General features: G+C 37.0%; 1 protein-coding gene across 4 annotated transcripts; it reads right to left on the reverse strand.

The window, feature by feature from the left end:
• Positions 1–13,003: 13,003 nt before the first annotated feature.
• Positions 13,004–121,451, reverse strand: LOC131075955 (long chain base biosynthesis protein 1b). 4 transcript variants are annotated; one of them, XM_058012947.2, is made up of 14 exons: positions 121,184–121,451; positions 118,520–118,601; positions 95,695–95,821; positions 95,494–95,588; positions 65,466–65,557; positions 41,256–41,349; positions 41,074–41,146; positions 40,273–40,405; positions 39,585–39,765; positions 38,576–38,716; positions 38,379–38,474; positions 19,071–19,212; positions 13,523–13,650; positions 13,004–13,407 (listed from the first exon to the last, which is right to left on the reverse strand). In XM_058012947.2, exons 3-14 carry the CDS (start codon positions 95,798–95,800, stop codon positions 13,231–13,233), a joined length of 1,458 nt encoding a protein of 485 aa, XP_057868930.1. In that variant the 5' UTR covers positions 95,801–95,821; positions 118,520–118,601; positions 121,184–121,451; the 3' UTR covers positions 13,004–13,230. The 4 variants fall into 4 exon arrangements, with proteins under 4 accessions (XP_057868930.1, XP_057868929.1, XP_057868928.1 ...); XM_058012946.2 differs by lacking the exon at positions 118,520–118,601; XM_058012945.2 differs by lacking the exon at positions 118,520–118,601 and having other exon boundaries at positions 95,695–95,854.
• Positions 121,452–144,179: the final 22,728 nt, after the last annotated feature.

Here is a 144,179-nt window from a genome sequence, read left to right on the forward strand (position 1 = left end):
TTCATTGCCAAACCTCTCTCGGAGCTGCTTGCTCCTCCTCAATCCCGCCCAATCTCACTCCTACTCTCCCAAGGGATCCGCCCTCACACCTCTGTTGTCCACCCTCAGCTGGAACCCTGCTGCTGCTAGCACCAGGATCACCACCTGTCTGCCTCGGAGTCTCGACTCTTTGTCCCTATCACTGCCTTTGGCCCTGTCCTTGTCTCTGTGTCGGTGCGGGGGCATCATCCTCAACATCCTCAATATGAGGAGCTTGCTCTACTGGATCTGTGAATCGAGGGAATGGATGCTGCTGAAACCAATCCCTGAACTGGGACAATACCCCCGCATCTAACACATCGCCCAAATAGTCCCATCTAAGTCGCTGGAGACTAGTCAACTCCTGCATAGCCAAGCCATAGGATAACCGTGGAGACCATCCCTGTCTCTCCTCATCCGCATAACGTGCATAAGTTGTATACTCCTAGGATATCCCCTGAGGACAACCATACTGCCTCATCACTCGTGAAACGATGAATCACTCAACAATGGTCTGTGATCTCCCGATGAGAGGGCGTGTAACAAAAAGGTCCCTGCTAACCAACCGCTAGTCATCCCACAGCTCTAAGCCCCTGTATGGTCTCCATACTACGGCTATCAGGTCATCAAGCTGTCGTCTCCAAAAATTTGTCTGGCCCAGATGGGGCTATGTAATATAATCGGCATACCTGTATATAATCCGCTGCCCAAGCTCTCTACTATCATCTACCACCGGCCGACAAATGGGAAGGTGCTCCCAAGCCCAAACTTGTAGGATATATACACCTGCAACCATGCTCCTACCATCTCTGTACATAATCTCATGTATCTCTCAATACATGTGAGCCAGTATACAAGAACCCTAGCCAAGTCTTTGAGGGGTCTCAACCAATCTCTCCAACATCCGACCCCATCCACACTAGAAACCCTGCTGCCCTCTATCTGGCATCAGAAAACAACCAATGAAACCTGCTAGAACACACACCAGCGGAAACTCCTCGTTGTATCTGCTCATCAATATGTCCCAACTAATGGAACGGGTCAAAATGTCTGGATCCTTGAATACATGCCTAACCGCCTGTAATCCAGGTAACAGTGTGGTATCATAATCCACCTTATCCCCAGCAAAATGGATACGAAGGATCCTATACACATCCTCGAGAGTGATAGTCAACTCCCCCACTGACAAATGAAACGTGTTATGCTCTGAGTGAAAGCACTCAACCAATGTTGTGAGCATACCGTGATTAACACGGATATCAGGTAATCTCAAAAGGTGACTCAAACCACATAAATCAACCTGAGCCTGCTCAACCTCAGATAAATGTCGTACTAATGCCATGGTGAGAGGATATATGCATCTGAAGAGCACAGGAGGTAATCGAACCTGCAAAAACCCAACAACAAACATCAGAAAACATTCCAAATAAACCTACAAACGAAGTAAAACATCACGCAAATCCAACTAAGTCAAGTGCAAAATCAAATTTTCAAGTTTAGACCTTCAAAAATGCTCACTGTTTCCCGAACGACAAAACACAGAAGGGCAGCATTTCGTACGAGTCAGAAATGGCTCTCGTACGATAAAACATTCCCAAACGACAAATTATAAGACTTTGCACGACAAAATGGTCTTTTTACTGACATGTCGTACGACACAAGGGTAGGGTCCGAACGACAAATCTAATGGTCCCAAATGACAAAAGGAAATTTACCAGTTACTCGTATGAGACAGGATCCTGTCTCGCACGATAAAACGTAAGACCCGACCCCAAACATGCGAAAAACTTGAAAAATGAACAAAAAACTTCAAAATTAGAACATAAAGAGGCTTAAGATAGATCACTTACCGCTGGATCGTAGTTTTGGGGTCGGTTATGGCATCTCTGGCGCTCAAATCGATGCTGACGAGTAGGGACCACCATTTTTCTCACAGAAGGCTTTTTGAATTTTCAAACTTTGGAGGGTTAAAATGAATTGAAAATGACCCTTTTGTCCCATATATAGCCAAAAACCCTAAATTTTCAACTTGCTCCGATGGACATGAAAATTGTACCCTTAGCTAATTTGACAATCCTGATTCCATTTTTGGGATTGAAATCGAAATTCGAGATCATTTTGCTAGTCAATTTCACAAAGTTTGGACCACTTAGCACTTTTTCATCAAATGCTCATTCTTTCTCCAATTTGCGCTCAATTTCTCGTTAATCAACGCTGAATCTCAATTTAATTTCTACAAATCAACTTTGTGCTCAATTTCTTAATCAATCAACGTAAAATTTTCAAAAATTCCTCTAAATCAATTTGTGCTCAAACAACTTATCATCGCTAAAAATTGCCTATCATTATGTACCCTCACTATCTTTCGATTTCGCTCCTGAGGGGGTATACTCGTGACCTTATGATCTCACATCTTCAAATGTCGAGAAAATTTTCAAATCTTCATCGAAAGTCGAGCAAAACATCTTTTTCAACTAAAGAAAATCAAATAAGACCTCATCGCTAAGGGCATCTCAACTTCATCGCTTTATATCAAGTTGAGATTTCTCGATCATCTGAATCAAATCAATCTATAGGGGCATATCAGTTTCATCGCTTCATATCAAGCTGATATTTATCTTTTATGTAAATCAATCTCTTAACGTTAATTAGTTTCATCGCTTTTCATCAAGCTGATTATTCGTTTAAACTCAATCAAGGGTTTAAAGAGTATCTTTGATCACACTCAATCTAAGCAGGTGTTCAGTATTCGTCGCTTTGGATCAAGCTGGACAGTTTATCCTCGCTCATCGTATCTTGATCAATCAAGTTCAAAATTGATTTGTATCATCACTCACTGTGTCTAGATCAATCAAGTTCTAGATCAGTAAGATTCGTTTCTTGATCAATCAAGTTCAAGTTCGGTATCTTTGTTTTCTATCGTTCCTAAGTTCAATAAAGTTCGAGAACAATATCGCTTTAAATCAGACTTCATTCAGCTTCATCGCTTCGAATCAAGCTAAACACCTTGCTCTTCATCTAGTTCGTGATCAATCAAGTTCAAAACTGGTATCTCCTAGACATAAACTATTCTTTGAACCAATGCGTTGCTCGCACATTAATTCAAAGAGGGGCAAATGTAATACCCTAAAAATGGTCATCTAAACCATGGGCCCCTAATCTCGACAACATCACCAAGGTCCTAACCAAAGGCAATTAAATCAATCTTGAGCATACAATTAATTCTTTAATCATCAAATGTCACATGGCAAAATTAATCACTCAATATTAATTAAATATTTATTTAATTAATTAAATCATTCCAAGTAAATCATTTTAAACAATTATCTTATTTATTCAATTAAATATCCTAGCATATTTAATTAAATAAATCAATTTGCCATCAAATCCTCAAAAAAGGAAACAAATCAAAAAAGGAATTAATTGACCAAAAAAGAATTAAAATTTGAGAAAAGAAATCAATTGGAGATAATCTTGAAAAACAAATTAAAAATTGATGAATAATCTCAAAGAAAGCAATTAAAACAATTAAATATTAAAATTGAATGAAATAGAGAATAAATCAGTTTTTCCTGATTTTATCTTAATTTTAGTTCAATTTCCTTTAAAACTGAGAAAAGCATCCAATCACATCAATTCACCTGGATTGTGCTTCCTCTTGGAAAATCTTGACTGCTCATCATCATTTGATCTCAGCCTTTGGTTTCTTTCTAAATTTTCTATAAATTCGGGCTCTCATCTCTCATTCAGAGATCCTGGAGAATATATTGTTATCATGTTGTTTTTGCTCTAGGTTCAATAATATTTGTGCATTTAGATATTCACATATTAGTTATTTCATATTGTTTAGATCATTTATCTCAGTTATTGCTTAAATCTTGTTAGATTAGTCTTGCAATCATCTAGCTCAATCCATGCTCATACAGATTAAAAATCCTTCGTTTAGGTGTTGTCTAGTCACTGGATCGCTTAGCAATCTGAGAGCAATCTAAACTCGCATCTACTAGAAGGCAATGGGTCGATTTGTTATGGTTTTATTATTCATGTTTATATCTATCTAACCATGCATGTAATGACTTAATTGAAGTGTTGTGTATTACAGATAGAGATACAGGTCCACTTTTCACACACACAATAGTTAATGCCATGGAAACAATTGGATCTTTGTTAGAAATGCCTAAAAATAGTCACAACTATGAGTTCCTGGTTGAGCATCTCTTGATTCCCGCATACGATCTCCCTGAACCAAAAATGGTTTGCGAAAATGTTGGTCTTGATTCCCCCTAGTATCAAAACATTTATGCCTACCTCCATGCCAACACCATTCCACTTAACCTTACCAAAAACCAACAAAATACCTTCATTTGTCATTCCTCCCATTACACTATCCTAAGTGATACCCTTTATCGAAAGAACTTTGATGGAACCCTCTTATGGTGTCTAGACGAGGATGAAGCTCAAACAACACTACATGAGGTACATGAAGGTATTTGTGGGGCGCACTCTAGCGGTCTAACTCTTGCAAAGAAACTTAGTAGAATGAATTATTATTGGCCTAGAATGGGACAAGATGCTTATCACTTTGTGAAGAAGTGCCTACCATGCCAACAACACAGCAATATAATACATGCACCATGCCAAGCATTGCAACCTCATGGCCCTTCTCTCAATGGGGGCTTGATCTCATTGGAAAAATTTATCCTACCTCTTCCAATGGTCATATATTCATAATTATCATGACCAAATTATTTCACAAAATGGGTCGAAGCTATCCCCCTCACCTATACTACTTGCAAAGTTTATCCTTAACAATCTTATATGTTGTTATGACATTCCCTTGGCTATCATCATTGATAATGGAAAACCTTTTAAAATCCAAGATGTTTGTGAGATTTGCTAGAAATTCAATATTCAACACCACTTTTCCACACCATACCACCCACAAGGCAACAATCAAGTTGAAGCTTTAATTTAAACACTTATCAAAATCCTCAAAAAGTCAAGGTGTGTTTGTTGGTTATCTTATACATGGTCCAACAAGTTAAGTTATAACCTTGAGTATGATGGCATGATTATGATGATTATTCTTTGCGTATACCCAATAAGACTCCACCAAAGGCTTGTGTGCATAAGGATTTCCTCATATTTTCATGCCTCACATGTCCCATCTTGGTTATTTTTGAACTTGCATGTGTCAAGATAACCTAGTGTTTGGGAGTCTAGTCCATGCAAAGGAAACCATGTCATCTTGGCTTGCATAATTAATGGTGTACAATCTTCTTTGCAACATAAAAACTAAGATTGCTCTCCATATAATAACAATATCTTATCCCTCATTCATTCATAAGCCTTCCATCCAACCTATCACATCATCTCCTTACATACCTACATCATCCATTTTGCCTAAAGATCCAATTTATTCCCCCTTTCTTTGTCCTTCTTCCTTTCACTATGTACTATGAGATACACCAAAAAAAAATCATCACCTACATATCCATCCATGACTATTATAGATTTTCAATAGGATATCATATTTTCATTACATCTCTCATTAGCTTGCATACATTTAATTTAGTTACCATTTGCATTCATTATCCTTTGTTGCATATTTTTTTAAATTTAATTCCTTTCAAACATTAACATCCCCTAGGGTCATACATTAGCTAAATTAAATCTCTTCAAGGCATTTGTATCCCTCCATCCCCCGTGAGCACATTCATAATTAAATTCCTTTCAAAAATTAGTATCTCCCCACCCCTTAGCTATCCTCACCTATGGCCATACACTGTTTTTCAAGCATTGATATCTCACGCACATTCACCCTAGCAACATTCATTACTCGTTACTCACATTTAGATTCCTTCATTAGTTATCAAGCCTTTAGATTCATCTAGGTACATAACCCTTCGATTGAACATCACATCAACATTCATATGCATCTCATACAACCATCATGTACATCAAATATCATACATAAATCATAGTACTTCAACCTGCATCACAACATTAGATACCATATGCATACGTTACCCATACACATCATATATATAAATATTAACACTTCGATTGAACATCACATCAACATTCATATGCATCTCATAAAACCATCATGTACATCAAATATCATACATAAATCATAGTACTTCAACCTGCATCACAACATTAGATACCATATGCATACATTACCCATACACATCATATATATAAATATATCCATCCTACATCACATGTTGTTAGATTCATAATCATACATCATATGCATATATAAACATAATATCACCTACATAATATACACATATAACACATGCATACACATAGATAAATCTATCATCTGCATACCCCCTGCATCAAACCATGTAAGGTGCATCATAAGAATCCATATCATAATCATACATAAAACCATAACGCGTAATCATCAACAATCATAATAATTTCCATAATGAATGTCCATAAATACAATAAATAGTCATCACCAAAAAACATCTACATTCCATATATATGTCAAAAAATGTGAAGTTATTACATCAAAGGCAAAAAAATACATTGTAAGATCTAATATGTCTGTGTACATAGAGAACATATCCTATGCTCGCACCCTTTGACTATGAGGGTCCTTCCCCTCCTGAACCTAGTGGTGGTGGTGGTGCCCTCATCCTGACTAATGCCCTTGAAGCCCTTGATATGGTCCCTCTCGACTGTGTACTCTTTACATAGCTAGGAGTTATCTATCATGTTGGCACAACCTAATGATATAGATCTTTGTAGTATTTTCTCTCTCGCCCCACCCACTCTACATCCCTCCATCCTGTTATAGCATCTATAAAATGTTGTGTTAAGCCCTATCCTAGTGCTACTTGGGCTATATCCTATTCCCACCTCAGTCGTGTTGCATACGCCTCTACCCTCATCAATAATGTTCAGGCTCCATCCAACTCTTCCCTTAGAGCCTCCATCTCTTGCATCAACTCCACTCCCCCATCTCTTGTGCCTAGTCTAGTACCAGGTCCCTCTCTGCCATGTATGCAATTCTATCCACTATAGTTGTGTCAAGGGCTACTTGTAAGTTGTCAGCTCGAGCTCTGTGCATATCCCACTTTACTACCACCAAGTCATGGGCAATCTATAAATTGTCTACCCAAGCCCTCTTTGTATCTCGCTCAATCTCTAGCCTTGTTTCTCAAGCCCTCTCCTCATCCATTGATTATGCAAATAGGTCCCTCTCTCGTTGTAGTGCATCATACATCTCTTGTATGACATCCCCAAGTCTTGATCGCTATCTCGATCCCACCTTGTGTCTTGGTGTTGGTACTTGTGGCTTTTGTACCTATCTTTGTACAAGAGGTTGCCTCTATACTCACCTTTATGCCCAAAATCGTACCTGTTTAGGCAGTCCTTGTACATATCCCTCCACTGGTAGAGCTTATGCTTGTGCACCTTTCTCCTCTTGCCTTTCACCCTCTGCTTGTGCTTGTGTGCCTCCCTCTATCTACCTATCACCCTCTGCCTATGCCTCAATCATCTCCACATCCTACACTTTTCCTATGGCTCCTCCACCCCAATCATCTCCATTGTCATCTCCTCTATCTCCCCCTACTATGTAGTCCTCACCATCCTCATCATCACCTACAATGCCAAGTATAATGAGATGTATTGGTTAACATAGCACCCAATCTTATTTATATGCTAGAGTAACCCTTGACTCCTCTTTATTAGTCGTAGGATCCCATGGTACTGCCTCCATACTCAAAAAACTAGATCTCGTCCATAGAGAATCTATAGTACCCCATGGCCCTACCTCTTGTGTAACCCTGGCATGTACCATGTTCGATCCCATGGCATCTTGTTGTAACCCAAACTACCTCTTTACCCTGTGAGGTAAATAATCCTCAATCACGTGTATATTGCACCTGATCAACCAACATGACCTCTGAGTGGAAGAAAGGTAGTATTTTCCCTCCTCCCACTCCTCGCATGTCCTCCATTGGCTCCATGTAAAGTCTGCCATCTCATCTAGTACCCCACTCCAATAGCCTAATGCACCCACCCTCATATGATGCAAAAACCCTCCATAGAAGCACACATAAGGATGCCCTAGTGATTACTCCCCAACTCTCACTGGTTGGCATACACCTACATGCTCAAATGCCCATATGTGTAACAATGTAACCCATGTCATGAGGTTTCGATAACCTTGATATATGCACATATGTAAGTCCCTATACAATTGTCCAATAACGCAATACCCTCAAGCAAAATTCGTCACCCTCATCCATCCAGTAAATAATATGTGTCCTCCTAAGTTAGGACTTAGGCGCCCGCTGACAAGTCTTGCTAAGTAGAAGGGCATCCTTAGCACTCTCTTTGCATTACAACCCCCAATATCACTCGAGTTTGGTCGATGAGTAATCTCACCCTGTGGAATATCCTCCTCATATAGTAGTCAACCCTATCCAAGTTGTACTCGAGAATCACCCCTCGAATTGGAATATGTAATTCTCCACACGTCCTCTAGTGTAATTGTGGCCTCCCTTGTCGATAAATGAAAACTGCTCATCTCACTTTTCCACCTCTATACCAATGTTGTCATCACGACATTGTGTGCACACACACGTGGCCACCTGTGTACCCACACTAGTCCAACAACTGCAATGAACTCCCAGCCCACGTCGTTGAACTCCAGTCGTAATCACATCGCCATGGGAAAGTACTCCCTTGACTCAATCAAAGGTCACTCCTGCATTTAAGTTCATGCTCAAGTCATTAGTCCTTTTCCTTCTTTCAGCAATCCACCGATTTTCTGCCTCCAATATGTCAAACATCACATGCACCCTTTCAAGAGCACACGCGATGATCCACACTAGCATGCGCCAAATCATGCATGCGTTGTTTTCTTTTTTGTCCTCCCCCTTTTTCTTCCCATGTGCAAATGAGCTTTTAAGCCCAGATGTCGAGTTGCTCTTCGGTGTCTGTGAAGACATCTTTCCTTAGACGCATGTGTTGATGACCAGGCCTATGCGTCAAAAACCAAACGTAAGCGCCAAAAACGAGGCGTAGACGTCGATAGGGCAATCAACATCTGCACCTCGCATTTATTACCCCCTCCTATACTAGCATTAAATTTGTCCTAGTTATCAAATCACAAGTTGGGTTCAGTCACTTACCGGTGCCCCTCACCCTGGGGGTCACTTGTATCGTCAGATGCATCGTCTACGACGTAAATGGCATAGAATGTTCACCATTTTCTCCTCCTCTAGGGGCTCCTATTTTTTCCAAATACGAGTGCAAATGACCCCTTTTAGACCCCCATAGCCTACTTATTAGTTGAACTTGTTCTTGACACCCTTTCTCTGTCATTCACACACCCTTTCATCTTTTTCTTTTGTTTCTTCACCAACGAGATTCATTTTTTCCTTCCCCTTCTCACAAACTTTTCTACTTTTTCAAGAACTTGCCCTACAAATTTATTTTTCTAGCCAATTTTTCAAGAGGGCATCACCCTTTCTATTCCCTTATCGGGATATACCTTTGTGTTTGAACCGATGAATTTCACAATACCACGCCAAAGATGGGCAGAATATAGACACCTAAATTCGACTAGAATTTACTAATTCATGTTCACTATAGCCTTAATTCTTCTTAAATAATTAATTATATTATATTGATTGTTATCCTTGCACATGATTAATTGCATAATTAATTAATTTTCCTTTTATTCTTCGAAGGTTTGATTAATTTTAATAAATCAATCCCAACCCTAGCTAGAATTCTCAAATTCTTCTAATCCTAGTTAGCTAATTAATTCCCTAATTAAATAACTAATCATTTAGTTCCAACTATCATTAACATTTCTTCTAATTTAAAATTCATCACAATCCCCCTAAATCCACATGTGACTACCCCTCATAAATAACTTGCATCCACAATGCATTTTCTAACCTCCACTTCACCTTTTGACCAAATATTTTATGTGGTGCTCTCACGTGTGAGTGTTCTTCCCAACACACATTCCTCTTTTCTCCATTTGTCATTTCCCTCCTCTTCCACTTTGCCACTTTTGTTTTCACTTGTTATCCTCGTGTTCTTCCCAAGAAGTGCTTACACGTGTGAGCACACCTTGCCCTCTTCCCCATGACAAGTGTTCTTCTCAAACCTCCACTTTGTGAGACATGTCACAAGGCTATGAGCTCAATCCAACTTGTTTCCTCTCCTTTAATCTTAGCCCTTCATGCCACTTTCAATCTTAGTTGTTCACTCTTTCATAAAAAATATATAAATTGGAATCTTCTCCCTTTACAAATCATCACTTGCAATTATACCACCTTTATTGCAAAATACCCATATTGTTATGCTATTGAGAGCAATCCACATTTTCCCAAATCAAAAGAGCAAATCAAATGAAGTAAGGTGCATCCATTTTGGCTCAATCAAGAAGTGAAAGTATAAAAGCTTGTGTATTTCATATTTGTTTTGTGCTTATGCATTTAGATAGTTGTTACACTTCTTTGTCTTCACTCACAACAATAATTAAAGGACCACATCACAACAATAATTAAAGGACCACAAGCTTGGGAAAATAGGGCTTGAAGTTGCAAATGCCACTCTAGTCTTCCAAATGAGCATTTGAGCTACTTAGCAATTCTGCAAAATATTCCTTTACACTTACAATTAATAATGACAATTTGAAGATATTTCCATATGGATATGTTGTAGTACATCACGGTACCATTAAAATTATTAAAACTTTACCCTTTGTGCCCTTCCCAAAGAATGATTTCCCAAATTGGAGTGGGCAAATGTGCATTCAGATAAATCTTCACACGTGAGAATAAAAGGGTATCCACCTTAGTATCGTAAAGAGAAATGCTTATAATATTATGCAAATCAAGAAGCCCATGACAATTTTATCAAGTTGTTACTTCTAACATTAATCCAAACAAAATGCATCTAGAAAATTTACGAAGTTACATGATTGTTTGGACAATGCACTTCAAATTTTATTGAGCTCAGATTTTGTAGTTATCCATAGATTTAAAATACTCAATCTTGCATCAATGTTAAGCACAAGAAATAGCATTTTATTCATAAAAACATGGTTCAAAAAGACGGTGTCAATGATTAATGAAATTCATTTTATTACAATTTAGTTATGCTGATAATTTAGAAAGAAGATTCAGTTACTATGGGCCATGATACTTTAGATTATCATTATATCGATTCTGAGGATCAAACACATACTATGCTTTTGTGGGAGTGTCATATTATCAAGATACGTCTACCTCGCATTATTTCATTTTTCATATTTTCGCGACGAAACTCCATGCAGTCATTGTCAAAATTTGTTCAAGAGGATAAAGTTGTAATGGTGTCAATCTCTTATAGAATTGAGCCATTTTTATCTTATATAATTACAAGTACGCTGGAGGAACCCCCATACCAAAGTGAGAATCGTATTCATGTATTGAATCAAATTTTAGAAGAAAAAGAGAAAAAGAAAGCTAAGGTGGGGTAGGGCCTTATAGTGAAGCACTCTAACTTTGCGCCTCTCAAAATGCTGTGGGTATTTCAAATCACTCTAAATTTTGTAGAATTTATTTGTCAAGTCTCCTATTTATAAAATCTGGTTTTGAGTCCACATGTTCAAATATGATGCCACATCAGCATGGTTTTTTTGGGGGTCCAAAATGGTCCCAAAAAAATTAAGACCAATAATTGTGCACTAAGTCATGTTTATTGGTACACTAATGTGACATCACATAATTGGTTGCTTTTTTAGATTTACGGAAATCTTTTTGGAAATAAATATTGACATGACTAGTTTTATGCTCTACTAAAAGACTCATTTTGATCAACTACTATCCCACTAATGAACCCAGCTCCACTATGAAACCCTCTCCCCTACCACATTATCATGTAGAGCATACTTTGCCACCTACATTGCCTAAGAAGGATAAAGAACTAAAGTTGTAATAACAGGGATCGAAGGTAGAGAACCAGGACTTAATACAGAGAAAATCACCCTAAAAGTCCCACAGATCTGCCTGCAAGATATAGTCCTTATCTTTTACATACTCCGATTCTAAAATGAAAAAGCCTTAGGCACACAGTAAAATGAAAATTTCTACATCTAGGTGCTTCTTCAACAGCAGAGATACATGCATGCAGGTTGCACACTTTTGGCGAAACTTGCAAAAATTTGCAAATCATAGCATAAACTTCCCTCTCAGTCACCTCATACTCCATTTTTATATTTGGCGAATAAGCAGGATGGAAATTAACAGAGGCAGTTGAAGAAAAATTAACATCTTACGGAACCGTAATCTTGCACTTGGCAGAATGCCTATGCCCTAAAGAATAGAAATTGTGGGGGGGTCATTGCCAACCCACCATGATCAGAAGAAAATGAAGAGTTTTGCCCTATATCGCTAGTGTAGGGAATACAATGATCAGCATTTAAAGGATGCAAAACTGTTGGCATATGGCTCAACCAAATTATTGGGCAATAAAAGTCCATCAAATTTTAACTGTGTATTGTTTATATTGCATATGTTTAAAAATTGTTCATTTGGCTGTCCAGAGCATGGAAAAGAGCAGGCATATTGGAAGGAAGACTGCTTCAGCAGATAATTAAACCATAACACATCTGAAGTTAGGGTCCACAATGTTTACAATATGAAAACCCATTTGACTCATTTTTCCTGAATCCAGACATTATATATATTTCACATTTACAAAATTTACAATAACATAAAACCAACATTAACTGAATATCTAGATAACGAAGTGCTTGGTAAACACAATTATTGTATATTTAATATTTACTGGCGGAAAAACATTACTGCTAATCAAGCTTTTGAGATTATTTTCACAGGTTTTCTTTGAAACTTGTATCTGGGTATAACTGTGATCAATCTTACTAACAAATTCTGAAGCATTCTGTACATTTTACTCAGAAAAAGAATGATATTCTAGGCTAACCACTGCAAGATATTACGAACTTCCTTGCAAATAAATATTAATTCCCAATCAATACTTACTGTGAATGTCATGGGATGTGTAGTAATACAAAGCTCAAAATTTGTGACACTGATACATGGTTCCAAAAAAATTACATGTCAAAGAGACCCTTGCACTTGCAGATTCTGAAGTTTCAGTTGATTAACATGTACCCTCTTCTAAGAAACACGGGGACCGACTCAATCAAATGAATTTTAGTTACTCTTTTGTAGCAAGTACAGATTCACATACTTTGATTAGTGACCGAATAACTTGTAGTAAGTCAGATTCTGTATGAGCTGCAGAAACTGTTAAACGAATTCCAGCTGGTAGTTTACAGCTGTCTAGCAAAGATCGTCTAGATACAGCCAACATTATTGACTCATCCTCCAACATCTGCAGCTCATCAGTAATGCAATTCAATATTAAAAGGATGATATTTATGTTTATACTCAAGAAAATATTTTGGAAAAGCTACAATAAGATGCCAACAAAATGCTATCACACATACTCGATCAGCAATTTCCTGAAGCATAAACAAGTCACTCTTGAAGGAACCAGATGATTGCTCCAATTGAAGAAAGATCAAGGGTGACAATGGGTCACTTGAAACTTTAAGACCTGGTATTTGTAACAAACCTGCAATCATGAGTAAAATTTTTAGCAGTAGCTCAATGCATATAACCGTTGGTTTGAAGGTAATTTTGAATACAAACATTTAATGTATTATAATTATGAAGTAGAAAGTCAGATGCCCTACTATCAACAGATGCAAAAATAATGAAAAAATGAACTGATAGCAAACTATAATTGTGTAAAATGGGTGAATGCCAATGTTTAGAATTCAAAATAGTGGACATTTTTAATAAACATTATAGAACATTTTACAGATAATGCAATAGAATCAATTTACCATTTGTTATGTCAAGTACGACTAGGAGTTAGATTTTGTAAACAGAGTTTATAATCAAATAAATAAAAACTTAAGGCAACTACAGGTATAGTTCCTTTTCAGGCAACAGCACCTGTTTTCAGAAGCAGGTTTCCTTCCCTCACAAATTATTTTTGCTTCCATTAACTATCATGGTTGCTAGGAGTTTCAATATTTAGTCCGGTATTTAAAATAAGCATGCCTACCAAGACTTGGAAAACAAGTGCACTTCACCATGCCTCCTGCCTTGGTCTTCTTCAGCCCTATCATCTTTAGAGGCAGGACTTATTCCATGGTAACATGTCTCCCCCCAATATCCCCATGTTTCCGGGACAGGGACCTTTCCGAATGGCAGGGACTTAGGGGAAATGTCCCCCTGTTGTCCAAACACCTCTGCTTCCAACCCAGGGACACTTCCAAAGCATCCCCCTGGTTTGGGGACAGCTTGGGGACTCCAGGACGCCCCTAAGACATCCATGGGACTCCCAGGAATCTCCAGACTGTCCCAAGGACTTCCAAGCAACCCTGTGGCAAGAAGATGAAAAAGTCCACATCTTTTTAAAAATCAAATTGTTTTTTCAATCAGCATGCTACAAACCCTAACCCTATGGGCCCCACCCATACCCTAAGCACTTATAAATGGGCATCTAAGCCTTACAACAGACCACTCCAAGTTTCAAAAAGAAGGTTGAAAGTTGCAACAGCAAACTGCAAGAGTGAGAAAGATTGCAAGTGGGAGCATTAGGATTTAGGAATAGAGAGAGTAAGAGTGAGAGGGAAAGCAAGTATAAAGACTTCATCAAATCATCAATCCACTGTTGAATCAACATATTCTTCAAGCTACAAGATAAGCTTTGGCCCTTCATGACAGTTTTAATTTTCTTTGTTCAATTTAGTAACTAATTACAAATTTTAGTGGACTAATTTAGCAATATATTTAGACCCTACAAGTTTACATTACAACAACTTACAGTTTAAATTTTAGTTTTACAAATGAACAATGATGAAATTTAATTTTTTTTATTTTATAATAGCAATGTTTAGGTGTTCAAATTTATTTATTGTTTTTGATTAAAGGGCTTAAGCAAGTTTTGAAGGGACCTGAAACCCTATTTACAAGAAGCTGCCATCAGACAACCATCAGCAAACCATCAATAAACAGACAGCCAGCCCACACAAAAACAAAGCAAAACACAACACAACTAAAACAAGAAGAAGCAGCTAATTCAAATTCTTGCGCAGCTTGATCCCCTCACATCTCTTCATGGACAGGTTCAGCTGCCTCCACTTCAATCTAAGAAAGGTTCATGGACAGCTTCTTCATATCTCTCACATCTTGCGCAGCTTGATCCAGCATCTTCTTACTGCCTAGTACGAGTACAAGGGCCTCTTCCTGAGTAGCCCACTTTCCTTTCTCAATGGCATCAATGTCAATGAAGAAAGATTTTGCCTCCTGAGCCCTCTCAAATTTCTCCATCATAACTCTAACGCTCTCTACACTACACTTGATAACCTTGTAGCTGAAGTTGACCAAGGTTATGAAATTATAATTGATCCTTTTGTAGTTCGTCTCCAGTCTCATAATTTCTTTGGCAAATTTGCATAAATATTTGATTAGAAATTTGAAACTCAAAATGTACGAGTCAAATTAGGATTTTGTCTTTTATGTGTATTCTGTTTTTATGATCCATGCAACCTGAAATAAGAAAAACAAAAGCAAAATCCTTGGTTGATAAAATACTCTGCTTCTACACTTCATACAAACTAAAGTAAGAAAAACAAAAAGAAAATCCATAAGAAAAACAAAAAGAAAATCCATATGTCGAGCATGTGCATAATTTATTATTGACATGTATGGTAACCATAAATTTTGTTTCTCGCAAAATCACTAGGAGTTCTACTTATCAGAACATTAGCAATGAAGAGGGTCATGAAGACCCTATGTAGGTTCAATCAGAGAGTCACGAGTACAAATGAGCGGAAAGGGCTATGGACATGGTCAAAATCAAATGAATCAAAGAGGTGGTTAGTGACACTAGAGATGCATAGATGTTTATCTACAACCACCATACTTCATAGTTCATACGCACTCTTTAGGACCTTCCGTAAAGAGTTTTTAGAACCAATAGAGATTAGATATACATCATGGTTCATCCTTTTGGAGGGATGCTTGAGTTGCAAGAGGCAATGCAACTAATAGTGATGATAGCCAAGTGGAATCAGTAGCCCAATTCAAGGAGGGTGAAGGGTGTGGTGAAATACCCAATGCAAGATACATTGTTGCAATTATTACTCCAGTCTTCGAAGTTATTAGATATGAGGACACAAATGCACCTAGCCTTTGAGAGGTATATGAGTGCATTAACAATATGCTTGGCCAAATGAAGGCTATTGGACAAAAGAAAGACCTCAAATTAGAGTTCTACAATAAGCACATTCAACCAATAACTGCTGATGCAAGAATCTCAGCACTCCCTTGCACATGGCTGCATATGCATTGAACCTGAAATGTTATGTGCAAAGGCTAGGAAAAATTACTCCTCTACAAGATGCTAAGGTGAAGGCATGGTTCATGACAGCCATTGTGTCTCAGTGACCACAACATCCTTATGTACAAAGAGTCCAGCAGCCCAAGGGGGTGTAAATCCAAAGGAGCCAGCATAGGTTGATGAAGATGTAGCATATACAAAGTTTGTTGGTATTGGTATGGAGGATCTTGAGGTTAAGGAGTCTAGCAGTTCAAGTGATGAGGAGTTAGTGTGAATTTTGGAGATGTGCAATGATTTTAAGCATTGGCCTATTTGCCAATTATATTTTTAAATGTACTCATCATTTTGAATATAATATAAATATATAGATATTTGGAATTTTGAATGTTCATTCAATACAAAATCAAAGTATTTCAAAGTTTCTTATGTTATTCCTTGTATTATTTTTTATAACTATATTTTTAAGTACTATATATATTTGCACTGTTGTCCCCCCACCTTCCCCAAATTAAAGCCCTTGATCCTCCCCAATCTCGAGACTCCATGGAACATAGGTGAAAGCAAAGATGAAAAAATCAGCTAAAATAAGTCCAAATCACGATCTATCAGAACTCATTTGTCTTGACAATTTAATCTGGCAAAAAATCGCGGACGATATTTCATAAAAAATCGTGATTTTGAAGAGAAAAAATTGTGAGTAAAATTAAAAAAATCGCGTTTTAAAAGCTAGGGTTTTTAACGCAAATAGTCCTGAATGCAAAATGAACATGCACTTTATAAGTTAGGGTCTTTATTGTTTTCCTGACCTTTTTTAATGCGACATCGAGAAAGAAAGGTATAGGTGAGCACAAAATAGGTTGCAGATTTTCCATTTCGCGTTTTGGCAGTCTTTTCGACAACATACCGACACTGATTCGGAAGCCCTTCCTCCTATCACAGGTTGCCCATCGATGTGAGAAATGAGGAGCTACACTGAGAGGGATGGACCAACATGAGCAAAATTCATCAATTCATGCATGATCGATTGGGTGCAGCACAACCATAACCCTACCATTTCCATTTTTCTGGGTTATAAATTATTATACTATTTAATTGTTCACTGTTTTATTTCAAACTGGGTAAGAAAATGATATATATTTTGTCCAAAACAAAGTCTTATTTTTCTTGGATTTTCTTAAACTATATTTTAACAATTATATAATATGATTATAAATTAAGAATAATATAAAATTTAATAATTACAAATTAAAAACTTGTATATTTATATATATTATAACATTGTTAAAATATAAATATACTTATTTTTGATAAATGTATAACGTGTATATTAAATTTAAGAAATTAAATATATTAGATGTATTGCGAGGACGGATGGACAAACATAATGTCACATTAGATGTATGTTCAAGTCAATTATAAATGTATAACGTGTATATTAAATATACATTAGAATATTTTAAGAAATAATATATTTTCAAATGTTCGATAAATTTGCCGAATTTTTCCCGATTTTTAAAAAATTTTGGGCCAAAAGATTTATTGCCGATTAAGAGTTTTTCATATTTGGGTGAAAGGTCCTCATTTTACATTGTTAATTTGTACATATAAGTTTATCGTTTCCAACTTCTTAAGGATTTACCCATTTTGGGATCATGGGTTCTAGTTAGAACCTTTTGTGGTTTTGCTTTTAACTTGTAGCCATTTGTTTCTTCAGATGTTGTTCAAGTTGACTCCTTTCTATTATAATTCATGGCAATATCAAGTCCTATTGACCTCCTTGGTCATATGATTTCATTCTTTCTAAAAGAAATAGATTAAAGTTCTTCAGTTTTTCTTTGCATCTAGACTGCCTAGATTTTAAAATGTCTGTTGAAATTTTGCGTACAGATTCTGATTTTCAACCATCAATAATTTTTAATGAAATGCTTTTGAATAAACTCAAAACAAGAAGCGCACAAAAGAGCCAAGAACCTAATGACTAGAGAAGGAATGATAATACATAGAGCTTCCTTTTTTATATTCATTTGACCAACTAATTCTGGAGACTGGTTAAAGGACCCAAGACAAAAGTTGTAGGATTACAGTTCTGTGTGATAATAACGTTAACTACAAAAGCATTTTATAATACAGCCGAGTGGAAGTTATAATATTTTCCCTGGTGACAATGAGCTAAAGTTCTCAAAAATAACCTCTTGTAATGCAAACTACTCAAGTGAGACTGGAGCTGTATCTTATGCTCTCTTTTTGACAGTCCATACTACTGATTCTGAAGGAAATGAAAAGAAAATCAGACACTAGACTCTAGAGAGTATTTAATGCTATAACCTTAAAAATCAAAACACACACTCGTCCACAATGAATTTAGAAACATCATTTATTGATGTGGTAAAATAAAGTTGAAAACAGAAGCATTAAAACAGAAAATGAATATAAAGAAAGCGATGAGGAATCAGACAAGCGGAAGCCACTAAAAACTTGGAAGAAAGCAAAGCAGATATGAACTTGAAGAGCATATATCAAGATCATACTTGTAAAGATGGTGGGTGAGTCTATACTACATGCTATTCATTAAGAAAATTGATCACAGCACAAATGAATATTTTGATCAAATCTTGTAGAGAAAGGAGGCAAGAACAAACCTTCTTGCAAAATTTTTACATTTTTCTGCAATCTGACAAGAAGGTCAGGACTTTCTTCAAGAACATTAATTGCTGCTATAGCAGCACTCGCTGTAAAAGGTGGCTGAGCTGCAGAGAAGCAATATCCAGAACTACTGAGACGCTGCAATGTATTTGGCGAGATATTATGTTAGTAAAAACTTTAAAAACAATGTTATGATAAAGAAAGCATAAAATGGAACATACAATGGAACATACAATGGAAGAAAAGTAGGAAAATACTTAGCTAAAACCAAAACCAAGACTCGTGAAAAAAGTTATAACAGAACAGATAGAAATGACAAGTAAAACATGCACAGGCAAACTCAGTTTCATGGAAGACTTATTCAATCACTGAGTGCTAAAAGCTCATTAATGAGATCCAAGCACATTTATTGAACAGCTTACAAATTATGGCATCACATTGAAATGTCTCATCAGAAGAACACAATATTCCCAAGCACAAGTACTGAATTTGATTTCTGACAAACACTCTTCTGAATGGAATGTTGAATTTATATGTACCTGTCTGTCCATATACTAACAACTTAACTCCAACAAAAAAATATACTCGATGATAGAAAACTAAAAGCAACTAATGATATCAGTACCAGGCTCAAAAAAACACATAACATGGTAAAGGAAAGAAATAAATGTTGAAGGGCATCAAAGAGGTAAAGCTGCATAAAATATAATACTAAAAGAATGGTGATCAAATGCCAAATTTGCCAGGATAGTCCACTTTACAAAAAAGGACCACAGCCCCGTCTATGCAACTGCAATTTTTTATTACTACATTCACATATAACTTAGCCGTACCCTTACTCATTTAAATGAATATGATGATTTTTATGGCATCTCTATCCCTGTACTAGTACCATACTACCATCCCCACACCTCCAGGTGACTATCAAAATAAAAAAATACCAAAAAATATTACAAATATTATTCGCCATACCTATGTTGCCTCATTTTTTTATACTTTTACTAAATGCTAGATTACTTGAAAACAAAATTTGTACCCTGTACTATCTGTGATGATGGCATGGCCATGCATGAAGTCAAGTGTTATGTAGTGTTTCCCCAAGTTCCAGGATGGGGGGGAGCAGGGAAGTGAGGACAAGGTTTCAAGGACCAAATATCCCAAAATTTTGGCGACAGCAGGGTAAGGCTATTAAAATAACCTAAACAAACTAAAAGCAGCTATTCTAAAAAATAAATACAAATGTGTTGTATTTGCAATGACAAATTGAAGCCCTTTCAGGTTTCTAGTGGTTAACCTTTTTTACCTCAAAAAGTTACCTTTTTTATTTTTATGCACCAAATGGAGCAGGCTTTCCATCCTGAAAAAAGGAGACATCCCCTGAGTCCCCAAGTCCCAAGGATGCTAGGGGCATCACCCAAGGAACACATACCCATGGAACGCTACTGGTTTGCAAAATGAAATACTAGTTGGACCAATTGTAATGTGTATGTAGAGAGTTTTTACCTTGCCCAGTAAAATTTTTAAAATGATTGTTCTCATTCGTAAAAAAATGTACTAGCTTGGGAGGTGGCATTGCGCTTTTGTATCAAGGCAACTCAAGTTTGAACTGTGACTTAAAATATGGAATATTATTTCTTCGCTGACAATAGAAGCATATATTTTCTATTTTCAAGATAAATCGTTTCATGTTTCTTGAGGTTTTAACAATGTTTCTGATTGTGAGTAGTTATGTTTTGGAAAATGTATGTGTTTCAAGATTTCATGCAACTTGGCTTCATACATTTTTTAAAAAATAGTTTCAAAGGTGCAAAGTGATTAAAATAAAAAAACTGCATTTGATTGTGTCAAATTTGATTCCTCCATTCGACAAAGGTTGCTGTAGACATCTCAATGTATCTCCTGCGCAACATTTAACTGCATTGATTTCATTCACTGCCATAGTTATTAACCATGGTTCCCATATGACTTTACACTTGTATATCATTTACTGCAAATATAACATGGGACAGGAATATGTTGATGTTGATTGTAATTAGGGATGGCGGATTCCAATTGCCTTGGGCAACATTGGAATCCGCCTAAGGGGCCAGCCCCTTCTCCAACGTATAGGGCTGGGCCCTATACCTCACGGCACATCATAAAAACCCCACGCTACTCCACGCCACATAAAAGCTAACGTGCCAAACAAAATAGGGCCAACCCTATATAGAATGCATTTCAGATTAAAGGGAAAAGAATATAAATTAAAAGGATAAGCCGACATGAACACAAGCCGACATACAAGGTCAATGCATCATATAAATAAAGACACTTCTCACCTCAATAATACACATTCATCTTTCATTTCATCCTATGCGAAATATATGGTTCTGCTAAATGCGAGTTAAAGAAGGAATGTTATATCTGCCATTACTGCGAAATACTTCTGTTACATCAGCAAACTACATCTGCTAGTGAAAGTATGAAATTCATTCATGTGAAAAGCGAACTAAGGTTGGAGGAGAGCAAACTGAAGTTGCAGTCCATCAAAGAGCAGACTTCACATATTACAGTCCTAGGGTTTGAACCTGATTGCTGTTGGAAGGGTTAAAGGTGCAAATGTGACTACTTGATGCTTGTGAAAGTGCAGTCTTGTGGAAGACATTATCAGTCCTGAATGCAATCACCTTCAAGTACATGAGATAAGTGTTGTAACCTTCATATGAATATAATTCATAATCAGATCTGAGGATCTTTTCAGGCTGGGTTTTTCCTCCTAGGAGGTTTTCCCAGGGTAACCGTGTCTTGTTCTTATTTTGTTCCCTTCCTTGTTCTTATTTTGTTCACATATTAATTTAGTTAATAATTAAAGTCTGATTTTCTGAGATTAGATTAATCTGAAAGTGTTAAAATCAACAGTTGAAATCCCTAGGAGAGTGGCTCTGAATTTCAGTAAGTTATTGAGGTGAAGGATTCCATTATGTCATTGCAATTCAAAGCATTTCTCATCTTTAACAAAAAAACAATTTCATCAAATGCAATGGAAATAACAAAAGACTTATTGACCTTCAGCCCAAACCTTATTGGATGGTTAAAGGATGTCTGGTGACACAATACTACACCTCCAGTATCTTTTCATCCACAAATAATTGATAATAGATATTGCTTTCCCCAATGCTAAAAAGCATCAATTCAACTGGAGCTTTATCTACTCTATTAAGAAGTTAAGAGCAATATATGTTTTTGAAGAGAGTAGAGAAGCTACATTTATGTACATTACACTATAACCACACCTGAATAATCCTAAGAATTAAGGAACTATCAACAATGTGTAGGATTAGTTGAGTTTTGCAGTGTATCCATTTGGCATTTTTCATAAGCCTAAGGATAATGCAGCCTCAGCACACCAGATTATGTGCACGTAAGACATTTCCATTCTAAAAAAAAGTTCCAGAAACAAGGAGACAGGTTTTGTAGACTGGTGTAGAAAAAAGATTTCTGGGGTTAAGAAACAGAAGACAACAAAAATAATATATATATATATATATATACTCTTTTTTAATGTTTTTCTAAATATTAAAGTTTGAAACAGTCAGCATTGAAGATTTGAAACATTTGAGAATTACAACCTATGAAGTGAAATGTGAAACAACAAAGATTGAACATTCAAACAAAACATCTCAGTCACTCTACCCAAGAAGATAACTAAATCTCAAATATGCTTCAGTCAATGAATTGTTTGTTAATTTTGCATGCTTGGGAAAAACAGTTGCAAAAGCCATCTGATTTTACTGCTCCTGCAGTGAACACTGTAGAGTCACAGCATTATTCCTCTCATTGGGGATCAAAAGTCGAGCTTTATCTTGCCACCAAACAATTATAGAGACACTTGGGAATATTCTGTCATGGCAGATACAACACCACAGACGAAGACTTCCAAAAAAATTGAACCTGATGATAAAGGGAATCAACAGATGAAAGCCCATTTCTTGTAAACAATGAGGTTTTTTGGAAAAAGCTTACATAATCAAGTCTTTATTTGTAGTAGTAGTAGGGTTTCTCAATCTTTAAATTTCAAATGCCAATTATTTCTATTCTGAAGTTTTATAACTCATAAAAATTCTGTTTTGTCACAGAGCAGCTAAAAAAAATTTGTTCAAACATTTATCTGTCATAAAATTGTTTTTATCCCATGATCATGTGTGTATTGGGATTAGGCCTCTACGGCTTTCTCCTAGTCACTCTATCTACGCAAGAACATAAACATATCTCAAATACCCATATTATGTATAGAATCAGTTAACCGCTATCACAGCTTTTTAATGACCGATACAAATTCTATCGATTCATGAGTTTTTAAATCTAAACTGCTCGATTCTATGCATTGCGAACTGATGATTTTGTCGAAAAAATGAGAGAAAAAAACAAAAATAAATAACCATTATACAGTTCAGTTGCCAAAGAATGCAGCCTCTAATTTCATCTCTGTAAAGCCTTGAACTGTCATCTTGAAGGCCATTTAAATTTGTCCCAAGTACAGAGACAAATTACATTGCTACATATTTATCTTTTTATCTGAGTTTCTTAATAGACTCTTTGTCATAGTTCAAATGTTTCTAGAGAACACAAAACAGAAGTGTAAAGCAGTTATGGCCTGAAAATGTGGTCTGAGATTATAACTTTTCCTATCCACATCATCGAAAGCATTCCGTCTGTTTTTTTTAATAAAAATTCCATGTTCGATGTAGTTGTTAATATTTTGCAGGTGCCTTGATAAAATAAACATAGGAGAGTGAGCTGTAAATATATTTAAGAGACTGCAATTTATAGGAGAATATATAGTATCTTTGACCAAGATGTGACTAAATATCTAATATCTATGTTTAGGATAACCAGAGAGTGCCTGATGTTGAGAAGGATAGCAGCATTCAACAGGAAATGGGGAGAATTTCAACTATAGTGGATTATATACAACTTGATCAGATCCAAAACAACATTCACGGGAAAAGAAAATCGTGGGTATCCATAAAAGAAATGGATCTGAAGAGATAACAGGTCCCATAAGCAATGATGAGGCCATGAATGATAGTGAACCACAACCCAAAGAAGGGAAATATATGATATGAGCACATTGCCAACGCGTGACTTAAAACTTGTTAAATTCCAACAATGTGCCACTACATCAGACATTTATGTTGATAACTTGATACCTTTCCAAGTTATAACATAGAAAGATTACTAATCTTGTGAAGAGTATACATATTTTAAGAGCCTTTTTACAGGGACAAATATATGATAGATTATATATTTTTAAACTAGTAACAGCACCTAGAGGTGCTATATATATATATATATATATATATATATATATATATATATATATATATATATAAGCCATCCAATAGCACCTCTAGCTGCTGTTACTAGTAATATATTAGCAAATGCCAAACTCTAAATACTCGAAAAAAAAAGTTCAAAAAAGGAAGTGCGTCCCTACACAACATTCTTCTCCCCAATCTCATCTAAGGCATCTATCAAAATATTAACATCCTAGCATAAAACAATGACAAGATATGTGGTCAGTATCTGATATTTGTCCAACTATCCATAATGATTGAGCTACCTTGTCCTCACCCATGTCTCCCTCTTCTCCATTAAATTGACCCTTTTTTTGCCAAAGGAGAGGTCATGAGCTTATTCTCTCTTCGAGGCACATATAAAAGACCCACAAATGCTGCCTTCTTTGAGGCCTCCAATAATGAATTTGGGCAACATGGAATGGGATGCCTTGGGTAAACAATAATTTGCTAATGGCGTCATCAACCTGCTTGCTACTTTGATTGTTTGTCCCAGCATCCATATGCACAAAAAGTTTTATTTCCCACTAAACCCCTCTCCCATAGATACATTTATAGGTGAACTAAAAACCATAGCAATAGATCCACCAATAGAATGAAACGGGTTGCATATCACTTTAAAGGCCAAAGGATATATAGTTGAGTCATCTTAGCCCTCTCTTCAACTAGAAGAATAAGAGAACCTTTCACCCTTTCTCCCAACATACATATCGAATGTTTATTTACCCTAATATAAAACCCCTTGAAGCCTCTATTGCATAGGTGGCATAAGTAGTGTCATGAGCCACCAAAAAGATTTTGTTTGTGAATGTCAAATAGAATAACAAATTGGCAAAGAGTTTCTTGGGATAGACAAGTTCTTTGGTAAATTCATTGCTTAAGTAGATGGGGCAACCAAATTAGCTTTCACTACCAATTGAAGGTCCTTCTTGACTCACACCACTCCCATGCCCACTTCCAATTATTATTGTCCCCCACCCCCAAACATTTGGTTTTGCCTTTCATAGTGACCCCTAGGCAAAGACATAGAAATCTTGGATCAAAAGCACCTTACAAAGGATACACCCTACTTCTCCCTTACAATCAAGAGTCTAAACCTCCATTATCAGTTGAGTGCCCTCTACTACGAATAATGGGGTGAGACCTCCCTTTCTATAGTAGGATGAGCCACCTCTAGTGGTTGAACCAAAAGGAGAGGAGGGAATTAATGAAATTTCCATCTCATCCTTACTACTAGTGTTGTCAATGTTTGTTTCCAAACAAAACCAAATCTAATAATAAAAAATCCTAAATTAAAAACTATAAGGATTTTAAGGCAGACCAGAGCAATAAAAAATATTAAATATAATACAAAATAAGAAAGGCAAAATAATAAAACACAATAACACAAATATTTAACATGGTTCACCCAATGTGGGCTACATCCACCAAAGAAACAGTCATCCACTTCTTTTCTATTGTCCAACAAAGAGTGAATTACAATATGATCTTTTGCATTACACAACCACTTATTTATAAGCCTTTTTGGCAGTTCACAAAGGTCAGGTTACATACCAAACCCCTGCACTCCCCTGTTAAACAATTGCAGGGGGGGGGGGGGAACGCGGTTGACAAAGCTACACAAATTTAAGCCCAGCAGCATGATCAGTCACCACATACCAACAATCTCCCACTTGGAGACTGATCTGTGATGAACATCGTTGCATCTATAGCTCCCATTGGATTGACGCACCCGGACTTGGCTTGTTTCTCATCTACACTAGTATCATGCTTGAAGACCAATAGAATCTAAGCAAGAAGTCAGTTTCTCTCAAGTTACTGCCTTGGTCAACATATCTACGGGATTCTTGCTAGTGTGCATCTTCTCCAACTTCAATTGCCATCCTCTAACACAAAGTGTATGCAATGGTACCTGAGCTGTATATGTTTTGTCTAAGCATAAAGGGCTGAGTTCTTTGCAATATGAATGGCACTCTAACTATCACTGTATAACCTGCTATTCTCCTGCTACTTGCCCAATTCCTCCATAAACCATTGTAACCAAATCATCTCCTTACTAGCATATGTATCAACAACACATTATGCTTATGTGGTGGAGAGTGCAACAACCTTTGCAGCCATGAAATCCAAATAGCTATTGTTCAACCTACAGTAAACACATACCCTATTGTGCTCCTCCTGCTATATTTGAGTCAACATATACTTGGAAAGTAGAATTAGAACCTTCAAAACATAATGACTGTGTAGTAGTACCTCTCAAATACCTGAGAATCCACTTTACTACATTTCAATGCTCTTTTTCAGGATTGTTCATATACCCGCTCACAACTCCCACTGCATGTGCAATATCTAGCCTTGTACACACCATGGCATACATTAAGCTACCAACTGCTAAAGAGTATGGAACCTTGGACATGTAGTCCATATCTTCTTGTGTCTTAGAACACATCTTCTTAGTCAATTTAAAATGACTAGGCAAAGGTGTACTAACTGGTTTTGCATCCTGCATCTGAAATCTTTTGAACACCTTTCTATGTGATCACTTTGAGACAATGTTAATGTGACTTTTCCTATCTCTAGTTATTCTCATACCAAGGATTTGTTTTCCTACACCCAAAGCCTTCATAGCAAATGACTTGGCTAATTTCTGCTAAATCTCATTTATATGTTGCATATCTGATCTAGCAAAAAGCATGTCATCAACATATAATAACAAGATGATATAGCTACCATTATCCAATCTCTTAAAATAAACACAATGATCAGAATGACATCTATTGTAACCTTGCTCATAAATAAAACTGTCAAATTTCAAATACCATCATTGCGGTGCTTGCTTTAAGCCTTACAAGCTTTCCTTTAACTTGCACACCAAGTCCTCCTTACCTTTGACCTCATATCCCTATGGTTGTTGAATATAAATTTTTTCCTTCAAATCTCCATGGAGAAAAGTTGTCTTTACATCTAATTGTTCAGGATGCAAATCTTTAGTAGGACAAGACTAAAAATAGTTCTAATTGAAGTCATCTTAACGACTGGAGAAAATATTTCATCAAAATCAATACCTTTTTGCTGTGCAAAACCTTTTCCCACAAGTCTGGCCTTCTATCTTTTCTTGCCCCCATGTTTTTCCTTTAGCCTGTAAACCCATTTGTTTGGCAATGCTCTTTTACATTTAGGCAATTCAACCAAGTCCTAAGTTTGGTTTAGTATCAAAGAGTCCATCTGTTCTTTCATTCCTTGCTCCCACTCCTTTATGCTTTCAACTTGCATTGCTTCTACATAACTTTTTGGTTCACCAAAATCAATCAATAATAATAATATAATAAGGGAGAGTATCGTTCAGGGGGTCTACTTATCCTAGTAGATCTTCTTGCAGGAGTTTCAGGTACCTATTGTTGTTTTGGTTGCTCAATATTTTCTGGCACTGATGTTAGTATATTTGTTGGGATCTCATCAAGCACCGTGTATTATGTGTTTTCCTTTTCCTATTTCTTTCCCTACAACTAATCTTTATACATGACTTTCTCATTAAATATAACATCTCTACTCCTAATGATTTTGTGATTTCATAGTCCCATAAATGATAACCAAAACCATTAACTCCATCTCCAATATAAGTACACTTCTTGGATTTTTCCTCAAACTTTGTTCTATTTTCTATGTCAATATGGACAAATACTTCACAACCAAAAGTTTTTGGAAATGAGTAGCTTACCTTTTTACTTGTCCATGCCTCTTTTGGAATACCACCATCTAAGGAACTTGAAGGCCCTCTATTTATTAAGTAAACAGCACTATCCATAGCATCTAACCAAAACTGTAATGGCAATCCTGAATATAGTCTCATACTTCTTGCACACTCCATGATTGTTCTGTTCATCCTTTTAGGCACACCATTTTCTTGTGGTGTTCCTGGAATCGTCTTTTGTCTATGAATCCCACGCTATGAACCATAGAAGCAAAAAACACGAAAAAATTGCGACTGAACGTGATTAATCGAGAGTCGAACAGGATGCCAATGTTTTCCCCAAAAAATTGCATAAAAATCATTGATGATTTTCAACAATCATTGGCATGTTTAAATCACAAAAAAATCAGGAAAAAACACAATTAATTCGCGAAAACCCTAAAACGGCATGGAAAACCCTAAACCGTGTGCAAAAACAAGAAAAAAGTCACAAATTTTGCCTTTCACCAACGACACCCAGCTCCGATGTGGCCCTGGAACTCTAAAGCAGTTGCAACACCAGCTGGCTTCTCCGACATTTCTTTAGGCATTTTTTTTTTCATTTTTGCTATTGTGTGAAAATTTGAAAATGCTTTACTTTTTTAGGTATTTTAGTTTAGATTTTTTCTATTCTTTATATATTTAAAAATATATTTTTAAATTTGTTCTTTTAATTTAAATATTGACTTAGTTGTCAATATTAAAGTTCAGATATTGTTTTATTTGTATTAATTTTTTATTAAAAAAATATTTTATTATTAAAAATTTAAAATTTAAGATCTTTTTTCTTTCGAAAATAATAATTAATTAACATTTGTTTATTCTGATTTGAAAATGCTTTAAGAAAATTTAAATTTGAAAATGCTTTATTTTTTATGAAAATTGAAAATGCTTTGTTGTTTGAAAATGCTTTATTTTTTTAGGCATTTTAGTTATGTTTTTTTCTATTCTTTATAAATTTTTAATACATTTTTAATTTTTTTTTTAAATTTAAATATAGACTGAGTTGTCAATATTAAAGTTCAAATATTATTTTATTTGTATTAATTTTTTATTAAAATAATATTTTATTATAAAAAATTTAAATTTAAGATCTTTTTTTTTCGAAAATAATAATTATTTAATATTTGTTTATAATGATTTTAAATCTATCATTGTTAAATTATTTGACAATTTTGTGGATATATTATTTATATTTAAAAAAATAAAAATTTTATAGGGCGAATTTAATCTTGAATTTTTTACCCTTGTCGAACTTTATCCAAATTTTATTGTTGTTGAACTCGAATTCAAATTCAAGCCTTGTGACTTATGCAAAAATGCTACAAATCACGTCATGTGACACCTCTACCTTCATCCAACATGAGCAAACTTGGTAATATCTAGCATATCTCTATAATATGTTCTTCCAATGACAAGGAATCCCATTTATGATGACCTCCAGTAAACAACTGTAATCATCTCTTAGGGAAACTTTAGATTTCAATGATATCCAAGTTGACTTGCATTGCATTCCTAGAACGGAGTTTTCAATGGGAGACCCTATATCCACATTGGTTAGGGCACTCCAAAATCATGGATCTTGAAATTTAGAATCTGCATCTTCTAGACTATTCATATTGTTAATATTATGGATGCAATGCAATCATCAATATGAATATAAACAACGAAAATCTATATTCTACAATTCATATGTTGAAGTCTCTATATTAGTTGCTTACGATATCTCTATGCTATGGAAATGTCCTTAAATATATAAAAAAGTAGTTTTTGACTATTTTCTTACAATGTTTTACCTTTTTTGTAAATCCGATTTTACCCCAATTTTTCAAAAATCTTATACTTTTCGTTTGCCGATTAATTCCCCAAATGATTAATGCTTCTATGTTGTGAATGGTAACTATCAAACTCTTTGTTGCAATATTCACCTCCATTATCTAATTTGAGACACTTCAACTTCTTTCCTATCTCATTCTCAACCAAAGCTTTCCATTTCTTAAAAGTTTCAAATACATCAAATTTTCAAAGAATGAAATAAACCCAAGTTTTTCAAGTTGCATCATCAATAAAAGTCACATAATAATAAGAGCCACCAAGAGATGATACTTGAGCTGGCCCCCATACATCTGAATGCACAAGCTCTAACTTTCACTTTTCTTTTCCTTCCCAACACCAAGAAATCTGACTCTCTTTTGATTTCCATAAACACAATTTTCACAGAAGTCCAAATCAACTTGTTTCAAACTTGGAAATAAATTTCTGGAATGGAGAATCTTCATCCCCTTCTCACTCATGTGCCCAAGCCTATTGTTCCATAAAGTTGTATATGTTCTTGTGGAAGCTAGGGAAATAGAATAATCAGAATTACTAGTACATAAATACAACGTACCTACCTTCTTCCCTATTGCTATTATCAATGAGCCTTTAGTAACCTTCCATGAGTTGTCTATAAATGTGACTATGCAACCTTCACTTCCCAGTTGTCCTGCTGAAATCAGATTTCTTCTCAAATTAGGAACACTTATCTCCTCTTTCAGCAACCATTGGTTTCCATTTGGTTATTTTATCTATATGTTGCCCTTTCCAACAATTTTTCATGGTTCATCATCATCACTTAGATAAACCTGTCCAAAATCACCTTGAGCATAATCTAGAAAATATTTCTTATGGGATGTGGCATGAAATGAAGCCCCTGAATCTAACACCCAAGAATCAGTAATATTATCTAAAGAAAGAATCAAAGCATCTTGTAACACATCACCTGCTACTTTTGCTTCCTTATTATTTTCTTGTTGTCCATCCCCTTGTTTTCCCTTTCGGGACCAACAATCTTTCTTCAGTTGTCCTTTCTTCCCACAATGCTAGCACTCTAACCTTGCCCTAGATTTGGATCTGCCTTTCCTAGATTTCCCACGATTTGTTGGGCTCTTTCCCCTTTCCCTCTGTCTACCCCTATTCTCAACACTCAAAGCATTACCTGATGTCTCACTTGTGCTTTTCTGTCACATTTCCTCATTAAGGATAACACCAACAACATCATCAGACTTTAAAGTATTTGAACTAGAGACACAATTACTTACAGCCATGACCAAGCTATTCCAGCTTTCTGGTAATGAGCAGAAAATCAAGAGAGCCTTAACCTCATCATCAAAGGTTATTTTAATAGAACTTAGCTAACAACTGACCGTGTCAAACTCATTCAAATGATCAGCAACAAACCCACCTTCAAGCATCTTCAAATTAAATAATTGTTTCATAATAAATACCTTATTAGAGGCCAAGGGTTTCTCATATAGTTTGTCTAATGCCGACATCAAACCCACTATTGTTTCTTTTGCTAATATTGATGCCACAAACAATGCCAGACACAACCATATTGTTCCTAGTGCCTTCCTATCGAGAACATACCAACAAAAACTAGATTTCAGTGTAAAACAACAAAATATCTCTAATATATGCCCGTTCAATCTTCCCCTTGAGTGCTTTGTCTTTGCTAGTGTTTGTTATCAATAAATTGCAACCACGGGGATTGCTCCCTTTATATTAACAATATATATTAAAAGTTTTTTGGTATCAAACTCTAATTTATCAAGCCAAATAACAAGGCAAGAAACAAAATTCCTATTAAACTGTAACAAGAAAAACTACAGTAAATTCTAAGTTGTAACCAAAAAACTCATATATCAGCTATTTGTATGTATAAATGTCCAAACATTACAACCCATATCAATGGTCTACCTTATCCTTCAAGCTTTCCAAAATCAGCAAATCGAACCAAAAGACACCCTCCACCACCACAATCTCCATGGCTTGCTTGAAAAGCTCCATTCCTTTGGCCAGCTGCCTTCTTCCTTCACCTTGCCTCATTTTGGAATTTTTTGGAGCTAACGAATGGGCATCATTTCCCACTGGGATTCCCCTCCATTGCCTTTCGCAAGTCTTATGGCAATGGCACACCAACCCCATAATGAGACACTGCAAAATGTCAACTAGGCCACCAAGGAACTAGCTTTGATGAGAAACGAGACCATTGCCCTAATCATTTCCTTAGTCTCCCCAAATGAAGCAATACTGCCACATAGAGGATATGTTTGTGTTTACTCCAAACCTATGATCAACCACCAAAAACATCCACTAAATGACAAATAGGATAAGGCAACTACGAGTTATAAACATGTCAATCTCAACCCAATAACCTTCCCCAAGAATGACATTTGCCTTAAATTGGACAGAAGCCTTACAAGCATATTCATCACTAAGAACCAAATAATTGTAAAGAACGACATAGAACAAAAAGCCATTTTGTTTGTTGGACCATTATTGAACCGGCTCCTATTGGGCTTGTTGTGATCAAAGATCTCCCTATGGCAAAAATGTGAGAAGGGTCCATTATAGCTCGAGCAAGCCACAAGCCAAATAAGTTGAAATGAAATATTTCATCAGACCCTCTCATAATTACTTTCCATCCCCAACAAAACCTTCAAGAAATTCTTTAAATAGAGGCCATGTATAGACCTATTTGACAATTGTCGACTCCTTCCAATCGACAACCAAGTTAGCAAGGAAATTTGCTTCTTTATTGATCTCTTGATAAACATGAGTTATTGTGAAATCCAAGTGAGGCTAAAGAAATAAGTCTATTAATCTTCCAATACTATGAAGATTAGACCCTTACAGAATTGACAATAACATTTGAGTCATTATAGATCACAATTCTCCTTATACCCTCTTTAATGCATAATTGAAGACTTAAAATTAGAGCCTTCAACTAAACCCCATTGTTAGTTCCTAGTTTGAGTTTCTACGAAGCTACACACACTACTACTCCATTTGAATCTCCTACAATACATCCTACTCTCAACTCACGAGAACTGCCTTTAAATGCAACATCAGAATTCAATTTAAACCCCCCCACAAGAGGCATCATCCATAAACTATTTGACTTCTACTCTTTTCCAAAGGGAATCATCTCCCCCAATCCCAATAACAGGGTTCTTTGTTGGTTTATTTTAAAAGCATGTTGTTTCTTATTTGTTTCATATGCTCTTTTCTCGTCTTTTCCCAATGGGCTTAGTTCTATGTTAAGGGAGGTGTAAAAAGGTATGGATCCTCGGTGGCCCTCCCACCCCTTTTCTTGTGAGTTTTTTTGCTTTTAAAGGTGTGGGCCATTGTTGGGAGACAACATGACATCCTCAAAAAAGTGGAGAGATGGCTTGTTATCCCCATGTCAGCCCAAGGATAGCTAGGAGTTTTCAAAAGTCTAGGGACACATCCAAAACATTTTGGAAACACTTCCACTACTACCTATCACCCCACAAAGGTTTCTAATCACAAAAATGTTGGTTGGAGATGGTAAGGAAATTTTTACGGCATCAATTCTACACTATCACATTTATCACCATCATAATTGGTGTCAAAGAACCAAACAATATACACTGATATTATTTTTTGGCATAATTACAAATATTATAACTACACTAAATTGATCGACTTTGGTCAATCTAGTTGTCACATGTACACGAGCATTATGCCTTCTCAATTGAGACAAAAAAGTATCAATTCTACACGAGCATTATGCCTTCTCAATTGTTCTTAAATTGTTTTGCATCTAAACCACAAAATAAGTGTGCAACTAGTGTTCCATGGTGATGCATCCCTTGGATCTAAGTAGCCACCCAAAACTCCTTAGGATTTAAAGGCAATGTATCCTCCCTATCCTTTTCTTTTTAAGTTTTAAGGACATCTTGAGACATTTCAATGTCCCTTGGTTGTCTCTAAGACTTTAGGTGTCCTCCACACACATATAAAACAAAAACAAAAATTAAAAAACATTAATAGACAAATTAAAACCCTAAGAAGGAAGACCACCAAGGCCCCCCAACCAAAGAAGACTTTAAATCTCCTTCCTCTTTTGCATTCAACAAAAGAATAAAGGAAAAAGAAAAGAGAGGAAGAGCATTTTCCAAACTATCAATTGACTGATCACTCTAATTTCTGAGCTTTTCCCTCATCTAGCTATGTAGTATGCATGATGCAAAATTTATTTTTTTGACATCTCTCAAAATAAATAATTTATAGTGTCTTTCAATAATAGTCTATTGGTTGGATTATGCAATTCGTAGTAGAAAAAATCATTCTTGAAATAAATCAGCAAACTAAAAGATAAAAATGATTTCAAAATTATATATTTTATCTAGGAAAAAAAAATGGGTTAGGGTTAGGATTGGGATTAGGGTTAGGGTTAGGGTTAGTTAAAAAAAATGGGTTGCAAGGATTAGGCAAGAATCAGAAAAAAATTCCCACAAAAATCAAATAAACCTAGAAATATCAATTGTTTGACCAAAAATCATGGAAAATGCATGGCCTAGGCATAAATCACAAGATAAATTTTCTAATAACTAAATTGCATTAAAATTGTGATTTCCTAGTGCTTTTTCACTCAAAACTCATCTGGACTGATTTTTTGCAAAAATCATGATTTCTTAAGAGGGAAAAAGTTGAAACCTGTTTCCATAAAGTTTTCAGGATAAGGACACAAAGGATGAGGGAATGCATTTTCGGTACGGTCTTTTTGGGAAGCCAATTTTTAGGCTATAGGGGACCGCTGGTCATCCCCAAGGTGGCCCAAACATTCCCTAGTAGTCACAAGGATGGTTGGTTGTCCCCTAGCATTTCTTGCCTTAAAGTGGTCGTTAAGGTCATCCTTGAAATGTTTCCTTTTTCTTAAATTGGGTACAAGGGTGAGGTTATTTCCTACCCATACCCATATCCCTAAAATGTCCCAGTAGGACCACAATATACAAGGGATGCATCCCTAGTACATAGGAAAACTACTTTCTGATTTGATTACCAATAAATCATGATATATCACAATGTTTTTGTTACATTTCATATTTGCTCCTATGATGTAATCAATGAATCATTATTACACTTACTCTTTAGAATTTCAACTTCTTTAGTTTGCTTATATTATTATTATGTAGTTTTAATCAATTTAAATTTTGAAATTTTAAATATTAATTTTGTATATTACTTTAACAATCATCCCCAAAATCAAGGGGAAAATTTGATGTCGTTGAAACTTATCCATGTACCTTATTGGGGACATGGAGAAACATTGGTTGCAAGATTATTAAGCTTAAGTATGAAAAATTGATATAAAGTATGCCCAATGAGGTTCTAGCAACCAAAAGTAAATTAGCATAAATAAGTCGAGCTCAAAAAGAAGACAAAACATTAAACAAGGGTACAATTTAATGAAAAGGGAGTGATACAAATGAAAAATATATTTATGTTGCAAATGAGTTAAATAGGTCAAAGTGAATGCTAAGCATAACCTAAGTTGTCTTGTTCAAATTGGACAATAATAAAATATGTAAAAGACCAATGAGTGGTGATGCAAGTGCATGCTAAGCTGGAAAAATTGTCCAAAATTTTCAACATTAAGTTTGAATATAAGAGATACTTTTTTAAAACTTTAATTTTCTCAATAAAAATCAAAAGCCTAATTCCTAAGTTGTGGGTTCTAGTACAGGGTCAGGTACGAGAACAAGGTTATGGTACGCTGGTACGGCAATAAAATTCTCTTGGGTATGGCTGTATTTAATATAATACAGTCATGATTCCTAAGTCGTCGGTTCTAGTATGGGGTCGAGTACGAGAATAGGGTTCTGGTATGCTCGTATGGCAAAAAAAAAAGTTGTTTTGAGATCATTAGAGCTTTGTTGCAATTGTGTACTTGAACCACGGTGATCCTATGGTTGGGCCCATACAAATTGGATTCATATAGGATTCTAGATAAATCTTTGTGATCATTCTAATGCAATTGTGAGGATTCAAAATATAAATAAGGAAATAATAAAATTCATTATATAGGAAATTGTAACAACTTTTAAAACAAACTATAACATTAAACTAGAGGGAGGGAGGGGATTTATGATAGAGACCGGCTCAATCCTACATGTTTAAACATATGCCAAAACAATACTGATCTAACAAAATCACCTATTGATATATCTAGATAAAGGAATTAGCTTCTCTATAAACTCTTCATATTATCAACCACAGAATTGGGTTATAAAGAAAATAAAGAAACCTCTTTTCTTAGTGCAAGTTGACAAGGACCAAAGATTAGATGGTTTCCTAAATAATATGGCTCAGATGTCCTAGCAATATAAGCCCATTTCATTGTGAGATCATTTTACATGATCAAAACTAAAATGACTGTTCATGGATTGCAGCTTGCCCTTACGATATTATCCAATCTGTCCAAGCAAGATTTATTTTTTCTGTTTTTTGTCTACATTTTGTTGTTTTTTTAAAACAATTAATTGAGATGTCCAGCTGTTCTTGGGGTAATTGAGGGGCATTTCCTACCCACAAGCTCTGTTTCAGAGACATTCCCTGGTGAAACCCAATTATAGGCATCGCAATTGCTACTTTGGTTTGTTAAAGAATATCAAAAGACAAATACATCAATAGCAAGTCAAATAAGTCAACTTACCTTAGACTTCTGACGAAAACAGCAGACTGTCAAGTCAAAATCAGCAAGAATTCTAGTCAACACAAAATATTGCAGCCACACATATTGTCAACACAGCATATTTTTGGGCAAACAAGAGTCCTTGCTCAAAATACCAATAAATAGGATCAAGTGAGCACTTGGGAGCACCTTGGAAGAGTCCCAGCCACACTGGGTTCTCTGTGGGTACACCTAGGATGCTCCCAAGGTCCTCCCCTTGCCACTCCCACTCCCCAAGTGTTTCAGAGAAGGCATGGGACTGGTTTTTGGGGAACCCGGTAACATAACATAATTCTAAAGTAAAAATGTCAAAATAAATGGATTACAAAAAATTAGAGATTGTCAAAATCTTATACAAATGACAATGATTTTATAAAAGCTCATGTAAATGATAAATGTCTATGTACACTTCAAAAGCTGCAAATAAATAGGAAATCTGTGCAGGAAGAAATGCCTTGAGGAAATGCTCCTGTCCAAGGGTTCATGGTGAAGAAACGCAATAGAAATGCAATCTAGTCAACACAACAGAGAGATATAAAAGTGAACTTTGATGGTGCATCCAAAGGCAACCTGGGAGAAATGGGAGCAGGTTTTTTTTTTGAACTCAAATAGTGATATGATTATGACAGGCTCTAAGCATGTCAGGAAAAACCAATAAAGAAGAAAAACTAAAGCTCTTTTAGCAGGATTAAAAGCAGCTTATGTGCAATATTTCAGAAGAACAGAGATAGGAAACTACAGGATGGTGGTACACATTGTACAAGAGAAATATTGCCCTAATTGGAAACTGAGAGGGATCCTAGAAGAGACATTGAGGTGGATAGTCTAAATTGATTTCCTCTCTCGCCTGATCCAAAACTGGAGGAGGTTATATGGCATTGCTATAGGAAAAAAAATAAGGTAATTGATTACCTATCTAATCAAGGAGTGCTCCAAAATGGTTTCTCATTAACAAAAATTGGGATAATTTAGAAAAAATGCTAAATCAAGATTGGCTCTCCTAAGGTTGAGTGGAGTAATGGATGGCATGCAATATATTGATTAAAAGGTGACTAGGTGGTATAAAATGCATGGAGTCTATAAGAATCCTTAAACATATAATGGTAATCATTTATCGCATTTCCTTAGCCTAGATTGACAATCTGTACTTGTGGCCAGCAAGATTCATGTCATATGGATGTCAGTGTTATCATTTTGGTTGCCATTAGGTGTATGACTGTGTCTGTAGCCTGCCTCTGGAGTTGTATTATAGTATAGGTGTTCTATTAACTTGTTGTATGATGGTAGGGATGGCCTTTATCGGGGCCACACTCAAGAATGGGTAAGTATCAAATCATTGGCTTAAAATAATTTTTAACTTCTCTTATCCACAGTCTCTTCAGGTGATAAAGGTTGTGTAGGGTCTGGAGATTAACGACAATGGCACAGTGAGGTCAAGGAGTTCAATAATAGCAGATTTTTGGCAGAAGCCAAAAGGGGTAGTGGAAAATTAAGAGATTAGGGCTTCTCTAGAGGAACTCCTCATCAATACAAAAAAGAAGAATTAATAGGTGGCAAAAGCGATGATGTCATCTCAGCATAGGAAAGAGTGAAGAGAGGCAAGAAAAGTGTTTCTCACAAACCAGTAATCATTCCTGATGCTCAACATGACCATAGACTGCCAAAAAAAATGGAACATAAACAAAGCAAAGTGATTCTAACAAACCATTGTTCATACCTGATGGTCAACAACTTTTGCACTTCCTGTACAGAAGCCTCCAGTAGTTGCCAAAGCATACCCCATACCAGCAGTTATAATATCAACTTTTTCAACCTGCAAGTGCACTAAAATTGATAGCTATGTCCATTTGCAAAACCATTGAATATGACAGCAATATGTAAAGATGAATTCTAAGGGTGGATTTCAGAATATACCGGAATTCCATAATGTTCAGTGATACCCCTACCAGTTTTACCCAGTACACCAAATGAATTGCTTTCATCTACCAATACCCTGAACTTATACTTTTCTTTCAATTTTATAATTTTATCCAGGGGTGCCATCTGACCTGAATTCTGCAATAATAGCAATTACGCAAATTTCTATTTTGGCATCAGTAACAGGAAGACTGAGTGTTCAACATGCTAAATCGAGAAGCAAACTATTCATGCCAATACAGAAAAATGTAATTAAGCTGACCTTGTCCATTAGGCAATAGTAAACAGAATGAAATAAGGAAATTATACTAATATCCACAGGTGACTAAAGAAGGTCAAAGAAAGTTCATCCAGCATACATAATAATAAGAAACAATCAAAACCTACAAGCAATATGAATAAACTAGAAACAATCAAAACCTACAAGCAATATGAATAAACTAAAGTAAGAACAAAAGAGCCTAGCTAACAAGGGGGGTGGACTCAAAGTTGGTAAATACTATATACTAAGTACAAAAATAATGGAAAGTGTTTAAGGCTACAGGAAATAATAGAAAAGTATGTTGGTGGTGTAAGAACCAATATATTTTTTCAAAGTTGAATGATGTTCCAACATCAATCACAAGTTTTTAAAAGCAATCCACAAAAAGGCAGACCATTAGCCTGAAATACGGACATGAATCGATTCTGTATAGGATCAACAATGATTCATACAAACTGTAAAGCATTCCATACTTTTAAAAAAACAAAAAAAAGTTTGTAAAATTTGGGGAATGGTACAGGAATTAATACCAAGTAAATTTGCAGTTGTGTTCAATGATTCAAAACTAGACACACAATTTTTTGTTACAAACTGCAAACATGTTTCCAACTTAGAACCAGAACATTTCAAAGCATGTGGCTAACTAGCAGATTAAACAATACTAGAAAGAAGTGAACATTAAGGAAACGAGAATATAATGAGCAATCCATTAACGATGAAATTCCAATATGTTACCAAAGATACCTGGTAAATGGATTCAACTACAATGAAGCGTCGATTCAGCACCTTTTTGACCCGTTTATCTTGTAAGAAGACCTCCTCTAAGATCTCTTCTAAAGCTCCCATATCATTATGCTTGAAATGCTTTACAGTACTTCTTGAAAGGAATAGCCCATTTTGAATTCCCCAGTGTACACCTTCATCACTGCAAACAATTTTATGAGTACAAACACACAAGATGAAAATTTGCATCACAAATGTTTTCATTTTTTTATAAATAAATTCCAGGAGATCTGAATATGTTTAAGATTATTTGAAAGTCTACATTCATAAAATCATTAACCCGTGACATACATTTTCAATGGAGAAGAATATCCTAAACTCGGATATTATTTAGAGTTAACTGGAACTATTTATCAAATAAATGTCTACAGTCATAAACTGTCAGGAGGAATACTAGGCACATGTGCCTGAAATAAATTGCACAATATACAATCCACCAGTCAAAATAAGTATGTAAATATTAGCAATAAGAATAATAGCTTTCCAAGGCAATTATCCCATCTCAATATTTCCATCTCTTCTATCAATATATCATCCATCTAATTCTGGAGATTCAAGGACAAAGAGAGATTTTCACCATGAAAAGATATAAAATTATGGCATTCCTAGAAAATGGTATAAAGTTAACATTGAAATTATAGAAACTCACGCAATAATTAGATCACCCCGCTTGCAAAATGCTGGAATTGTACTAGCTGTAGTTGAAAGACCATATGAATAGAGAATTGATCCTGGCGTCCCCAAAAACTTCGAAATTCTGGCCTCACAATCAAGATGAACATCTACCAACAACTCCAGCAAAAATTTTAATACAATAAGTAAAAACAAATAGAATTACTACCCCTACCCAATTCTGTTTATACTTTATACATATCATATATATGATGCAATGCAAGCGATGATGTATGAATGCAACCATTCAAACCATTGTTCTCAGGAATCAAAAGCACAATATTGTAGTACAAGTGAGCAACAAGTACCAAATGATCAATTTATTTGGACATGATGTTATGTCAGGATTAGTTGTCCAAAACTTCTTGGCACAAAAACATACAAGAAAATAATAAATTATAGTAAACAAGTGCTAAATAAATTATTAAATACACATATCAATAGACTGATGTCAGTAATAATAAATTTCTACATGAATACTTTGAGCTCTTTTTAGGGCTCAGACTTATACATAAACAGATTACAAATGTAACCTTAGGTCCTTACCTGAACATAGCACAGTCAAACAATACGGTTTGATATGCACCATATAATGTTATTGCCAAGCATGCTAAGGTTTTTATACTAATAGAACTTATCAAAAGTTCTGTTTTATCATATTTCCCATTTGCATTATCAATACTTACATATTTTCATAATTCAATAAAGGCCTAAAAGTTAATCTAGTTATTAAAGAATAAATATTGAATAAAAATCAAAAGTGCAGTCTCCTTCTCACCAATAGTCCCATAGAAGCCACGAGGACCACAAGATCCCACACCATATTTTTTAAGGGATGCATCACATGCTTCCTGAAAAGGAATATTATTAGTCAGTTGAATCTCATATTACAATACAGCGATAGTAACTTCTAGAATAAACAAGCAGAAAACAAGGTAGAGTCTTTTGTTGTTCACTCACAATTATCTTCTCATTCCCTATTAGTCCAAGATAGTTTGCTGAAGCTAAATTGATAACTTCTTTTCCACTTACTATGGTATGTGGACCCGCAGCACTACATCATACAAAAAGGTTTACAAAAAATTCTGGTTACATGAAGCATTGCAGCAGTCATTACAAAATTAGTTGTTTAATCAAAAAAACCTAGCTTTTTCTTTACTTAGCATAAAATCCTGACCAGATTTTTTTACAACTCTTACAGGCCAAAATGTTTTATCTTTGTTCAGATTTTAGAAACTTGATAATTAAAAATTACATGTAAGCTACTAGTAATCTAGGTCTCATAACTTTTACAAATGGATGGTACACCATATTCTGCAGAGACATGCCACTACCATTCAGCTACCCATCCCTGCTCTTGTCCCCATGCTATTTTCCTACTCAAATATCAAAGCTAAGATTTAAAGATACTTCTAAGTGTCTCATTTTTTTATGCCTGCATTTCCTGGTACCCCAAAAGGGAGCTCGGTTGAACATAGGTAGCCATTTAAATGTTTTTATTGATATGATGATGGCTTGTATTGTAAACTTCAAGTCCTAACTTTGATATGTTTTGTTGATAACTAAGTTTTTTTGTTGTTTCATTGCATTGTTTAGATGCCCCACAATACTTTATGTGCTGTTCCATTTATCACCAGCTTCCTTAGATGTAAAAAACGAGAATAATAATGACAAAGGAATGTAAGAGAGTTAGAGACCACTTGTAATAATGTATCACTTGTTGAATCCATAATCACTTTATGTGGATCTATGGTAGATAATATCCTGGAGTTTGCATGTAACTCTCAGAAGACAATTACTTCTTTCCCAAGGTTAGTGCTAATAGGCTAGCAAGATCTTACACTGGTTCACACTATGCTTGGCCTTGCCACTAAGCTTCAGTTACATGCAACAAAACAGTGAAAAGATCAAATCCACAGAAGAAACAATGAAATAGCTTTGTTGGGTTTGTTGTCACAGAAAAATTATGCAGGGTAGAGCTTCCACCAATACCTCACCATCTTTTATCACCATACTATAAGAATCCTAGTATCAATCAAAATATGCATGGAAATGCTTCAGACATATTCAAGGGTGCTCAAAAATGCTAATTGGATTAGGGGCAGTATATTGATCAGCAATTCTCTTCAACAAAGACCAAAAAAGGCAACTGGATTTCAAAGATTGACATACTCAATTCAATGTCTTTTAGCATCGTCATCAAAACCTCATTCTAATGATAAGATTTTTGTCCAAAATGAGCTCATTAATATATACCACCAGCTACAACTTGAGCATAGAGTGGATATAAAACTGCAGATGAGTTTCCTGATTCTGATTTCCAAGTTTAGAGGAAGCAACAACCATGACCTATCTCTAGATTTTATTAGTTCGCAACATGTTTTAGTTGGATAAACGCTTTTGTTTAAAACACCAACCTGATATAATCAATAACATTTCTTGTACAGTCAAGTCGTTAAGGTTATGACAAGTAAATCTTCTAGTATCCTTAAGGTGGTTTTCTAGGTTCCTAGATACTGTGAAATTTTTAGTTAAGGAAAATTTGTAGAAGAGTATGAAGTGGCCGGTAAGCCTTAATGTTTTGTCCTTGTCGTCTACAGAGCAAAAGAGGGGTAAAGTCACCATCATCCTCTCGATCAAAACTATGACTAACATACAGCCTATGAAGGAACAATCTCTACAAAAAACCTACAACCTGATCACAAAAAACATAATAATAAATTTTAAAAATCAAGGTCCAAGCATATAACCTAAATCCTAAGCTTCACAAACCCATCTTTGGATCATTATGGCCAAAAATCACTCCATTGATCCAAAAAGCATTTAGTGATCATGCTGGAGCAGGTGTATCAATGCCAAATATATCCCATGAAATTGGCCCAGAGCTACTACCTAGTCCCTCTTGCAAACAACAATTTCATGGTTTGAATCACATAATCTATGCAACCTGTCAGTCAACGTGTGAATCACTGAAATCAGTTTTTCAAAATGAACCACCTAAAACCCCTCAAAGTGCTGATAACTCCAAAAAGTGACAATTTAAAAAACATAATCTACCTCAATCTTAAGGTGTAATGTCACTTTTCTCCTAGAGTTAATTAAATATTTGCAGCGGAATTAATATCATGGATAATATTAGTGCTGAGTCTGCTGACATAATTTGCAATTTATAATGTTATCAAAATAGATATAACTAGCAATGCATACTATACATTTGATAGTTTATAATAACTCTAAAGGAAATACTTAAACATAATAAATTAAATAACACAACCACATAACTCAATATTATTATCACCAAATTCATATATCATATTCTCAATATCTTTTTTTTTTTTTTGGCAAATTGCTATTGTGGGGGTGTTAGCTCCCATTTCATTAAAACAGAGAGAAATTTACATCAACATAGTCCTAAATACAAAGAACATCAAGATTCGGATACCTTCAATGACTTCTCAGATTCTCTCAATCTGAGTTGGAGTCAAAAGATTTTCATTTAAGTTAATAAAGTAGGCATAGGTCTGCACGTTGTTTCTTGATAATCTACCTCTCAACATGGCGATCGCCTCAAAGGTAATTCATGTCCCCGAGCATTCCTACAGTCGGTTTCTTCTTCAGATTTCTAGGTGTAGTAGAGGCAGGACCCTGATGGGCCGGATTACCATTCTTTTTATTGCTTTCTTTGCCCACTAATGATTCCCAAAAGTGCGGGCAATGTTGTAAATGAACCTTTCCAAAAGTGTCGTGTTGTGCATGTGTACTTGAGCCAAAGTTTGTTCTCCAATAATCTTCCTCACAATGCCCCCCTCAACATCATCTTTAACCTTGAACACTATCACTGATCAGATGTTGCAATCGCATTTGCAGTCCCGAATAGTTATGTATTCCTCTTCGTTGGAGCTTGCAGCCACCAACAATCTCACCATTGATGTTTCCGTGTTGTCCCTAGGAAGCTTTATTGCATTTAAAACTCGCACCACCGCCATAGCATGGGAATCGATGATCAAGCACATGATGTCAGGTAGGTGGAATGGACATTTGATGGGGAGACGCTGATGGAAATTTCATTCATACTTTCATTCCTTGCTTCAAAATCACGAAATGTGTCCTCAAACAGTTGATTCACATTTAGTCCATTCAAAGCCAGTCAAGATTCTGAAAATCTCCCTGTATTATCTGCAATGTCCTTATCTATGATGCCTTGGAGAGATCCCCAAGGAAGATAGGTATCTGATGTGAGTGAGGGTACCATTTGTTCGATGGCCAATTTAGAGAGAAGATTCACAGCCAAATTAGCCTCTCTTTAAATGTGCTTTATAGTGTAATATGATATCTTACTGAAAAATAAATTGTCTCTTTATTTATGAATATACAGCGTATATATAGGAATTTACACGACAGTGTTCTAAAAAGAACAAACCGTTGAGCTGAATCTTCAAACTCAAGCTTAAACTGACAATTACGTCTTCTAATAAAAAACGCCTAAATAAAAAAAAACTAAATGAACTCAATGACAACTAAAAATAGCTGACTAAAATTTTTTTAAATATTTGAATACCCTCCCTTAATGGTCATTCTATCAACTACACCAAGTTGCCCCCTAAATTTGACAAACTTTTCCGGACTGTAAGACTTGGTGAGGATATTGCAGTCTAGTCCTTAGTTGGAATGTACTACAATATCACTGATCCATCTTCGACATGCTTGCGGATAAAATGACAATGAAGCTCAACATGCTTGGTCCGCTCATGGAAGACTGGATTTTTGGCTAGTTTCAGAACCCCTTGATTATCACAGAACAAGAGAGTAGGCCTTGCTTGAGACATTTTCATGTCTGCAAGAATCCTTCGAAGCCGAATTGCCCCACAAGCTACCTTCACAATTCCCTGATACTTTGCTTCAATCAAGGGGAGAGTTGTTGCCTGCTGCTTCTTGCTGGTCCATGTGACTGCACGTGTGCCCAAACTGAAAACGTAACTAGAAGTAAACTTTTTGTCCACAACACAACCTGCCCAATCTAAGTCCATAAAACCAACGAGTCTAGGATCTTTGCTTCTACTATACAAAATGCCAAAATCAGGAGTTCTCTTCATATATCTCAACACACACTTTGCTGCAACCCAATGTTCAACATTTGGTGTTGACATGAAGTGAGAAATGTAACTCACAGCATAATTGATGTCAGGTCTAGCGGCAGTGAGATATATGAGGCTGCCCACTAATTGCCTAAATGAAGTTTCATCCACCACATGTGAATCCGATTTGGATGACAATTTCAACCCTTTCTCCGTAGGTGTAGATGCAGGTTTGCAATCGTGCATCCGAAATTAATCCAAAAGATTCTTGGCATATTTTGACTAAGAAATGAATATGCGACTATCTGTCTGCCAAACCTCTATACCAAGACAATAATGGAGACGTCCCAAATCTATCATATCAAAAGTCTAGCACAAATCCTATTTGACCTGGTCAATCAAATGTGCTCCACTACCAGTAATGATCAAATCATCAACATAGATGACAAGAAGAATCTCACCACTAGCATGCTTGACATACAGCTTTGGATCAGAAGGACTACTTTGAAAGCCTTGATCAATCAAGTACTTATCAATTTTTATATACCAAGCACGAGGACCCTGTTTGAGGCCATAGAGTGCTTTCACCAATCTGCATACCTGGTGTTCCTTACCAACAACCTTGAAACTTGGAGGTTGCGTCATATAGACTTCTTCCTGCAAATCACCATTGAGGAAAGCACTGTTGACATCCATTTGATGGACTTTCCATCCAAATTGGGCTGAAATCACGAGGACAAGCCAAATGGTGCTCATCTTGGTTGTCAGAGCAAATGTCTCCTCATAGTTGATGCCCTCCTATGAAAACCCTTTTTGCTACCAAACATGCCTTATACTTATCAAGGGTACCATCAGCCTTATACTTGACTTTATACACCCATTTGCAGCAAATGGGCTTCTTCTTTGCTGGAAGATCAGACAAGAACCAAGTGTTGTTCTTCAAAAGACTATTATGTTTGGCTGCCATAGCCTATCCCCACTCAGGTACACCTTTAGCCTCTGAATATGTCTGAGGCTCATAAATACTATGAATGTTGGCCTAAGAGAAAAATTAACTATCAATTGATTGCTCTTACCTCTAGATGATCTACCCTCAATCAATTCATTATCACGAAGATCACCAATGGTCTTGGCCCACCACTTAGGTCAAAGAGTAGAAGTACCAACATCTACTGCAAGAAGAACAACATCACGTGGGATATTTGGAGCTAACTCATCTGGATGCAGATCCTAAGGTTGCTAAGGAAAGTCAAGTGGTGCAATGTCATGCTTGGGAGAAGAGTCATTTGAATCGCTCCAATCAGGTGGAGCTAAGGGAAGGTGAACACCCATATCTGTAGCCTTCGAAGGCTGATCCTTAGTGCTCAAGACAGAAGGAGGTTGAAAAGGCCCTCGTTCTCCATCAAATACCACATCTCAAACGAATATGAGACGATTAGTGTCAACATCAATCAGCCAATAAGCCTTGTGAGTGTCACTGTAGCCCGTGAACATCAAATTCTGGCTCTTGGAATCTAGCTTCATGTGCTTAGCATCTAGAACCCAAACATAAGCAGTAGAGCCAAAAACCTTCAAATGACTGATTTTGGGCTTTCTTCCAGACCAGGGTTCCTCTAGGGTCATCTTCTTAAAGACCTGTGTGGGAGATTGGTTCAAAAGATAAACTGCAGTGTAGTTTGCTTCCACCCAAAAAAAATTTGGAACATTTCTATGCTCCAACATAGACCAGACCATCTCAGTGACTATACGGTTCTTGCACTCAACAACACCGCTCTGCTAAGGGGTGTAAGGTGTGGTAAGTTGATGCTTAATGCCATGTGATGCACAGAAGTTGGAGAAATCAGTAGAACAAAATTCCCCACCATTGTCAAACCTAAGAGTGACAATCTAACAACCTAACTCTTTCCACTAAGGCCTTAAACTTTTGAAACATGTCGAACACCTCTGATTTGTGTTTAAGAAAATACACCCACATTTTCCTATTGAAATCATCAACAAACAGGAGAAAATACCTGCATCCAGTGACTGATGGAGTGTTCATCGGGCCAAAGATATCTGCATGAACCAACTACAAGACCTTGGACGCTCTCCAAATGTCACCATCTAAAAACGGAGTCCAATGTTGCTTTCCAACATGACAAGCTCCATAAACTCCATGATTCTGAGTCTGAATCTCATAATCCAACAACTAGACCCTCCCAAACTAACTAAGAGAGATGGCGAATATTCAGGTGCTCATACTGTTGATGTTAGAGATTGTTGATAAAAGTACTCTTGGTTACGAAAGCATGCTCCTGAGAATCACCAAAATCAACAAGTCTATAAAGACCATGATCCTCAAGGCCAACACCAAGTGTAGTGTGAGTCTCCCTATCAAGAATGTTGCTCTTGTGAGAACTGAAGACGACATCCAGTTGTGGTGAATGATGTATAATCTAACAAGCTGAGAGCAAATTGAGATCCATACCTAGGACAAAGTATACATCGAGAAATATCAAATCTTTCCCTCCAAATGAAATCTAAATATTGCCCTTGCCGACAATAGTATACTCTTCGCCTCCTAAAAAAATCATTGAATCAATGAAAGGCGTGTACTCGGTAAACCAATCCCGACGATGTGTGAAATACCGAGAGGCGCCAGAGTCAATGTACCAGGCAAATGAATTCACGTGATCAGATGGGTGTTGGGCCATGAACGCATAGAAGGCAGACTCCTAATTAGAGTGTGTAGAAGCTTGGGCCTTTTGCTGAGACCCTCCCTCTCAAGATTGCTCGAATGCCAACCGCTTCTTGCAATCTTTCTTCGTGTGGCCAAACTTGTGATAGTAGTTGCACTGGACACTTTTCTTCTTAGAAGACTCTTGAGATTGACCTTGTGTTTTTTGTTGGGAGGACTAACGTTTGCTTTTATTTTCATCGGAAGCTTTGGCTGTGAAGGCTTGTTCAGTGGAGGACGAACTAGCACTGTTGCCAAACTGTTGCTTCCATCTACCTTGTTGCAAAAGCTTGTTGCAGAGATCAAGAAACTTCAGATCAACACTAGTAGAGGTGATATTGACCGTCTCAATGAAATACTCGTAGGATCGGGGGAGGCTTTTTAGCATGATCACTAGCATATCCTCTTCCTCCATCTTGCGGCCAATAGTCTCCAACTGGTCACAGATGTCCTTGACCTTCATAAGATGTGCCTTAAGAGACATCTTCTCATCCATCATGATAGAAAACAACATAATTTTGAGAAAGAAAGCTCGGCTCTTGTCAGACGTTTCATGAAGATCCTTCAAGAGATATCTCCCAAATCTCTTTAGCTGTATTTCCGGACGGCACCTGAGGGAGCTGATCAGCTATAATAGATAATTCGATGAGCATTACAGCCTCTCGATTTTGCTCATCAAATTTGTCCTAATCTTTACCCACTAGTTCGAGATGAGTACTCTTGCCCAAAACAACTTGATCAAGGCAACGATCCTACAAAATAGTAAAAAGAACAAACCATTTAACTGAAGCTTAAACTGACAACTACGTCTTCTAATAAAAGATGCCTAAATAAACAAATACTAAATGAACTAAATAACCATTAATAGAACAACTAAAAATAACTGACTAAATAATAATTAAATATTCTAATACTTAACCAGCTGATACCGGACCCCATTAGTTTACATTTTTAGTTTTCAACTTGGGGCATGATTTGTGGTGATGGTGTTAACCACAATGGCAGAGTCACCTTCCATGTTGATGTGATTTCAGTTCAGCTCTCTGCATTTTTTTAAACCTTCAAATATTGCCAAGAATTTTGCAACATTATTGATATCTTCTGGCAACTCAATGGAACCCACCCACACAGGCTTCCCAAGACAATATTTGATAATATATTGAGCCCCCGATATTCCAAGATTGCCCCTGTAAATGCCATCAAAGTTAATCTTCAATCTTCCTATAGGGGAAAGTGTCCATTTTCTCGAACTACTATCAATCTTGGATTTGATAAAATTGGCTTTGGGCAAAATGAGATGCTTCTAGACATTTGTCATTTGATCATCCCATACTAAAAATTACATACATTTTTTGTTAATGACGTTTGTGTTTTAACGTTCACAAATGCCAATTTCAATCTTGTTAAATATTGTCTCAATTGGAGCCTCAACTTCTTTGAATATTCTTGTGTTCCTTTCTTTCCATATTTGCCAAATAAGCATCATCGGTGCAACCCCACACAAACTTGCCTAGAGGGAGTTGTTGTGGATAATTGGCCACGAGGAGAAGACCGCCATAATGTTATTAGGGAGAGGGTCTTGCCAACTCAACATTCCTCTGAAATTTCCCCAACAAGCTTGGATGAAGTCACACTAGGCAAAAAGGTTATCTACCATCTCTTTATGGGATTTACAAAGGGGGCATCTGAAAGGACCTGAGAATCCCATCCTCATCAACCTATCCCAGGTGAGGACTCGGTTAGGTAGTCTTGCCCATGCCAATACCCCAGCCTTTGGTAGGACATTTTGGTACCAACACAGTTTTGTAGGCCACAAGCAACATGCATTCTCCCTATAGCCACAGTGTATCCAAGATTTGCCAAGCAATCCCCTATTTTTTGCCGCACACCATATGATCTCATTATCACAATCAGATAAGAGCATGTGTCTATTGCTCAATTCCTCTACCTATGTTTGTGGTTTGCCCATAGGAAGCATGTGCTTTCAAATTGAAAGAGCAAACATCATCATGCAACCTTATGTCCATGTGATCTCGAACATCGCAATCAAATGTTTGTAATGTGAGTTATGTCTTCCAAACCAGGAATTGAGAACAACGGGCAATAGCTATTCCAAGAGTCTCATCAAAAAGAGGCCTTGCAATTGTTCCTTATTTTCAAGTTTGGTGATCGATAATGAGCCATCTACATTTTGTCATGAAGTTCCATATGGAGGAGCCATGCAATGGTCAAAATTCGGTAAGAGTCGTCATCATCAAGATATTTCTTCTGAAGGACCCAACACCATAGAGCATTGGGGTTTTTGTACATATGCTAGATAAGTATGGTGCCCAGAGCAATATTGAGAAGCTCTAAATCTTGGATACCAATACCACTAATGGATTTTCTTTTTTTAACTTCATCCCATCCTACCAAAGGGACCCATTTTTTATTATTTGATCCTTCCCATAAAAATCTCCTCTATAAAGTTGAGAGTTTTTATGCCCATTCCCTTGGTGATTTCAACACATGGGAGCATGTATATTAGGATAGTTGTCACTACAGATTTCAAAATGGTGATACTTCCAGCTAGCATGAGCCAATAGCTTTTCCAATATTCCATTTTCTTTCCACACTCAGTTATTGTTTCACTCCAATGATTGTCTCTGACGATGTCATTGAAAAGTGGAACCCCAAGGTATAATGATGGGAGCCTCACAATGCTAAATCTAAGTAGATGGGAAATTTTGCATTGGCCAACATTCCCTATATTGAATAAAAAGATCTTTGATATATCTCTATTGATAATATGTCATGTTGTGTGTGTGTGTTCTTCCAATACAATATTGATTTTTGCAGTCTCCATCGTCAAATCGCCAAACAACAACATGTTCCCTGCAAAGAACTGATGTGGGAAAGCGGGCAGATCATTGATACCTCTACAAAGTTTTTATGCCATTCCCTTGGTGCTTTCAACACATAAGAGCATGAATATTAGGATAGTTGCCACTACGGATTTCAACATGGTGATACTTCCAGCTAGCGTGAGCCAATAGCTTTTCTAGTATTCCACACTGTTATTGTTTCACTCCAATGATTGTCTCTAGTGGTGCCGTTGAAAAGTGGAACCCCAAGGTATGATGATGGGAGCCTCTCAATGCTAAATCTAAGTATATGGACAATTCTGCATTGGCCAACATTCCCTATATTAAATAAAATGATCTTTGAGTTATCTCTATTGATAATATGTCATGTTGTATGCGTGTATTCTTCCAATACATTATTGATTTTTGTAGCCTCCTCCATCGTCAAATCATCAAACAATGTGTTACCTGTAAAGAATTGGTGTGGGAAAGCAGGCACATCATTGATGGCATTGATACCTCTCCAAACACCATCCCTTGCCAAATTTGAGATTTTCTTACTCAGAGCATCAACCATCAAAAGAAATAAGAATTGGGTAAGGGTCCCCCTGTCTGAGACCACAAGCACTTTCAAAAAAGCCACACGGAATCCCGTTAATCATAACTAAATATCATGGAGATGAAATACAACCAAAGATCCATTGATTCCACTTCCCACAAAATCCATATTTCTTTAGTCTTTATTAAGATTCGCCACCAAACTCTATTGTATGTTTTGCTGATGTCCAATTTCAAGAACATGCTTTTCAGGTTGTTTTTCTAATCGAATGCAAAACCTTATGTGCAATGATAATGCTGTCAAAAAATGTTCCTTTCTAGAACGAAAACACTTTACTCTTGGGAGAACAATCTTGGTAGTATTTGTTGGTCTATTTTCCATCACTCTGCCAGTGATTTTGTAGATAGCATTACACAATGAAATGGGTCACAAAGTAGGAATAGTCTGGTTTTTTCCGTATAGAGAAATGTTGGTGTAGTTTAAGTCCTTCAAAATCTTGCCTTTCTCTCTCGATTCATCTATAACACCCCAAATATCTTCCCCCATGAAACCCAACAAGTCTTGAACACCAAAGTCAAGAATCTGTCGAGCCCAAAGGCCTTGTCTTGATGCCTCTGAAAGGTGGCCACCTTCACTTCATCTAGAGAGGTGGGAGACATAAGGTATTTGTTGTCCTCATGAGTGACTAGTCGAGGGATACAATCAATACAACCAACCTCGACGGGTTTCGCTACCCCTGTACCACCTAGCAAGTTTAGAAAAAATCAAACACCCTCGAATTGAATGTCTTGGGGCTCAGTAATGATGCAGCCATTTGGTGCCTTAAGTTGGGTGATCCTATTCCACTCCCTTCACAACTTTGTTACATTATTGAGGTCTCCTTCATTAAACCATACTTCACTTGACTTGGATCTCCATTGACACTCCTCTCTTGCCAAGATTTAATTGTACTCAGTTAACAGCTACCTTTTCTTTAACACATTCCATATGAGTCATACTGTTGTGGATGACAACCTCGCTAATGATCTCCAATTCTTCCTCAATCCACTGCTTTTCTTCGAAAATGTTGTTTAAGGATTTCTTGTTCCATTGTTTCAGCCTTTCTTTCAAATGTTGCAATCGCATACTGAACATAAACATCTTTGTCCTAGTGAGATTATTTGATTGTCCACCATCCCTTCATAAAATCCTTTAGATCCTGTCATTCAAACCACACTTTTTCGAACCTGAATTGACAATTGGGGGGAGGGGAGTCTTCGCTAATATTAAGTTCCAGCAAAAAATGATCAGAAATGGGGATCATTTTGATCTGGAGGTCGGTAGTGTTTGAAATTAGAAATCAGTCTAGTCTTTTTGCTATGTTGGTAAAATAGTCCCTCCCGTTATTCCAACTATATTTCGTATTCATTAGCACGATGTCAATCAGCCCATTCATATGAACAAAGGAGGCAAAATTACTCTAAGCTTGCACCACTCTTTCCAAGCCCCCCTATTTTCTACTATGATCAAAAATTGAGTTAAATTCCCCTGCTGAAATTAATTTGCCCACCGTCACGTGGAAACCTAGGCTCAAGGTGTCCTGAAGGGTTTTCTTGTCAACAGTTCTTATTCGGCCATTTACACTATATATATGGAAATTTAGATTGGAAGAAAATCTATTAATGCCTCTAGATGCCCTAACATAGTTGTTGAAAATCCAATTGTAGCGAATCCACTGAAACCTTGCACAATTTCCACATGATTTTGATGCCTCCAGATGCCCTAACAGAGTTGTTGAAAATTCATTTCCAAACTTTGCAATGTTTAATAGAGTTTTTAGCCTCAATAGAGAAGAGCTTGAATTTCTAAATAAGAGCTAAATCGATTAACTGATTGTCTAGCTAGTGCTTGATCATGCGCCTCTTGTTAGGGGCATTCGGGACCCTATCATTCCATTTGAGGATCTTCATTGCCCTCTAAGGGAGGGCTCTCCTCCTATAGATCTCAGCATATAGGATTTAATTAAAGTTTGTTCCTTGAGCAAGGCATCCTCTGCTTGCTTCTATCTATCGTTTTTCCTACCAATCTTTGACCTAACAAGCCCTGATTTGAGCAATTTTGAAGCAAACTGGCTTATGTTCCTTGGATTGATGATATGCAACTCATTCCTAATCAGAAGATGAGTCCACCACCACATTTGTTTCCTTATTCTCAACCACCACAATTTCCTTTGAAATGCCCTTGGGATTGTGAATATCCTTGTTGGGTTCAACAACGTTTGTCTAATCAAAAGCATTATCCGCTCTTGGGATGATAGGGGGGTTTGACACCCATATTATCCCTCTCCCACCGCAATCCTTTCTTCATTTGAAGTCTCCACTAGATCTGAAGTTGAGGTCAATTGTTTCTTTGGAATCCATATTTTGATTGGGGGTTTAGAACATCCAATTTTTGAGTGCGATCTACTTCTGCATCTGATGCAATAGAATTTAATTTCTTCTATATCCACTTTATACGTCCATACCCCATTCGAAGTGTGAATCTATATAGATTGGGGTATTTCTACAATAGGGGTAATTTGGATTTGTACATAAAGTGTTGAATTGTCATCCCCCATATCAGTATCTAGGGTTTGTCCAAGATGATTGCCAATTGGATTAGACAATCTGCAGACCAATATTGGAAAGGTAGGTTGTATAAACTAATCCATAAGGCACCCATTCGACGGGCTCATTGCTCTTGGATTAAAATTTGGTGTCCATTTTTGTGTACACATCAAGATCATCAAAGCACCATGGATTTCTCTCCAAAACGTCTCTATCCATCATATTGTCAAAGTCTACCACAAAGAAGTTTTTCAATAAAAAGTAAATTTCTACAACGTTATCCCAATAGTTCTTGATCCATCGTCTGAGGTCCTCTCTACCAAAGCCCACCAAGGATTCAACCGATAATAGTTGTTTGTTTAAGGCAGCAATGTCATGATCTACAATCTCCGCAATATTGATATCCGGAATTTTGCAATTATGGTTGTCCGAAGGTAAACTTTGCTTAGGAACCGAGTCGGATTTTTTATCAAATTCACTCTTCTACTTTTTCGCATTCCTCTGCATCTGAAACATTTTTCAATATAATACAATACATTTTTAAATATAAATATATTCTCAATACATGCTATCATCAAGGTTTTCCAATACTTGAATCTTCAGCACTTGGAATGATCATTCTCACTCTAAGAATATTTCAATGGTCTTGGCCCTCATAGCTATGTCACATCTAGGAGGGACCAATTCTTATTCAAAACTAACACAGAAGCTTCCCAAGCATCAACAACATGCCCTATAGTAATTACTCAACATGTACAACAGCCCTCAACAGGACAATCCCGAGTGTCCATTGTACCGAAAGTTGGACGCACTTTGTGTACCCCCTTCTCCCATGCCCGTAGACCACCAAACCACCTACTTATTCTTGTTAAAATAATATTGATATCTTTTGTAATGGTCATCTTCTATTTTTAGTGGTCATCTTAGTTGTCGACTTATATAGCTATTTAGCGTTTTAGTCGACTTATTTAGCTTGTTTAGTTAGCTTTTTATTATTTAGCTTTTTGAAGCTTTTTAGCTTATTTGATTTCACTTTAACGACAAGTTCTTAATTTAGAACGTCGTCTTGTAATCTCTATATATACATGTGTATATCGTTGAATAGATTATCCGTTTATTTGAGCAATCAATTTTTCATGGTATCAAAGCGGGTCAATGGGCTTCTTAAGGATTTGGAGAATTTTTTAATGAAAAATTCGTCTTGCTACTTGGATATAATTTCTAAAAAAAATTTCATCATATTTTTTGGAAAAACGATTCTGCTTTTTCAAAAGCTTTTTGTTGGAGTTTTTTTCTAGAGATTGTTTTTTATGTCCGATTTTCTTGTGTGTGTGACGGCTCTTCTATCTGGGATTTCCAGTGACGCCGCGAATCTGACTAGGCCAATTTCGCGGTTTTCCGTCTTCGGCTTTCTTAGTTGCGATTTTCATGCGTCTGACATTCTAAACGGCGATATTTTTGCTACGCGACGGCGTGATTTTCGCTAGTGTTTTCCGCGATTTTTCATGGTATCGTGGACGTGCGATTTTTCCGCGCCTTCTATCTGCGTTTTTTTTTTCTCAACGAAGTTCTTTAGTGGGCGGTGTTTATTTTATGCCAGTGGCATTTTTTTTTCTGAAATCGCGACTTTGTGTGCTTACGATTTTTTCGACCTCCTGCAGAAAATTTTGGCGTCTAGGGCATGCTTTCCTGTTTTGCCCTTCTGGATTTCGTGCTGCCAGGCGCCTAGGGTTTCATCCTCATACCTCCCTCAATTTTTTGTGTCTCTGAAATTTGTGGGCTTGTACCAGCGCCCTGAGTATTTTTTTCAAAAATAGGACTAGGGCTATGCGCAAACCTAGGGTTTTGACCCTATTTTTTGTATCCTTCTTTTACAGAAAAAAGACGTCTGTTTTTTTTGCTTGTTTTTTTAAATCAGAGGTTATTTTTTTCTACCAATCATTCTTTTCTAATTATTTTTTCACGAAAAATTTCAGTTTTAAATTTGCAAAAAAATTTCAATTTCTGGGTTTCTCCAAAACCTTGAAATTTGTGCACTGGGATTTGTGCCTCGCATTCCACTCGGGGGTTTCAGATTCATTTTGCAGCTGCTACTATTCTGATTTTTAATCAGATTCTTTTGTCTCGTGCCTTCACTAGGTTGACCTTGTTCAACCTTCGTTTTCGTGATGGCATCTTTGACCAACATCAAGTTGGAACACAGTCAGAACTTCAACAGCTGCCACAACACCTAGAAACAGTGCATGTTCACGATATTAAAATATTTTTGCCTTGTTCAGATTGATTTAGGCCAACCCTCGTCCTACAGGTCTCAGGGTTTTCATGATTTTTTCCTAAAAAATTGTTTGCAGGGTTTAGAATTGTTTCCTTAAAAGTTATCATCTGTAATCCGCAATTCTTGCGTGGGATTTCTAGGTTTTCACGATTTTTTCTTCAAAAATTGTTTGCTGGTTTTTTACGATATTTTCCTCAAAAATCATCTGTAATACGCGAAGTTCGCATGGGATTTGTGATTCACGAAGTTCTCTGGTTTTGATCGATTTTTCTCCTCAAAAATCTTGCTTTGTTGTAGTCAATTTTGGGTTGCACTGTCAGGGCGAACATCTGCAACTGTGGTATCTTGCAGTCTGTTTAGGAGTTGTTGGAGCAAACAGTGCTCAGTACTCTTCTGCAAAAGGGTTTGCTGATTTTTCCTCAAAATCATGGTTTCAAACTTCAGTAATTCGCGAGTGAGGGCTACATTAGTTTGGATGGCTTTTGGTACTCTTGGTCATTTACATTCTACCGATCTTAGGAGGGTCTCCGTAGCAACAGAGTGTTCTTTGCATTTGTGATCATAACACCTGCAATGTCTTCTGTAGGGTATTGAGTACGATGACCATTAGGGAGGGTGTTAAAATAATATTAATATCTTCTGTAATGGTCATCTTCTATTTTTAGCGGTCATCTTAGTTGTCGACTTATTTAGCTATATAGCTTTTTAGTCGACTTATTTAGCTTGTTTAGTTAGCTTTTTATTATTTAGCTTTTTAAGCTATATTTAGCTTTTTTAAGCTATATTTAGCCTTTTTAAGCTTTTTAGCTTATTTAATTTCACTTTAACAACTAGTTCTTGATTTAGAACGTCGACTTGTAATCTCTATATATACGTGTATATCGTTGAATAGAATATCCGTTTATTCGAGCAATCAAATTTTCAATTCCTTGAGTGATCTCCATGCCCCCTTCTCAAGTCTTACATGAATGCTTTATATAATATTTTAAGGAGTAATTTCCAAGCCATCACACTCTTTCACAAGAGTTTCGTTTTTTATAAATTATTTAATAAATAATCGTTGCTCTCCCTTTTTAAAAGGGGTTTTTTATAACTATTCTTTATTAATCCCTCTTTTAATCAAGGGATCATATTATCCTTTATTTTTATCTCACTTTTGGTTCTAAAGAGATATTTCATAACTTTATCTTCTCTTGGGGAAAAAGTCACATAACAAAGGGTCAAAAAAATCTTGAGGTTGAACTATGTACACTATAGTCTCCCTCTGCCTCTTGCCCTCCCACCTCCCCCTTTAGATGTGAGATTGAAACATCCATATCATATGACCATAATCTGCAAACTCTATGAACTCTCCAAGTTGCCAAGTACTCTATTCTTTTTGTTGGGAAAGTTTTTACAAGTTTAACTCGCAACTTTTTACATAGGAAAAATCCGGGTATAATGTTCGATAAAATGCATTTTTATACATTGTTTTTTATATAAAACCAAGCATTTTCTCTTTCGAGATCTAAATTTTTTATCAAATACATTTTGTAATACAATTTTGCGAAAAAATGTTTCTTTAAAAATTTAATTTTTAGTACTTAGTTGTTGAGCTTTTGTCGAGTATTTGCCAAGTTTTTGCTTCCTAGGCAACCTCACCATGTTTGAAAATACCCTTCATCCACTTACTCATCACGATCCTAGGTGCACTAGTTGACATACTTCTTCAGACGACTTTTTCCCATCAACTTTGAATTTCTATTCCATGGTTCGGAAATTCTAAGAATACTTCCCTAATGAGTGCAAACACTGAACACCCAAAATAGCATTACCATTGATGAAGGGACAAAAACCACATGCAAATCGGACTTAAAATTTGATATAAGGTATCCTCTCAACCCAAACCACATACATATGCAACTCAGATATACAAGTAAATGTAGAAAATCAGCAAACTACTTCTCATTAATTCAATCGAAATGTTCAAGAAATGAACAAACTATATAGCAAATCTGCAAATACATTGCATGGTAACCTTATAGGCATTACAAACACTCCAAAATCTGATATAAAGTGATAAGAATCAGTCACAATAACAAAGAGAAATTACAATCCAAAACACTTCATCTCATGCACCTTGGCAAAATTGGCTCTCAAACCTTCAACCTTCAACCTGCAACAAGAATCAACATGGCTTCATATCTCAAACCTGAAATCTACCCATAATCATATTTCTCCATCTTCAAGCCTGCCATCTCTTCTAAGACATATTTCTTCTTCCCCTCAAACCTCCCAAAAATCTGAAAATGGGAATCCTTGAATGAATGTTGAAACTTCCCTTTTAACCACCATAGTTACCAAACCTGAGGTTTGGTTGTTGGCAATATGTGTTGTCATTGATGCCAACCTAATGCCTGACAATATATGTTGTCCTTGATGATGTGTTCTTGATAATGGGTAGCTGTTGTGTGTTCATTGATGTTATTGTGTTCTTGTTGATGTCAATGGCAAGAGTGTTAGCATTTGTTGTCAACCTGCAGTTTCTATTGGGTTGTTAGATATGTCTTGGTAAAATATGAGTAGATAGTAATTACTGATTGCAATTGCTTTGGGTTGTGGATGTCCACCTTCTTGGTGTTTGATTTGTACATTCCGTATGATGCACTAATGGTAATCATGATAAGTTGTGGATTTGTAGCATGATAATGATTAGGATGTGTTTTCCTTGGCCCTAGCACTCTTGTTCAAGCTAATATTGTTTCAGGAATGTTTGCGGTATGATGGGATGTGAATGTTGGAAAGAGTATTTCAAGTCTGATTGGAAAAATGCTCCACATTCCTCCGCAATTGAGAATTTGTCTTACGGATTTCAACATGATGTTTATGCTCTATGGACATTGCACTACTATCTTGTTAGGTTCCTAGTGTTGCAACTGAAGTGGCGAGTGATTGTTGTTTGCTGACAATATGGTTGTCTATCAAAAGTGGATTTGATTGGTCCGGAAAATGATCCACATTTATAGGTTTATGTTTCAGGTGTTGCAACTTGGAGGACATGCTTGTAATGATTGTGCATTGTCTCAGTTCCAATTTCAGGTATTGAGGTTATCTGCAAGAAGAATTATTGATGTTTTGTTCAGGACCATGTCTCCTGGCATTCAGGCAGTGAAGTATTTTGTATCTTTTTGTGTTGCGCTAGCATGTATAGATGTGACAATGAGAAAGAAGAATTTGGGAATGTTGTTGGATGTTCTAGGAATGTCCTCATGTGCTTCGCAATGTGTTGAATGATTTGTTTGGTGCTGCATTGTGTATGATGTTGTCTTTCTAGGTTAATGTTGTGGTTTGGCTGACAGAGTTTTGTTTTCTAGCTTGTGCTATGATCTTAATGATTTGTGTTGACTTTAGAGAGCGAGTTGAGTTTTATTTGGGTCCTACCTTTGGTGTGTGGGGATCCACATTAAGTTGATTCATTTGGATGATGTTTTGGGCCAGCTGGTTATGTGCTACATTGTTCATCTCCACATTACCTTGTTACCGTTCTTGGATGATATGCGCTAGCATGTGTATTATTTGGAGCTACTTAGAGAAGTGTGATACGATGTTTTAGGTCCCTTCTATCTCTTGGATTGGACCTCATTCACCACAATTGTGATTGGTGGTTGACTTAATTGGACCTATTATTATCCCTTGTCGTGGCCAACCTAATCAATGTTTGCAATGAAGAAGATGGTATATATACAAGATCAATATGGAGTTGTGATGTACAGTGTTATGATGTGAAGTGTGTGAATCATTATATGTGCGAGTGTGCTTTCATGATCATATCATTTCCAAAATTGTTGTGATGCGAAAACAGTGAAATTGTGGTGGTGATTGTTGTTGGAGTTGGTTGCTTGGATTTGGAGAAGACTTTATGTTGCTGATTGAAATGTTTTGATATTGCATCTTGCCCTAGAGAAGTGATCTTCACTCTACAAGTCATGATGTATCTTGCCCTACAGTAGTGAGCTTCAACCTACAAGTCCTTATGTATCTTGCCCTACAGCAATGAACTTTAGCCTGCAAGTCCTGATGTATCTTGCCCTAGGATAGTGCATCTTAGCTTGCAAGTCTTTTAGGTGGTAGTAATCATTTCATATATTGTGAGTTGACTCTCACCATGGTTTTTCTCTGTTTGGATTTTCCATGGATATCTAGTGTTCTCTTGTGCATTGTGTTTCATTGTTCTACTTTTCATTGTTCTCTTGTGCATTTTGTTTCATTGTTCTCTTTTCCATGGATATCTAGTGTTCTCTTGTGCTTTGGAAAATAAAGTTTAAGTGTTTTAAGGTCCAGATTGATTCACCCTACACCCTCTCAGTCCTAAGGTGTGTTCAACATTGGTAAACCCCAAAAAGTCATGCCCCAAACAAGGGAAAGGAATCTTCCCAACTTAGAAATTGTCTTCAAAGCTTCTTAATGCTTTGTCATCTCCACCTCCAAACCTACCAAGAATATCAGTCCACGATGCCATCAATAGAAATCTTGGGCACCCCAAAATAGAAATTGCTCAATAACTCATTCTTGGGCACCCATTTTTAAATATTTAGCATTAAGGAAAGTATCATTGAGTCAACGCAAGTTGTAACTCCCATTTCCCAAGCCCAAAAAGGAATATTCTAGATTTTTGATTGAATATGCCAATTTCAAATTTGAATCTCCTATCTACCATGGATGTTCCTGCATCAAGCATCCCCAACGTCTACTCTGTAGAAATCATCTATGGTGATATAGTTGCCTAAATAAATGCTCTAGTAAGGAACCCATATAGTACAAATCTTATTGAAGACATCTACTACCACTACATTGAAGCCCTCAAAATCCTCTACCTATGGACCCCTCTTGGCCACCAAGACTACAACAATGAAATTGAGGGTTGCCACATTGTCCACCAAGACAATGATTTGTTGCCCTTGTAAGACTCTGCATACTCTAAAATGAGTTGTACCTAAAAATACTTGAAAGAGTAGAAATAGTTCCTCCTTTTACCTCCCTTGATGAATGTTCATCCATATATGTTCAATCCTCTAGCACACTACCAATTGCTCTTCCAGCCTTCTCTTCTTCACCATCTGAAACCACATCTACGTAATGAACCTTCCCTTTCCCCATACACCTATGACCATTTTTCTAAGGTTCCTTGCAAGAGAAACACTTTTTCCTGCGTAGTTCATTTCTAACCTCCTCATCCATGTTGTCCCTCTTCGGCCACCTCCTTTTGGAAAGGTTTCTTATCCTTCTTTGCTGGAACTAGTTTGGATTGAAATATGTTTTCAGGAGCTGAACTCTCCATATTACGAGCCCTCTTGATGGCATCCTGTAAGGCTTTGTCAATCCCTCCATAAATAAAACAATCAACATGCGCTCAAAGACATTTATGACCATGACTGAGAGATTTTAGAACTCTAATATGTAGGAGTCAATTGACCCCACCTATCTCAACTAAGCCATCACATTCATATTCATTAAATATTTGAAGCATTACATTCAACATATAATGTAAAATATAATTCATATTTTTGTTGTCATAAACAATGCACAAGAATACATTTTTAATGGATTTGCTAACCTTTTTAGAACACGAAGAATCCAACATCATACACTACTATTAATTGTTCAACCTCATACAAGACTGTTAACTGTTTAATACCCCACGAAATTATGGGTCTTCAAAGCCAACACACTACCCAACAAATAACACTAATTCCTAACACCACCTTTGGGATTGTCAAAACCTTTCGACCTATCCTTTTTCCTCACACTAACTAACAAATGATAGCACCCAACAAACGGAGGTTCCACAACCCACCAACTTGTATAACACCCACATTTAATCTTGCTAATAAGAGCAGCCATTACCCAGCAATAAAAAAACATCAAAGCCAGCAAGGTAAAATTAATCACCCAACAACAACAAACCCCAATACTCAACCAAAAGTGTTAATCCTTCCTTCCAAACCCAATGTCCACCTGCTAATGATAGTCGACTAGCACAATACCTCAAATGCCTACCTTATGGTGAGTTATATGCCTTCAACCTACTTTGTATGTCTCACATAACACCTTGAATCAACACAAAGTTTGAAAGCAATTTGCCTCTTTTAGCAATTTGCCTCTTTTAATTGACTGCAATCTCATTTACAACTAAGCTTAAAGTCTTAGAGTGTACATACAAACTAGCAGAGTCTTGTTGCAATGCCAAAAGACATAGATTACAATAGACCCCCTCAAATATTTATAGGAGAGGAGACTTGAGAAAAAGGTGGGAGGATCCCAACTAACTTGAGAAATTCTCTCAACCACCATGACTTATTCCAACTACAGTCCTAATTTAACTCAACTTGTAGTTGCTTTACATGTAATTACATTTTACAAAAATGCAAGTAAAAGTGACACTTGCAATTACAAAACTTTTTTTTACATGTAACTTGTCAAAACAAAATTACAAATGCATAATTGAAACTTATTCTATGTGTCCGAAGACACGACTCTAACTACATCATCTTTTGTCTGTGATGATCTTCATGTTGCTTCAAGATTTTAGAACTTGAAGTATTCAGGATTAGTGAAGACATCTCGAACCGGAACGGGAATTTGCATCCTTAATGATCTTTGTGCCCTTGGCCAACGAACTTTAACCTTATCACAGGCTTAGGGTAGTACCATTTCTTCAAGAAGGAAATTCTTCTCCGTTGTGTTCTTTTTCCATGCTGGATTCACTTGGATTATTGACCCTTAGGTTGCCCCATGAATTACTGCTGTATCTCTTCTTCTTTTGTTCACTGACGAAGAAACCATAACACCTTATTCAAGATGCAATTGTTATAAAACAATGCCCATGCCTTGATTTGTTGGTTTGATAAATAGTGTGTGCAAACAAAATTGACAAGGGAAGGGATAAATTGATGCAAATTGGACCCACAAGTGAATTTCGGGTTTTGAGGATTGCATTACATGTGTAGAAAACCAAGAGCATTGACTTGCAATTGTAGAGAATGGACATGCTATTTCAAATGTGTAATGGGAAAATACAAGTTTGCACTTGTAATTGGTTCCTAGAGACTCATTTTCAAGTGTTTTTTAATGCATTTTGGACCAGTTTCGGGTTTTGGAAGGCTGACTGCAAGTGCAAGTATAGGGAAAAACTTTTACACAACCACTTGTAATCAGGTCTTGAAGATCCAACTACAAGTGTTCTTTATTTGCACAGAGGGAACATTTGAAACTTGCTTATGAATGAAAGAAACTTGCAGCCGCCTTGTGGAGATCCGACCATGGAGGGAAGGGCATTGAAATCAAACTTAAATCTGCAAAAACGTGGCAATGGTAGAGCAAAAATGGGGGATTCAATAAAGTTGCAGATCTTGCCAAATGTTCTTCATGCCAAAAATCTCTCCAATCGGGGTACATATGAGCAAGAGCAAGTTAAAAATCGACAAAAACACTTGCAAAACTGATTTCGGGTTTGGGGAGACTCATTACAAGTTTAAAATAACTTGTAATTCCTCATTGCAAGCATTTCGGGTTTTTCATGACCCATTACAAGTTGAAAATGTCTTGTAATGCTTTACTTGAAGCAAATCAGGTAATTTTTGGTTCATTACAAGTTGCTTTTTGAATATAACTTGTAATGGGGCTTTTAAAATCGCATTACAAAATTTAAAATATGACTTAAAGCCAATTTCGGGTTTTGGAAGTCACTTTACAAGTTACTTTTTGACTTAAAGCCAATTTTGGGTTTTGAAGGACACTTTACAAGTTACTTTTTTGACTTAAAAGCAATTTCGAGTTTTTTGGAGACAAAAATACAAGTTGAAAGACTTGTAATTTGAATTACCTGCAATCACCTCAAAAACACCCCAACTTGACTTGTAACTTGACTGTTTAAACAATGGACCCGATTACAAGTAAATGCATTTACTTGCAATAAGTTTACTTGCAATGACATCTAAAAGTTCCCCAACTTACAATGACATCTAAAAGTTCCCCAACTTGCAATGACTTCTCTAAAACCCGAAATTGCACAGAAAATGGCCAAAATGGAGGCCAAAATAAATCAAAATTTTCACAGAGATGGAAGATAAGCTCGTGATTGATTTACCATCAAGAAATCTAGACTTTCCACCTTGGGAAGCATGCCCTAGAGCCTTAAAATCACAAATTTTGTATTTAAATCTCCTACTTGCAGTGACTGCTCTGAAACCAGAAATTGAAGAAAAAGCTAGGAAAATGAAGGCCAAAACTCACCAAAACTTGGACAACAATGGCAAACACACCTCCTGATGATTTGACCCTATCAAATATGAGTTTTGCACCTCGTAAAACGTGCCTTAAAGACAAAAATGACACATTTTGAGCAAAAATTTGTAGGGGTTGTCATATTTTTGAAAATTCAAAAATGAGGACAACAATACTAAGAGCTAGGGTAGATTACAAACACGCATATCATAGCATGTCAGATATTAAACATAAGATCCATGTACATGTATCAATAACTTCAAGATAATTTCATTGCTTCTCAAAGTGCTGTACTATAAAACAGTCATAATACAACATGTAGATACAATATGTAAAAGTTACATAATTTTTTCGTACTCTGACTTGGACTCATGATTACCCAAAATGCATTCTCACATTACTAATCTCCAAGATCAAGTTTGGCACCTAAAATTATTGTGTACTCAGCAGATTAGAGAACATCTTGCAAGTTTATAAATCTTCTAACTTTTGGGAGTGTCTCAATACTCGACACAAACATATATTTGCAGGTTGGTTTGCTGACACCGCACACTACTGCTTGATTAACTTTCTCATTAATACATTACATACATCACTTGAGGCTTGCACAAAAAACAAAATAGTCATTATTTCTAGTAGTATGCCCATTCATAGATCATTCTATATGCATGCAGCTAAAACATTATCTCTCTATAAAAAGATGCTCATAATCTAGAACATGATAAAATGCCCAACTAACTATCAACAATTTTAGAAAAATATTATTAAAATTAAAAAATTAATTGTAGCAAAGCTGCATACATATATCACTCAATATTCCTGAAGATAAAAAATAAAAAATATGACATCGATTACCTTTCCAAAACAGGAGGTTCGTATTCCATCTCCTTTGTAATGGGCGGATGAAGAGGTTCTGGGACCCATTCCTCACACAGCTGATCAATTTCCTAAAATAGAATTAAACCAAGTTGTTTAGTCTAGGGTATGAGAAAAAAAATACAATTTTTTTTAATAAATTTCACTACAATGAAGAGGTTCCAAGCTCAGCAGTTACTTCCTCTAATAATAATATTTAGCTGAATCATGAAGATACCACCGACTCAGAATTAACCACTAAACTTCCTTTACTTCCTAGGAAGAGGATTTTATTATTAATGTTTGCAGATGACCAAATGTAGTTAATGAGACTATATAAAGAATTGACCAAAAAAAAGACAGTGCACAATGCATAATATATACCACTAAGAGCAAGATAATTATTTATTAAAGCTTAATGCAAAACATATAGAATAAATTAACAACAACTAATAAGAGGCACTGCACATGCTTACTAGATCAAAATCAAAATTGAAACCATCCAAAAGACAACTAGAATTGCAGCCAGTGTTGGAAAAATCACTTGGTCCACTGAGAAGCAGATATCATTAATGGTTGAGCTACAACAATGTGGTCCACATAATTTGCCATGAACCCTGTCACCTAAGATTCAGGTAATGAGGCCAATTGCAAAATACTTTTCCAATGTGATAAAAGAAATCATAATGATAAGGCTACAAGACATATGAGAGTGTACCTTACCATGTATTATAAAGATTTATATATGTATGAAAATGACAGCTGTAAATGTTCCCCAAACCTCCACATGCATACACCCTAGAGTCAAAGTTCATATGGAGCATAAAATGCTTCTTTCAAAACAGACTACAGTTATCCAGTATAGGGTTCTTTATTTAAAAACATATATATAGTTTTATGTGAGAGATAATTATGTTTTGGTTTGTTCATATTCAAAACAAGTAATCTTAGCCCAACAATGATTTTCTTTTAAATTAAGATGCAATGCCACTGAAATGCCTACCCTGCATATCAAATTCTGCATCTTTGCACTTAAGTATTGTCTCCATCACGTCCAGAAAAAGATTGTCATTTTCATCTTTGGCTCATCATTGCAACAGCTCTATGTTTGTTTTTTATCAGTAATTGATACTTTCTATTGATACGAAAATTATTTTACAAAAGATATATTGAACCAAAGTATTTTCAAGTAGTCTATCGAAACAAAAAACATCCCTATTATGAAAAAACTCCCAGCCCGACAACTCCCCAATTGAAACACTTCAATAAAAGTATACAAAAGATATACAAAAAATGCAGAAAACCAACCCCTACGGCCCACTGGTCAGTGCTAATTCCTTGCCTTTGTCTCTCATGTCAATCTCCTCCCTCAGGTCTGCAGATTCATCCAGATCATCGTGGTCTTCGGGAGCGAATCCTATCCACAAAGTTCATTGCGATGTCTTCTTCCTAGAGCCTCTTGGACATCCTCTCTTCCTCCTAAAGGAGGAACCCGAGCCCGAATCTTCATTTGTCAACTTGCATTCCTTCGACCCCCATTTTGCCAACTCCCTGCGTATTTCTTGTCTTTCCCATGCACGAAGGTATTCCTCCACTCCATGCAGGCCATTCTGTGCAGCTACCCATAGAACTTCTTTGTTGCTATCTGCACTCCATAAGAGATATGGTTGTAGTGGTGCATGGAAATTTTTCGAGTGTAACCAAACTCCATTCGAGCAGACAAACCCAATCCCATCTCTTGACATATTCAAAAAACTCTCTAACCGTCCACACCATTCCTCCTTAATGCTATTCACACCAACTCAAAGCACCACGTTGTGAACATGGAAGCGATATCCACATTTGACTGATACTTGAATTAGGCCTTCAAGTACTCCTCCCCGAGCACCAACTTGATTCGAGTTAGAAACTCTTGATCTTCAAAGCGAAAGACATTTGATAGTCTTTCGTCAGAGATTTGGCCCCAAAAGGCCACCATAGGTCTTGCCGCCCGCAACGAGAAATTGGGTTCCATCGCAGCTCTATCAAAGCACCTCACACCTGGTTTCTCCATCACCCCCGTCAACTCTGCCTGAAGCTCTGTCGAAGTGCAATAGAAGCTTCAAGCAAACATAAAGTTTTATCTACCTCCTCGTAAATGTTGAAGTTGAGTCCAGGTTGGTGAGAATGTGGTGGGCGTGCAAACCTTCAACTGCAGAACCATCCAACTCCAGGCGTTGCCCAGCCCGAGGCGGACCTAAGAAGATATGCCTTAAAGACCCATCCCCCGTACTGCCATCATATCTCGGTTGCGGATCGCGTCATTAACTCCATCCTCCATTTCATCGGCCAATGGATACAATTTCACCTAACTATCTAGTGGGTTGATTTCAAATTATCCAAATGATCGAAAATTGTGTCTCCAACTTGGAGTGCAAAAGACTCATTCGCACTCCTATCTGCCTCCACATTTTGTTCCCTTCTTACATGCGTCACATTAAAGTCTTGGAAAGATGCTAGTCTTTCTCTTATATCCTTTATCTCCCGATCAATTTTCCAATACTATGATCCCCCACAAACTATGGCGTTGATGATAATTTTGGAGTCCCCCTCAAGGTGTAACTTCGTCACCCCAATTCTTTTTGCCAATTGGATAGCCATAGAAGCGGCCTGCACTTCCACTTCATTGTTCATTCCTTGTGATAACCTTTGTTTTCCTCTAGCTATCACACAACTCTAGGCATTTCTTGCCACACACCCTGCTCCAAAGGGACCTAGGTTTCCTTTCGCAGCACCGTCAAAGTTAATCTTAATCCATCTTGGTTCAGGTGGAGTTCAACCTGTGGCAACAGCTCTATGTTAATTCCACAAAGAATTGTTCCTTTTGACTTTGATTTTTTTTCCCAAGGTAATAACACTTAGTACTCAAATGCTTGTGACAATATTTAAACTACATGAGTTCGAATATTGGCCACTAGGTATGTTTTCAAGCTACCACTCAGCAAAATTGGGCACACCCAATTTTGACTCAGACTTGATGACTCAAAATGAAAAAAATATGTAAATTTATAAAAATAAATAAATATCATCCAAAATAAAATTACAAAACATATGAAATAGGTCCATAAAACATTGGGGAAGTGTTCTCTTTTAGATTTGAATACAAAAGGAGTACAATATCACATAGACTTGTCAGTGCAACAGTTGATAATATGATATGAATAGCATGATGCTTGAAAACCATCATCAAAAATTAAAATTTCATTCAAGTTACAACATTTTAAATTTTCATCTTCCCCAAATAGATCCTACTGATGGTTAGGTCACTGATTCTACTCTCAAACTACAAGTTAATGACTCCTCAAGACTATCCTTATCCTCAACCATGAACTCCTCCAATCCAATGCTTCCTAATTCTACTTTTACTTCACCCTCCTCTAGTTTGCTCTCAAATTCAGCAATCTCAGTTTCTATAAACAAATTATTCCCATTGACAGCAATACATTCATCGTATGGATTAATGTCACCCTTATCAATTACCTCATGACTGAAATGATGATTGAATATTATTAACAAAGGAGAGGAATAATCCTTTTATAAGCAATTTACAAAACATCTTTCCATAATGGAAACGATCGAGAACTAAAGATAGAATAGAAAGATTCTAAATACTGACTTACAGAATAGAAAGTTACTAAAAACTAACTAAACGACTTAAACGACCATTATAAGCTAAATATTACAATGTTACTTTAATACCCTCCCTTAATGGCAATTCTACTAACTATCATGCAGAAGACTTCTCATAATCTGCTAGTCTTTTGGCCATGAATGCATAGAAGGCTAACCCCTTGTCCTCTAAATGCTCTTTGACATGAACCTGATGTTTAGACCCTCCCCTTAGTTGGATTTTTTATCAGCCAACCACTTTCTGTAGAAATTCTTCATATGGCCAATTTTACCACAACAGTCACACCCTCCCACTATCCAAAGACACGGAAAACAAGATTAAAAATAGCTTCTCAAATACCTTTGATTTTTGTTATAAAAAAATCGGCAAAAAAACTGACACCTACAATTTTGTCCAAAAATCTTCAAAAAAAGCTGCTGCTAAATAGCACCACGATTTTGTGGAAAAAACCATCATACCCTCGATGCGATGATAATCACACACAATGTTGTGAAAAAATCGTCAAAAAACATTCGTTTTGTGGAAAAAATGGTTTAAAAACCTTCATTATGAGGAAAAACGGTAAAAACCCATGATTTACAAAAAGTCGTCAAAACAAAGAAAAAGAAGACCACCAAATTTAGGCAAAATCATGAAAAAACCTGCAACGATTTTTGGGAAAAAATCATGCAAAAAAACCTCAACGATTTTTTGGAAAAAAATCATGCAAAACTCACCAGCAAAGAACCCATCATTTTTGCAAAAACCCTAGGTCGATAAGAAAATGCTGAAAAACCCCAAGAACAATGACTGCACATGGCCATACAATCCCATCGTGCAGAAAAAAAACTTCAAACAGCAGAAACCCTTTGTTGTGTTCATAGGTCACCACAACAATATGCTGGAAAAAAGCCCTAGTACAAGATAAACCCATAGCCGTTGCATATGAAAGAACCCATGATTTAAAAAAAAACTCAAAAATCCGCAATTTCCAGAAAAGAAAAAACCCTCACCTGCAATTTTAAATCTATAATCTTTAGATTCAAAAATACCTTCAATTATTTTTTCAAAAAAACCACGATTTCGTTTAAAAAAATCAACAAAAACTTCTTAAAAAAAATTGCAAAAAATATTCTTTTAGGAAAAACCACCAATTTTTGTTTTTAAAAAAATTCGCCAAAAAAACAATTAAATCTGAGCTCTAATACCATGAAATGATAATTGAATATTATTAATAAAGGAGAGGAATACTCCATTTATAAGCAATTATAGGATATCTTTCCATAATGGAAACAATTCAGAACTAAAGACAGAATTCTAAATACTAATTGCCTGACTTACAAAATAGAAAGTTACTAAAAACTATCTATATGACTTAAATGACCATTAAAAGCTAAATATTACAATATTACTCTAATTATGACTAAATTGAGCCCTCCACCTTTTTTTAGAGAAAGCAAAGGTTGTAGTGCACGAAGATGAGTTTGTTGAGGCATTTTGTGCAATCTATTGCACTTCTCTATGTGAATACAATCAAATAAATTCAAGAGTAGCCGGATACGCCCACACTCCCTCCTTACGCATGCATACCACCGTATTTGATACGGATACACGTATGATATGGTGTGGATATGCATCAGATACTGTACCCACATGTGCCCAAAAACCATTAATTTTCCAATTGCACCAGATACCATGTGATTTGATTTTTTTTTAAAACACTAACATGAATCTTCCTAAAATTAATTTAGAAAAACTTCAAACGTGTCAAAAAAAAGTTATAAAAAAACCTACACTGAATGAGGAAACCAAACAAAATATTCCTCTGTTTCAACGATTCAATTTTTCTAGGTTCTCTTAATACAACTATACCATTTTTTTGAAATTTTAATTTTACAGATTTAAAAATAATACTTTTTTATAATTTATATTATATATTTAACATTTATAAGTTGCTTAAATTACATAGTAATAAAAAAGTAATGTCCCATAAATTTGGGACATTTCATGTAATAAAATAGAGCTCTACAATTATCAGCGAAATATGTGTTAAGCTTGCGCCAACACAGAGTGATGAGGAGGGAGAGTGGTGGGAATTCAATGAAGTCTCCATCAGAAGATATTGCAAAATCTTTAGGATTGCTGGGAGGCCCTTTGCTGGGAGGAACAAAACATGCGTCTTTCCCGTCACATCTCCCCAACTCATCGGGCTTTGCCAATAACTCTGTGGGTCAAGCTCACGAATACAAAAAAGTTTTAAATAGTAGATGGCTAAACCCTAGCCAGAATTGCAAATTGCAACCACGGAGTGCTCACTCTCACCTGCCGCGTAAACCCAACTCGGACGCTGGCAGAAACCCTAGGACATACCCCACGCCTTCTTTGAATGGCAACCCTAGCCGAGCATACAGAGATTTCAAGAAAGCTTCGCCCCAGGTACCAGCGAATAGAGGTCAGACTATCAATATAGATCACCATCAGACAAGCAAGGTCATTAGTCTGAATTCGAGCCTTCTACAAGAACAATGGAATTACTATCACAATAATGGAATAATAGCATTTTGGCATGGCAAGAACCTTTCTTTTATGAACTTGAAGGAGTGGTGGCAAGTGAGATTCGCTAATCAGGTAAGTATCTATGACCTAGGTAATAACTACTTATTAATTACGTGTTGTAATGCGAAGGTTAAAAATGAAATTATAAATGGTGCTATTAAATTGTGCAGAGGATATATGTTCCAATGCTTCGATTGGATGCCGAATTTTAATTCTAAAAACTTTAAAACTAGGAATTATGTGGAATGGTTTAATATAGGTCCCGTGCCAATGGAATTTCATACCCTAGAGATAAGGAGGATCATAGGCTCGCAATTAGGAAATTTTCTAGGTGTAGAAGGAATCTTGAGTAGTAATTTGGCAAATGATATTAAACTTCTGATAGAATTCAACTCTAAAAACCATTCTTTGGATCCCATTGAATTAAATATTGAGCTGGGAAGATGGAGTATTTTCCCTTCCTTTTATGAGGGTGAAATTGATACTTTTAATATTTTTATGAACAAGATTCAGAGAAGGAAACAATCATCAGAAGGTCAAACCTCTATCTCAACCTCCCCTAATAAAGCATAAGCAACGGTCTATAGCAGAGGCTTTGAATCCAAAGTCTGTCAAACATTCCATGAACCCTAGGATAGATTATAGGACAGTTAGTTCAGGTTGTAAAAATAACATATCACAATCGAATGATATTGTCACGAAGGGCCACTCTAAGGGCCAAGCCTCTAAATCTATATCTCTGGGAGGCCTTCCCTCAGTAGGTATTTGTTCAAGCTCAGGAGAAGATAAAGGGAAGGACAAAAGCAAAAGTCTTAGCGCTAGCCCTCTCAAGCAAGGAGAAGAGAGCCAAGTGGTTTCAGATAATATAGCAGAATTGCAGCAACTACTGCTAGATGCGGACAAATTTAAGGCAGATGTACAGGAGCAATTAGAACTATTGGATCAACAAGTTATCCCAGCCCAGAATGAGATTGATGGTCCGGTCCTATTTGAGCAGGAAGCAAATGATCTAGGGTTAGAACTTCCTTTTGACCAGTTCACAAAGTTGGAGGAAGTCGTGAGGTCAGTTAAGCGTAGGGGTAGGAAATCTCTGTCAGAGCTTAGAAACATTGATGGAGAAGCTATAGGGCAAGCGAGCAAGCCACAATAACCACGATTCTACATGCAGGGAAGGGGAAGTTCCTTCCCGCTCAGCCATGAAAATCATAACGTGGAATGTTAGCAATGTAATTTAAAACGCTGCATTCTAACCGTTAAAGCCGAACCATCTTTAGTCCAGGAGACCAAACTAAACCAGGAAGAGATAGATAAATTTAGGAGACATCTTGGCCACCTATTTTGGGAAGTGGTCCCTGCGGAAGGAATATCTGGGGTTCTAGGCATTATCTGGGATCCAAGGCAGGTATTAGTAGACATTTTGTCATGTAATAGATTTTCGATGTGCTCCCTAGTAAAGAACTTCAGCAATAAGATGAATCTCACTCTTTGTTAACATATATGGGCCCATCCCTACAAATGAGAAGTCAGCAATATCGAACGAAATCAGCCAGTTGCTATCATCGCATCCAGAATGGAATTGTGTTTTAGGAGGGGATTTCAATGCCATGGCTGATCTCTCAGAAAAGTCAAGGGCGTTAAGAAGTGACCCCAAATCTCTAATAGATTTTAGAAACTGGATTAATCATCACAACATGATAGATATTACTACTGACAATGGTTCCTTCACTTGGAATAACAGAAGGCAAGGTTTCAGTAATATTGTTGAAAGATTGGATAGATTACTCTTTAAAGGTAAAATCTTAGAATTTCAATATTTCTTCAAGGCCCGCATCCTTCCCTTCTCGAGCTCGGATCATTTCCCAGTCCAACTCACCATTGTAGAGGAATCTAAACCCAAACGATACCCATTCAAATTTGAGAAAATGTGGCTGAAGAATGAAAACTTTTTAGAAAATGTAGAAAGATGGTGGAAAGAAGCAGATATTGGTGGATCAAAACTTTATTGCTTTGTCACCAAACTTAAATATATTAAAAGGCAACTTCTTCAAAGGAATAAGGAGACATTTGGTAATATCTTTTAGCCAAAAAGACAATAGAAACGGACTTGTCTCTCCTAAATGAGAAAATTATCAAAGAGGGGATGGACCAAGTCAGTGTCTTAAGGGAGAAAGAGCTACTTCTAAAATACGAAGACATTTTGTCCAAAGAAGAAATCTTTTGGACGCAAAAATCCAGAGAAACGCGGATTTCAGAGGGTAACTACAACACCAAGTTCTTCCATACCTCTGCTAAGCACAGAAATAGGATAAATAAAATCACCCAAATCAGCAGTGAGTCAGGTTTGGTTCTAAAGGAACATGGGGAGATTGCAGATGAAGTCGTTTCCTTTTTCCAAAGGTTACTAAACAGCGAAGTATCCTCCCTGTTGATGTGTTTTTCAGGCACATGCGAACACAGAATAAAATACCCAAAGGTATCTTATCCTCTCTTGAGCAAAGTTTCCTGACTGCTGAAGATCTCGCCGAAGGATCAGTTGAGGCAACTCCAAGGTTCTTGTATGTAGGTTCTCTACTCGTGGATAAGCTCTTTGTGGTATGATGTGATTTTGCTGGAATCACAAGGGGACTTACACTTGATGACTAAACGTCTGATTTGCTTTGAACATTGCTGGAACACAGGATTTCACTAGCCTAGATTTTTTGAAAAAAAGGAAAAGGATGAGGGCGAGGAAAGGATCTAATTCTGACACTAAGAATGTAGGAGCAATGAATGATCTTTGATGAAATTCTAACTGAGTCTTGTTTTGACATCCCAGGACCATCTCCACAAGGTTAGTGCGATCTTCGGAGGAAAACTTTTATGATGTTTAGATCATCGCTATAGGCATAGACACCATCAAGCTGATGCATATCAGTGAAGAAGCGACAATTGAAGTTAAGCTTAAGCTAAATGATTCCAGTTGACTACACAAGGCAAGTCTGCAATCAACAAACTGCTAGTAGTATGGATATACAAATTTCACCATCAATCAAACACATTTATTCCACTCATCTAATAACATGAAATCAAATCTGAGAAGTATAGAGACCATGCAAATTGTTGAATCGACCCATAGATTTCACCATTTCTTCAATGAAGTTTACAAGTCTTTTACAACAACATCTTGGCAACAATCTTTGCCTTCTCTTTCTATTCTACTCTAACTGCTATTCTATTTGCTATTAATCATTAGCTATTCTAACCTCTATGAACTAACTATTAACCTTCTAGCTATTAATGACTAACTATTCTCTAACTATTGACTAACTATTAGCCTTTACAAAATGAAGAGCCAGGCTTATATAGTGCCCACAATACAATTCAATGGCTTAGATCAATTTGAGATCAATGGCCAAGATTTTACAATGAAAACCCTAATTAGGGTTTGTTACAACAAACTTAATTCTGACCAATGAAATAATTGCATTATTTGGACACATGTCTTCTCTGGAATATTCGACCAATGGATAGCCGAGGTAGGTACATCGAAATTTGTGTCTTTTTTGATGAGTCAGGTACATTGAACCTGGACATGTTGAGGTGGACCAATCCAAATGAAGGGATGATGACTGGGACGCCACCTTGTCTGACACTTGCAACTTGGTATATATTCAATTTGATGATGTTGAGAAGATGACTTTAATTAACTTTTCTGGCACCGTCTGCTTCTTCAACAAACCCTTTCTTTAATCCTCTTTTGTCTTTGATGTGCAGGATGGATGGTGTACCTTCCCTTAAAATGCTAGGCTGGAAGAGGTCGTCCCTGTCAATGCTAGACCGGAGAAGGCCATCCTTGATGATGTTGGGCTGGAGAAGGACGTCCTTGTTGATGCCGGATTGGAGAAGGTCGTCCTTGTTGATGCTGGACCGGAGAAGGTCGCCTTTTAATTGCAAGACAAACAAAAAGATGATTAAGGACACATAATAAATTCATTTCAACATAGCATTTTATACCTTAAATCATCAACAAGAAGACATCAAAATTAAGTTTGTTCAAGAGTCTTACCAGGGACATGCCCTATAAGAATTTCGCCCTGGACCCTCTAGAAGGGTCAGGAGCGAATTTTTTGCTTGTAGCTTACTTCTCCATCATTTCAACTTGAATTTACCTCCAAGGCTCAGGACACATTGCCTCACTCCTATCTAGGCCATAAAAATCAAAATTTTAACTTGTCTTGCAAAGAAAGTAGGTGATCCTAGGATTTTCGCTCTGGACCCTTTGGAAGGGTCAAGAGTGAAAATCACTTTTTGGCTCAATTCCCTCAATCTTGATAATAATTGGCAATTTGGAGTCATTCCTAAGGCCTTCTTTAATCATGACCCACACTAGATTTGGCATGAAACTAAGGGAAAAGATAGGTTTTGCACAATTTCGCCCTGGACCCTCTGGAAGGGTCAGGAGCGAATTTCCCTTTCTAGCCCAAAATCATAATTTTTTGAGACAACAATCAATTCAAGGACAATCTCAAGGGCATCCCTCACCTTGGTCTAGGCATGGCTTGGTACAAATTTTGGAGAAAATGATGGGTTTTAGGATTTTCGCTCTAGACCATTTGGAAGGGTTAGGAGCGAAAATCTCATTTGGCTTCAAAATTTGCATTCTTGGTGACCAAAATCCACTCCAAAGCAATCCAAATGACCTCTCTCATGCTTTTCCAAGCTTGGCTTTGCTCAAAATTTGGAAGAAAAGATGATTTTAAGGATTTTCGCTCTGGACCCTTTGGAAGGGTCAGGAGCGAAAATCACTTTTAGGCTCAATTCCTTCATCATTCATGGTCTCTAGCAACTTAAAGTCACTCTTAAGGGCAACTTCCTCTTGATTTTGCCTTATCCCACACTTGACCTAGCAAAAACTTGATAGCAAAAAGAAGTTTTGAGAAAATTCGCTCTGGACCCTTTGGAAGGGTCAGGAGCGAAATTCTCATTCTTGACCAAAAATCATCATTTTTCAACTTGAAACTTCTTTGCAAGGTAGGATTTCATCTTTCATTGCCCTTGTCCAAGAAAGGTCAAAAAGTAGGTTTATAAGGAATTTCACTCTGGACCCTTTGGAAGGGTCAGGAGCGAAATTTCCTTTCCTGGCTAGAATCCTTCATTTTCATAACTTCCAAACATTCTCAAAGGCTAAATCATGCTCATTCTTCTTCTCATCATGTCTTGGTCATCAAGATTTGGCTAAACAAGGAAAGAAATGCCTCTTAGAGAGATTTTCGCTCTGGACCCTTTGGAAGGGTCAGGAGCGAAAATCTTGACTTGGGCTAAATTCTTCATTTCTCCCTTTCAAAACGACCTCAAGAGGCAAAGACAAGTTATTTCTCTTCCATCCATGTCATAACAAATCAAAACTTGATCTTCTTCATTGCAAAAATAAGAGCTTTTAGGAATTTCGCTCTGGACCCTTTGGAAGGGTCAATAGCGAAATTTCCCTTTTGGTCCAAAATCCTTCATTTCTCAACGCTTTCAAACACTTCAAAGGCAACAAGAATGTCCATCCTTCCTTCCAAGATACCCTGCAAATCAAAAATTAGTCAAACTTAGGAGGAAATGAGCTTTAAGAAGATTTTCGCTCTGGACCCCTTGGAAGGGTCAAGAGCGAAAATCTCATTCTAGGCTAGATTACTCACTTTTCAAACTTCAAACCACTTCAAGAAGCAAACTTAGATCATTTTCCACCTGAGGAAGAAGGTTTCAAGGTCAAACAAGGTAGCAAATGAAGTTTATGATGAATTTCGCTTTGGACCCTTTGGAAGGGTCAGGAGCGAAATTCTCCTTTAGGCCAAAATCTTGTTTTTAAAATCAATCAAACTCCCTCTCAAGGCAAAAACATACCCATTCATCTCCCATCAAGCCAACGCCTAGCCAAAATAAGGAGGAAAACAAGAGTTATAAAGATTTTCGCTCTGGACCCTTTGGAAGGGTCAGGAGCGAAATTCCTAATCTTGGCCAAGATCCTGACTTCATTTTCACATTTCTTCATTCAAACAAGCGTTTTTTCCTTCATTCAAGCCTGAGAATGCGTTAGTTCTAGGTTTTGGTCAAAGTAGAATGTCCTATGGAGAATTTCGCTCTGGACCCTTTGGAAGGGTCAGGAGCAAAATTTGACATTTTGGACTCTCCGTCAGGATCATTTTATGGAATATAACATTTAAGTATAAGTTATATTCCATATATACTTTCAGGATGTTTGAGAGTGGTTTCGGACCTCCAGGAGTTATATTGCAAAATCTAGTTTTTGGAGGATTCTTCAGTTTTCCAGACTTAGTCAAATTTCAGGATCAAGACATTCCAGACTTAGCCAAATTTCAGGGCATTTGAAGATCAGTATTACATTCCAGACTTCATCACTCACCAACTCGACCTAACTCAGACCTTCAAGGATGATACTCACTCACAAAGCAAGACACAATTAGCAACAAGATCAAAACCAGGCCCTAAGGAAGACTCTCAAAGAAACCCTAATTCTGGGGCCCCAAAGACTCACCTTGCTCAAGCAAAGCCTACCATCCTATTGATCCCCTGGCGACACTCAAAATGCAAAGGCTAACAGACAAACCCTAAACACCTAGAAAACAAACCCTAGAAAGCAAAAAGCAGGGGTCCCCATTTGCAATGGGGCGATGTGTGAATACATCACAACACAACCTAACAACTCAACCCTCCCTGCTTAATTATATTCCTAAGTTAATAACAGATATGCAAAATAACTTCTTAAATGGCAAATTCACAAAACAGGAAATTGAGGATGCTTTAAAGTAGCTTCACTCGGACAAGGCCCTTGGTCCTCATGGTTTCGCAACATGCTTCTTTCAGGCTTGTTGGCATTTCTTAGGTGATGAGATGGTAAAGGCCTTGGAAGGAGCCAGATGCTCTGGAAGATTTCTCAAGGAAATCAATAACACCTTTTTAGCATTAATACCTAAAAAAGAAAAAGTGGAAAGTATGAATGATCTCAGACCTATCTCTCTCTGCAATACCATATATAAGGTGTTTTCAAAAGCGTTAGCTAATCATCTCAAACTACTATTATATACCATTATTTCAGAGGAACAGACTGGTTTCGTCCCAGGTAGGTCCATTTATGATGGGGTTATCATAGCACAGGAGGCCATACATTCTATTCAGCACAATCATCAAACCTGCATGTTGATGAAATTGGATATTAGGAAAGCTTATGACATGGTCAATTGGAGGTTTTTATGCAAATGCTCAGAGAATTTTGGCTTTTAATCGATCTTGGATCAATCTTATTTATGAATGCATATCAACCCCTAAGATCTCAATATTAGTTAATGGAACTCCCGAAGGTTTCTTTGAAATCACTTGAGGTTTGAGGCAAGGGGATCCACTATCCCCTTTCCTCTTCATCATCATGGCAAAACCCTTAGGTAGGACCATTCAAAAATCCCACGAGTTGGGCAATATCTCTGGAATCAAAATCACTAGCAATCACCCTATTGTCACCCATCAACAATTTGCGGATGACACTCTTCTATTTGGGAATAGTAGCATAGTAGAAGCCAGAAATTTCAAACTTATTTTAGATTGGTTCTCCAAAGCTTCAGGCCAAAAGGTGAACAAGGATATATCCAATCTATTCTTCTTCAATACGGATGCTAGAGTGGACAGAGCAATCTCCAATATTTTAGGTTTCCATTAGGATCTCTTACGTGCAAATATTTAGGCTTACCTGTAGATAAAAGTTAGAAGTCATCAAATCTTCGGGAAAACATATTGACAAAACTAGATCAAAAATTGCAAAGCTGGAAAGCCAGATGGTTGTCAGCGGCAGGTAGAGTAAATATGTTACGATCTGTTCTTTCAGCTCTTCCACAGTACCAGATGACGTGTTATCCTATACCACAGGGTTGAGAACAAGTTAAACCAAAAACTTAGAACCTTCTTTTGGCAAGGGTTGGTAGATAAGAAGAAATTTGCTTTAATAGCATGGGATAAGATATGTCAACCTAAGGAGAAAGGGGGACTAGGTATTAAAAACCAGGCCTTTCAGAATAAGGCACTAGGGGCTAAGTTAGTTTGGAAAATGTTTAAGGACCCACAAAGGAAATGGGTTAGCATTTTGGCTAATAAATATTTAGATCCAAGGGATCTGATTAGTATATTCAGAACCCAGAACCCGCCAAAAGGTTCAAGAATTTGGAATTTCTTAGTCAGTTGCAGAGAGGTCATCCTTCAATACCTTTCGTGGAACATTGGGAAAGGTGATCAAGCCCTCTTCCGAGACGATTCTTGGGGTGGATATCCCCCTTTAGATAAGGTATTAAATAATCAACCCTTGAAGAAGGCCTTGGAGGTAAAGATGGGTAGGTTGGTGGCTGATTACGTAATCTGCAACCCGGAGGACCCTGCTCTGGGTTGGGGGTGAAGTTTGCAGATGAATTGGGATTGCAGAAAGAAGAATATAAAATAATTAAAGAAATTTTAGATCAACGGAAGATAGCTCCCAGTTTTAAACCAGATACCCTTATATGGTCCCATGCCCCGTCAGGAGAATATAAGGTCAAGGAAGGATATAATCTCTTCTATAACAAACTTTATCCCAACAAAACAGAGCTCCCAATTACGTTGTGCTAGGACAAACTATGCCTCCCGAAAGCAGGTCTATTCTTATGGGCAGCAATGCAAAAGAGAGTTTTGACCACAGATTGATTTTAAAAATTACGTTATGCTGGTCCTAGTAGATGCCCTCTCTGCCTCCAGGCAAAAGAGTCAGTAGATCATTTATTTCTCAATTGCAACTACACCTATCAAGGATGGGCTTGGTTGATCAACAAACTTAGCTGGCAAACAGCATTGCCTAACCTTTTGTTAGAAGTTTTGGTAGATTGGCCTACTCATCTTAAATCCGGATTTTTTGGAGTACTATGGATTATCTCCCTATCGATCTTTCTATGGGAGATATGGAAGGAAAGGAATAGGAGAATCTTTAAGGACATGGCTATGCCTGTGGAGCAGCTTTGGAATTAAATAGAGGCCCCTATAACCGAAGTCGCTAATTGTAAATTGAGCATAGGAAAACTTAATAATCTACAATTCACATTTAGAGATGAGATACTTAGGAAAAATTGGCAAGGCCTTATCATACCACCCTTTGTAGGTGTGGGAGGAATCAAAGCAATAGACCTGAGGAAAGTCTACAAGTGGTCACCTCCAGCTAAAGGGTGGTTTAAGCTCAATTTTGATGGGGCCTTGAGAGGAAATCCTGTAGTAGCTGGGATTGGGGGTGTTATTCACTTGTGGGATGGCGCGATTGTAGCTAGGTTTTCAAAACCTATTGGGTCCTCAACCAATAATGAAGCCGAACTAGAATCTCTTGCTGAAGGACTCTAACTCTATAATGACCTGGGAATCAAGAAATTAGAGATAGGAGACTCTGCACTAACAATTAATGCATTGAGGTCAGGGAGTACCCCAAATTGGAGACTAAATAATTTGGTTGCTAGAGCCTCGGAGATTCTAAAGCATTTTAAATATACTACGATTAATCATATCTATAGAGAAGGGAATCTGCTGGCAGACTCCCTAGCTAATCAAGGTACAGACGGTATCTGGGAAGAAAGAGTAGGCATGGGGTAGTTCACCATCTTGGTTTCTTTAAATCTCCTGTTTATTTACACCTGCATAATTATATATATATATATATATACACATATGTATGTGTATGGATATATATATATATATATATATATATACACATATATATACATATTCGTATCCATACACATACATATGTGTGTGTGTGTTTTATATATTCTGTCATATATTAGTATATATATAAGTATTAATATATTGTCATATTTACAACAATTTATGCTTTAATAGATATATTTATATATTCACTTATATTTATTTCTATTTATATATATATATATATGCATATTTTTCGTATATTTATTCTCTCAATCATAGTTATACACATTCTTTTTTTCATTTTTGTTACTTCTGATTTTATTTTGTATTTTCACATATATATATTTATATACATATATATAAATATATATGTATATAAATATATTTATATATATATATATATTTGGTGTTTCGTCTATATTACTATCTGCTTATATTAACTTATTTATTTGCATAGATTCACACATATAGATATTCTTATATTTCTTTTGTATGTCTTTTGTTATACTTGTAAGATATATATACATACATACATACATACATACATACATATATATATATATATATATTTGGTGTTTCGTCTATATCATTATTTGCTTATATTAACTTATTTATTTGCATAGATTCACATATATAGATATTCTTATATTTCTTTTGTATGTCTTCTGTTATACTTGTAAGATATATACACACGTATATATATATATATATATATATATATATATATTCTACTCGCTTATATTTTCTTTGCTGAGTATTCATATTTTCCAGGCCGTGGAAATATAATTAGATACTTTTTTGTGATCTATTTATTATCTTATAGTAAAAATATTTCTAGATCTATATATTTCTAGAGTTTATGTACTATATATACATATAGATATATTCATATCTATACTTGCATATATATTTCTCCTGTTTTATTTTCATTTATTTTTCCTCCATCGTTCGTATTTATATTTTCTCACAAATATTTATAAATAGATTTTTATAAATTTTATATATCTATATTAATTATGTTTATATTATCGTATAAATATGCATCGTATATACATATGAGTTTAATGAGTTTTTCTATTTTCAGATATATATATATATATATATATATATATAGATATAAATATTCATAGGCTATTATAAATTGCATTTCTTGCCTTACCTCATTATTAATTATGCTCTCTGACTTCCTTAATTCGGCATTCCTTCAATAATTCGGCTTATCTAGGAATGATTTCGAGAAAAGGAAATATTAATCCCATCCTTAGTAAATCTGTATAGCACATCATTCTACTGTCACTTCGGTAAATCATATGGGGAAGGACGCATATTCCGCAGGCTTTATTGTGGTGTTAGGCATTCTTGATAGTGTAATTAATTCGCACATGTAGAGGTGGCAATCTTTTCTCAAATTGTTTATAAAGGAGCAAGAGTCATCAATTTTAAAGTTGGCAGTGTAATTTTAGGGTTTGTCTTGAGTTTAGGTCAGAAGTCTGCCATAGTGGGATTACAGTATGGACACACCGCTAAGTCTGAAAGGCTTGAAAAGACAAATGGCATTCTTTGGGGAAATTAAGAATGAAAGGCTGAAAGCCATTATTGTCTTTCCTCGTGTCCTGGTTATTAGGGCATTCAGGACGATTCTGGGGGAAGATTTTATCAGTAATGAAGACAGGACAAGGGTAAACTCTGATATAGCTGCCATGTTTCTAGCGGTAGCTATGCATTACAAGATTGACAAGGAGCTGGTGAAGATATGTCGTAGTGTGTTTAAGAAAGACTTCTTGAGAGACTTGGATAGGGCGGTTATTAACGTGGCAGAGGAACTTACTGTGCCAAAGCCAAGGCACTATGATAGATTTATGTGGAAGAACAGACCTCTGCCGAGGTTCCCCATCTTAGAGATTGAAGATGAGAGTGAATTCGTAGCAAGAGGGCCGGTCATACAACGTAGTCTCAATTTCCTGATCTGGCTTCTGCATATCAAGTGGCTGAGATGCAAGAACCGGTTTCCCATTTACCTGAAGGAAGAGGGTATTGAAGTTGAGCCAGGGGAGGAGGAGATTCCTAATGCATCTATGCAGAGCCAAGCAGAACCCTCTGATAAGGCAGCGACAAAGGAGGAATGGCTTCGGAAGAAAGGGAAGCCCTCTTCTTCTGGTTTCTAGGGAAAGTTTGTGGCCCCTGTGGGTTCCCTTTTGTTTAGAGACAAGTTGTGTAGGGCATGCTGTTATTAGAATACTATATGAACAGTCAGACTGGATTCTCTCCGTTTTTTGGAACTTTTAAATGTTGTTAATCCAAAAGTACAGACTCTCTTTAATGAGCCTGAGGAATTTGCTTCCCTAAGGCATATACCTATAGTGTATTAAGTTATACGATTAGGCCTGAATGCTTCTTTTAAAGACTCAATGGATAGCATAGCTACTTTCAGGAGTTGGTCACTTGCAGTAAGATGGATTTTGATGCAGGTAAGTGAAATATTAAAACAATGTTTTGACAGATTGGTGGCTTAGCTATTCACTATGTTTTGTTTGCTTTGTTTATTATCTAGCCTTTGTTTATCGTATATTCACTATATATATACACATTTATATTGGTATAAATACTTTATATATGTATATATACTCTTATATAAATATACATATATATACATATACATATATATATATATATATATTTATAGATATATATATATATATATATATTCATATCTATTTATATTTGTATTGGTGGATAAATTATGTTATATATATATTTTGGTAGACACACACACACAGAGATAAATTATGTTATATATATATTTTGGTAGACACACACACACACACACACACACACACACACACATCTATATATATATATATATATATATATATATATATATATTTTGTATTTCTGTTTTTCCCCAATTCTTTCCAATGCTGGGATCATATATATACATACCTTTATGTATATATATATAGACAAGCATGTTTTATTTTAATTTCTCAAATAAATAGATATGCACTCCTTCAGTTGTTCTTTATGGCTGTTTGTTCCAGGTAGTTATTTGGTTTTGGCTTTTATTTAAAGTAGTGTATCATGTTCTAAGACTTATGATAGCATAGATCTTCGTGTGGCCTTACTTAATTCTCTGGCCCCTAAGAGTATAGTTTTTGCCTTAGTAGACCTCTGGAGTGGCAATGCTGGAATAAGATGTAATCTGTGCTTATCTTTATTTTCCCCCTAGTAGAATTATTAAATGATATCCAGGATCTCACACGGCTTGTCATCCTTGCTAAGTTAGAGAAGGATCATTAAGATTTTTGGTATGGCTTGGTTAATCTTTGATAGGCATCTACTTACTAGTAGGAGGATAGTTTTGTCTGATTATCCTAAGTCACCGTATTCGGCGAATTTTTGCCTTCAAGTTCGAAATTCACTGAACTTCAAAAAATCGCATAAATTCAGATGAAATTCGTACGGAGGGAAACCGGTGACGTGTTTTCTGAAATTATTTTTTTCATGCTGCGCTTTTTAGGGTTTCATCTATTTTTTAAATAAATATGGCCTGAAACTTCATGCAACCCACATCTCAATCGCTCGATCTGATTTTTCAGCGAATCACTACCTCTGCCAATCCGTCGAAGCCGCAAGGTTCACACAGTCAGCCCGTTTAAGCCGCAGAGTTCACGCACGTCGTGTTGGTGTCTGTTTTATCATCTACCAAACATTAGAATAGGATACCTGAAGGTATTCTATTCTCTCCTGAAAAATCACTACTGATTCCAAGGTCTATATATGCGAACAAGCGACTTTAGTGAAATAGCTTCTTGGGTAGTGTATGCTGAAAATCTCAAGGGGGACTTACGTTAACAAATGTCTTGAACTGTTGGACTTAGATGGATTTAGGAATTTTAGGCTCTCTTCTTTTTTTATTTTTCCAGGATTTAGACTTTCAAAAAAAGTGATAGGGTTTGAGAAAGCTAATCTAATCCTATGAATTCTGGAGACGATATCAACTGGGTGCTCTCGGGAACCCAAACTTTGCTTCGCCACACTAGGGACAACTACACAAAGCCAGTGCAATCTTCAATGGATTGTGCTTATGATTAAGATGTTGGGATGCACAGAGAATGGGCTTAGAATAACTTTGCACGGTGAAATGGAAATCATCCATTCACCAAAAGTATGAGCAGAGATACACCATCAATTGACACTTATCAAATCCTTCATTCAAATTAACAACAATGAAAGCAAATCTAAATTAACCTTAACTAAGTGTTGAGGAAATTGAAACCATGCAAATCATTCAAACAATAGGGATTACAAAGCCTTAAGAGAAAGCGCACATGCAATATATTATCTGGAAATGACCTTACGCAACAATACATCAAAAACCTCACTCTCTCCAAATGAGAGGAGGTAGCCTTATATAGTTTTTCAAAAATAAATGAACGGCCGAGATCAAACAGTGATCAAGGGCCCAAATTGAAAGCTACAAACCCTAATTAGGGTTTCCCAAAACACTATCAGCTTAAATGAATAAGAAAGTGACATGTGGCACAGCTGCTAATTTCACTGAGGTGAGCGTCCACTTTCCTCTTTCGCAAATTCGATGTACCTGGACACAATAAGCCTGACCTCCATAGTGACACTTGGCAAGCTGCTAATTTGGAAGTTGATGATGTCCATATCATCGGTACATGTGGCAAGGATGCTTTCCCACTCAACCGCTTCGGCAAGAAAGTTTTCATTGATAAAGAGAAAGTTTGCAATCTTCGAAAGATCGCCCTTGTCAATCATCCCTGAGTCCTTGAAGAAGCTTGACTGAATCCTGGCTCTCAGGTTCTCTGCCTGCAAATGCTTCTCCCTTATACTCTCTTTCTTCCAGATCTCAGACACTACATGAAACACCTTGCTCAAGAACTCCCTAACACTCTCCTCTGCCTCAAAGCACTTAGTCTCGGATTTCTTCCAAACTTCAATCCAGGTGACCAAGGCATAATACCAGGTATTGAAGACATACCTATCCCTAGCCTGTATGACACCTGCATCCACCAAACTTCTCTTCGACAAGCCTCGGATAACCTTCAGATGCGGAAGTATTTCGTCTTGAATTTCCTCCAAGTCCTACCAATTGGTAGCTAGGTCTTGGATACGGCTGACCAGCGAAGAGGCCGACTCGTGCTGACACTAAATTTTCTACCACTATATCAGCACGTGCTGAAGAATTTGAAATCCACTCCTTGGCCTGTGTGAACGTGCCCTTCATATAATCCTTCATCGACTCCTGCTGAAGAGGTTCTAGAGGGGTAACCGGGATCTCATGGTTAAGTGGCCTAGTAAGATGGAGGACATACTTTCTCCATTGCTGGTTTTCTTCTTCAACCTTCTTTCTCTTCTCTCTCTCCTAAGCTAAACTTGCCTTCAGGGCGTTACAAGAGTCATCAAAGTATTGGACCTCTCGGTCTTGGGTGGGCTTACCCAGCTCTATAGTGGCGATCTTGTAGTCCTCTACAACAACACTGTCCCGAGTTTTCCCTTCCTTCGGCACAGCTATTTGAACTGTCCTGAATCCCTCACTATCTCTTTGAATCAACGAGAACTTTCTGGTTGGCCTGGGCAGTTTGGCTATGACTGTCTCATTCACGTTCTCCAGAAATGTTGTTGTGATCTCTTCAAAACAGGCTTCCTTGGGGACCTTAGCCTTTATCCTCTCCCTTAGCCAATCAGGGATAGTTGATTGCTCTGCGGTATTCTGATCAAACCCATCATATGTCCCTCCTGGGTTCGTAGCTATACCATCCAAGAAGATTACTAGGGATGAAGGCGTTTCAATTTGCTCTCTGTCCGGACTTTGGACGACTACTTTCATTATATCCTCGATCAAAGGAGAAGGCACTCTTACTTCGTTATTAATCATACACATGTCCATCACCTGCTCCTCATCGGCATTCTGATCAGGTACGACAAATGCAGCACTCAAGATGGAATGACCTTCGCTGGACACCCGTCTTTCCCCTACAATCTTCTTTCTTGTGACCTTTCTGGAGCTTCCACCTAACTCCTTCCTCAACCGAGATCCAACACTCTCTGGATTCCGAGCATTACCTGCAGAGATACAAGGGTTGGAGGACAAAGAGTCATCTACTCCCATCAATTCATAGGTCAAGGCCACACCTTTAGACTTTAATTGCTTTGTCCTTTTAGATTGTCCACCGCCTAGAATACTCAACCACCGACCTCATGAGGTCTGCTAGATCTGATTTCTCTCCCTCTGCCCAATTTATCAAGGCTAGTGGTTCATTCTTCATCTTTTCGAAGCCCCGCTGCTGAAGCTCAAGGTTGTCTTCTACATGGTCAGCAACTCTAAACACCTCTGTCGCTCTTACCATGCTCAAAGGGATCCTCGACCAAAATCTCTTCCTGATCTCGAAACTATCGACTGCGTTAGCCCAATAATCTTCTAGATCAGCTCTATGCTCAAATGTCATCCCTTCGACCCTTTTTATTTTGTGGAACGGATCAAAATTCTTCCTCGCCTTGTACCAATAAAAGAGATACCAAGCCACCTCCTCCTCAGCAGTCGCAGCAGCTTGTGACGATGGGCATGTTTCCAGCCCATTACCAATGGTGAGAGAGGAAGTTCCTGCCTTCTTCTGTTTATCTCTTTGAATCGCCATGTACCCCTTCAGTTGCCTCACAACCTCAAGTAACACAACTCGGTTGGTAGGGTAAGCTGGAAGTTTATAGGGAGACCAAGTAAACCCCTGAATTCTGAAGTAGGTGAACTTCGGGTATTGGATATACCAATATTTAAATCTACTGATGAAGTCCATAGACTCTTGAGAAGGTCTCTGGTGCAGTCCACCTTGCAACGTTCGTGTGATGTACATGAGGAAGATATCATTCACTCTTTTAAAATGGAATTTTTCTTCCATGTGGAGCTGGGGATAACAATCATAGACTGGAAACTGGTTTTCTTTGTTTCCCACTTCCCCTCTGCAAGTGAGATCTCTGTATCTGTAGGTTCTAGCCAAGGAATAAAACAGGTACGAGCTCATGAAGAAGGTCCTATTTGCTTCTAGGTTCCTCAACTGGCTGTCCAAGTTGTCACTTATCATCTGGGCCCAGTCTATCATTTTCACTCCATTCATTATTTCATTAATGAAATAATACATCTAGGGCTCGAATGGAGCACCTTGAGGATTTCCCATTATCCTGTTTAGCAGAATGATCATGTCTCCAATGTCTTCCTTGAAGTATGCTCTCACCAAGCTCTTCCTTTGAAGTTTGGAGGCGCCTTTCCTTGGCTTATCCAGCCAAATACATGTGTCAAAAGAAAAAAGGACTAAGTTTAAATCCTCCAACCTAAAGGATGTCTGTGAGACCAATGTACCACAGGGATGTGTCCCCCCTGTTTACCCTTGTTTCCAGGATGGGACATCCCCAAGACATAAGGACAAGGTGGGGACATCCCCTCGCCAAACCGCCACTGCCGTCGAGAAGTCCCACAGACTCGCAAGAGTCCCCTGGCCATCTCAAGGTTGCCTAGGAGTCTCCCATCCTAAAGCAAAAAATGGTGAAAATTTAGTTAAAATGGCATCCTTGTCTTCAACTCAGTTCCATTCTCTTCATCAAAATATATACACGAAATATAACATTTAAGTATAAATCACAATTCAATATGGGTTTTATGTAACATACTTTAAGTTATATTTCATGTATATATTGGCATGATGTTTGAGAGTGATTTCAAATCTCTAGGAGTTATAATGCAGAATCTAGGTTTTAGAAGATTTATAGATTTTCAGACAGTCAAATTTCAGTAATCAGCAAGCTCCTATCAACTTCTTTCGCTCTCTCTATCTCAATCTGTTTATCTCCCAAGAACGCTAGACCTATCTCTCTCCCTATCACTCTTCCTCTATCCTCTCTATCTCTCCCTATCTCACTCTCTTCTCTCTCCCCCGAGATCTAGACCTATCTCTCTACATCTCTCTCACCCTCAAACTACCGTGAGGGGTGCTACACCCAACCTCACTTTGGTGTTGCCCCCAAACCCCCCATCAAACTATAAGTTTAAGCAAGTAATAAGCCAATGATGAAGCATGATCATAAAAATCTACATTATACATATCCCTTGTTGCAAATCTAAGCATGTTCATGGTCAAAGCCACAATCAAGACCCATACAAGGGGTATTGCCCCTTGACCCGAAACCTCCACCCACCATTCTTATTGTTTATGCAATCATTTCCATGTTTTTTATGTTAATTAGTTTAAAACTTTATACTTCACTTAGTATGCCAAAGATTCATTTGCAATTCTTATACTTATTCTTGGTCTGCACTTTCTCCCAAAGTTCCAAAACTCTGCCCACCATTATTAATGTTCAAATTTCAAATTTTCAATGCAAACTTTTCATGTTTTTATTGTTTATTAGTGTAAACTTTACATAGTGGGGCAAAGTTTCATTTACAGTTCTTACACTTATTCCTTACACCTTTTTATTACTAGTTTTTCATGTCCTATATGTATATCAACACCACAGTCCCCAAACTTAGGCCCTTGGTCCCCTATCCCCGAAACCTGTCCCCACATCCCCTCGTCAAAAAACCCCGTGGAACATTGTTTGAGACATACAATAAGTCTTCCAAGGCTACAAAATCTGTATTTCATCACAAACAAAGATAATAGTGAGCCAAGATCTGAAATTTGATGAGGATGTTGGGTCCTATAAGCCTCACAAGCCTCCCATGAAGATTGAAGTGAACAACTTCTTGTTTCAAGTTTTAATCAGCAAATTACAGCAGTTCTAGAGAAAATTAGCTGAGTGCTAATAAGGATGAAGATACTTTAGCGTCATCTAAAAGAGCGAGGAAGCCTAAATGGCTTAATCGAACTTTGCAAGGGGTATAAGAACAAGTAAGAACACCTAAATTTCTTTCAAAGTGGATCATCCACCTAAAAAGCATCCAAGTTATGTTGCATTAGCATCACCCATCATTGATACTAAACCTTCCAGGTTTGAGGAGGCAAAATCAGAGTAGGTATGGCAAAATCCCATGACAAAAGAATGTAACTTATTGTTCAAAATGATAGTTATAAAATTGTACCTAAACTAGTTAGAAAGATAATAGATCGATTCCTGGCGGTAGTGCAATATTAGATGGGAGCATAAAAAAGGTCAGCGCCAGATTTGTTACATGTGGGTTCTCATAAAAAGAGGGAGTTGACTATGATGAAACTTTTGCTCTAGTCTAAGTTACCAGGTTCTCCCTTGGACCCCCCCTAGTACCGGTCTTGGTTCGAACGGGTTCCTGGTTCAGGTCCGGTTCGAACTGGATTCGACCAGGGTTCGAAGAACCCAGAGGTGGTTCGTCCCTGGTCGAACCCGAGCGGACCCAAGTCAAACTCGAGTGGCTGGACGGCCCAAAACAGCAAAATATATGCAATGTTTAATTTTTTTTTGAATTCCGCCTTCTAAAAAGTGAAACTTATACCCTAAAAGTGACTTCTAAAAAGTGAAACTTATACCCTAAAAGTGACTTCTAAAACATTATATTCACTCATTTCACCTCATTTGTGTTGCAAACAATAGTTTTATGAGAGCAAGTTGAAGAAAGGGTGAACAAAATTTGGCTTCCAAGATCAAAAAGGAGGAGTTGAAGAGTGATTTTTGAAGCTTCAACAAGTGTTGCAGCATAACTTCCATACATTTTCAAGCTTCCATTGGCTGCAAGAGGTAGGTTCTTTAACATTTTTTTCCAACTATTTTTGTTTCACAAATTGTCAAACATGAAACTTGAATTTTTTTTCATTATTTAGTTTTTGTTTTTGAATATGTTTATATTATTTCTTGCCATAGGAACTAGAATGGCATCTACATCTTCCTCCATTGGCAATGAACAAATAATTGCAAAACAAAGAAATGATCCAAATTCTCCTTTATGGAAGTATGTTGACATTATAAAACAGCTTTCAGGAGGTGGGGATTTTGTTGGAGCTGCCAAGGATGTGGTATTGAACGTAATAGTTCATATTATCGGGTGGTAGGCAATTTGTGTGGAATAAAAGGAAGAGGCATCAAAAAATGCCTTGGAAAAGATGATAAACCTATACCAAATGAGACAGTGATGAAATATATTAGGGAGCATGAGGCGGCAAAAGAGAGAGAAGCCCATAGATTGAACCAAACCGCATCAAAGAAAACAAGGGGAATGCAAGCCCCTTCTAATCCCAATATTGTAGTAGAAGACCACCCCTTCTTTGCCACAAATGAACCTCAAAGTGAACCACCCTTGACACGTAAAAGAACAAAGGGGCCTTTAGAAACTGCATTCCAAAATGAGAGTAGAGACAATGTTGACGAAGATATAGTAAGGTGCATTTATGCAAATGGGTTGTCTTTCAATGTTGTTCGCTCCCCGTATTGGAAGCAAATGATAAAAAGTGTTAATGAGGCTCCAAGAGGGTATAAGGGCCCCAATTATGAGAAGGTGAGTGGAACATTATTGGAGAAAGAGGTGAAGAGGGTTGAAGATGCATTGAAACCCATAAGGGATTCATGGGTTGAGACAGGTGTAACAATTGTTTCAGATGGGTGGAAAGATGCTAAAAACCGTCCCTTGATCAATGTCATAGCGGTGTCCCCTATTTGGGCAATGTTTTTGAAAGCTGTGGATTGTGAGGGCCAAATAAAAGATGGCCAATTTATTGCAAAAATATTCATCTCTGCCATTGAGTTAGTGGGACCCTGCAATGTTGTCCAAGTCATAACGGACAATGCAAAAAATTGTAGAGCTGCTGGTTTATTGGTTGAGCAACTATATGATCACATCTTTTGGAGAACTTGTGCGGTACATTCACTCAATCTTATGCTACAAAGGATTGGGCAAAAAATAAAATGGATCAGAGATGTGTATGGAGAGGCTGAGGACATACAGATGTTCATCACAAACCACCACATGTCTCAAGGGATTTTTAAAACCTATTCGAATTTGGAGCTATTGAAGGTAAGTGAAATAGTAATTTAATTTTACATTTTCTGATTTTTTTAATTTTCAATGTTCATAATATCATTGTGTAAGCTATATTGTGTATTCTTCTTTAAAGTTTGGCTTTATTTTTTAATCATTTGGCATTAATTTGTGTTATAGGTTGCTGAGACCTGTTTTGCATCAAACACAATCGTCTTAAGACGACTTGTAAAAGTTAGAGTGGCACAATGCAATATGGTGATCAGCACCAATTGGACTGTATGGAAGCGGAGTAGCACTGAGAGGGCAGAAAAAATTAGGGAGAGAATATTGAATGAGAAATGGTGGGATCTTGTTACATATCTCCTAAGTATCACTGAGCCCATCATGAGCATGATTCGCTATACAGACATGGATAGGCCTTGCATGGGTGAGATTTATGATGGCATTGACTCAATGCTTGAAAAAATAAAGGTCACTATAAATGAAAAAGAGAATGACCCCCAGGAGAAATTCTTCAAAGAACTGGAAGCAATCATTGTAGAAAGGTGGAATAAGATGACCACTCCTTTGCATCTTCTTGCCTATGCCTTGACACCTAAGTACTATAGCAATCAGTTTCTTGATAAACCAGGAAGGATTCCACCATGGAGAGATCTAGAAGTATCTGATGGGTACAAGGCAGCATTTCTTAGACTATATCCTAATGATGATTTCCGAGATGTTGTTACAAATGAGTTCATAGAATTCGCAAATGGGAACGGTCTAAGTGTTGATGCACTTCGTCATAGATCCAAGAAGGATGCTCATAGTTGGTGCTACTTCCATGGCACATGCTTCCAACACCTACAACCCCTCACTATAAAAGTTTTATCACAATTAAGTTTAATTAATTAAATTTAAAATTTACAAGTTTTAGTTTATTTATAGTTTACTTTGTCTTCATAGGTTGCTAGTAATTTTATTTTTATTGATGCATAACTTTAATTGTTTACTTTGTCTTCATAGGTTGCTAGTTCATCTGTTTCCTCTTTCATCCACTCAGTAAAGCGCAATAGGCTGCTATCAAAAAAAGCGGAGAATTTAGTATACGTGCATTCCAACCTACGTCTTCTTTCACACAAACAATGTGACTACACACAAGAGGAAACGAAGATGTGGGAAATAGAGCCAGAGCATACTGATTTGGATGCTCCTGCTTCTCAGCTTCTTGCATTGACACTTGATGACTCGGAAATCGAGCCAACTTATAGTGCAAGTGCAAGTGGCATTGGCTCATCTAATGTCAATGTCAATGAGGAGGATGAATTAGATGATCCATTTGATGATTAAACTTTATATTGTTAAAAGTTGAAACAATGATACTTGTAAATTTTGTCATTTTGATATTAAACTTGATCTATATGATGCTATTATGGTATCATCATGATGCTATAATTACAAGCTTATGTTTGCTTTGTTGTTTATATGATGCTATGTGACATGCAAATTTTAATTCATGCTTATAGGCTTCACAAATATCAAAATATATATATAAATAAATAAATTTACATGTTTTTGTACTAACAAACCCAGCCCCTTTTCAAAATCTTGTCGTACCGGCGTACCGGGTTCTTCGAACCCGAACCGGTAACTAAGGCTCTAGTTGCAAGGTACACATCTGCCAGGGTAATTATGTCTGTTGCATCCAATTTTGGTTGGCCTTTATATCAAATGGATGTAAAACCAACTTTTTTGAATCACAAAATAGTGTCAGTTATATAAATCAGCCTATATCATTGGAAGTGCACAGGCAAGCTGAAAAAGACTGTGTATGGGTTGAAGCTACTCATAGATTGATGACTACTTGTTAAATTTGGGCATCACTATATGTACCACAGATCCTAATCTTTATTATGTATTTAATAAATTTGATCTATTAGTTTTAGTCCTATATGTGCATCACCTGATTCTTATATGTAATGAGAAGCTCATTAAATGGTGCAAGAGGGAGTTAGCATCTGATTTTGATAATAAAGACATCTGTCTGATGCACTATTTTATAGTTTGTGAAGTGTGGCAGGATACACGAAAAGTCTGCATAATTCCAGAAAAATACACAGTAGAGATTCTAACGATATTTTAAATGATGAATTCTAAGCTCCTTGATACTCCAATAGTTCCAGATCTAAAATATGATTATAGATTCAACATTAGATTTGGTTGATCATTTTGTGTAATAGCAATTAGTTATTATTTGCAAGGAACACATTGAATCAGTTTGTGATAGAGACAAGGTAAATTCAACAAATTGTTACAAAACATGTGCTTTGATACTTAAATGGCACAATTCATCATGGATGAGATATGTTCAAGATGGAGAGTTAATGTTGCATGGTCTTGTGGTGTCAAATTGGGCAGATGATGCTACTACTAGGAAGAGCATTTCAAGTTTTTGTTTCCACTTCAAATTAAGTGTGATATCGTAGTTCAACAAGGAGCAGGCAGTAGTAGCATTAAGGTTAGCCATGGAATAGTCAAATGTTATAGCCAACAATAGTGTACGGTGACAATCAAAGTTGCATCAAGCTCTCTGAGAATCAAGTGTTTCATAATCACTCCAAGCATGTAGACATTTGATATCTCTCCCTCAAAGATAGAATTCATAAAGAAGTGGTGGTCCTTATACATACCCTCAGATGGCAAAGTTGTGGACATTTTAACAAAGCCCCAAGCAAAAGAGAAGTTTGAAATATTGAGTGAAGGATTGAGTTTGATGGAGAAAACCTTCCTCACAAAGAGGGAGTGCTGACTTTTTTAATGTGTTGCTTGGTTGGTACTCTCCTACAGATGGGCACTAGAAACAGCTTTTCTTAGCCTATAAAATAGATCTTGGGCACACAACTTAGAAGAAGAAAAATACATAGAATATAAAAAACAGTGTTCGAGTGTAATTCAGTTTAAGTTTAATAAACAACAATTTTTAAAGTGTGTTGTTCTTTTTTTCAGTTGTCGTCATTCTCAGGTCTATTGTTTTAATAGAGATTTTTGTAAGCAGTTAGGATTATTTTTCTTTAGTGCAGAATCTGCTTGCCAGTGTCTGAATTTTAACAATAAATGCCAAAAAAAACATATCAAAAATCTTTCATGCAGATATTAAGAATAGAATTTCAAAAAAAAACAATAATATTGCCAACCCTTTCTGTAAGAGGACGCTTTTCAGGTTGATAACTCTTCTGAAACAGTAAGAAACCAATTACTGCCACAAGTAAAACCTCCACAACTATGTGCCCTACAGCATAACAAAAGATATAGATAGTCACGCCCATATTCAAGTCCAAAGGAAAAAAACAAATGTAAAAGATACCCTTTATATCAAATATTTATTTTGAACTTACAATCAACATGAACTCCAAAAAGTACTGCTCCAGCAAATGGAGTGTCAAGTGACCCAATCAAACGATCCTTCAAATCTGTTATATTGAGCTGGAACCCGCTGCCCATTTTAACACAAAAATCCAAACCCTGCACCAGATCCCAAGCCTTTCACTTATCAACCTGTTATCAATAACGATAACCTGTTGCAAATCAAAGAGTAATGTTTCTTTTTTTATCACTACGCATAGAATAACTGCTTATTTAGATCAAAATAATGTTTATATATTTATTTCAAACAACTAACAAGTTCCTTTCTACATTGAAATGTGTAATGTCCTGTCTCCAAAATAAAAATAAAACTGAACACCCTTCATACATAGCAAAGCAAATTGTAATGTCCCCTTTTGGACATGGGATTTCATGATAAATTAAATATGAAAATTACAACAAAAAAAAAAATGAATGGTCAAAAGGCATGAAATGAAGAGTTGTGACTCGCTTGAGAATAAGATATAAAAGGAAGATCAATTCCTTGGGAGGAGATCATCAAGCAAGGAATAAATAAATCATCAATTGGAAATGAAGGAATCAATTTGGAAATAATTATTATTCTCAAAGGCAGCAATGAAGGGTGGTGACTCAATTCTTGTAAAGGGTGGTGACCCCTTCAAGAAATGGATATAAAGGCCAAATTTCATTGGAAAAATCATGGAATTTATCATCAAATCATAAAGGAAACAAGCATTCAATCAATCGATTGAGAATAGAACATTATGTGACTTTGCAAGTAAATTAAATTATGTTTTCAAGAGTAATGATAGTTTGAGAAAGAGTGTGGCTCTTCCATAAAGAAGATATATATATGGAGATAATCCCAAGTAAACATCAATACATCATCACTCACCAATGCATCAAGGAAAGATTAATGAAGGGAGAAACATAATTCAGAAATTGATCATCAAAAATCAATTCTTTCAGCTATGTACAAAAATCAGAAATCCATTCAAGAATCAGTTTATAAAATCATCAAATCAATCAATCAATCATACAATTGTACAAACCTCAATCATTCAAACATCAAACATTCATGCATCAATTCATTCAAGCGACATTTAAGCATCCACTCATCAATCCCTCAAGAAATGTCAATAAAGAGAGACCAAGCAATCAACAATAATCTAGCAAATACATCAAGATATCAGTTTTGAATTCTAGTTAGTACTTGCAAACCAAACAGGGTCGAGGCCCACGGGGTTGGCTAAGGTTAGAGGGATGGGGTCTTTTCCTAACTTTGACAAACTTTGGGCGCTGCACAATGATCAACTTTGGGCGCTGAACAATGATTTATTGATCCGAGTATTGTTGACCTTTGGCAAGACAGTAGAAGGAGAATTATTGCAGAAAATCAAGATAAGTTCTATTTTCAGAATTACTCATAGAAATATAAAATGAATATCATAATGAAATTTCATCAATTTTGATAAAGTTATATTTACTAATATGATGCAATTCTCATGTTAAGTTGGAATTATTGTTTTAGGGCAAAAATAAGGAATTTTCTTCTGATAGCAATGGACTTTTTGGGGTGGGATTTATTTTTCAAAGAAGCAAGTAATTTTATGAAGCCTAACATGTGGTCTTTAATTCTTCAGAGGCAATTGTTATGTTCTCTAGCTGCTGAAATACAAACAAACTTCCCAAATTAAACTCTAATTACATCAAGAACAGAGAATTGAATACCCAACACAATAATTGATGTTTTTAATAAGAATCTAAGCAAAGAAACCGAGGGTAGAAAGAATCCACACACTACCAAATATATTAGAATTTGCAAATTAGGAGTCACTTATACAAACAAATGAATTTCAATGCCCAAGTAATGAATCACTATAGATCACATCTATGGTTACAAGCCTAAAATCACTTACAAATCTGAATCTTCTCTTGTAATGAGGATACTATTCACCCACTAATGGATCTAGTTCTCAACAGTACTGACCTAGGCTAATTTATGTGTTGAACCCTGGTTTAGTGATTAATGACCTTCGACCTAATTTAGCTACTGATTTATGCACTACCTCTGCTAGCTTTATTGCAGTTAGTAGGGTCTCACTTGTGCTGTGTACCCCTCGGATCTTGGGTGCAATGGATGGATTAGGTGGGTTCTAAGTAACCTGGTGTAACATACAACCCTGAATTTTTTTTGTTTCTTTGTTTTGAGGTTTCTTGAAATCTGATTCAACAACAAACACATGCATACGATTTTTCACTGCTGTCAGGATTTTTTGACAATTCTTTGTTCACATACAGGGCTTCAATTACTATTTTATTGAAGTATTCCACTTGAAATGGTTAAATCATTACATGCCATGGACAAATGCATTAAAAACAACTTAAACACCTCAAAAAAGCTTATGGAACGATAATATTATAAGTCTGAGTTTAATAATGGATGTAGACAGACCTGCAACGAGGCTATTATGGGCTGCTACAGTCATGGAGCAATGAACCCAGACTCCCAATAGACAAAATTGCATCTCCAGCCAGCAACCAACCTTAGAAAATGAAATTAAATAAACTTGGTGACAGATCTGAGCACTCCCAGCAAATTTCCAAACAGATTTAAGGTGCTGCAGCAAGAGCGACATGGCAGTTTACACTCCAGACTCCTTCAAATGTGACCTCAGCTATCATAAACTCTTTTTGCACCATTCAAATAGATTTGGATCAATCAAACAGAAGGAAATCAGGCCTCCCAAACTCCACACAAGCATCCAGCAAGCTCCACACATGAGCCCAGGAAAATTAGATGGCCTGGCAAAGGGGCGATTTCATTAAATAAAAACTGCTCACCTGACAACCTTGGTCTCAATGGTCAAACCTGACCACCAAGCAACTAAGAGTGCAAAAGATCAACACCCAGAATCAATTTGACAATATCCCGCCCTAGTCGGCCATATATGTGGTTTACCTAACATCCTTCCAAGTTGTACGGCCTAGTAGAAGTCTTTGCAAAATAGACAAAAAAAAATACCCAACAAACTCCACAAATCCCTATTAATAGTTGCCCAATGAAGAATACTACCAACTGTCAGTACACCATGAATATTATCATTTCTCTATGAAAATCCAAACCCAAAACCTCAATAAATCACCTGCAATGAAGCACCAACATAGATTCTTGATAAACCTATCAACAAACACCGAGAGAAGATCTCTCACCACCATGGATGCTATTCTTCAAGAAGCTTTCTATCTTCAAGTTCTTAGAGAAATCCCAGCAACATATCCTTCACAGAAAATTCAAGCATAATGAAATGAGCTCCATAAAGACCCTTTTATATTTCTTCAAATCCCTATACCCATTTTGGCATATAATGTTTAATTTAATTAAAATAATCTTTTTCCTCAACTTGGGCACTCACTCCAAAAGGCTAAAGTCATATTTTTTAATATTATAAAAACAATTGAGTATTTATATAAATAAACTGCCTGATTTACGGAATGCATCACTAAGACACCGGATGTAGAAATTGATAGTGCCAAAATGATATTGGTGCCAAGGGACGATGACGGTGCAAAAACGGTGACTTACTAAAAATAGCCATGAGCTCCAAGTCTGGAGCACAAACCAAGTAACCGAAAATGCTTCTTAAAGCATCACCGCAAATCTTCACTAACAACAAAGCTCAAAGCCAAAAATAGAAATGTTGAAAGAACAGTATTAAGATAACTCTAAGAACAATAGAGTTCCCCTAACCATCCACATTAGCCTATGGGAACCTAAGGAATAGGCTAACGAACACCAAACTGACTAGGCTTAGAGAAGGGGCATTATAGTCCTGCCTCCTCAAAATTGCTTGCCCCCAAGAAATTGCAAATCTGGATACTACAATATCTACTCAATCTCGCGGGTAGCATCCTCAACCAATAGGTTTTTCCAATTTACTAAGTACTCTTTGATAGTCCTCCTTAAGAGTATGTTCCCTGTAATCAGCAATCTAGCCTCTAGAATAAAAACTAATTTCCCTTCCTCATCCAATGGTGGCAACTAAGAAGAGGGAACTACATTATGCCCCAACGCCTTCTTAAGGCAAGATACATGAAAAACTTTGTCCACCTTGCTACTAGCCGATAGCTCCAACCCATAAGCCATTTCTCCAATCCTCTTGGAAATCCTGAATGGGCCATAAAATTGTGGCTTCAACATTTTTGATCCACTCTTCTTGAGAGTGGACTGCCAAAAAGGCTACAACCTCAAATAAACCATGACACCAACCTCAACTTTTCACTCAATGTGGCGCTGATCTACATACAACTTCTGCTGATTTTGAGCTTGCTGCACATTTTCTTTCAAGGATTTCATATATCCTAACTTTATTGTAATAAATCCTAGGCTTTTGGCAACCTGCTATCTCCAAACAATAAGTCAATAAAGCTAGGAGCTTCATTTCTGTATAAAGCCATAAATGGTGACATCTTAATCGACATGTGCTAGGTAAAACTATAATAGTATTCACCAAGATGCAACCATCTCACCCATGCTTTCTACTGCCCTGAAATGTAATTAGAGATACCCTTCCACCCACCCACTTGTTTACAATCTTAGTATGCCCATCTATCAATGGGTGAAAGAAAGAAATTATTTTACTGTCCACAAGGCTAAAAATTGCATATGGGACAAACCACCTCACAAACTGACTTCTGCATTTCAGCCCTTTTCCTATGCAACGTGATGATGAGCACACCCAACTTCTCCACAATCTCCTCGCTGAATAAATTATCCCAAGAGCTGGCTGCCAAGGTATTTATATTACTGTCCATGTTGTCCTTGAAGGCATCACACTGTAGGATGAAGTGTCTTTCTATTTCCACTTTTTCAAAGTGCAAAAAATACACTCTTTCTTTCCAAGCTTCTTTTAGTTTTTTCCAACGCCTAGTTTCACAACGGAGTTGATGAAAGTTAGTTCTTAACTGAGCAATAAAAAATTTTGCTCTCCAAGGGATATTGGACCCTATGTATGCTTTTTGATGATGATTGCAAGTAGGATTAAGCTCTTCAATATAATACTTTTTCTTTCTCCCTAGCCCTTTATCTTAATTACGCTTGTGGAACTTTCCATAACAAAAATCTTTTATCTCTTTACTATTTGTGAGGCATGTGTTCAAATAAATATCCCATTTACTAAACCATTTGCTACTTTGTTGCATCCAAGTCTTCTTTCTTTTGCATAATGTGTCATTGAGGACAACCTTAGGCCATCTGGCCTCTTCATTTGCTCAATTCTTTTTAAATATCTTATGACTCTCACCATAGCAATAGCTGGTACTAGCACTGAGCTCAATCGCAGTCAATCTGAAATCTTCCTGCCAAAATAAGCTCACGAACTTGCTGTCCTTGTCATTGATTTTGTTCTTAGGCAACCCATATAATCTGAAAAATCTCTCTAAAAAAATATCTGCTATCTATGCTATTGTAAACACTGCTGAAATAGCAAAGAACTGAGCAAATTTGGTTAATCTATCCACCACAACATAGATGTGCAATCCTTACCTTACACCTTGGGTGACTCTATGAAAAAATTCATCGAAATACTTTCCCATTGTTGACTCTAAATTAGCAGGGGCATAAACTAGTAGGATAAGTATGTTCATTTTTATTTTGCAGACATATGAGACACTCCTGAACACACTGAAGGACTTCGTTCTCAAGTCCTTTTAAGGACTTCATTCTCAAGTGCTTTCCACATAAACATTTCTCATATCTGCCTATATGTCTTGAAAAAACTTGGGTGACCAGCTATAGGGGTATCATGAAAAGATCTCATAACCTTCACCTTAAACTCTAAAGTAGGTACCAAACATATTTTATCTTTGTAAATGATAAGCTCATTAACTACCACATACCTGTCATCTTGTATAGTACCCTCAATGATGCTAGAAGCCCAAGAGTCCTTAATTAATCTAATAAAAATAGCTCTTTCCAATCTGTCGTAACGTCCACTAAAGAGCATAAATGTGGTCTCCCGGATAAAGCTTCAGCCACAATCTTTCTCTTCCCTTTGACATATACAATGTCAAAGTCATAATCTTGAAGTTTGCTTGCCCATTTCTGTTGTCTATCATTTAAATCTATCTGACCCAAGAAGTACTTAAGACTGTTGTGGTCGGTTTTAACAATGAACTTACCTGATTGGGTTTGAACTTGACCAAGGCATGCATAATGACCAAAATCTCTTTATCATATATAGAGTAACTCCTTTCAACACAACATCCTGCTCTCAAATGTGATAGGGTGCTTATTCTGCATCATGATAGCACCTATTCCCACTCAGAAGCATCACATTCAAGCTCAAAAGGCTTGGGAAAACCGGGAATAGCAAGAGCTAGGCATGATCTCATAATCTACTTAAACTAATCAAAGCATCACTACACTATATTAGACCAAACAAAGGCCAAACAAAGGCCCCTTTTTTGGTCAAATCAGTAAGTGGGCCAGCCACCTATGAAAATCCCTTAACAAACCTCCTATAGACCCCACACAAACGAAAAAAAACCTTAAGCTATGAAAGATTAGTAGGGGGAGGCCACTTAACAATTGCTTTGACTTTTTCTAGATCTACATAAACACTCTTGGAGCTGACAATTTGACCAAGATAATTAAGTTTTGTCAAACCAAATTCACACTTCGGTTCCTTGGCAAACAAAGACTCCCTCTCAAGGATGCTTAGTACCTCTTCTAAGTGCCTCATGCGCTCTTCCCATGTCTTACTAAATATCAAAATATCATCAAAGAATATTAGAACAAACTTACAAATTTGATTGTTAGACACCCTGTCCACGCAAGACTGGAAAGTGGTAGGAGCATTGGTTAAGTCAAAGAGCGTAACCAAGAACTCATAGTGTCCAAAGTGGCATTAAAAAGCAATCTTCTCCACATCCTCCTCACGAACTCGAATCTAATGATAGCCCAATCTCAAGTCAATCTTGGATAAGTAACAAGCACCATGCAGCTCATCTATGAGCTCATCTATCTACAGAATGGGATACCTATTCTTGGTTGCTTTCTTATTTAAAGCCTTGTAGTCAATGCACATTCGCATTGTCCCTTTCATCACCAACACCACCAAGATGCAAAGGGGCTCTTATTTGACCTAAGGTGTCCCATGTCAAGCAACTCTTTGATGGCCTTCTCTATCTCATCTTTGTGCCTCTTCAGATGCTTGTAAGGGGTGGTGATCACAAGTTTCGTACCCTTGTCCAACTCTATGACATGCTCAATGTCTCGATTTGGATGCCTCCCAAGAGGTATGGTACTAAAAAGATTATTGTGCTTAGACAATACAGCATCCACATTGGGATGTTAACTCCTCTTCTGTTGCTCTGTAACTGTAGACATTATGATACATTCTGCTATCCACTCTACCTGGTAATTTCTGATAAGTCTGTCCATTCTTTTGAAAGAGACTTCTTGTTGCCCACCATTTGGCATGCCTCTAAATAAAACCCTCTTGCCATCTACTTCAAATATCATCTCCAAGGTCTGCAAATTCATATAAAAATCCCCACTAGAACATAACCACCACATACCAAGGACTACATTTGTGTCTCCTATGCTCACCACATAAATGTCATCTATGATCTCATAATCAACCAACTAAATGCTCAAGTTAGGAATCTTCCTAGTGCATGTAAGGTAAATCCATCAGCTACCATTACCTTGAAACCATCCAAATCTTTTGTCTTAATTCCCCTCCTAACTACAACCTCCTCATCAATAAAATTGTGTGGCATAGGTGTCAATAAAAGTGATTATCCGTTGTCCACATAATACTCCCCTAACTCTAAAAAATCCAACCAAAAAACTAGATAGTCGGGCAAGTATGCCCCCACATTCTTGTTCCTTCTCTGACTCTTTTGTAGAGCTATCTTCCTCTTTATCTTCTGGATCAGTTTGCTGGTCTGAGTTTTCAGTAGCTGATTCATCAGCTGAATAGTATTCAAATTTTTCTTAGCTTTGGCCTTGATCGAGCACTTATGAATTGGGTCCCATGGTTCTCTACAATTGAAGCACAATTTCTTCCTTTGGAGGTCATAAAGTTGATCTTCATCTAACCTTGTGGCCACCTTCTTATTCTAATTTGAATCTTTTTGAAGTATTTCTTGTCCTTATCCTTCTTAGTTTGGAACCCCTTTGACTGAAATTTGCTTTTTTTTAAGGTAGAGGACTCAATGTCTTTTGCCCTTTTAATGGCATCCTGCAATGTGGGTAGGCAAAGAGCCTTAATCCAACCTCTCAACAGATCAGACAGCCCATCAATAAACAACAAAATCAACCTCCTCTCTGAAATATTGATGACCATCATTGATAACCTCTACAAATCAGCAATATAAGTATCCACTGAACCCCATTGTTTTGGATGCTTCTTATCAAATCTTGTAATATCCCCAATTTAAAATACGATTTAATAATAATAAATTAAAACATATAATAATAAAAAATATATTGCGACTCTCTCAAAAATGAGATATAAGAGGGAGAAGAGAACATTTGAAATGGGATAAGGAGGGAAGAAATGAAGAAAGGATTAAAGGAAGAAGAAAAGAATGGGAAGTAGATAATGAAGTGACTCTTCCAAAGGGCAAGAATTATGAAGAATTGTAATATTCAAAGGGTGGAAATTGTGATAGGTTGTGTCTCTTGCCAAAGGGCAGGCATGATGAAGAGATGTGACTTCTCCCTCACATGGAAAGATATAAAAGGAATAAAAGGAAGAAGGTTCATTTGAGGAAGAGAGGGAAGGGAGATCAATTTGGAGACTAATATATTTTTCTCAAAGGCAGAAATGAAAAGTGTTGACTCAATTGTTATGAAAGGTGGTGCCTCAATTCCTATGAAAAGTGGTGACTCTTCCCCCAATAAAGTATAAAGGAGAGATCATTCCAAGCAGTCAAGGATCACTCACACACTCATGAATCATCTAATCAACAATCACTTAGTCATCACTCACCGATATCTCATATCATCCAATCAAAGGAACTCATTGAATCAATCATACAAATATCATCGAATCAGACAGATTAGATTGAATATTAATAATTAAATGTAGAGCAGTTTGATTCAATAATATAGTTTGGTATGATATTTATGTACATGACAGAGTAAATACTGTATAAATATATATATATATATATATATATATATATATATATATATACTATCGATTAACCATACATTGCTGTTTATAACTGTTTATATCAAAGAAACAGAAGTCTGGAAAAAATAGTGATTGCTCGCGATTAATCGGGAATCGCCCAAGAAGCCGATCTTTTCCCCGATTTCTTTTCAAAAAATAGCATTTTTTGAGTCAACGATTTTCAACAATTATTACACGTTTAAATCGCGTTTAAATCGTAGCAAAAGATCGGGTAAAAATCACAGAAAACGCAAAACCCTAAAATCAACAAAAAAACAGAAAAAAAAACCACAAAATAGAGAAAAAACCCTCGCGCTACATACCCAAACCATAGCTAGTCGAGAAACAACAAAAAAACGATGCAGAAGAGTTTCAGAAAGTGGAAAAAAACTATGGCTAAAAGTATCGACCAAAAATCTTCAAAATTTAAACCTAATATGAAGCCCACTTGTGCGACGGACTCCACCCACGTTTCCACGCTAGAAGCCAACTATATTATTTATAATACACAGGGATTTTATTATCTGTTGAATGTGATGTCATTTGCATTCCATCCCATAAATGAATATATGGAGCCATCAATATATTATATATTTTATAATTTATTTTTATCAAATGTATAAAAATATTTATTTTTATAGTGTTCATACATTGGTTTTTTAAGCTATTTTAAAATAAATATTTTTATACATTTGATAAAAAAAATTGTAAAAAAAATTTGATTAAATTTAGTTGATCTCATGATTTATTAATATTGAATCAAATTTTTAAATCTTATGAATTGCAATCATGCAATTTTATCAAACTTCACATATAATTTTAAATATATATTTTTATTATATTGATATGCATTTTTATTATAATTATTATTAATTATATTTATTAAAACAAATAATCATTGAAAATCAAATGAGATTGCATCCTTTCTTAGATCGAATGTCTTTACTTGTTATCCATATGTGATCTATAGACATATCTTGACCAACAAATATTTGTTACAATTATTTAAGTTTATCTTCAATTGAATCCTCCTCCTTGCAAGCTTATGGTTTGGATCAAATTATATTTAGCTAAGTTTGGTTCAGTTAAATTAGGTTGCACCCAATAACCCATGTATAACATGTAGCAATTTTACACCTCATTTATACTGAATATAATATCTCCATCTTCGAGCACATTTTCCAAAAGTATGATCACCATTCCTGCAAATTATGTGGCTTTTTCCATTTTTCATCTATATTATGTGCCTGCTTCTTTGTGCATTTGACTATCAAACCAGGACCTTCTAAACCCAAATACATCTGATACCTATAAGACTCTAAGATATTGATATTGTATAATATTTCTTGATATCTTTCTGGTTTCACCGAAGTTACTGCGATTACATATATTAGCCTTGTTTATAGTAAGTATTACTGCGATTACATATATTAGCCTTGTTTATAGTAATACAGTAATACTTATCTGTATTACTGTATTACTATTCAACACGTGTCTACTAGTTCTCCAAACTGGGCCCAGTGACTTCAAAGACTAATTGTATAAAAATGTAAAGACTGTTTTGAATTAAGCTAATTTTTATTCACATTGTATAACAATCTACCTGTATAAAAATCTACATAACTGATGCTTTTACAATATAGATGCTTTTATACATAATTAAAAATTGTAGATGCTTTTATAATTTTTATACATATGAATCCATAACTTAGATTTAAATATGTCTACATGTATAGAATTAATTACAACTTTTATACAATCTAATAAAAATTATGTATAGATTTAATTACAAGAATCGTGTATGTATGCTTGTATAGATTCTTGTAATTAAATTTAATAAAAATTAAAAAAGTAAATCTAATAAAAATTATTTTTATATATAGATGTTTGTATATATAATTCTTATACAATCTATTAAAATTTATTTTTATTTATAGATGCTTGTTATAAAAGTAAATCTAATTGACATTTTGACATCTATCACCATCTAGAATTATTTATGTTGTGGTATGTTTTTTTCAATGTACTCAGTCATATGAATATAAACAACAAAAATCTATTTTCTACAATTCATGTGTTGAAGTGTCTATTTTATTTGCCTAAAATATCTCTATGCTATGAAAATGCCCTAAAATATTTTTAAAAAGTAGTTTTTGATAGTTTTTCTGCTATTTTTTACGGTTTTTTGTAAATCCGATTTTTTGCCGATTAATTCCCAATTTTTTCCTTATTTTTTGAAAAAATCTTATACTTTTGATTTGCCGATTAATTCCCCAAACGATTAATATTTCTTTGGTTTATATAGCATAGTGAATATTATTTGTATCTGCTCACTATTGATTAATGATTTGTTGTTGCTTATGTCTGAATATAATATGTAAAACACATGCATAATACAGGAATTCTTTATATGTTCTGAATGATTATTAAAGTTAGCCATGGTAGAGGAAATAAGGGATTACAAGAGGGGTATGGTGATGGAGTACTCTTCTAGGTACGCCACCTCATGGTGGTGACCAAATGGTCCCATGAGGCCAAGAGGGTACAAAGGGAACTACCTTTGGGCTTAGAAGAGATGGGCCTCCAAGGCACCCTGTTGTAAATACATCTCAAACCTCTATCATGGTGAATTAACACACCAAGGAGTTCAATCATAGGAAGTGGGAAGTGGATGGCAAGATGAGGGAGAACGGGCATAGGACACCTCACTAGGTACACCACCTCATATGGATGGCATGGGCCACATGAGGCCAAGAGGGATGGTATATCCACTCTTGGGCCTAGGGTAGAGGATCTCTAAGATACCCTATCGAGTCGCCTTAACCTAGCTTCCCTACGGTTAAATTCCACCAATAAATTAGGTATATCATGTGATTAAGTTAATGTTCCTCTATTCCTTTTCTTGTTTTACTTGGAAATTGCGATTTTAGGGCAAAAACAAGGGCATTTACAAAAGTGGACATTACAAATCTATCAATTGATCTCTCTGTAAAATCAGCATAAGAGATAATCTAATCATAGCCTAAAGAAATCAGCCCATGGTACCACCATTCGTGTGCACTACCATCCAATTGTAAAGATGCATATTTAATGGCTTCATCTTCAGATATAGGATTAAGTTGAAAGTAAGTGTCAAGTTTTTGCACCCAAGCTCTTGCATTAGTTTTTTCAGAGCCATCAAAATAAGGAATAGATAAACTTACCCACCTTCTTATGCAAATCATGATTTTGTGACCTTCCCCCTCTACCTCTCCTGCTTCTATGCCTTCCATGAAGCTAAATAATCTGGAAATGTCATTTCAGCTTTAAATTCAAACCCTAATGCATTCCAATCCCTCAATACTTGCCTATAATATTCATGCCAGCAGGTTCATTTTCTTCAGGATGATTATTTCTTGGAGGAAAATTAGGCATGAGAGGTCTAGAATTGACTGATCCAATGAAAGTGTGCTGATGAGGAGTCCCCATTTCTGCCATTATTACCATCATTTCCAGTATTACCATTATTTCCATTATTGATTTGCATCAACTTGGTCCATCTGTGTCATCTATTGTTGAGATTGAGTCATCATTTGCACCATTTCCTGTTGTGCTCTAGCAAGATCATTAAGCATATTTTCCAGACTAGATGTATCAGTTTTCCTTTCTCCCATTGTACTTGAAAAAAATCTCTTCTTCTCATTCTATCTTTGGTTGGATCTCAATGTTGGGATTTGATCTGTTTCTCCTTAGATATTAATGATGTGTGCTAGGACACGTTACTCATACCTAACACGCTGCAAGAAAACTTCTGAGCTCTGATACCAATGTAGCATAAACCCCTCAACTTTTTTTGTTTGTTTGTTTTGATTCAACAAGAAACACAAGCATACAATTTTATACTGCTGTCATAAGTTTTTGACTATCCTTTACTCACATAGAGAGCTGCAATTACAATTTTATTTAAGTATTCCACTTAAAATGGTTAAATCATTACATGCCATGCATAAATGCATTAAAAAATAAAAACAACTTAAATGCCTCAAAACAGCAGATGGAAAGATGAAATTACAAGTCTAAGTTTAATAATCGCTGTAGATAGACCTGCAACAAGGCTGCTATGGGCTGCAACAGTCATGGAGCCATGAACCCAGCTACACAGTTCATCTTGCAAACCCTCTCAAAGAATCCCACTGGACAAAATTGCATCTCCAGCTAGCAACCAGCCTTGAAAAATGAAATGAAATAAACTCAGTGATAGATTTGAACAACTTTAAGGTGTTGTAGCAGCATTCAAATAGACTTGGATCAATCATATGGAAGGAAATCAGAGCTCACAAACTCCACGTAAGCATCCAGCAAACTCCACACATGAGCCCAGGCAAAGATGGCCTGGCAAAGGGACGATTTCATTTAATAACAATTGTTCACCTAAAAACCTTGGTTTCAATGGTCAAACCTGATCCTCCAGCAACCAGAAGTGTAATGGATCAACACTTAGAATCAATTTGTCAATACCCTGCCCTAATCGACCAAATATGTGGTTTCCCTAACATCCTTATAGGCTATGCGGCTTGGTAGAAGTCTCTACAAAATAGACAAGAAAAAATACCTCAATAAATCACCTCCAATAAAGCACCAACATAGATTCTAGACGAACATATCAGCAAACACCCAAGGAAGATCTCTCACCACCCTGGATGTTATTCTTCAAGATGTTTTCCTTCTTCAAGTTCTTAGACAAACTCCAACAACACATCCTTCACACATAATGATATGAGCTCTAAAAAGACCCTTTTATATTTCTCCAAATCCCACACCCATTTTAGAGTATAATGTTTTATTTAATTAAAATAATCTTTTCCCTCAGCGCTCACTCCACAAGGCTAAAGTCACATTTAAAATATTAAATAACTAATTAGAGTATTATAAAGTCAAAACGTTATTACTTAAGTATTTATTTAAAATAAACAACTAGATTTATGGAAAGCATCGCCAAGACATTGGATATAGAAAATGGGAGTGCCAAAGTGATATTAGTGCCAAAGTAATATTGGTGCCAAGGGACGATGATGGTGCAGAAACAGTGACTTACTAAAAATAGCCATGGACTCCAAGAATTGTGGAGCACAAACCAAATGGCCAAAAATGCTTCTGAAAGTGACACTACATATCTCACTGACAACAAAGCTCAAAGACGAAAATAGAAATGCTAAAAAAACGGTACTAAGATGGCTCTAAGAACAATGGAGTTCCCTGACCATCCACATTAGCTAACGAGAACCCAAGGAATAGGCTAACAGGCACCAAATTGACTAAGCTTAGTGAGGGGACATTACACCTGACAAATGATGTCTATAGGGTAGCATGTGCAGCACTTGCCCGCATTGATAGAGATCTCCAAGGGTTTCAAGTCTACAAATTTGAAGATGGTTCTACTACAATCACACCTTCCTCACTGGACATTGAACCATGTCAACCCTACTAAGCGCCCACAATTCTAGATGTAGTCAATGGCTTGGTGAAGGGGACTATATGACGATTAGGGTCTGAAATGCTTGTTGTCACTTCAAATTGTGTTCATCTACTCCTTCAATGGAAATGGATGACTGCTGAAAGAGTGAGTATTGTTTCCAGGTATGTCACAAACCTCGAGAGGGTCACTATCTACGTCTTTCATCACAAATAGCAGATTAACATTCTGCAGTACATGAATTATTACCTCTTTCCCTGAAATTGACAAAGATGCAACCAATTAACACAACTTGCTCCTAGATGAAGACAACAAGGAGAAGTACTCTAGGTTTCGTCCAAATACCTCCGGATTGTTAGCACAATAGTTTTCGTCCCAACAACTATAAGCATTTGAACTTAGAAGTACCAAAGTAAATTGAAGATGCAAAATACCTCCAAATGATTAGCATAAATTAATAGGAGCTAGTGATCTTTTAAAGGATGCAGACCCAATGATATTTAAATTTCAAATAAAATAACTTATTTCCTTATTATTAATATATGCTTATTATAGATAAATTAGAGTTAATAAACACTTTTAGTTATTAAAACAAGAAACGCATTGCATCAGGTTCATGCCATGTTGTAGTGGGTGCAATGAATTTTATTGTGTCTAATAAATTGACTGATATTAGAAATATCATTTAAGGAGACAAAATAAATAAATGATATTTTTTCTATTTCACCTTTTCCGTAAATTAAAAATATTATAAATAAATTATATTCATTGGCCCACAATCTTTTGAATAAAAATAATGTCTTTTATCAAACAACACAATAAATAAAATAAAAAAGTGACATGAAAATAATTTTGCACTATTAACTTTTTAAAAGATTCCATAGCTTACATTACACTAATAAGACTGTTCACAATTGTCATCTAATAAAATGATAGATAAATTAATTTTGATATTTTAAAAGAAATTTGAGAAAAAATATACATTATTAAATTTGGTCAAACTATTTTAATTCTAACATCTCATTGGTTCATTTGTCACCAACTAATAAAACCCAATGAATGCATTAGTATTCCTGCCTTGGCAGCAGGAACTGATAATAATTTAAAAATTGGCATTAAGGGGGACATGACAATCCTCCCACCCTTAACATTGCTTGTCCTCAAACAATGACAACTCCCAGATTACTGCCCATGTCATGCCAAGGCAACATAACATTGCATTAGTATTCCTGCTGTGCATTAGTATTCCTGCCTTGGCAGCAGGAACTAATAATAATTTAAAAATTGGCATTGAGGCGGCATGACAATCCTCCCACCCTTATTATTGCTTGTCCTCAAGCAATGACAACTCCCAGATTACTGCCCATTTCATGCCAAGGCAACATAAAATAGATTCATGCTCATCGATTCTGGTAACTACAAAAAATAAACTATCCTCATTATTCATAAAACTCACTAATCTTCACTTTCTCATCACTCTTGCTTCCTTAATGTCCCCATCATCATATGTGTCAGCTTAACAATCTTGTGGAAATGCTACTTCTGAGTTGTTGTTGTGAATTTTACGTGAGAACTTCTGATTTCTGATTGTGCTACCCAACATTGTCCACACATCAGATCCAGAAAACTCCTCAAACTTGCTGGTTTAACATTGTCCAAACATGAAACAATCAGCTACAGCATCTTGTCATGGTTGTTCTCATACCTTCCTTTGCCCAGAAATAATTATGCAATAACTGAAAACCTCCTTGCGTGATACTCAAATACTTCTTTGAAAACAGACGGTAGAAATTGCATCTTCCATGAAGTCAAACTGTCCTTGGCAGCTGTTCCGAGTGTGTGAAAAATAACCGAGTATAGAATACAGTAGTATTGGGTTGGAAAACAGCCCACATAAAGATCCATGTGTTTTAGTTCTTATCTCCAAACTTCCAAGAACCTACATTAGAATGATGATTCTTCCTCAAGAACTCCCTTTTTGCCAATGCCTCATGGTGACCATTTTTGGTGTGCTATTGTGAATGTCTTCAAAATGGACCAAACATGACCACAATGGAGTATCCTACCTTGGAGGAAATCCTTATCTATCTTCATGCACACAATAGTGGAGTTGCCACAAGAAGAGGAAGAGTTGCAGACCTATCAAAATTGTTGGAATTATTCATGTTCTACAACATTTGGAGTATTTATGTTGCTTGCTCTTGTTGTTTTGCCATTTGCTATAGTAGTTTGCATGGAAGATCTCCATTCATCATCTCAATCTGCCATCTTCTTCTTACCTCTGCCTCCAATTCCCACTGCAATCTATCATGATGCTGCCTCTAACTTCTTCTCTCTAAGGCACAATGGTCCCTTTGGCAGCCACCAAGCCAAAAGACCAGATTGATAGTGAATGGTGCCCACCGACATTAAGAGGAGTCCCTGGAGACGAGCTGATCTAAATTTGTATGATAACTTAGGTAACAATACTTAGGGTGAGAAACCTGTGATAGTGTAAGAATGTGAATGGACAATATGACAAGCTCGAAATGATATGTATGCCTCCAAAAGTCATCTTTATTTGATTTTAAAACAAAATGTATATACATTTGCAAGAACATGAACAATCATCACATCCTTTGGAATCTGAAATGAACAGTTGGATGTGAGAAAACAACTAACAAAACCAAAATTTTCAAAAAATGAGTAACCGACTACCCTAACTTGGCAAGGTCATAACTTTTAGCCCAGTGAACAAAATCTAGATCTATTTTCACCATCGGAAAGATCTCCAAGAGCTCTAATTTCAGTCCCTTAAGTCCAAGCCTTCTGCACTTCATTTTCATAAATGTGATTTATTAAAATGTAGAAAAAAATTGAAATATTGAATTTTCAATATTTTCCATTTTTCAGTTGTGCAAACGCCATCCAAGTGCTCCTCAACTTCTACAGGATCATTCCTCTCCCCTTGAGAAGCAATGGGCCCCATTGCAGCAATGCTCTGCTCAGCGTGAAAGTAGTGAGTTATACAATGTTGGTCATGCCACTCCTTATTTTTCTAGTTGGTGTGTTGCATTGTCTCATGAGCTTGCTACTAGAGATAGTGAATTTTTTCAGTTGAATTGTTGGCTGAATATTGTAATGGGACTTTTGTTTGTGGGACAAGGACATGCTGATATTTTGTCAATATTTGTTCCATACATCTCTATTGAATGATGGTGGTGTGTGTTTTGGTATGAATACTGGCTACAACCAACTGTGCCTCATCAGGTTGAATTGCTAATAATAATGAGCTCCAATTTGGTCAACCAAACACCTACACTGTGTTGTACTAATTAGAGATGTAGATTTTGCAAGATTTACCTCAGGTATCTGATACTTCCATTCATTCAACTTGATAATAACATTGCAAGGTCTAGCCTGGTAGATTTCATGACGAGCGTCATGAATAGTTGTCCCAACAGCACATCATACACATCTAAAGGTGTCACATCACAAATCACTCCCTCTTTAAATGGTTTAATGGAGTGAGGCAAACAACACTGCTTGCTTACCTGGAGACCTTGCCCTTGGTTAACCCAGCCCATAGAGTTTGGTTGTCGGTTGGTTGTTGTTGTCAAGTTCAACCTATTGACTGTCTCAGCAGAAATCAAAATTCTTTTCACTCTTGCTATCAGCAATGAAACATAATGCCTTCCCATTCACCCACATCAATGAATGGAATAGATGTTCCTCATCTTCACAAGACAATATTTTAGTAGTGCCAACCACGGCATAAGGGTCTGCTGTAATTATCTGTTCACCATCATTTTGTTCAGAAGGGTCTGTAGGCAACAAATCAAATTCCTTCTCCATTGTTTGTGCTTCTATCATCAATGTTTTAACCACTTGACAATCTTTGGAACCATGCCAAGGACTATCATGAATTTCGCACCACAAACCTATGTCTTTTTGTGTCTTCTAGGTACCTTTACTTGGCGTTGGCAATTGTGGCAAGAATTCTTTGGTAGTTTGTTTGCCAGTGAACTTGCTATTGTCTTCCCATTTTGATTAACTATTTGTAAAATAGACCTTTTTCCCCTCTTGTTTAAATTTTTCTTCAATCTTTGTTACATATTTGAAAGCAGTTGCTAATGTCTCAATATTTAGAAAATCCATTTCAGTCTGAATATATTTATGGATCCTGCCGCAATATTTCAAAACTCAATGCTTCTCTATATTTTGGATGCCAAGTTTTGTTGATAGTGTATAGAATGTATTTGTATAATCATAAACAAATTGGTCTTTCTTTTGTTGTAACAACTGCCATTGCATATATTTTCGTTCATAAGTATCCTCAGGGAGGTACTCTTCTTTGATATGCTCCACAAATTCTCCCCATGTAGGTTTATCATTGCAGTTTGCATCAAATTCTTGTCCATTTGGTATTTCTTTTGGTCACAACTTCATTTCCCATGCTTGTTTCACATGACTCTCAGCTTTGAGGAGAGCAAATATTATTCTCTGCATCCAAAAAATGATTCACGGAAAAATATTTCTCTACTTTCAATAGCCAATCATCAACAGCATTTGCATTAATTTTCCCTTCTAAATTTGGGATATAAAAATTCAACTGGAATGGCATGTGAACACCAAATGGCAAGTTTGTTGTATTTGTTCACGAACTACCTTGATTTTGTTGTAGCAATCAAGAGAACTAGTTCTCCATATCTTCTTATTGTTTTGTTAATGATTCTTCAACGGATGCTTTGAAAGAGTCATCTGAACCCTCACGTTCATCCTTAGCCATTTGTCATCATGTGCATCTCAAAGGAAGGTAATCTGATAGACCCTTTGTTTCTAACTCGAACCTCTAAAATGTTGACTGAGTGCGACGGTACATACAGGAGCGAACAAGTTCTGATAACACTGATCTAAATTCATTTGAGAACTCCTAGCATGACAAAGCTGCAGTATTTGTAAGAATATGAATGGACAATATGGAAAACTAAAAAATGAGATGTATGCCTTCAAAGCCATCTATATTTGATTTTAAAACAAAATACATGTACATTTGCAAGAACATGAACAGTCATCACATCCTCTGGAATCCCAATGAATAGTTGGATGTGAAAAAACAACTATCAAAACCAAAAATTTTGAAAAAAACGTGTAATTGACTACCCCAACTTGGCAGGGTCATAACTGAAAAATAAATTGAATGAATGATTCAAACATCGGATGATTACATTGAACGATATACACACGTATATATAGAGGTTACAAGACGATGTTCTATAATTAGAACATTAAGTTAAAGTAAAAGATTAAAGAGCTAAACGCTAAATTAAGCGTGAAAGCTAAATTAAGCTTAAAAGCTAATTAACTAAAAAGAAAAAGCTAAATGCTAAATAAAGCTTAAAAGCTAATTAACTAAAAAATTAAATGACCATTAAAAAAGGAACTAAATATAGGTGACTAAAATATAATTAAATATTCTAATGCCCTCCCTTAATGGTCATGCTATCTATCACACCAAGCTGCCCTCTAAATTTGAGAAACTTTGCTGGGCTCAAGGACTTGGTGAGGATATCTGCAGTCTGATCTTCTGTAGGAATGTACTGCAGTATCACTGATCCATCTTCAACATGCTGGCGGATGAAATGACAATGAAGCTCCACATGCTTTGTCCGCTCATGGAAAACTAGATTTTTGGCTAATTTTAGAACCCCTTGATTATCACAAAACAAGGGAGTAGGTCCTGGTTGGGACATTTGCATGTCTGCAAGCATCCTATGTAGCCAAATTGCCTCACATGCTGCCTTAACAGTTCCCCGATAATTTGCTTCGGTCAAGGAAAGAGCTATTGCCTGTTGCTTCTTGCTGGTCCATGTGACTGCACCTGTACCCAAGCTGAAAACATACCCAGAAGTTGACTTTCTGTCATCAACACAACCTACCTAATCTGAGTCTGTGAAACCAACCAGCCTAGGATCTTTGCTTTTGCTATACAGAATGCCAAAATCAGGAGTGCCCTTCACATATCTAAGCACACGCTTCGCTGCAACCCAATGTTCAACTTTTGGGGCTGACATGAAGCGAGAAATATAGCTCACAGCATAGCTGATGTCAGGTCTAGTGGCGGTGAGATAGATGAGGCTGCCCACTAGTTGCCTGAATGAAGACTCATCCACTACAAGTGAATCTGATTTGGCTGATAATTTGAGCCCTATCTCCAGAGGTGTAGATAAGTTATAATTTCAAGGGTATTTTTTGGAAAAGTTTAAACATGTGCATCCTTGTCTAGTATAAAACCCTAGAAAACAAAAGTAGGGGAAAAGACCTTCCTCAATTTTCTAATACCAAGAAAATGAAGCAAGATAAGAGTAAGGCATATCAAGAATTCATGGATTTTTTTGGATTAAGTTCGAACCATGTATACATTGCACATTTTACCCCTAATAAGAGAAAATGACTTATTAGGAGCATTAAGGTAGGACATCCCAATAGATATGCAACCCTGCAAAGTGCAGCCCTAAAATGTTGTGGTTGGGCATCAATGTCAACTAGAAGTTGTCTTGGTTGGCACCATCAATTCCAAGGTTGATCAATAAAGTTGATTTCCTAGAACTTTTGGGGACTTAATTTCCGTCCATGATTCATTTTATTCTGTGTTATTTCCAAGAGATTTTCTACAAGAAACTAAGTGTGATAATAAGGACACATTCAGACACTTCCTCACTCATGTGTGCTCTTTGCATGCATGCATTGCTTTCTCATTTTTTGCATGCATGCATTGCTTTCTCATTTTTTGCATGCATGTGTTGCTTTTTCATGCATGCATGCTTTCTTTATGCACACAAAAAGTTTCCATGCATGCATTGCTCTTTGCATGTATGTATATGGACAAATTGCATACCTCTAAAAGTGCATGAATGCACTTATTAACCATAACCTACAAGGTTGATGTCATGCCCCCGATCTGATGCACATTATCAATGAAACCTATTAAGAAATTGTCTCACAACAGTGAGACTTCACAGCTTCTTGACCCTAACCTTGACTACAGCAGATCGAGATTACTACTGCTGCTCAGAAGTGCCTTAATTAATAAGACTTCATACTTTCCTATAAGATTGGACACCGATATACTTTTCTTTGCTGCGAACCAAGAGCTTTCCCAGGCGGCAATCTGATCTTAATAAACCCTTAAGCAAAGTAGTTAACATTAGCCACATTGCTAAGAGGCATGCGATTAGTCTAAGGGAAACAACATATGTTATTAACTAATGATAAGGTGTGATTACACCCAAACACAACAGCCAATTGTTAATGACGAGTTACGGGTGTCAAGGATTAATCTTATTTAAGATAACAAGTGCAATTTAGTCAACAAGAGGCAACGGTCATCATTGAGAGAGACATTACTTGAGGAGATACCACGGGGAAGACATGAATCTCCAATGTAGATGGAGAAATATACATATACAGCAGATCAGGTTACTCCAAGGATCATCGAAGGAGATCAAGGAATAAGACATGAAGTCTGCATCGAGGAAGAAATCAGAATTAAATGCTATCATTATCAGAACAGCAGATTGGTATGATGTGTCTTACTTATGAATCAAATATTTATTTACAATTATACTATATCTGAATACTATTAGAATTAAGGGTAGATATTTGGCCTATAAATATAATTAAATTTTAATTAAGTTAATGAATGGGTAAAGGACATGAAATGAAAAGTTATGACTCCCTCAAACATGAGATATAAAAGGGAGAAGAGAACCTCATTTGAGGGGGATAATTTGGGAATCAGAAGTGCAGATCTGATTTAAATAAGGAGAGCAGAACTGATTGTGAAAGGTTGTGTCCCTTTCAAAGAGCAGAAATAATAAAGAGTCGCACTCTTTTAAAGGATGCTAAGGGTGAAGAGTGTGTCTCTTGCCAAAGGGCATACATGATGAAGAGGTGTGACTCTCCCTCGCATTCGAGGATATAAAGTGGAGAAGTTTTCATTTGAGAAGGAAGGATCCATGGAATAGAACAAAATATCTGAAGCATTAGAAGCAGATTTAGGAGCAGACCTAAGTCAGAATTATAAGAAAATCTGGAAGAATGATATGAACATTTATCAAAGAGATCAGAACACAAATACAAATCTGCGAACAATAATAAAGCGGGCATCGAAGGAAAAGAAGAGGAAATATTAAATCAATAACCAAAGAATCAGACCTGATGGAATAGAAAGGATTCTCACACACACATATATATATCTGAGTATAGGCAGCAGATCAGATTGATATAAACAGAAGACCTGTGCATTTAAAGAGGGAAACAACATTGAATTAAATCTGTTCAAATTACCACAACAGACTGAAAATAGATAACCTGCAATAATTCTACAAGTATATTGGTTAAGATTTAGTGTCCTCGCAAAAGGGGATATTACGGAGTATGATCCAAAATGTTGATGTAAAAAAATACACAGTTAAATCCAAAAGCATTCTACACACTAATTTCATGGATTGTGTAAAATTCATGCTTATTGAAAGCTAATACTTTCTGCCATAAGTAGAGCACAAGGCATAACTATATCAATTTCTATAAGAAATAGGCTTTCAACTGTGTTCCACAAGGATACATCCCTAGCCCTCAAATTCCCATCCCCATCCCCAATGGTATTTTGGGTACACCAAGATGGTAGTGTTGAAAATGCTGTAATTGATGTCAAAGTTTGTTTTGCTTAAGAAGGGAGATTGTTGGAAATATGTTCATTGATGTTAAAGTGAGATTGTTGGGAATATTGGCATTGACAACAAAGGTTCTTGATGTCAAAGTTTGGGAGATTGTTTGTTATTTTGGCTTTAATTGGAGGCCGACCGATGGAATTAAATTCTTTTGAAAGAGGTAAATGGAGGCTGATTATAGAATTTTATTACTATGATTTAATTTTATAGGGACGACCTATGTGTTTGATGTAATTAATTTTGGCATCCAAAGGGATATAAAAAGGTCAAGTGTATTTGTAAGCGTGATGTGTGAGAAAATGTTTAATCATTCGAATACAGAGTAGAGCAAATTTAATACAGAGCAGATTTTGTGAAGTGTGAAAGTGAAGAAAAATATGTTCATCATTTGTTGAAGAAGCAACATCCAAAAGGTGAAATTTCGCAGAAAAGGTTGGTGCCTCCTAAAAGAAGAGATTGGTGTCTCTTGCTGAGTTGGTGATCAATTGTGGGGATTGGTGTCTCTAGTAGGTTGGTGCCTACAAATTTTGTAATTGAGGATTGGTGTCTCCAGTGGGTTGGTGCCTACAAATATTGTAAGATCATTTTATTTTTGTTGTGGCTAGATTTGGATAGTAGATCCAAGCAGTCCTTCCCCGAGGTTTTTCCATAAAAGGGTTTCCATGTAAATCTTGTGTTCTTAATTGTGTGGATTGTGTGTTTGCTATTATTGTGGTTGTTAAATTTTAAATAAATTTGTCTTACTGATTCACCCCCTCCCCCTACCCCAACCTCTCAATATATGTGAGTGCTCATCAGGCAGAACAGTAGGAGACATCCCCTGACCATCCCCAAAAATCTTAAAAACTCCAAAACATTTTGAAAACATGTTGCAAGAATATGGATATCCCTGATGGCAAGGCAAATTTTTCTAATGTTTCAAAAAAAAACCTTGATGACATTAAAAAAAAATTGTTTTAGAATTTCTTCATGAAAATGAAGAACGTATATAACCGCTAGTTATTATATAACTTATATCATTAGCTATGTATTTGAATCACGATATATTTATTGCTGTTATACTACTGTCACTGCTGACATGTCTTATAGAGCATTCACAAGTTGAGAATATACGAAAAGTGATTAGTGCAAAATCTGTGCCACCTGTCGCATCAAGTAGAGAAGATCTGGATCCCCAGTCAAAGCTCTCTTTGATTTAGGAAAAAGTTTCATAATTAACCCTGCCATTATGGAATGATGCACAGATTTTTCCAATTGATGAGATTGAGAGATAGAATCATAAGAGATCTAATAAAAGAGCATATTTAAACTGCAGGAAATGCAACAAAGTGATGAAATTGAGTAAAAGACCGCAGGATATGGCACACTACAACAGACAAGGATAGGTGAAGTTGCATGTGACACTCCCTAATGGTTACTAACCCAAACGTTAACATAATCATATAAAATAATGAATTTACCCCAAAAATACAAAATCAACTATGCCAAAAATATAAAACAAACATATTATAGGAGGAATTTACCGCCCCACTAAAAAGGCAGACGATTCCAACTTAAAAATTCCCAGCTCAGCTGGGTGTAATATTGAAATTGAAATTTTGTAAATATTGCGTCCAACTCAGTTGGGTGCAATATTGCAATTAAAATTGTGTAAAATATTGCATCCAACTCAGCTGTGTGCGACTCTTATCTTGATGAACAAAGATGATTGCAAGTTCCTGGGATAATTAAATTTGGAGAAGACACCACTTGCTAGTGGCCACTACGTCAAAATTTTAAGAAAATTAAATAAGAAATTTGTTGAAATCAATGAGCTCAAGGGATAAAACCATGGTAACATTCATAGTTTAGCCTCAATATCAAAACCATATGAATTGAATTGAAAAAGCCGGGGAGTTTGATGGAATAAAAACAGGTTTTTTTTAAAGTATGTACCAATTTTATGTAAATAAAATAGAAAATTAAATCTAAATAAAAAACTCGCTTTTAAAATAAATCTTAGATCAGTCATACCTAGATAATAAGATCAAACCCTTGATCTATGAGATGGAGAACTACGAGATCAAATCTATTTGAAAAAGGGCGAATTGTACAACATATGAAAGGGCCTGATTTATTGAAACCAGTTGCAGCCAATAAAATAAAATACCTGTGAAACGCCTTGAATTGCTGAACGGATTGTTTTTACTGAGTTCTTCTGGACGATTGAATACAAGTTGCAGTCAATTAAATACAACACCTACGAAATGCCTTGACTTGCTGGACGGATTTTTTTTCCTGGATTCTTCTGAAAGCGTGTTGGACGATACTAAACCTCCCAAGCACGTGTAAATACGGGCATTTCATCCGCGCTCAATACTATCAGCGTATTATATTTCTAGGACTTGAATATAATACCAAATTTTCGTTTAGGATGTTCTGTTTCTTTGTTTTAAATAGTTTTTAACCAACGCTTTAAGAAATGCATCCAACTTTCTATGGGTAGGTTGCATTAATAATAGTGTTAAAGTATTGAAATTTTGTATTATGATGATATATTATAATAATATTATGAAATTCAAAGAAATTTATTTTCTATATAATAGCATAAAATTATTTGTTGATCAATTTACAATATTTTTATTTATAAATTTAATAATTATTTATTTGAATGTACAATTATTTCAATTAATTTATTTTTAATCAAATAATTATTTTTTTCTAGTTTCTTATAATTAAATAATTTTTTGATTATTTGATTAAAAACTGGCACACAATAGAAGTTTGCTCACATAAAAATTCTATGGATTGTGGAAATCTCATTGCATCTATATCTTCTATAATTAAATGAATTCTTTAATTTATTTAATTATTTACTTTTCTAAATAAATTTCTTCTAAAATAAAAAATATCTTTATTTTATTGTCTCATCCACTCAATTCCTTATAGTGGATTAATCCACTAACTTCTATGATGACTATTGCAATGCCAAGAGACATTGGATCATTTCAATAATAAATTTTTATATTGATATTAAATATTTGAATTTAATAGGTATTTTTTGATAAATATGATAAAATGACAAAAAAAACTTGCATAAAAATAAAAATCTTAATAAGTTTCTACATTAACATTAAGACATGATCATGGTGAGATATTTAAAATATTCTAAAAGGAAATCTTAAATTAATATGTATTTTTCTAATAAATTTAATTAAATGAGATACACAAAAAACTTGAACACAAAACCAAAAATATTAAATTTATTATTAAATTAAAAATAATTCTCTATATTGATATTTAAAAATATTTAAGATAATATATAAAATATTCTGAAAAAAAAAATCATTATAATCTTATCTTTAAAAAATATTTAGCAAATATTATATTATATACTTATAATTTTTTTTAAAGTTTTACTATGAATCTCATCTATAATATTATATTTATAAAATTATATATAAAATATAACAAAACAAAATTATAGAATTTGATTCAAAATAACTTTTTAAAAGTTCTTAATGACATAATATTTTATTATTAGATTTTCGCCAAGAGATCTTATATCCATTTTAATATTATTGTAGTTTTCATTTAAATAATTAGATTTTAAACAAATTAGAAGTTTAATTTTTGTTTATTTGATTTATGTGGAAAATTATTGATAAAGAATTTGATTTGATACTTAGGTTGTAAAATTTATTTATATCATTCTTATGTTTTTTTTAAATATAACATAGGTTTTTAATATTGATAAAATAATATAACATAGTTTCTAAAATATTTACACTTTAAAAAAAAATTAAAAAATAAATTAAATAAATAGATGATTAAAATTATTTATATATAACCCGTTAATGGGTCTTTTAGGGCTAATCCTAGCATTTATAGGAAACAATATCTACTTGGTGTCCTCTGGAAGCTGGTTGGATTAAACTCAATTTTGATGGCACAGCACATGGTAACCTAGGCCCCTCTAGTGTGGGTTGTGTGGCTAAAGACTATAATGGTGAATTCATTGCTAAAGGCAAACAGCATCTACCCCCACGAACAAACAATGAAGTTGAAGCAAAAGCCACTTTGATGGCAGTCCAATTGGCGGGAAGGATTGGTGTGGTGAAAATTCATCTGGAAGGGGACTCTCAAATCATAACCCATGTCAATATTAGGGGTAAAGCACAAAACTGGAAGATGGATGGAGAAATTCAAGGCATTGAAGAACTCCTAACTTCTTTCCAAAGTTTCAAAATTTCCCATGTACTCAAAGATGGAAATAAGGAAGTTGACTTGTTTGCCAATCAAGCCTTCGATTTACAAGTAGGCGAGGTCAGAATTGATATTTACCTGATCAACGGCTACAATATGAGTTGAATGGCTAAGTTTTCAAATTTTGAACTTGGTGGTGTATTTGCCCGATACTTGTGGGATGTGCAATATGGTGAAAAAGGACAAATTTGAGCTTTAAATGCATGTCAAACTACGTACGGCAATGCATCTCATTGGTTGCACACTTTAAGAAATCCTTTCCCATATCTTGGGCAGGTGTGATTGCAGCGAAAGGTTGTGTAGTATGGCGAAGGTAGTGGCAACTTCCTAACGCACTATATTTTGTGTGTGTGAATTAATGGTAGGGTTATTAACCACACATATTGCCACCTCAATATGGCGAGGCTCGTTTATGACATATAAGGAGAGTCATCTCTTTAAGTCTTGCCTTAGCTTACACTACAAGCTAAATGCTCAAGGTGAACTGAGGTGGAGGGAATGCTTGGTGAGTCTAGAAATTGAGGTGTGGTCAACTTTGATTGCAATTGTTGCCTCACGACACTCGTTGATCATGGAGCCCAACTTTTCATTGCAAGCATCCAAACCAATGGTGGCCTTTTGGGGCCAAATTTCTAATGAGAGGCTTTCTAATGTGTTCAAGTTCGAGGAGAAGGAATTTCTCACCCAGGTGAAGATAGTTCTAGGTGATGAATACCTGCGAGCTCAATATAAGTATCGCATGAATGTTGATATAGCATCAATGTTTGTAGCCTGGTGTTTTGAGTTGGTGAGCAAGGAAAAGGTTCGATGGATTGTGAGTTGTGTGGAGAGGAATGACACAAAGGATTTGAGAGTTTCCTGCATATGTCACGTGATGGGTGTAGACAAAAATTATGTCATCACTAAGTAAAACATAGTTTGTTATGTTGATTGGGCATGTAATGGGTAATTAGTTCTCGTAGGTAGTTGGCAGTTCCAGTAGTTGGCATCTTCTCCAACTGACCGAGCGGTATATATTCTGGCAATGTATCGGGAAACAGGAGTTATGATGGAACAAATATTTTTTGTGATTGTACTATCCATTACTTGATGCAATAAAGTTACATCATTCTGGTCATATTGTGAATTCTTTTATGTTCTGTGAATTACTTCATGAATAATATCTGTGTACTTTACTTCCATTCTGTTATTCTAAAATATGAATTGACACCATAGTGGTAAACATTTCGGTGTCATTGTTGATATGAATTTCAAAGATCAATATGTCGGCAGACGATAAACACTAATGGGTCAGCCATTCGATTAGCAATTGATTATTATTGAAAGTGATACACACGAAGAGGTGATGCAAGCGGAAGCATGGGAGGATCAACCGATGGAAGATTTTGTGGACTTATGGGAGGTTTCGATCACCCAGTACATGCAGAGGGAAGCTCGGGAGAGAGTTGTCCTTGAAGGCACGGTACGTGGCAAACTCCCAATCAACTCGGTCGTATATGATCTTCTCAGGAGCCTTATGAGGTTGTTGGCGTGGAACCTAATTGAACTACAGGACCAAATGGAAGAAACCAATCGTGAACATCGTCGACAGCAAATACTACAGAGGTACTAAGAACGGAACCATAGGGAAGAGGAAGAGAGGGATACGAGCATACATTGCACCCCTGGCAATTAATGCCCCTACGATCAAATAAAGGCTAATGGTGTACTAGTACCAATCGAGAGGTAGGGAAAGGATCGATATGAAGATCCCTATGTATAAGAGAACAAAGTGAGTGGAGACGATGGCTAAGGGAGATTGTTGAAGGCTCATAGAGTCTAGAAAGGTAAAGTAAGAGTCAGAGTGTGAGTTGGAGCCATAGTCGAGAGAGGTAGAAATCGTGTACATGGAACCAGTCGGTACAAGTCGCGAGGAACCTACCACTTCTTGATGTAGCGGAGGAAGATCTCGCCAACCAGGCTACTCACTCGACGTCAAGTGAAGAGTCTAGAACCGAGTCTGAGAGCAACCCATTGGAACACTCCGAACGTGATGAAGAGGTAGTACGGGACCTTAAGGGCGAGGTTGCTGAAATTTTGAAACTAACTTGTATAGAATCAAGAATCTATCTCTAGTGGAGCAATAAAAAATAGGAGGGTCGAAGAAAAAGACTTTAGGAGGAGAAATTATAGAAATGAAGATGACCAAGGTGCAAAAGACGAAGACGATGGACACGTAGAGAGATCACGCGTGGATGAGAATGAAAAAGAGTCACCAAAACGCGTAAAGTAAATTGGTCCAATCTAGCTGAATGCATACAATACCTTCCAGGCGACACGTAATACCTTCTAGGCGGCACATAGTACCTTCTAAGCGGCACACGCTACCTTCCAAGCAATAACAATATTGTAGAATCAGAATACTCCAGAGAGACAAAAGCTTCCAAGATTCATGGCTAACGAGTCGAAGGACCTCGTACGACATTGCAAAACATGTATAACCATATGGAAGGCAAATGGCCAAGACGACCAGGATTATTGGCTGAAGGCGTTCCCTGACAACCCTTTGGGGGATTCCAATTGATTGGTATATAGACCTCGACGCCCAGCAAAAAATGAGATGGAATGATCTAAAGAAGGATTTCCAAGAGGAATTCATACTCTTAAGAGATGACAATGAGTTTGTGGCCGAAATTTACAATACAAAGCAAGGAAAAAGTGAAAGTGTTGGGGCTTACAATCGTAGGCTAAAAGAATTATTGAACAAGATGGAAAACTAGCCAGCTGATGGATTGAAGGAATGGTGGTTTGTGGAGGGACTCGTGTCATCCCTCAGAAGGAAGATGAAGGTGGTCCCTCCATCATCATATGATGAGTCTTATAACAGAGCAATAGACATTGAAAGTAAAAGCAAAACATCAAAAGGAAAGAGGAGGGCGAGTGATGATGATAGTACAGATGGAAGTAGCGATGGAGAGTCCAAAACCATACAATCCCTCTGTAGGGACATGATGTGGATGATGAAGAATTTGAAGGCTAACAAGGAGAGTGGCAAAGAGGGTAAAGAACTTTGGTGCATCGACTACAAAGTGGAAGGTCATACCAAGGGAACATGCCCAAGGAAGTCTTTTTGTGACATATGTCAGGTGTTGGGACATTCCATCAAGGAATTTCCATACAATTTAAAGACATGGAGCACATAAGTACTATTCGCCCAAGGAGAACAAGCTACCCTGCCAACCACACCACCTAAACCACCAGCAAACTCCAATGCTTCACCAGGAGGATACCACACTAATCAGTGAGGGAACAATCAGTCCAATAACAACATGTTGAAAAGTAAAATTTAATACAATGCAAAGGGATGACCCATGATCCAATGCCACAAATGCAATGAGTGGGGCCACTTCACTCGTGAGTGTTAGAATGAGAACAATAACGAAAATTTATTGCGCAAGTGGTACGGTCTTGGGAACCACGAGGATACTGACTACCCAAAATAAAAAGGGGTAAATATGTCGGATGTCAAGGAGCCAGATGAGGAGGTACTAGCAATCACGAGGTTACAGAGTTAAAAGGCAATGTACCCTGATCCCTATACAAACAAATAAAGAATCCAAGAGGCAAAGGCGGATGTTGAACAAGTAATGGTGGAAGAGGGAAGAGCCTCACATGACACAGTCAGTACCCCATTACGGTCAGAGTGAGAAAACTATAATAAAACAAATGTTGCAAACCATCGTACCAGTACGAGTATTTGACCTTCTGTAGACTATGCCACAATTGAAAATGGCTCTCACAAATGTAATTGGTGAAAACATCATCGTCTAGGAAAGTCGCGAGCCAACAACAAACTCACCCGACACATCTGCCATGGACCCCATGTCAGCAACAAAATCATCTGGCACATTTGCCACTGACCCCATGCTACTCACCATGAGTATTGGTTGGAAGCCATCCATAGTAGAAATGGAGATCATGAGATGGAAACTGACAACCACCATCATCGACGATGGCTCCAGGGTGAATGTATTGTTAGAGGAGACATGGAGGGGTCTAGGAAAACCAACTCTCTAGCCACCAACATTCCACCTTGTAGGTGTCGACCAACATAGCATAGCATTAAGCCCTTGGGAACACTTATGGCACAAAAATTTGTTGTCAACACCCAACATTTCTTCCTTGACTTCATCATCATCCCACTGAAGACAAGGCCTATGACACTCTCCTCAAGAGAGGTTGGATAATCATGGCCAAAAAAAATCATAACTAGAAAAAGAATACACTCTCCATTGAGAGTGAGGGATGTAAATATGTGATTGACTTGAGGAACCAGGCAGTGAGCGAGGAATTGACATCATCTGATTCTGACTCAGATGACTCTCATAATTTTTAATGGGGTTCACAAGATAGAAGGGGATAGATGGAACCCAACAATGAAGGGGTATTGGAGTTGGAAGGATGCTCGGAGGATGAAACTAGCTCTCTCAATGGGCTCTTCCATTGGCAAATGGAGGACTACGAGGTGTATCACCCCGAGTTCCACATGTTGCAAATCTATGAGATCAAGGAGCTAGGAAAAGGTACAAAGAGTGCAACCTTTCCTCAAGAGCATAGAGAGTAGCAAAAAGGCATAGCTCAAGTGGATGATACATCGGCTCATCAGTTTGAACGAGACAAGGCCATCAAGTACGAGGAATCCAATATGAAGAAAGTCAACTTGGGAAGTGACGACAACCTAAGGCTGATTCTCGTAGGGGATGAGTGGAACCTCGTATTAAAAGTAGCAGCATTTAAAATATTTTTGGAGTACAAAGCTGTTTTGCATGGATATACAAGGACTTGAAGGGGATACCTCTGGAGTTGTGCATACATTGAATACCCCTCATACTTGGTGCCCACCCCATACGAAGAAGGTCATACCAAATGAACAAAAACTATGCCACTAAGGTTAATGAAGAAATCGAAGAAATGTTGGAGGCTGGAATTATTTTTAAATTCAATAGTAGTGAATGGGTCTCGCCCATCATCATTTCTTTAAAAGAGGAGAATCATATTAGAATATGTGCAGACCTCCAATATTTAAATGCAGTAACCATCAAGGACCCCTTTCCAATTCCATTCACAAATTGTATCTTGGAGGAGGTGGTGGGCATGAATTGTATTCATTCTCGGATGGGTTCTCCGGTTATAATTAGATCACCATCACAGACGACGACAAGTTGAAAACCACCTTTGTAGTGGAAGACGAAGTATGCGCGTAAACCGGATGCCCTTTGGCCTATGTAACACTCCAGTCACCTTCCAACGAATAATACTACACATTTTTTACAAGTGTTTGTGGGAAATTTTAAAGCCTTCCTCGATGACTAGTCTATCTACAGTGAGTAAGAAACCCACCTGAAGGCACTGGGAGAATGCATGGAGAGGTGTCGATAGGTCTGACTTGCCCTCAATCCGAAGAAGTGCCAGTTCATGGTACCACAAGGCAAGTTGTTGGGTCACATTGTGTGCAAGGAAGGGTTGAAAAAATATCCAGAAAAGGTAGGGGTCATCATGAACATGAAATGTCTGATGGATGGAATGGGAGTTAAATCCTTCCTTGGACACATCAGCTATTGTCGAAGGTTTATCGGAAGCTTTGCACAAATCTCCTACCCTCTTGACAGGCTGACAAGGGCAAACTATTCGTGTGGGGAATGCAATAGGAAGATGCATTCAAAGAGTTCAAATATCGATTGGTGAGTGCACCAATCCTGACATACCCAAATTTGGACAAGGAGCTCCATGTCCACGTGAATGCCTCCAACTATGCCATCGATGCCACCCTGCCATAGGCAAGCGTACAAGGATTGGACCACTGCATCTTTTTTGCCAGTCACCTACTCTCCAAGGTTGAACAAAATTACAACACAACAAAGAGGGGGGCACTTGGAATGGTGTACTCTATCCAAAAAAAATTCCATTATCTCTTGGTGATGGGCCATTCATGTTCTATGTCAACCACCAGGTTTTAATGTACCTGGTAAATAATTCAATCATTCAAGGTCGAGTGAGAAGGTGATTATTTCTACTCTATGAATTTACCTTGACAATCATAGTACGACCAGGAAAAGCCATGTGATTGCAGATCAGTTGTCGAGAATTAAGTCCAGAGAGCCTTTGGAGGGGGCGAATGAAGATTTTCCAAATGCACACCTATTCCAAATAGCAGCATTACCTCCCTAGTACGAAAACATTGGTGAGTACTTGTCCACCTCAACGTTCCCAAGGGATATGCCACCAGGAGAACGACATAATTTATCATTGAAGAGCAAGATATTCCAGCTAATCAATGGCCTATTGTACAAAATGCGACCCAACCAAATTCTCTGAAAATGTATGATGTAGGAGGAGATTCCTGGTGTACTGAAGGAAGCACACAACGGACTTGCCGAAGGCCACATGGGACCCAACGCTACTACATGAAAATTACTATTGGTGGCACTATGGTAGTTGACCCTACACACTGACACTCGTGAGTGGGTTGTGGGATGTGACACATGCCAATTATGGGGGAAACTACTAAAAAGGGATTTTATGCCCTTGTTCCCCTCTCAAACACAAGAGTTGTTCGAAAGGTTGGGGCTGGATTTTGTGGGACCACTAAAGGCTAGTAGCATGCATATATGTTAGCACATCATTATGGCGATGAAGTACCTGATAAAGTGGGCAGAAGCCAGAGCACTTCCAGATAATATTGTTGTTAGTATGACAAGATTTCTCTATGAGCAGATTGTCATGAGGTTTGGTATCCCCATCCAGATCACCAGTGATTGAGGGGTCCATTTTGTCAACCAAGTCATCAGGACAACGACAGTGGAGTTCAAAAAATTTCACAATCTGTCAAATTTGTACTACCCTCAAGAAAACGGTTAGGCAAAATTGACTAATAAAGTACTGGTATCAATCATCTACAAGTCATGCAGAGTGGAGCAAGAGGACTGGGAGGAATGGCTTCTAGAAATATTATGGGTATATTGTAAGACATACAAGGTGATGACGAGTCATGTACGTCATTCCAGCTTATGTGTGGCCAAGAAGTCGTAGTGCCAGTCGAGTACATTGTACCGAGCCTACGGGTTGCAGTGGAGAACATGCTTGGAGATGATGAGATTCTAAAAAAATGTCTCATGAACCTCACATGGTTGGATGAACGACAGATGATGGCACAATGGGCGATGAAGGTTGACCAACGATGATGAAAGTTTTGGCATGACAAACACCTTCGACGGACGAACTTCCATTCGGGCTAGTTAGTTTTGAAGTATAACGGTCGTAACAAACTTTGACTCGCAAAATTAAAAAGGCAATTGGTTGTAACCATATAAAATCAGGGAGGTGGGGGGAAATGAGGTAATGAAACTCTCTACTTTGGATGACAACCCCATCTAAGACCCTATGAATGGCTCTAAGTTGAAAATTTATCGAGAACAAGATAAGCCTATAATATTGATCAATATGTTGGGCTACGTGATAGAAGGATACTGGACAATCGACAAAGTAAGGAAATAAAAGAGGATCATGTGGTTATAGCAGAACCTTACAGGCGTGATGAAAACTGGGCTGACCCAGTCACATTCTTGGAAGAGAGCTTGGTGCCCAAACATGTGGAAGGCATCACAGTGTTTAGGATTAATAAACACCTTACCAATGCATATTTTGGTACTCCAACCCTATGGATATGGCTTGGCAGACACTGGAGGAGGAAAAGGCTCTATACAAAAGACTCCATGAAGGATATATAGCCTATGATATTAACGAGAACATTGAAGCACAATGCAAGGAGGAACGAGCTAAGGAAGAAGAAGATTTGTTCGACCTGAAGGAGGAAATTGATTTGAAAGAATATGGTGCGACCCTTGAACCATGTTTGAAAATGGTGATAAAAGTTGAGGATCACTTTATGGTAGTACTATATCTGGGTGAGAGGGAGACAACCCCCAACTCACTATAGCGAGTAATCCCCAATGGGACCAACGCCCTTGTTGGATAAAATCTTTGACCTAGAGTATGTGGGTACTTGTTGTGAGGAGGAATGTTTTAAATGACCACCATACAATTGTGTATGCTTACACAACTTGGAAATCAGAATACGACCGGAGGGAGACCCTACAGGGGTGAAGCAGAAGATGGAGGAAACATAAAATTATGATGTTGAGAAGCCTAATAAGAAATAAAAGAAAGAAGAAGCTAGCATACAGGCAAAAGTAAGGAAGGGAGCAAGACTACTTACATGGAAAATCAAGATGCGCAGACCGAGGAAAACAACAAGAGCTGATATGGAAGATGTGGTACACTGGGAAGCACAAAAAAGCAACCAAAAAAGCACTCGCATGAGAATCAAAAGTAGGCAAATACCAACAATTTTTTATTATAATAAAGCAACCAAAACTAGGGGGCTGACCTGGAATACACAACAAGCCTCAGAGAGAGCTTAACCAACGCATACACAGCAGCCAAATGACAGTCAGCCAATCCCTATCTTAATCATCAAAAACCTAAACCATTTGCAGCTATAGAATAACCCAAGATTGATGACAATCTCGTCCATATAGCGTCTTAAACAGTAGGTATCCATAAAGAAACTAACATTAAACCACCTATCCGTAGAAGTAAACATATTTTTCACAGTGCAATAACTAAAGAAAATAAAGAGAGTGTTAACAAGCCTCATAGGGTTGATAATGAAATTAAACATAACAAGGATCCAACCGATCCTGAATTGAAACCTTAAACAAAAAAGGAAAGCAACACCCATTAATATTATTTTCTAGCCCCCATGTGCTGGGAGATTAGCATACTGGTCCAATCATCAACAAGGAATTCAAACAGTTCCTTCATGGAGTCACCTCCCAAGCCGCCCTGGTTCTCTTTATCCTGATGCAGAAGACACAAAGTAGTGGCCAAGGAATGCATGACCTTCAAGGAAAATTTTGTAATTTTGTTGACATGGGTATCCAGAGAGTCGAGCTTCTTTTTCACACCATTCAGATCCTTAGAGATAGCTTTACAGCCTGCACATTGAACAACCTCCTCTTTCTCACCTCCATCGACAATAGTCTGACCACCCTCAGACTTCCTCCCATCCTCCTCAAAGATCTGTTTATGTAGGGGGGAAGTGGCAGATAATGGGGAGGTGTTCTTATTATCTTCCTACATGGTCCCAGAGTCAGGGGCGTTGGTGTCCAACTTGGAAGACTCTAAACCCTCTGTGACCTCCATGTCATCCTCAACCTTATCACTTTCCTCCTTCTCTGAATCTTCCACGTCATATTTGACATAGTTCTTCCTCACAACAATTTGCTTCATACGGGGTTTACCAGCGAGTCTGTTGGACCTACAAGGGGTCACACCATATTTCGCATCAGACTCAACTAACAGAACCTTAGGTTCATTTCTAGGTTTTTGGAGGCAACTTTGGCAGCAGAAGGATTACATTTGTTTTTTCCCCCAATTTTAGGAGGGGAAATGAGGGGGGCGTGGCCAGGGGATTGACAAGGTGTATCACCCTTTTTCGAGGTCTTTTTATTTCCCTTTTTAGCACCAACAGAGGGGCCCATGTAGGAGGGGGAAGGCTGGATAGAGATAGGTTTGGGCAGACACAAGGCCCGGTGGAGATTGTAAAGACATAATATTAAACCCTGGTGAAGGATGGTGAAATTATTGTCCTGACTCATGCATTGACGAAGACCTTTAATAGTGGATTCCAAAGCATGAAGTAAAAAGAAAGGAAAGGAGATAATATCATGGTTGTGAAAATGATTAAGTAACGGGAAGTGGTAGCAATAGAAAACCCCATATCTACCCTTAAGGGTAAAATACTTCATGATAATTTTACACACCTGGTCCCATGGATAAGGAAGACATTCTCTGTTGAAGCCCCCATGCAGCTTAACTGGCTCCTCACCCTTTTTGTAGAATCTATTCATACTGGTTTCATCCATGACCCTGCTAGTCTTCTTCCATTTCCTTCCCTTAGTAGACAACCTTGTAGCCTGGGAAATGACATCTTCGTTAATTTCAAAAGATATATCCCCCATTATGACTCTCCTGTCGTTCCAGCTATTGACAAACTGCATGGAGAGACTTTCATCGAACCCAGTCATGGCTTCCATAAACAACACAATGCCCCCTTCCTTGACATACATCCACACACAAGTGTCATTGCAGAAGCAGTCATCAACAATGTTCGGCTCAACTCGGATTAAATCCCCCCCATATCATTTTCCTCTAGAGTGATGTTGGTAAGCAGTGCCAAACTGGTAATGGACTTACAGAGGGAGAAACCAACATAAAGAGCTAGAATGATCAACAGAATTTTAGCCAAATTATGGTAGAAATGGTAATAATTATCATTTATGGTGCTTCCCAAGGCACGCATCTGCCAACTCTGATAAGCATGTGAAAGGACACCTCTTATCTCGTCCACCAACTTGCAAAGATCTTTATTTTGGAAAAATCTCGAACTCCAGTTTTAGCAATAATTTGTACTTGCTATGGCCTATCAAATTAATGATTAAAAGTTGCAGCTGCAATCCATCGGTAACACAAGTATAGGTGTCCAGACACGTCATCACCGGGTTAAAGAAGTGAATATTATGGGGACCACCATTGGCCACCTTGGCATATCCCGCCCAATTCAAGTTTGAATTTCCCGCCTTCATCTTGACTTCGCAGAAAGACCAATACGTCCACCCGTAAAATAAACCATAGCAAATTATTGGTTGGTAAGGAAATTTTGATCTCTCCCTATGAGGGATTTTTGTCTGTCAGAAAGTGATGCCAAGTGTCTCCAGCACCTCATACCTTTCATCTCAAGGCTCGTCGTAGCCAGGGAGTCCACCACTGAATTGCTCTCTCTATAAATATGTTGAATGTGAAATTCCTCTGGCCAAACAATCATAGACCATATGCTCTTGAGAATGTTGCTAATCATCCAACTAATCCCTAAAACACCTTTAGTCACCTCAATGATTAGCTTGGAATCCCCTTCAATGATCAATCTTTTAGCGTCAATAGCGAGAGCCAATTTGAGACCCCAGAAGAGTGCTAAGGCTTTGGCCATGTTACTCGAGGCTGAACCAAAATTTACAACATAGGCCAGAACTAGATTGCCCAAGTTGTCCCTTATAATTCCACCTCTCGATGCAACCCCACTGCGAGTGGTACCATCAAAGTTGAGTTTAAACCTTGAGGGCGAAGGGGATGACCATCTAGTGTCGAGCCTCTCCATCCTTTTAGAATTTTCATATTGGAGGAAGTCGTCAGGCAGATTCCATATCCTAACCCAATTACAATCCATCTCCAGAGGGGCAAATTGCGATTTTTTCCATTTGCAGACCAAAGCATTCTCCCTAAGAAGCTTCTCTGTTATGCCAACCACAATGTCAACAGAGTTGTTAGTATCACGGAAGATCCAGTTATTCCTTTCCTTCTAGATGTTCTAGCAGATATGAGGAGGGATGAGTTTCCAAAACTGTCTGATTGGGGGGTGAGCAGACGGGCACTTCTAGTTGATGATAAATTGCTGCAAGTCTTCTAAGAAGGTCCAAGCGATGTTGAATTTATGTAAGAATTTATACTAGACCATGGAAGCGAAGGGGCAATGAATAAAGAGATGATTGATGCTTTCCTCGACACAATTACACAAAACACACCAATTGGCCATCAGGAAGCCTCTCCTCTTAAGGTTATCAATGGCTAGGATCTTCCCATGCAGAGTCATCCACCAGAAGAATTTTTTTTTTGGGGATAAGCTGCGAATTCCAAACTTTCCTCCAGTTGTAGTAGTCATTGGTAGGAGTGATCAGGAGATTGTAGGCTGACTTGACACTGAAGGACCTGGAGGGATTCTTAGCCCAAACAAACTTGTCAGCATGAGCGAATCAGGGAATCCTGACCTCCTCAAGAAGAGACTGAAGATCCCCCACCAAATGACCCAAATGAGTGTTATCTCCCAGACCATCAACAAGCCTCAACCAACGGCGACGGGGGGATATGTAATTCATTGCGAGAGAACCAAGTGAGACCTTGAGAGTTCCCACGAGGCTACTGAAGTGAGTAGAGGCCAGGGGTCTATCCCTAATCCAGTTATCCTCCCAGAATCTAATCTTCTCATGATTGCCCAACTGCCATTTTAGACCTCCTTTAAGCAACTTCTGACTTTTGACAATGTTGTTCCATATTTTAGAGCCCGAAGGGAGGTCATGAGATGATAAAAGGGAAGAAAAGGGGGAGTGGTTGAAGTACTTAGCCCACATAATCTTACACTAGTCAGCTCTATCCTTCACAAGATTCCATCCAATTTTAGTTAGCAAGGCCTTATTCAAGTCCAAATCTTTTTTGATCCCTAGGCCTCCCATGTACTTGGGTTTGCACACCACCTCCCAGTTGACAAGACTGAGTCTAGTTTTTTCCTCCATACCCGTCTACATAAAACTTCTTTGTATTTTCTCAAGTTTCTCAGCCATAGCAATGAAGATCTTAAATAGTGATAGAAAACAGTGTTGGCATGTGCAGAGTTTGATGACATGATGATATTGTATGTTGTCATTGATGTCAATATGCTAAAGAGTGAATCGATATATTGAAGTAAGCAACTTGCAAGAGAACCGGTATGATGTTTTGAACCGGTATATGTGAAAAAGTGAAGCGGTATATTTGTCCAAGTGAACCGGTATGTTGGAATGTGAACCGGTATATGGAATGTTTTGTATCAAGGTCTCATATGGTATGACTACCAGTTGGTAGTCTTAGCTTCAAGGTTTCTGGTTGAAGTGTTCTATGCCTGTGTGATTCAACCAATGATATTGTGTGATGAGTTAGCATTGTAATGAAGAACAGATTGTGTTGCCACATCAACCTTGTGTGCGTGAAGGATCTTGCATGAAGGAGATTGATCCTATCTACCTCGGGAATGTGTGAAGTCTCTGTAAACAGTGGAGAACGCGTGATGGGTTATCAACTTCCTGAAGTGGAAAAGAATGAACGATGGAGAGTGTCTTGAGATATGATTCAAGATTATTGTATTCAATGCAGTATGTTCAACGGCCAGGATTGAACCGACTGAATTGCTTGACCTAAATGTTTAGGGTTTAGGGTTTATGCTACCAACCTATATGTTTCCTATAAGGTCGATGTTGTTTTTCATGATGAAGTTGTTGGCAAATGTTGTGTGTGTATCTAAGTGCAGAGATACATGATTCTTGCCAGACCAGATAAGAGAATAGATACCTACAGAGTGTGATTGCAGAAGGAAGGAACTAAAGTGGATCTGCATTGGCATTGAAGTGTTGTTACCAGATCATTATAATACTTGTTGACCTCTAACCACTTCAACAGATGGAAAATCCCTTAATGGGGTAGCTTTAACCGGCTTGCTGTAAATCCTTTAACAAGGTGATTCAAAAGCATTGAGTTCTTAAAATCCTCTAACAAGGTAACCTTTAACAGGGTTTAACCCTTAACCGGGTATTTTTGCCATCCCTTAACCGGGTGATCCCTAGCAGGATTGGTTCCTGACAGAACCTATTGTAAAGTCTTTAACCAGACTAGGCTCCTAACAGAGCAGACTTCAAAAGGGTTCAAAGAACAGCTTGTGGGTATTCATCCCCACCGTGGTTTTTCCCAGTTGGGTTTCCACGTGAAAAATATGTGTTATGTGTGATGCTTTGTTATTCTCTGTCAAGTGGTAAATCATGTTGAACCAGTAAGTCTTTACATTTTTGTTGATGTATTACTAGTATATGCATATGGTGAAATGGAAATAAGATGTTAGATTGTGTGGAAAGCTAAGAGTTACCGGTTTATGTCAGTCACATTCTTACTATGTTTAACCGATAGTAATCTGGTTTGGACCGGTGATATTGCTTGCCTGTCAAGTGTAGTGTTCTTAGTCAAACTGATTCAAGGAAAAGTGTTTTTGCCAGTACTGATTCACCCCCCCTCTCAGTACCAGTTTGGTACTAACTGTTCATCATTGATTCATCAAATAGACCGGGACACCTTGAAGAGAGGCCGACAGAAGATGGAGTTTGCCAGCGCTGCTCAGAGTTTTTCTAGTCCAACCAACAAGTTTCTTCTATAATCTTTCCAGAATAGACTCCTAGAACTGGGGGTAACCTCCTTAATCGTGAGGGGAAGACCCAGGTAGGAATTGGGGAGATTAGCAACACAACATCCAAGATTTTGGATGTTTACTTTGGATATTCCTATCCGTGTTGAAAAAAATAATTTTTCTCTTATTATAGTTGATAAGTTATCCTGAGGCCAAGGCGTAATCCTCCAACAAGTGTTTCCATTATTTAGCTTCAATAACAAACAACTGGCCAAATAGGAAAGTGTCATCAACAAATTGCTGCATAACCACCGGGGGAAGGGTAGAAGCCGCTTTCACTCCCGAGATTCTTCTATTCTTGATTAAGTGGGAGAAGTTACTACTCATAACTTCTACCACCATAATAAACAAATAAGGTGAAAGAGGGTCCCCCTGCCTTAGGCCCTTCCCACTCTTGAAGAATCCCTAAGGGGTGTCATTAACAATCACCGAGTAGTGAACACTTTCCACGACCACCTTGATAACATTGAGGAATATTCCCCATAATCCCATCTTGGATAGGACAACATACAGTAAATTCCAGTTAAATTTATCATAAGCCTTAGAGATGTCAAGTTTAAAATCCATACCTGGGTTGTGACTCTTCTCCATGGCATGGATGACTTCATGAGTAGTTATGACCGCATCGAGGATCTGTCTGCCCAAAACAAAATCTCTTTGAGAGGGGCTAATACATCTATCAAGAAGGGGTTTGATTCTATTGACAACAACTTTAGAAAAGATCTTGTAAACCGAATTGTACAAGCTGATAGGACGATAATCAGTTATAAACTTTGGATCTGGACCTTTTGGAACCAACACAATAAAAGTATTATTCAATTTCTTCAATACGTTTCTTGTGCGAATGAAATCCCTGGTGGCTTTGATTAAGTCATACTTCACAATTTCCCAAAACACCTGAAAGAATGTCGGAGGGAAGTCATCAGGGCCTGGGCCCTTAAAGGCAGCCATAGCAAAAACCGCCTCTTTAACTTCCTCTTCAAACACTTGACACATCAACAGCTCATTGTCAACATCATTCAGGACTTGAGGAATAAGATTGAGAAGCTTATCACTTACCTCAATAGGTTCTCTCACCTTGTCATTAGTGCAAGCATTAGTAAAGAAAAGAGAAGCCCATTGCCCAATCTTGTTAGTACCCACCAATTCTTCATTTTTGTCATTGAATATGGAATGGATAGTGTTTCTCCTTTTATGCTTTGAAGCAGACCTGTGAAAGAAGGAGGTGTTGTTATCCCCCTCAGTTAACCATTGGATCCTAGATCTTTGCTTCCAATAGATCTCTTCGAGGTTCATGATTTTTTTCCATTTTTGTCTCCAACATTCCTCCTCTTTGTGGATATCCATCGAGGTGACCCCCTCAACAATGATTCTCTGGAGGCGGTCGAGTTTGGTTTCAACCTCCTTCTTTCTATTAAAGATGTCACCAAAGGAAGATTTATTCCAAGCTTTGATCTCCCTTTTGATTATCTCTAGCTTTTTAGAGATTCTAAACATAGCAGAACCCTAAACAGGGGAGTTCCACCAATTTTGTATGCACTGTTTGAAATCCGGGTGAGAGTGCCACATAATCTCATACCTAAAGGGTATGGGGCCTAAGACCAACCTATCAACCCAAGAAAGGAGGATCGAGCAATGGTTAGAAATAGTGCGAGGGAGGTTCAAGAGAGAGGAATTGTTGCCAAGGTCCCACTTAGCTGAGACCATAAATATATCCAACCTGACCTGAATAAGATTAGAGCCTTTTCTGTTGTTAGACTAGGTGAAAGGATTCCCTTGAAGATCTAGATCTAACGGGTCATTTTTCCTAATGAAGTCAACAAAGTCAAGCATGTTATCACTATAATCAGTTAGACCACCTAACTTCTCTGATGGATAAAGAGGGGTGTTAAAGTCATTGGCTAACATGAACATTGCCTCCTTATTATTAGCCATGAAGATAGAGATTTCCTCCCAGACCAGAGCCCGACCATTTCTAGTATTAGGAGCATATATGTTGAAAAAGTACCAGGAAAAGTTATTCAGAGTGAAACCTTATAGCAAGAAAACTGTGAGAAAGGCCAACATCGTTCCCATCCAACTTACTCTTGCTCCAGAGAGTCACAACTCCACCTGAAGCTCCTTCCACCTCGCTATAATAGAAGGCAACACTAGGCCATATACTATCCACAAGAGAAGCAAAGTTTTGATAGGTCATTTTCACTTCCTGGATTAGAATAATATCAACCTTGTTGGTTACTATGCATTGCTTAAGAACATACTACTTCTGAGGGTTGTTTAAGCCCCTTAAGTTCAATGAAAGGAACTTCATTTCTTGCCTTTTTGAGATGTCTCCAGAGTTAATTTCCACCCATTGGTAATTTCTTTGGCCATTACCTTAGTTCTAAGGGTCCTCTCATAGGGTCTACCTAGTTTAGAGTCATTGACAACATTTGCCTTCCTATTTCCTCTAGTCTTTCTTTTTTGTTCTTGCCATTCCTTTTTCACTTTATCCATAGGTGAAGATGGGGCAAATCAACTACCTTGAGAGAAAAAGATTACAGTGATCTCCCTAGTAGATTCCATATAAGTAGTTGTAGAAGAGGAACTCGAATCCAAATCGTTCACCCGTGGGGGCAGCCCATACACACCATATACTCCTCTTGTTTTCCCCCATAGTATTGGGACTTAGCATTTTAAGCACATTTGGGGTAGCCTCATTGTACCCCTTCTTCTCTCTGCAAAACTCAACTTTCAGTCCTTCTTGTTCTACCTTCCTCTGGGAGATCTCTCCCTCTTCTAAGTCTGGATCCAAGTAGTTCCCCGAGGAGGGGGGTGTTGCTTTGGGGTCAGGGGTCTTTATCATATTAATAATACCTCCAAGAAGGGGTATCCATCCTCAATAGGAACTTGAGCATCATCCCTTTCCTTCAAGTCCTTGACCGGATCCTTAATTTTGTTAGTAATTGGGGACTAGGGGGGGAACATTCTAAGTCGAGTCCCCATTGACAATGCTAGGGGAGGACAATTTCTCCTTCTGTTTTTCCTCTAGAGTTGGAGGGGTCAGACAGTTAGCTATCACATGGCCATGTTTTCCACATCTTTGACAATAAAGGGAGGCGTTCTTGTAGATAATACCTTGTGTCCATTTACCCCATTTAGATTTAAAAGCGATGAAGTTAGGGAGGGGGTTGTTAACAACCACATTCACACATAAGCGAGCATAAATGAGTTTGGACTTCTACATTGTCACATTGTCAGCAGCAGCGAACTGACCAAAAGAGTTGCCAATCCATCTAAAAATGGTGTCGTCCCAGAATTCCAAAGGGAGGCCAGGGAGTCTGATCCAAACTGACGCAAGTCTGAGGAGATCAGCACTAGGGTCAAACCTTGACTTCCACTTAGAGAGGGCCAAGCAGTCTTTGCCATAAGACCGAGAACAAAAGAGAATGTAAATAAAGTATTCTTCAACGATGAACCTGAATAAAAAGAGCCCACCTGGCATAGTAGAGACAGAGACACTACCTTTTAGTTTCCATCTCGAACCACCCCATCTTCTGAGCATATCTATCATGGGTCTGAAGTCCAAGAATCTCCCCACTAAGAAAAGGTGTAGGGAGGAGGTGATATTATCCATAATATTGTCGGGGAGACAAATTTCAGGACCATCCTCACCAGCAATGACCTTTGGCAGCTGAGTCAACAACCCCGACTTAGTATTTCCAACAAGAGTGCCTTTCCATGTGCTCGCTTGAGCCTCCCCAGACAAAGGCCCCACACCATCAATCTTGGGATCCTTGCTATGATAATCCAAGTTAGAAGTCCCATGTGGAATCTTCATATGGGAGGGAACCTCGTGCAAAGCCGCATTACAGGCCTCCACGACAGAATCCCCAACCATAGGAGCCCACCCAACATTTTGAGAGCATAACACGAGTGCCAGATCCAGACACAACTGTAGATGAGCAGGGGGGGTCAGGTTCTGAGGAGGACGGGCCCTCCCCTGCGAAAATGACAACCATTGCAGAAATTCAAAGTAGCGAAGAGTGGGAAAGTTGCAGACAAGAGTGGGCTGATGAAAAATTTGTTAAATTGCAAAAAATACCAACAAATGTTAAAGCTACGGATGATTAAATTTAAAATTTCTTGCTAAGGAAAAATATTGAAAAAACATTTTCAAAGGAGAATACTAAAATTAGAAAAAGCAAGGCAAGAGATAAAAAATAAAAGAGAAGGGTTAAAAGTTATTAAAAAATTAAAAGAAATGGAGGGAATAATAAAGTTAAGAAAAGAAAAGTTGTATGAAGCAAAAAAGAAAATATTTTATAAAAAATGATAAAGTATGTAGTTTTATCCCTAACTCTAAGGATGAAAAACTTTATAAATCATCCCTATCGGCTAGTCAAAACCAATTAAATAGACAAAAGAAGCGAGAAAAAGCAAAGGTGTCAGAGATCACTTGGCATGGGAATGGATAGTTGTACAAAACGATACGAACATTGCAGGTGAGGGCACCATTATATGGACCTTGTAGAACACAAGGAGGCCATCACACAAGGTCATATGGAAATTGCAGAATATAGGAACATCATACGGAGTCACATGAATTGTGTAAAAGAAGAAAAGTCTATTGTACAAAGACGTACAAATTTTGCACAAGGAAAATGGACCATTGTACAAGTTCGTACAAAATTTACAAAGGAGGAAAAGGTGAGTGTACAACACCATATGAAATTTATAGAACATTAGAGTCCCCTCGTACGGATTCGTACGAATTTCAGAGAAGAGTGAAGAAGCCTTGTATGAATTCGTATGAAAGGAAGTGGGAATCCAAGCCCTGGAGTTGAGTAAGATAGGGGCAACATGCAAAGTCATATAGGAGTTGCAAAAAAAAGCATCGTACGGATCTGTATGACATCTGGTATAGGCACCTAAACAATCAATTTATCTGTACAATTTGTACAAGAGATGTAGCAAAGGTAAGGAAATGGTAACCAATTTGTACAATGCAGCAGAAGAGGAAGGGGACCTATACGGTGAAAGAAATTTGGTTGACACAAGTTCGTACTAGGAATATCCATATGAGTTCGTACAAGAGGACAACATGGTAAGGACAAGTTGGGGGGACCCCAGTCGCCCTAGAAAATTGAACCATTATAATAATGGTCGAGGGTAGTCAAATTTAGTACAAAAGCACCAAGGCCCCATATCGACAGTGATGGTAACCAAAACGAGGGAGGCAAGTAGCAATAGAAAGATTAAAATACGACTTAAAGTGCAACATGAGTAGGAGAAGGAGAAGGTAACGGTGGACACCCTAACATTTGAAAGCATAACAGGGAGTGAATGCCACGATTGGTGGGATGAAACTCCACCAGACAATAAATTGAAGAATTCCCTTAGGAAAGTGGAAGTTGACCACGCCATCTAGATGCCCGTATTCAACATAAAGGAATTCGAGCCAATCCTTCGAACCCTTGTGGCAGGGTATGGTTCTCATTTAAAAAGGTCTATTGTGAAATACTAGGGTTGTGTCATCACAATATCATTCAAACTGCATGACTTTCCACGAGTGTTTGGCATTCTGGATAGAGAGGAACCAAACACAAAGTCAACAAGCAAGCTCAAAAAGGAAAGGAAGGAATTTTTGCTGAAGCTAGTCTATCACAATGACTTAACACCAGTTGAATGGAAGAGTTTGTGGAGTAGCAGTACTAGCGAGGGGTTGAAGCGTACTTTCATCGCTAATCCCGACTAGCAGTGTTTGATGGACCTAGTCAAGAGTAGGCTCAATGGAGCGAGCGGGGCTTCCAACATTGTCATTTGGATGATAGGGCTCATGAATGGAATCCACAACGATAAGGTACATAATTGGTCTGAGCTACTCTCAGACAAGATTCAAGATTTCTTGTCATTGGAGCATAAAACATTCTATGTGTGCCACCATGCCATCGACCTCTTCCTGGAAAGAGTGTGTAGACAGGTGCCATCTGAGAAATGGGGCACGTTTAAGCCTCTAAACAGGGTGGAGCTGAACAAACCATCGATGTACTTGTTACCTACTTTTGCCTCCAGCTCAATCAGCTAGAGTTGGAACAACATTCACATTGAGTTATTAAAGGTACATATCTAATTATGCTAAGTGATCATAGAAGTAAGAGATGCTATCAACTGAAGCAATAGATTCGATGAAAGTGTTTACAAGAAAGAAAAGTATGCATCTTTGAACAAAAAATTGCTTTCTTTATTCATAAATATCAAAAGTATAGTGTCCCACACAAGCCGTGGGAGTAACTCATTCAATGCACTATGAAAATAAACTATACATTTGCAAAAGAAAGCATATTAAAAGAGTAGGGATCTATCACTGCTTGAATGATGAATCCCTAAGGTTGAGGTGGTGCTTGTCTTCATACTCCTCCCGCTCTGCTGCTCCAGAAGTGTCTGCAAGAGATGAGAAAATAGATGTTAGAGCTCAGGATGCCTAACCTTTCATATGTAACATCAACAAGTGCATAGTTATTCTCATAAAGCATTAAATAAGTTATATAGTCATTTCATGCATCGAAGAAAAGCAAAGAACCATCATCGGGATTCATCAAGATCAGAACTTCGTTGCTTTATCTAACATGTTTGTTCACTATGCAGGTACAAGTATGATATTCCTTATTGGAATATTTAATATTTCACACTGAAATTAAATATCACAACATGTGGAGTAAAATGGGGTCCCACAAGGGTTGAGCCCAACATTCTTGTAGTTATGTTGATCAGGTACTCATCA

This window comes from Cryptomeria japonica, chromosome 9 (genome assembly GCF_030272615.1).
Source record: "Cryptomeria japonica chromosome 9, Sugi_1.0, whole genome shotgun sequence".
In the NCBI taxonomy this organism is placed as follows: domain Eukaryota; kingdom Viridiplantae; phylum Streptophyta; class Pinopsida; order Cupressales; family Cupressaceae; genus Cryptomeria; species Cryptomeria japonica.

Bases quoted from the DNA above. Each gene is read 5' to 3' on its own strand.
- LOC131075955 (XM_058012946.2), bottom strand. From the start codon at position 95,800: ATGGGCAGCGGGTTCCAGCTCAATATAACAGATTTGAAGGATCGTTTG. The intron at 40,406-41,073 runs GTGAGAAGGAGA...AGTTGTTGGTAG, and splicing joins TGGCTTCTATGGGACTATTG to ATGTTCATCTTGATTGTGAG. The intron at 13,651-19,070 runs GTTTGTTCTTGC...TCATGATTGCAG, and splicing joins TGTAAAAATTTTGCAAGAAG to GTTTGTTACAAATACCAGGT.